Genomic DNA, 144179 nt, shown 5'->3' with positions numbered 1-144179 from the left:
CAAATATTGAAGAGAGGTTATGAAACTACATGGAAATGGAATTATTCAGTTTCCATTTACAATTCAAATCAACAAACTCCTACTGTGTGCAAAGTAGGTTGCTAGATGCTATCGATAAAAAAGAAAATGAAAAATTATAGTCTCTGGTCTTGAGGAGCAGCACTGGAGACATTCATTTCCTAGGATTGCTGCTCACGACAAAAAAGAGGCTGCTGAGGCTTTGAGGTCCAGTATGAGGTGCACGTTTTGATTGTTCTTATTTTGTTTTGGTTTTGCTTCCTTTGTATCCCCAGCAATTAGTACAATGTATGACACCTAGTAGTCTCTTAATAAATGCTTGTTAATTGATTGATTGCCATGTGTTCATAGCTGACACTGAGTAGGTGAAGGAGAGAAGAAATATTCTCTCTCTGATTCTGAGATGGAAGAGCTGGTAGGATCCTTAAAGTAACACACTCAAAAGAGGGGAAGAGAAAAGTGGGCCTTTCTCCTTTTATTCTGTAGATTACCGAGTAGGTGGTTCTTCCTGGCTCAGTCAGTAATGATCTTTCAATTCTCCCTCCTCTCCCCCGCCCCACCAGGCACAGGGACTTATAAAAGATTTCTTCCATATCCTAAAACACAAGTGCCTTATAGCACTCAGTTATCCCCAGTGAGCCAGAGAGAATGTGCTCAGCTCCATGGGAGGTGTCCCTGATCACTCCTGTTAAATTAATACAAGGGGGTACGTCATTTACCCAAGTAAACATGATACATGCTAAAATGAAGGAAGAGATCTATATAAACCACTCAGGGAAATTTTTAGGAAGGAAATAAATCACTTTCTTGGAGGAGGAGGGCCAGAAAAGGGAAGGCTTCATGGAAGAGGTCACACCCCAACTGGGCCTTGAAGGAGTATTTACACAAGCAGAGATGATGGAGTATATTTTAGGCATGTGAGATGGTCTGTAGGAATGCTCAGAGTGAGCAAGTGCAGGACAAGATCAGGAAATAGTGAGTAGTACAGCATGGAAAGAGAGTGCTATCAAATAAGCCTGGAACAGTAGACTGGATCCATACCATGGAGAGCCTTAAATAACAGGCTAAGAAACTTGTGTTTTATCTTATAGACAATAAGGAACCATCAAAGCTTTTTGCCTCCCTTGAACGATATAGTCGGGGTGCAATACGTGTGTGTGTATGTATACATTTGCGTATGTGTGTTAGATATGTATATATATGTGTATATGTATGTATGTGTGTATATATTTATATGTTTGTGTGTGTGTGTAATAGTAGTAGTAGCAGTAGTAGTAGTAGTAGTAGTAGTAGTAGTAGTAGTAGTAGTAGTAGTAGTAGTAGTAGTAGTAGTAGTAGTAGTAGTAGTAGTAGTAGTAGTAGCTATGTAAAGGCTAGGTTGGAGAAAGAGGGAATAGAGAGGAGAGGCCAATCCCTGAACAAGGGTGATGGCTGTGTGGGTGTAATCTCATATAACTTGAGTTGGAAGGGAGCTCAGTGTTCATCTACTCCAACCCTTACACAAAAGGAAGCCCCATTATAACACAGCCAATGAGTGACAGTCCTCCTCCTGCTTGGAGGAAGTGACAGGAGGAAGGCACGGCCTTGTGAGGCAGCCCATCCCATTTTTAGACATCTCTGATTGTTAGGAGCTTTTTGATAAGGTTAACCCTAAATTTGACTCTTTGCAACTTTCCACCAATTACTCCTCGTTCTGATTAGTGCCTTCTCAATACAACAGCCCTTTAAATACTTGAATATAGCTAACAAGTCCCTTGAAGTCCTTTCTTCCTCAATCTATATATGCCTGGGGCCCTAGGCCCTCTAACAGATCATCATACAACATGTATCTAAGGACCTTCACCACCCCAAGTTTCTCTTCCCCAGCCCCCTCTAATTTATCAATGTCCTCCTCAAACCATAGCACCTAAAACTAAACAAAGTACTTCAGAAAACCTCTGACAAAGGCAGAGTACAGTATGACTTGTCACCTCCTTATCCTAGAAGCTCTGGTTATCAATGCATCCCATGATCTTTTCTGGCTGCCATACCACACTGCTGACTCATATTAGAGAGGAAGAAATACATACAAGAGGTGTCATGGAGATAGACTCAACATGACTTGGAAAGTAACTGCATGTGAGGGTTGAAGAGGAGGGAAAAGTCAAAGGGATTTTGATCCTAGGTGATTGGGGTGATGGTGGTACTAGCAATAGGAATCAGGAAATCAGAAGTATAGTGAGGAAAATGGATGTATTGAGTCTGAGGTATTGACAGGATGCCCAAGTGGAGTTGTCTACTGAACAGCTGAAGATCTAGAATTGGAATTACTGGGCTGGGTCATGTGAATAACATGATGGAGGACTAGCCCTCCATGTTGTCCAAACTTTATGCCCTCTCAAACTTCTCCAAAAGAAGAATTTGGTGCAAGAGGTAAAGAAATTGAAGCTACCTCCACAGGTTAAGAATCAAGAACTCTAAGGAGGTAGCAACCTCATGAACTAACATCAGAAACAGCTAATCCCTAATTCCTAACCCACTCCCATGCTCTGTCAAAGCCACACAAAGGGACCAACAGGCTTGAATGTTCAAGAGATAAATAAGAATCATGAAAGCAGAATTTATGTCCTACACAGTAAAAATAATTAGCAGGCTAGAAAAGCTTGAATCTACAGTGGCAAGTCTCATCAAAGAAAGAAAAGAGAGAGCAACTGATTGGTAATTAAAATATACAGAAGTATGAGAACATCTGAAAGAAGACCATCAAAAAGCAATAACTTTAAGAGAAAATGTAATCTCTGTAGAAACAAAACATCTTGATGTAGAAAACATGATATATAGGGACAACTTAAGAATTATAGGTCTCCCAGAAGAACACAAATAAAAAAGTCAACGCTATAGTGCCACTAATAATAGAATGAAACTGCCCAGAACTTCTGAATACAGAAATAAAGTGTGCTAATTGAAAGAACATCTTCAGAAAAAAATATCCTATGCTGCTAACTCCAAGACACAGAGTAAAGTTTGACAATTCCAATGACAAGCAGCCAATTCTTCAAGTGACCAGAAGAAAGACCTTCAAATAAAAAGGAAAAGAAATTTGAATAGCACAAGAGGATTCTGCACCCACCAGAAATTGCAGAAGGCAATAAAATGTGTTCTGAAGAGTGAAGGAGTCAAGATGCAACCCATGATGATATATCCTGCAAACCTGAGCCTAATCATCAATTAAAAAGATAGGCATTCAATAAGAGAGGCATTTGAAGCAGTCCTATTTAAAAACAAACCCAGATATGAGCAGATAGTACACTTTGCAAATACGTCAGACAATAGAAAACAAGAAATGTGAACTAATGCAGAAACCAAGGAAGAAACAAGTAATGGTGTAAATTCTGGAGAGAAAGAGAAAAAAACTAGAATTAGAAAATATCTAGAAATGGACTGGAGGTACTGGAATAAATTAGTACTGGGAATTTAAATTTAAGAGCTATCTGCATGGAAGTGATAATTGAAGCCACCAGAGTGGATGAGATCACCAACAGAAAAACAGAAACTGGAGAGGGCAGAACTTTGGGAGACACAAACTTAGGGGGCAGAAGGATGACATACCAGAGACCAAGGAGGTCTCTGCATAAGAGACCAAGAAAGAAATTTCCAAAATGTAGGAGATCTAAATGAGAACAGAAGCCAACAGGTGCCTGGAATTCAAGAATTGAAGACTGATACATTTTCTCTGGGATAGACTACTGAATTATGTGTGAATTGTAGGGAAAGTAGTAATTATAACTTGGATTATGATTTGACAACTAATCATTTATTATTAAATACTATCAATTCTCACTTCTTTGGCAGCATTTTTGCAATATCAACAATGTACTGTAACCCTAAATAGCAAATTAGAAATAGACTAGAGGGCTTTCTTTCCATTTAAATTGGTTCCATAATATATGCAAATGGAGTAAGGAAGGAAGTGCAGTCAGGGGAAAGAAGGAAGGGCTAATGGGGTGACAAGGTCAATAACTTAGTGTGGTCAAACCTTGCAGCTGACTTCTTTTTCAAGAAATGGGACTGAGTCCAGAGATGTGGTGCCCAAAACTCTCTTTTAGGAGGAGTGGAGGGATGAGTTGAAGAGGAAAACTGAATTCTTGCTCTGCTCTGCAGCAAACCACTTATGTGACCTTGGACACATTATTTAACCTCTGTAGACTCTCCTCTATAAAACGAAAGAGTTGAACCACATTATCTCTATAGCTCTTACTAGGTTTAAGAGCTGATGGTCCTATGACCCCCTCCTTTGCGGAATTCTTAAGGAAAACAACAACTACAACAGATGAATTCTTCCCTAGCTAACATAGCTCAAAGTCCTCAGAGTACAAGTCATCTCCTTTTCTAAAGGAAGAACCAAGCCTAGGGAGGTTAACTATACCCAAGGTCACCTGGGCAGGAAGTGGTAGAATTAGGAATTGAACCAGCTGTGTGCTAGAGTCAGCTTTCTTGAGACCCACTGTTAAATTTTCAGGGAGCATTTACACCTTGGAAAAAACTTTAGCAAACGGTAAAAATTAGAGCTTGACTTATCGTTTTGTTGATTGTCTAGACTTAACAAAATGAGAGAGAAAATGCTAAGAATGTAGATTAAACTTAAAAGTGCATCCATTCTTCCCTCCCCGACCAGGCAGCCAATTGTTATACATTTATCAGCACACCCTTGAATTGAACTCAGGTCCACTGGTTCCACGTGCAACAATCTTTCCATTAGCTCTCTTTCCTCGTGAGAGCCAATTTTCTTCTCTCTTTTTCTTCTCCTTCCCTCCTCCCATCTTGGTTTCATAAGATTTAGAAAGGACTATGGTTGAAGAGGAGTGTCTTCCAGAATCTCGCTGAGGGGATATTGAGGAAATTATTTTTTTTTATCTTTCAATCCTCCTGCTGTTTGCAAGAGGGATATAGATAAATGATAGATATACATATAGATACATATTTATCCATTTACATATGTACACACATACGTAAAAGAATGAGTAGCTTTAGAGATAGACATCGTGAGCATGAGTTAAGGGAGACGGGAATAAGGGAATGGGCAATGGAGAACAAGACCAGAGTTTGAATACAAGATCAGAGTTTGAATAATAACAGCTGAGAGATCAGAATTACTGGGCTAGGTAGGGTATGATGGGATGGGAGTTTGCTTATCATTGAGAAATGAATTCAGGTTGGTTATCAAATTCAAGGAGCTACCTTCTGCTCCTGACCTCAGAAAATTTATTCTCTCCCAATGTAAGGATGCCGTAACTACAGGTTTTGCTTGAGCTTTGAATCTTCAAGGTGCAGCCTAATCCACACTTCAGGGTTTGAAGTCTGAGCAAAGCAGGTAATACCCAAGACACTGCTCCTCCCTACCACCAGCTCTCCACCACCTGGAGACCTGAAGGTCATCTGGTGTATCGGCCTCATCTCCTTGCCTCTACTCTGGCTGTTGTCCTCTATGCCTGGAATGTTCTGCCCCTTCACTGTCACCTCTTAGTTTCCTGTCTTCATGATCTAGCTTAAATCCCACCCATTGGAGGCGGTCTTTCCCACAACCCCTGGCTTCTATTGTCTCACTTTTTTACTTAACCTTTGTGTGGGACAGAGACTACCTACCCAAATTAAAAACCAGAGTCTTGACAAAAGTTTGCAAAAGGGAGGAATCTCTTTATTGACTTTCTCGAGAAAGGGTACCCCCATGCTGCCAAAGCTGGCCCACGAGTACGGGTGCTCTTTGTTTAATATAGACCCTAATGCAGCAGCCCACCCTAACCCCCTTCCCGTCGGCTCATTGGCTGAGCCTCAGGTGTGCAATCTATTCATGTAAAAACTACCCCAGTAACAGAGAGAACAAAGAGGTATAGAAATTATGTTAGCAGGTTCCCCTTTTGAGTGCCTCACAGTTTCAGCAGCCTTTTACCCTAGCTCATATAACTAGCTAGACGATGAGATAGACAGGATGCTCTTATGGCTCAGGAATTTCTGCTAACACTATCTAAGAGTAGGGGAGGGAGAAGGCTAGGGGAGGGGGTCTTGTATTCTGAGGGGTCTTCACTTAGTGTTGGTACACATGTACCACTCAAAAGCAACAATGCCAGAACCATTAACAGGAACTAATGACCCTTCGAGGAGGCTTCACTTCTGAGAGATCATCTCTCACACCTTCCATGTTTTCTGCAGTTGTCCTCTATTTACCAAGACCTTTATATATTGTCTTCTCCATTAGAATGTGTGTTTCTTAAGGACAGGGACTATTTTCCTTTCTCCAAGTCCCTAGCATTTAGAACATAGAAAGTACTTAATAAATGCTTCTTGAATGATTGACTCACCACACAAGGGAGAGGGGGCAGTGAGGCATAGACTGGGCCTGGTGTTTTTCTATAAGAATTGTTTTGTGGGACTAATGGAATAGGTGCCTTTTCCTTTGTCCTCCAACCTGAGCTGTCCTCCAAACAGAATAATAATCAACTAAGAACTTGATCCTAATTTCAAAAGAGCTTGTTGAGAATTACAGGGACGTAGCTGAGCTCAAGCAGACCTAACTGAGGTCAGCAACAGCTGGGTTCAATAGCTGTGTGACCCTGGGCAAGTCACTTAACCCCAATTGCCTAAAAAAAAAGAGCTGGGTTCAAATTCTGCCTCCAGACACAGTTGACCCTGGGTGAGTCCCTTGACCTTTCAATGCTCTCAGGTAATTCTCTTATGCTATATATTGCAGAACAGTTGCTGATTTGCATTGGAAGAGAAAGCTTCCCAATCAGACTTCTACAATGATAAAATCAGGTCTGGATCCCACCCCCAATAAATAAACAATCAACTAACCTAATTAATTAATTAATTAGCAATTGAATGAATGAGTAAATAAATAAGCAAATAGATAGACCTACACAGACAGACAGACAGATGGTTTATACAGCCTGAAGAGCTTGTTGGGAAATGCTAGTGACATGCCTGAGGAAATGTGTTTCAATACAGATGACTCTCTGAGTGGTCTGAATGAGGAACAGTCCACATCCAAGGCAGAAGAACCATTTCAGTTGAAGCTCACCATATTTTTATGCAGTGATTTACAATATGGATCTTGCTGTGATCCTTGGCAAGGAAAATAACTACTGCCCTCCCACAAAGCATCTATTTCTTTGCCTTTGCTGTCTTATTCTTTGATGATATTTTTGTTTGTGTGGAATGTATGCATTTCATACTGTGGAAAATAAAACATTTTCCAGCGTTAAGAAAAAAGCATTAGAAAAAGGAGCATCTGCTCTTTTGTCCTGGCCAAAGAGGCATTGTTCTACGTGAGAGGTCTTCATATTCTCTACACTCTTTAAATTTTTATTCCATTGTAGAAGGACTTTTTAAAGCACTCCCAAAATGACAACACCAATAATAATATCTCACACTTATTTAGAGTTATAAGATTTAGAAAGGGCTTCACTTACATGAGGAAACTACATGACATAGTAGATCGGAAGTATCTGGTCTCAAAGCTAAGAGTCATTCTTGCCTCTGGCACACAAAGACTGTGACCCTGGGAAAGTCAGAAACTTTCAATCCTTCAACTCCAAGACAATAGTTTTCTCAGTTGGTGGTTCCCTCTACCAATAAAGCCATGAGTTTAGTGCTTATTGCTTTAATTAGGTTATCTCATTTTATCCACACAAAAGCACTGCAACCAGTAAATTCTACAAGTATTCTTGTCCTCATTTTACCAATGAGGAAACTAAGGTTCAGAAAGATGAAATGACTAAGGTCACATAGGTGTTAAGTGACAGAGCTGGGGTTTGAATCTAGGGCTTCTGACTCTAAATCCATTCATTCATTCAATATACATTTATTAAGTGCCTACTATGTACCAGGCACTATGCTATGATCTAGGGATACAGAAAGACAAAAGATAGTCCTTGACCTCAAGGAGCTTACAATCTAATGGATAGATCCATCACTCTGTCTCATGGTTGAATTTATTTCCCTGTTTTTACTTTTTTTAAGTCAAATTTCAAATTATCATCATCACAATCACAGCTGATATTATATCACTTTGTAACTGTGCAGTCGTAAAATGCCTTCCCGTGCATTATCTTATTTGGTCTTTATGTAATGAGAGTGTTCTGGCCCTATACTCTCATGGCTATGGGTACATCTCCTCACAATTCTAGGGGACCCTGAAGGGTCTGTGGATTTCTTGTTTCTCCACCATCATCTTGAGCCCCTTATGACTGTGTTGCCCCCACTTTAGGCATCCAGTGACTAACACCCAAGTTCTGTATAAACCACTTAATATCAGGTAGTTTTTAGAAAAGTATATTTACTTCAAAGATATAGCCAAAAGATGTATACAACCTTTTTTTTTTAATAGCATATTGATTATGATTCCTCCATACCACCTCAGTTTGGAGTCTGAGTGTCTCTGTCTCTGTCTCTCTCTGTCTCTGTCTCTCTGTCTCTGTCTGTTTCTCTCTCTCTTCTCTCTCTCTCTCTCTCTCCCCCTCTCTTCTCCCCTCCCCTCTCCCCTCTCCCCTCTCCCTCTCCCCTCTTCCCCTCCTCCCCTCTCCCCTCTCCCCTCCCTCCCTCCCTTCCTCCTTGTGTGTGTGTGTGTGTGTGTGTGTGTGTGTGTGTGTGTGTGTGTGTGTGTGTGTAGAAAGGGAGGGTGAATTAGTCCCAAAGCTTGCCTTGGCTCCTGCATACCATTAGTCCCTCCAAGTTCTTATCCAGTTGTTGAATGACTGCTGAAGAAGACTATCTCCCGCTGGGCTGGATTCCTGAAGGTTGCTCCCAAAAATTACTCCTTGCTCCTGAGGCATCAGTGTTGTGCTGGCTGAGAAACTCAAATTCTGGAATGATGGGGTAACAAGGAGCCCTTGAGAACTTTCAAACTAGCAGGGTCACAGCGATGGGGTAATGGGACCTGGACCCCTGAAAGGAAAAGACCGTGTCTTTGAAAGCAACCCAGCCTGAATTTCACCATGCACTGCAGCAACCCAAATCACTGGAACCTCTGCCCGAGGCAACTGGTCCACCCCAATCCACCTAGATCACCTAATTAGCTTGCTCGACATTGCTTTCATTGTAGCTTTTGGCCCATCCCAGACTACTTGCAAATAAAATCACTCCTTAATCCCTTCTAGGTCACTGATTTAGCCTACTTGATAGTCCTTTCAGTATTGCACCTGGCCCACCCCAGACTATTTACCTCTCCTTAATCTGATCCAGATCTTTTCACTGTCCCTTTCTGTACATGAGCATCAGTCTCACCCCTATTAAGTTACAGGTTCCCTTGGAAGCCTGCCTGCTTCTGTTGGTGTTACAATAAACCTTGCCCCTAGACTGGCATTTGGTTTTGGGTGCATGAATTCATTCCAGGCAGGTGCCACCCTGTACCCTGACATTTTGCGGTTCCCAACAATCCTAAACCCCATCAAGGTTCCATCTCTTCATTGGTTGTTGAGCTCCCCCAAGATTGCTGAGGCAAAGAGAACCATAGCTAAAGCTAACAGGTCTTTCTGAATGCCCCTACAGGGGAAAAAACCTAGCTGATTAGAACTAATCACAGAATATATCTACTCATTTTTAATCTGTCTCTCTGAGGCATTTCCTTTACATCGCCATCATGATTCTCTGGAAAGCAATTCCCCAGCAACCTCCTGTGAAGATGTCATCTGAGGCATTCTGTCAGATGCCCAACAACATTATGAATTGAGTAGTATGAGTGTAATTATTCTGATTTTGCATTTGCAGAAACTGAGACACATGAAGATTGAATGTCTGTCCAAATTCATGCCACAAATAAGTGGCAGAGCAAGGATTTAAACACAGCCATATATAAGACAGGATAAGGAGGCAACTAGATACTCAGTGGATAGAGCACTGGGCCTGGGTCAGTAAGACCTGAGTTCAAATCCAGACTCAGACATTTCCTAGCTATGTGACCCCAGGCAAAGAAAGCCAGATCCGAATTAACACGGTGAATGAAGTAGCATAACTATCATCATTCCTATTTTGTATGTGAAGAAACTGAGGTGCATAAAGTTTGAATGATTTGTCAAAATCATACCACAAGTGAGGAAGGCAATCTGTCAAATGACTGTGACCCAGGGACCTCTCTGGTGATTGTTTATCAGACTTAAGCAGGATAAAATAAGTCTCATCCTTAGCAAGTATTTCCCTTTCCTTTCCCCAGGGCACATAGGAATAACATTCTGTCCATCAGCTGCCCTTCTCAAACTTGAGTCATCCATCTCTAGAGGCATTTTTGTTACTTTTATCTTTGACCTTAAGTTCTCTCTAGTTTGCCCTAGTGGGTCTGAGCTAAGAAGTGCCTAGGGTTCAGTAAGGTTTGAGAGACTGTGGTATAGTGCACAGATTTCTGAATTTAATGTTAGTAAGTTCCAACCTTGTCACTGATACCTGCTAGCTGGGTTAAACTTTCTGAGCCTCGGTTGTTTTTTGTTTTGTTTTTGTTTGTTTGTTTTTTTAATAAGGCAGTAGCATCTGTAATAGGGAAGCTAGGTGGCACAGTGAATAGAGCACTGGTCCTGGCCTCAGACACTTATTAGCTTTGTGACCCTGGGCAAGCCACTTAACTATTTGTCTCACTTTCCTCATCTGTAAAATGAGATGGAGAATGAAATGGCAAGCCACTCCAAGATCTTTGCCATGAAAATCCCAAATAAGGTTATGAAGAGTTGGACAAGACTGAAATGACCAAACAATTACAACAAAGCATCTGTAATACCTACTCAAAAAAAAATTTGATGCTCAAATGAGATAGTGCAGGTGAAGTCTTCTGCAAAACCTAAGCCTATGTGAATTTCAGGGGCCATTATTATGTCTTTATTAAGGGGCAAGTCATTAATTTGTTGCTTCCTTTTGTGGCAGTCATTTACCCTTGTAAATCTTTTACCCCAAATCTTTTCTCTTTCTTCCCTCTCTCCCAATTCCTCATCCCCTTCTCTCTTGCTCCAAGGTGACAACCCTCCTGAACTTTAATCAATAATCTGGAGTATGGTGTTCAGTTATGGATATCACTTTTTAGGAAGGATATTGACGAGCTGAAATTTGTCTAGACATGGTAGCCAAGGTGGTGGAGGAACTGGAGATCATGACATTCAAGGTTTGGTTAAAGGAACTTGGGGTGGCTAATAGGAAGAAAAGAAATTAAAGAGGATTTAGATAGCAGCCATCAAGTATTTAAAGGAATGTCAGATGGGAAAGGGATTGGGGACTATCTGGGAAATGACTATTTTTTGCCTCTTTTTGTGTCCCCAGCAATTAGCACAGTGCCCAGCATATAGTGCTTAATAAACGTTTGTTGATTGATGGATTGGAGTTGTCTCAGGGCAAATCCAGGAAGAACTGATAGAAATTGCATTGGAATAGATTTTAATTGGATGTTAGGAAATGCTTTCTAATACTTAGAGTTCTCTTGAAGTAAGACAAACTAACTGGGGACATTATAGTTCCCTTTTCACTAGATGTTTTCAAATGAGATTGAAAGGCCATTTCTCAGGCATATTGGGATTATTTTTTCATTTGTGTATGGGCTGGATTAGATGATTTACGAGATTCTGTGTTTGGTTTTTTTTTTGGTCTCCTCTTTCTGTACATTTATCCCTGCTTCTCTCTCTCTCTCTGTCTCTCTGTCTCTCCCTCTCTCTCTCTCTCTGCTCCCCCCATCCTCTCCCTTGCTCTCTCTCATGGAATTTTTCATACTGCCACTCTCTCAGCTTTCTCTAGAAATGCCAATTGTAGCTTTCTTTCTGATGAGTATCTGGGCTTGAGATCATTTTTCAAACATTCATTTTTCCAAGTTGACGCTGAATTTTCTCACCACATTTCCAGCCTCTTCAGCAGCCTCCTTATAACTTCTTTGTCCAGATCAGTGTTTTGAGAGATGGCTTTTATTTACAAATTGGCTGTGTTTGCTCATCTCTCCTCTGGAGAACATGTGTCCTTGCTGCAGGATCTACTTTCCAATAGCTCCTTCAGTGTTTGAAGGTTGCTGATAGAAGGAGAAACCTCCTTGGAAATTTTTGCTTTGATTCAGAATGTCAACTGACACCTCCACACTTTCTCAGTCCCCATCTCTCTTAAAATACGGGCAAGGCAAAGGAGAGCATGTTTGGCTAGAGGGAGACATGTCACAAATAAAATGTCCCTCTCCCCAAGTTTTTTATTCCGTATTTGGAAAATAGGAGATTATATTTTCATTTTCTTCACATTCTTCAAGATCATTGAGAAGAAATGGCCACAAAGGAATAACTTTGCTAGCTAAAAGACTTTGAAGTTAAACCTGGTATGGACCTTAGACACCATCTAATCTGCCCCTTCCCTTCTACAAATAAGAGATACTTCACCTCTTCCTCTTGGTTTATCTGGCTTCTGTCAAGATTCACCTCAAAGTCTACTTCCTACCGAAAGTCTTTCCTTAGGCCCCTGAACATTAATTCCATACCTCCTTCTCAAATTGTCTTCTGTCAGTTTGGTATGTTTAGTATGTGCCTACTTATTCACACAATGTCTCCCTCATTAGAATGCAATTCCATTAAGGCAGAGATAGCTTTTACCACATTTGAATCTCCAGTGCTTATTTAGTGCAGAAGGGAAGACTTAACTATCGCTTGTTGACTGAGAGATCAAGACCCATGGAATTTAATTGACTTGCCCTAACTCTATAATTCTACAATGCACGGCCATGGAACTTGGCTTATGTATATTCAGATTGGAGATGGGACTTTTATATTTAAATCTGTGGTCAAGAAATATTTCAATTTGAAAAATAATTATCTATCATTTACTATATGCCTTGTACTCTACTAGGTACTGAGAAGGATATGAAGACAAGTAGTGCCTATTTCCTGCCCATAAGGAGTTTACACATAGTAATTGAGGTGCTATGGACACAAGTATCTGGAATATGAAACATAATGAAATAGGTGTATTAAGGGGCCAAAAATTGAAGTGATTTTAGAATTCAGAAGAGGGAGAGCTCATTTGTAGCTTGAGAGGATCAAGGAAGGCTGTGTGCAGGAGCCAACTTTTGAGCTGGGAACTGAAGGATGGGTAGATGAATATGGAGAGGGAGGGAATTCTAGACACAGGGAATGATAAGGGCAAAGGCGTGGAAGGAAGAAAGCTTGGAATGTGTTTGAGAAGCAGTGCCGTGTGGTACAGTTGAGCTGGAGGAGAGGGAATACGATGCAGAAGAGTGGGATGAAAAAGCTAGAAAAGGAGGTGAGGGCTCAATTGTAATTCTTGATATTATACTAACAAAGAACAATTCTCATTCCCTTTCTTAATCCCTCTCGAGAAAAGAGAGCTCTTTCACCTAGTGCTTCATATCCTGCTCAGCCAAAAGCAATGAAGTAAAAATCTACATTCCATTAGTGTGTCACTGAACAATAACTGCTTACACATGCATAAATAGGGCAGCGGAGTGGCACAGTGGATAGAGTGCTGGGCCTGAAATGGGGAAGACTCACTCATCTTCTTGAGTTCAAACCTGGCCTCAGACACTTAGTAGCTGTGTGACCCTGGGCAAATCACTTAACCCTTTTTGCCTCTGTTTCCTCAACTGCAAAATGAGTTGGAGAAGATAATGGCAAACCACTCCAGTATTTTTGCCAAAAAAACCCCAAATGGGGTCATGAAGAGTTAGACATGACAGAAATGACTGAACAACAACAACAATAACAACAATAATGACATACGTGCATAATGCTTTACACAGGAATAGGAGTTCAACCCATAAATTCATTGATATAGAGAACTTTCAGATAAGGAAATCCCCTCTGCTAATTTATAGTCTTAAAGACTTTCTTGGAAATCTATAGCTTTAGGTGCCTAATGCAGTGGCATCAAAAAAATAGAAATAGAGCCAGTAAACTGTATATAAAATCCCTGCAGGCTGCATATTGACTTAGAAAATCACATATTAAGACCATCTATGTCTTACTGTGTTTTATTTATTGTTAAATATTTTCCAATTACATTTTAACCTAGTTTGGGCCATATTCTGGAGAGTTTTGGGCAATGTGTTTGCCACCTCTGATGTAAAGCACTGAAAAGTGAAATGACTTGCCCAGGGTCAAGCAGCCATTTTGTCTTAGTGGCAGGATTTAAGTCAATCAATCAATAAACGTTTATTAAGTACCTACTATATGCCAGGTACTGTATTGACCTCTGGGACTTGAACTTAGATCTTCCTTGCTCAGGACCACTTCTGCATCTACTATGCCAGACTACCTCTTAGTACTTTCCACCCATTATCTCATTGGAAACTCACAATGATTCTGTAAGGTACCCAGTACCTGTATGGGCATCATCTCCATTTGTTAACTGAGGAAACAGAAGCTCAGAAAAGTTAAAGGACTCACCCAAGTTACCATGCACATCAAAAGTAAGAGCCAAGACCCAAACTCTTCACCCTCTCGACACAGAACTCTTTTTACCATATTTTACACAGTTCTATCAAGCCAGATGTTCAGATTTTTTTCATAAGGCTCAACAGGAAATAAGTTTATTAAATATTTTGTCAGTGCACACAAAGTGGATGATTGGTGACCTGATTGGCTATTAGGGTTACAAGGGTCATCTAAGTAATACCACTGAATGGTTTTAAGATTTAGAAAGGGAGAGTATCAGCTCAAAATGACTAAGAATCAAGAACAGCATTAGATGGCTTTAAAAATGATGAAGAGATATCTTTATTTTAATAAGTAGAAAGGAAAACTTGAGGTTGTGCCATAGTTATTTATAGCTTTCCCTTCTATTAGATTATATTAAGCTTCTTAAGAACACAGTGTGGGACTTATAATTTGTATCCCCAGTGCCTTGCCTGTTGTAGGCACTTAAAATGTGTTTATTGAATGAATGAATGCTTATGTAATCCTGATTTAACTGGAATTGGCTTATTATGACATTAAATATATCAAGAGGCTAGCATAAAAAAAGAATTTTGCTCTACTCAAAATTGCACACTATTTCATAAACTAAAGAAAGGAAAGCACTTGGGTAACTAAAGATTCAAAGACTAAAAGAAGAAACAGAGAAATAACCAAAAATATAAGTTTGTTGTAAATTATCCAAGGACCAATGATAAAGCTATTTCCCTATATCTGGTCAGCCAGCTAAAATGTCTATACTATCCCAGTATGGTATTTGCAGGAAAAATTCATTCATTTGTTTCTTTGATGAAAACAACTGGAGGCAGGACTGTGAAAGAGGTTTTTAAAATTTTTTAAATTTGTTTTAGGAATCGGAAACTGGTCTGGGAAAGGAAGGGAACAAGCATTTATTAAGCGCCTTTTATGTCCCAGGTACTGTGCTAAGCACTTTAAAAATGTCTTATCTGATCTTCACAACAACCCTGGGAAGTGGGTGCTATTACCATCCCCATTTACAGTTGAGGAAAATAAAGCATACAGGGGTTAAGTGACTTGTCCAAGGTCACACAGTTAGTTGCTAACCGTCTGAGGTAGGATTAGAACTCAGGTCTTTTTAACTTTAGGTCTTGTACTGCCATGATGCCTATCCTTTGAAATGCATTGAGTTCTGTCTCTGCATTTATTTGTTATAATTAACTACATATGAGACCTTAGGTAAATCATTTAATTTATCTCAGTCTTGGTTTCCTTGTTTCTAAAATGAGAGTTAATCATTCTTGCATTGCCAGCCTCCCAGGGTTATTTTGAGGGGAAAAAAAGCCACAAAAAAAGCTATAGAAATGTGATCTTAGAGGCAGCTTTGGTTCAATGGATAGAACAGTGGGCCTAGAATCAGGAAGATATGAATTAAAATCCAGCCTTGGCCACATACTAGCTGCATGACCTTGGACAAGTCACTTAACTTGTTTGCCTCACTTTCATCCCCTCTAAAATGGGGATAATAAGAGAACCTATCTCCCAGGGTTGCTGTGAGGATCAAATGAGATAATAATTTTAAGGCACTTAGTATAGTACCTGGCATACAGTAGGTGCTATAGAAATGTTATTATTGTTGTTATCTTGAAATCTTCTCAGAGCATGTTAATCATTCATGTAGAGACCACGTCAGAGGAAGTGTACCATAGTGGATAGAGTTCTAGGCCAGAAAGACGCAGATGCACAAAATCTCAATGCTACTAGCCTAGAGACACTGGCAAATCCCTTAAGCCCTTTGAGCCCCTGTTTCCTCCTTTGTAAAATAAGGCTGGTAACATTTGTGGGACTTACCTCACAGCAAGGCTCAAATAAGAAAATGTTTTATTGTTCACTTTGCAAACTTTAAAGTTCTTCATATACACGCACACACACATATATCTGTACATATGCATATATGTATACAGATATATATGTGTGTGTATATATATTATATATATCTCACTTATCTATACAAAGGGAAAAACATTCTAAAATAGTTAGGTAGCTAAGCTAACAGCTTTTTGTGGTTATTATTCAGTCGTGTCCGACTCTTCATGACCTCATTTTTGGGATTTTCTTGGCAAAGATTACTGGAGTGGTTTGCCATTTTTTTTCTCCATCTCATTTTACAGATGAGGAAACTGAGGCAAACAGGGTTAAGTGACTTGCCCAGGGTCACACATCTAGTAAGTGTCTGAAGCCAATTTTGAACTCTGGTCTTTCTGACTCCAGGCCCAGTGTTCTATCCACTACACCACCTAGCTGCTCAAACTGGTTTTAGAATTTTTTGGGAAATGCAGGACAGCCTAAATGATTATGGATAGGTAGTAGTGAGATAGCATAGAGGGCATCTCAAATGCCTATCAGCTGGATAGCCATATCAACAAAGATTTTGATTGTCAGTACTCTGAGATCTAAAGACAACTGGCTTCCTTGCTATTCCTTGGACAAGATGCTCCATCTCTTGAATCTTGACATTTTCACTGACTGTCCCCAGTCCTGAAATGATCACCTTCCTCTTATCACTTTCTGACTTCCCTGACTTCCTTCACATTCCAGCTAAAATCCTGTTTTCTGCAAGAAGACTTTCTTGGGCTCCCTTACTGCTAACCTTCCCTCCGAAGCAGGATAAATGTTTGATTCATCCTGTTTATATCTTGTTTATACTACTTGTTAACATGTTGTCTATCTGCGAACTCCTTGAGAGGAAGAACTGTTTTTTTGGTTGGTTTATTTGTTTGTGTTTTTGGAGGGGAGCATTTTGTTTTGCCTTTCTTTGTATCTGTATCTGACATACAGTATGCACCTAATAAATGTGCATTGATGACTTGGCGAAAGTCCCTTCCAAACCTAGTATCTAGTATCTAGTATCGGTCTTTAATGCTTGTTGCATTAAAGGACAACATTCCACATTTTGCCTTATAACAACCCTGGGAAATAGATGTTATTATTATTCCCATTTTTGTCATTGTTGTTCAATCGTTTTTCAGTGCTGTCTGACTCTTGGTGACCCCATTTTGGATTTTCTTAACAAAGATCATGTAGTGATTTGCTATTTCCTTCTCCAGCTCATTTTACAGATAAGAAAACTGAGGTAGAAGTAAAATGACTTATCCAGAGTCACACAAATCTGGCCTGAGGCCAGATTTGAACTTTTGTCCTGTGTAAGGGATTATGACCTCCATTTTACCAGTTAAGTAACTGAGGCTCTGAAAAGTTAAGTATTGAGTATTATGATGTCCATTTTGCCAGTTAAGTAACTGAGGCTCAGTAATTTCCCCAAAGTCACAAAAATAACATATGCTAGAACTGGAACTTGAACCAGGCCTTTGGACTGCCATACACAATGCATTGTGCTATCTCTCCTACCTTTGTTGTTGCTTTTGTTGTTTGGTCCTTTCAGTTATGTCCAATTCTTCATGAGTTTCCTTGGCAAAGATACCGGAAAGGTTCACCGTTTCCTTCTCCAGCTCATTTTGCAGATGAGGAAACTGAGGCGAACAGGGTTAAATGACTTACCCAAGGTCACACAGGTAGTGTCCTGAGGCCAGATTTGAACTCATGAAGATGAGTTTTCCTGACTCCAAGTCCAGTGTTCTATCCACTGTACCACCTAGCTTCCCATCTCTCCTACCTAACAATTGCATACACAACTGAGTGCCCATAAATGAATTCTTTGTAGTAATAAAAATAGAACAGAAATTGTCACAGGATTTGTGATTACATTGGTATAGGGGACTACCAGAAGAGGAAATTCACTCTATCAGTATAGTTTGGCACCTTCTCTGCTATTATAGTCTTAGAGGTGCCTAGAACACTGAAAAGGTTAAGTGACTTGCTAGGGTCACACAGCTTATATGTGTTAAACGTGACATATATTGAACATAGTAGGTCTTCCTGGTTCTGAGACCAATCTGTATTACTATACCATGTTGTGTCTCACAGTAATAAAAATAATTTTTAAAAAGCTTAAAATTCTTAAAAATACACCAAGGAAAAATATACCTAAAACTTCAAGCTTGAATCTGTAGGTAAAATAGAAAAATGAATGAAGGTGATACTTATAAATAATTTGGTCTTCTCCAGGCAAGACATATCAAACATAAAGTTATCAAAGAGAAAGTTGTGGCTGAACTACTCCAGTATCTTTGCAAAGCAAACTTTAAGTGGGTCACAAAGAGTCCAAAAGGACTGGAAAATGACTGAACAAAACTGGGACATCAATACAAGCAAAACTATTATTCACAATTGTCCAGACATAACATTGACCTATCCAAATTTCAGAACAATGTTTCTGAAAAGATGTTGCTATACCAAGTACTTATAAACTCTGGAGTATGTGCAATGATGGGTCTGACAAATACAAAGACCTAATAGGAGAAATCAAAACCATGTGGAAATATGATGAAGTTCCTATCAACCTCATCATCTTGTCTGCTACTGCAGTGGTCCTGAGGGTCCTACAAATAAGGTTATAGAAGATGAGTTTATATCCCAATCTTTTTATTCCATTACCAAAAAGTCTTCATTTTATCCATTTGAGTAAATAATCAGCTGATCGTTAAACATAAAGTGGTAATGTTTCCTGTGGCTGTTTCTATCTAAACTCTTTCACATAGTGGGATAGGATGCTGGGCCTAGAGTTAGTTAGAGAGACATGAGCGCAAATCCTGCCTTAGGTATTTAACCTCTGTGACCCTGGGCAAGTCACAACCTTTCTGTGACTCAGTTTCTTCATCTTTAAAATGAGAGGGCTGAGGCAAAACCAAGATGGCAGATGAAGGGCAGCCATCCTGCTGAATTCTCCCAATATGCCCCTCCAAACAACTTTAAAACGATGCCTCAACTCAAATTTCAGAGTGGCAGAGACAATAAAAAGCCAGGGTGAGGCATTTTTCAGTCTAACAGAACTTAAGAAGTTGACAGGAGAAGTCCATGACACTAGAATGGGGGTCTGTCTGGAGCCCACATACTTAGTGGCAACAAGTTTATTGTAGCAGCAGCAGCAGCAGCTTTGGGAGCTCTGAGCCCAGAGATGGCAAGAGGGTCAGACAACTGGTCAGAAAGAGGTTACAGGAGACCATCAGCAGGCACTGGGTATAGCTGGCAACTCTATTGCTCATACACAAACAGGCTTACAGTTAAAGGAGCACAAGGAAGCAGGGGCTTTGGTTACAGTTCCAAGGCAAACATGAGCTCTAGCACTTGCTATTGTAGGGAACCAGGGCCCTTTCCTTGGTAAAGACTAGAGCACAGACCAGGAAAGCAGCCCCCACACCTCTCCTAGGATTACACCATCTTGGAAGCACCAAAAACTTGTAGACCCCAGAACTAGCTCTGCAAACAGCAGCAGGAAAAAGCCTGAAGCTAGGGACAGTGCCTCCCCACCCCCAAATATACAGACTCCAACTTTAACATAAGGTTCAAAGTCAAGAAATAGGCTGGAAAAATGAGCAAACAACAATATGTTTATAGTGCTTATTTCACAGAGATGTTGTGAAGCTCAAATGAAGTAATGTAGGCAAAATTTCAAAGACTATCTAAATGTCTGTTGTTTTTAATGCTACCAGAGTCACATAATCATTAAATGTCTGAGTCAGAACTTGAACTAGATCTTTAAACTCTAGAGTAATTCTCTTTCCACTAAACCATATTCCAGAACCCTAAAACTCTGTGGGTAAAGGAAGTCTATAATTCACAAAATAATCAAGGTCTAAGAACTTGACCCATAAATCACCCAGGCATGTGGCTCAGATTAATAGGTCTTCAGTGTCAGAGTCACATCTACCACTGAATTTAATATCTTACTTATAAATTTCTTTTATGAGAAGTAACAGGATGAGAAAAACTCCAATTGTATTACTGCACCTGCATACCTGGGCTCACTCTCTCTCTCTCTCTCTCTCTCTCTCTCTCTCTCTCTCTCTCTCTCTCTCTCTCTCTCTCTCTGTCTCACATACACACACACACATATATACACATACACTGTACGCAGTAACAGCAATATTGTAAAAATAGTCAGCTATAAAAACTTACCTTATCTGATGAACACAATAATCCACAACAATTCCAAAGGTCTCATGAAAAACAGTATCCATCTCTAGAGAGAAACTGATCGATTCTGAGTGCAGATTGAAGCATAATTTTTCTTTCTTTCTTTTTCTTGCTTTTTTATTCAGAACATGGCTAATGTGGAAATAATATTTTGCATGACTTCATATATATAATGAATATCATATTTCTTGCCTTTTCAATGGATAGGGGAGGGTAGAAGGAGGAAGAGAATTTGAAACTGAAAATATAATATATTTTTAAAAAAGAAAACTCTTGCATTAGAAGAAAGAGAGACTACAGACAGAGAAAGTAGCAAGAGGGGCAGTGTGGTGTAGTGGGTAGAATGCTGAGCTTGGAGTCAGAAAGACATGATTTTGAATTCTGCTTCAGATACATAAGCTATGTGATTCTAGACAAATCACTTCACCCTTCTGGCTTAAATTTCATCATCTATAAAATGAAGATATTGGATTCGGTGGTGTCTAAGGTTTCTTTTAGCTCTAATAACTATGATCCTTTTCGCAATCATTTAGACAAAAGTTAATGATAGTAGTGTAGGACCAGTGAGAATGGAAAAGAGGCACCGTGTGGAAAAGCTACAGAGTGGGCAGAATTGAGGATATGGCAATTGATAATATGTGAGTGAAAAGGAAAGGAGGGTACAGAAGATTACTCTGAGTGACTGGGAAAACGGGGGGTACCATGAGGAGAAACAGGGGAGTCAAGAGGAGAAGCTGATGTGGTTGGCAGGAGATGAAGAGTTTGACTTTGAGCACATTCAGATGGCAATGCTCATTAAGCACTTAGAAATATAAAGCTAGAACTTAAACAGAAGTTTGGAGCTAGAGACAGAGATTTGAGTCATGGAAAAATATGGTTAGCAGAGAACAGAAACCCACGATAAGTGAAGAGATTGTAAAACAACGTCTAACTGCCTTCACTAAGTTCAAGACACCAGGCCCAGATGAAATACATTCTAGGCTACAGAAATAATTTATGGATGTGGTTATTGAACACCTGTCATTGCTCTTTGAAGGATTTTCCCAAGTGTGGTGGTACATGCCTGTAATCACTGCTCCTGGCGAGGCTGAGGCTGAGGCTGATGGATTGCTTGAACTCAGGAGTTCTGAGTGGCAGTGGGGCTGAGGCTAATTGAACTTCAGCACTGAGTCTGGCACCAATATGGCGAGCCCCTGGGAGCTGGGGGGGGGGGGAATACCAGGTTGCCTAGGGAGGGGTGAGCCAGGTTAGGTTGGAGAGGGAGCAGGGCAAGACTTCTGTGCTGATCACCAGTGGGACCAGGCCTGTGAGTGGCTGCTGAATTTCCAGCCTGGGCAAGATAGTGAAGAGAGAGACAGAGAGAGACAGACACAGGGACAGAGAGACAGAGACAGACAGAGACATAGAGAGAGACAGACAGAGAGAGAGGACCAAAGGAATAAAACAAGAAATGTGCCATAGGATTGAAGAACAGCACATGTTACATGTTTCATTCCCTTTTTTCTTCCTTTTTTGACAGGATATTTGACAGAAAAATATTGTAGACAATAGTGTAATTAGACTATATAAAAGCATGTGACAAAATGTGTTATGTTATCCTTAGAAAAAAAACCACATAGACTCACTAGACCGTATTACGGTCAGGTGGGTTCGAAACAGGGTTTCTACTCGCTACAAAACATTTTTGTACTATCTTCCTCAGAAAGATGATTTTTGAAAACAAAACGGGCATAAAATTAGAGTTCAATAGCACAGCCTTCTCACCATCTTCCATTATCATCATCTTATCCCCCGCCAAGTTGTCCTATCCCTTTTCTATATTTCTTTTACCATCAACCTCTTACAAAAGTTAAAATGTTATTTAAAATAGAGATTTGCTTGTGTCATCAAAGCATGTGTATGAGAGAAACATTACATATGCTATTATCACATAGTACTTGTGAAAATCACAAGAGGGTAGAAATCACCATGGTATGGTAGAAAGAACATTGGCTCTGGAGTCTAAGGTTTAAAAGCTACTTCTGCTATATAATATTTGTGTGACCTTGGATAAAGCAATTAACTTCCCTAGGCCTCAGTTTTCTCATCTGTAAAGAGAGGCAGCTGGATGAAAATGGTTCTTTGATGCTCTAGATCTGTGGTCCTTTCAAATAAATAAAGGACAAAAATAATTTTGTGGTGAGTTCTTGTCAAGAATTTGCTTCCTAATTTGAGTTATGATTCTGTATTCTCATATGCTGGGTTTGCTAAAACAGATTATGCATTATTACAATAAAAGCTATAGAAATGGCCTTGAAAGGCCCTTCCTCTTCCAATAAGAACTGACATATAAGTGAAATTACTGCCTGAGAATATTCTAGATTTATAGATATTGTGATGCTTGGAGACACTCAAATGATATTTCTCAACAGGAATGCCTTTTGCTTCTACTTACTAAGCCATTAAGTGAAATGTACATTGGACTGCCTTCATGTTGGCTGGTCCCCCAAATAATAATAGTTTCATTCTTTGATTGCCAAGAATCTTCATCCTTGGCTAAACTTGACCATATATGGTGCTACTTCCTGAAGAAGAATCATGGTACCATCAAACAGAGGCTGCGTGTGAGTATATGAGGCCCATTCTGAAAAACAAACCCTTCCAAGAAACTTGTGAAGTTCTCTTTTGTCTTATGACTCCATGCTTCCTTTGAAAATGGACTTCCTCCAGGGAGTTTGGCTACAAGCCCATCCACAGAAAGAGTTTTCATGTTAATTTCAGTGACACCCAGCCCCATGGGCTTCCTGGGAACAGTGGTGACATCCTCTCTGTAGCTACAATGGAAGACCAGATGTGCGGTAGTGTGATGCCATGCATAGGCAAGTAAAGGACAGAGCAGGAGGGCCATCCCACTCTCAGTAGGGTTAGAATGCCTCCACAGAACAGACTCCCAGGCTGAGTAAGTATAGGGCTATTCCCACAGAAATATATATGCTAAGAAAAAGACCCACAATATCTATTTTCTAGTTAGGGGCAGGGGATGGGGGGAAGGGAGGAGAGACCTACATGCACTAGGCTTTGTCCTATATGCTCAGAACTTGTGTGTGGAAGAAACACTAACACCATCAGATTACATAGGTACCACAGTGCTTTATTTCCTCAGCAAAGCAATTAGCACACCCTAGTCAAACTGGCTAACTTGTCATTCCCTGTATGGGACTTGAACGTTTCTGCTCTTACTGTTTCTTCTCTTTTGAATACTCTCCCATTAATTTCTAGCCATTGAAACAACAGCAATAAAACTTTATTAAGGTCCTACAAGCCAGGTGTGGTGGTTCATACTCCTAATCCCAGCTACCAGAGATGCTGAGCCTGGTGGATGTCTTGAGCTTGGAATTCTCAGCTGCAGTAGGCTAGGTCAATTGAATGTTTGATCTATGTGCAGTATTAATATGCTGAACTCTTTGGGGAAGGGACCACTGTGCTGATGAGAGTGAGATCAGACCCATGAATAGCTCCTGCCTGGGTGAGATAGTGAGACCACATAGGTAAAAACAAACTCCTACTATATACAATAATGTATAGGTCCCCTTCCTATACTTTGGAGTCCATCAATTAAAGGCTGTTCCTAGTTGAACATGAGACATAGAATAAATGATACTGTGTCCCCCTGAGCATTTTAAGTTTCACTGATTTCTTTTACATTACAAAGATTTACAGATTACCTCCACTTCATGAGAAGTCTCTTTTAACAAAGAGAAACAATTAAGTCAAAATCTAATAATTCAACGACCTCTTCTGAAAGCGCATATAAAATTCTGTAACTATAGCACTTATCTTTTTAAATTAACTAAAAAACATTTTCCCCCATCTACCCTCCACCCCAATGGAAAAAAGGAAAGAAAAACAAATTCCTGTTAAAATATGCATAATTAAGCAAAACAAATTTAAATGACTGCTTACAATTTTTTGTTTCATCACATCCTAAATGCATCATCTCTACAAAAGGAGTGCGTGTTTCAATTGGTCCTCTGGAATCCTGAATAGTCATCACGTTGATCATAGTTCTTTCAGCTTTCAAAGTTGTTTGTCATTACAACGTTGTTATAACAGATTGTTCTACTGGTTCTGCTTTTTTCATTCTTAATCAGATTTTAAGCCTTCAAAATTGCTCAGTTTTATAATATTGATGTTATAGTATAAGTTGCTTTTCTGGCTCTGCTCACTTTATTCTATATCAATTCAAATAAATCTTTCCATGTCTTTTTGAAATCACATTGTCTCACTTCTTATGGCACCATAGTATGCCATCACATTCACGTACCATAACTTATTCAGTTGTCCTTATTTAAGTTGCCCTTAGCATCCAGGTTTTTGCTACTTTAAGAAGAGTTGCTATTTCTTTTGTACATTTTCTTTTTCTCTTTCTTTGATATCCTTTGGGTCTAAATTTAACAGTGTTATAATTGGGGCAAAGGTCAAATAACTTTTTTTCTCTGTATAATTCCAAATTATTGTATACATTTGCAGGTTCACTAAGAGTAGATCAATGTACCTGTTTTCCCATAGTCTCCGACATTTATTATTTTTCTGTTTTGTCATTCTGGTGGATATGTGGTGGAATTTCAGAATTGCTTTAACTTGCATGTATCTAATTACTAGTGATTTGGAGAATTTTTTTTTTCATATGGCTTCTTCCCTTAAGAACTACCTGTTCACAACCTTAGGCCATTTATCATTTGGGGAATTGCTCTTATTCTTATGAATTTGAATCAATTTCTTGTATATCTTGGAAATCAGATCTTTATCAGAGAAACTTGCTATAAAGATTTTTCCCAGTTAAATGTTTCCCTTTTAATATTAGCTTTGTTGGCTTTGTTCAAAAACTTCTAAATTTTATGTAATCAAAATTATCCATTTTATCTTTTGTGATTCTATCTCTTGTTTGGTCATGAACTTTTTCTTCATTTGATAAGATAATTTTTTCTGTTTCTCTAATTTGTTTATGATGTGACCATTTATGATATGACCAAGGCATAAATATATTTGGCACTTATCATTATATAAAGCATGAGGCAGTGGTATAAATCTAATTCCTTCCATAGTCCTGTCCAATTTTCCTGACAGTTTTCGTCAAATAGTGAGTCTTTATCCTAGCAGCTGGAGTCTTCATGTTTATCAAATATTAGAATGCTAGGCATATTTGTTTCCATATGTTATATGCCTAATCTGTTGCACTGATCTTTCTGTTTTTTTTTTAACCAATACCAAAGTGTTACACTGCAATTGTCACATACGTATACGTATAGTGTGAAGTCTGGCACTACTGGGTCCACTTCATTGTCATTTCTTTTCTGTTATTTCTCTTGAGGTTCTGACCTTTTTGTCTTTCATATGAATTTCATTTTTTTAGTTCAATAAAGTAATCCTTTGGTAGTTTGATTGGCATGACATTGAATAAATAAATTAAGTTAGATAGTATTGTTATATTTATCCTTATGTTTTCTTTTAATGGCATTTTTAAACAAGTAAAATCAGTTAAAATTGTCAACAGAGTCAAATGGGGCTTGTGGAAGGGTCTAGGAAGTGTTTGAGTTTCTTAGAAAGAGGGAATATTACTTATTCCCATAATAGGTTCATAGATTTAGAATTGAAAGAGACCTTAGAGGTCATCAAATCTAACTCCCTCATTTAATAGACAAGGAAACTGAAGCCCAGAGAGGTAAAGACACTTTCCCCTGGTCACATGGCTTTTAAGTGTCTGTGGCAGGACTTGAATTCAGGTCTACCCAACTCTAAGTACTTGGCACTTTCCCTACACTCCACTACCTCTTATTTATTTGATGAATGGGAGCCAGTGTGGTATAGTAGAAAGAACACCATATGTCAGGAGGCTTGGGCTCAAGTCTGGCCTCAACTAGCTCTGTGACTGTGGGCAATTCCAATTGCCTCTCTGAACCTCAGTCTCCTCATTTGAAAAGTTGAGTCATTAATAGTTACAGTACCTATCCTACAGAATTAGTTTAAGGAAAATGCTTTATAAACCTCAAAACACTATGTGATGTCAGTTATTATAATAAATATTTATTGATCTCTTATTATATGTAGTGCGAGGCATTTGGGGGAGATATGCAATCTGACTCTTAAAGCACTAACAATTTATTTCATGTGGGAGATTACACATGTATACAAATAGCTATAATAAAATTCCATATGAATGGCCTTAACCCTTCTCAAGGACTGGGTTTAGACCATCCGTTCCCCTCAAATATACTGCCTTTGGACTGAGAGTCAGGCACGGAGTCATACCTATTCTTCCTGCAGTCACTGAATAGTGTAAGAACTTTGTCAGTTCCCACATACTACAATGCCTCTTTTCATTTAGCCATTATGGGGCCAGATTTAACATTTTGACTGTCTAGAGACAACTATGGACATTTCTGGGTGGCTTGGAGAAGGAAGAGGTAGGCAGCTGTGCCAGATGTTGTCAGGGCTTAAAACTTCCAATACAGAGCATGGCACTTGAAATAGAGGATGCAACTAAAAAATAATAAAACTCATTTTTCCACATACATATCATGTCCCATGCCTACAAAGGAATATCATCTTTCAAAGTGGGTCCCTTGGAAAGATGTCTTTTAAGTCCAGAGATAATTCCACTGTTCAAAACATTTCTGGACTTTGTTTGGAACTATCTTCAAAAGCAGTTTATGAGCCACATAAGAACACCATTAGCTTATAATCACACCTCATTACAAAAATGTCATTACCCAGCTAGCCTGATCACTCACCTCATTCACCACACTTGGATGAATCACTTTTTGACTATTTCCAAAAGCTAAATCCAGCCTCAAAGGATGAAGACTTTCCATGGCTGAAGGTATTCAAAGAAGGGAATTCTAAAAGAGAGTCCCAGAAATGTATTGGGCAATGGAAAAAGAATTGGAATAAATGTGTAGTCTCCCGGATTGACCATTAAAAAGGGAAATGCTCATTTGGCTATACAAGGTGTTTGAAACATGCTTTCTTGGTTTATAGGCACACCTTGCTGGGAATATACTCTTCTTTTCTTCCTTCAGTGCTTCATTTGTTTATAGCTTACCCATCACTAGAGGGGACAGGCTTACCGGGAGGAGGAGGATCTAGTATTTACTCATGGAGGGCTATGTTCTTCACCTTTGAAGCATCTCTAAGGTCTCAGCATCATCTTGTTTGCAGGAGTAGGTTTTTCATAGTTCCATTACCACAGATCATTTGTAAACTGGGACTAATGCTTTTACAATTCACCATAATGCTCTCCTTTTGAAAGGTTTGATTTCCCTCCTGAGCTTGGGTCAGGGAATAGAAGCAATTAAGAGACAATGGAAAGTGTCATTTTTAATGGACTCCATTTTCATGTAAGGTGAATCCTACATTAGCATTAGAAGGGACCTTGAAGATTATCACTTTCTAATTCTTTAGATTACAGATGGGAAAAGTGAGGCCTAGAGACCTGAAGTGACTCAATGTAGTGAAACTCATCCAGTGGTGAGCCATGATTTGAACTGTCTTTGGACCCTCAGCACAGTGCTTTTTTCGCAGTCATTCTGGTGGTGTCTTTTCAATATCCTTAAAATACCTCTGAGTTTCCACAAGGTAAGAAGAACTTTTCAATGATTTTCCTAGGCTGTTATTTCTCTTAAAAGAAAATGTAATGGAACTTGAAAAACACCTGTTATCAAGGAAAATAAATTATGCTCCAGTCTTCCAATGAATCAATGGTCTCATTGTCATGCTCGTGCCAGGGATGTCTATCATGACCCAACCATATCTGCCCAACCTGTGGGACTCTTGTCCATGTTGTCTCATTAACCCACCATGGCAGATTCACCTAAAGTTCTTGGGGCCTTTGCTACATTCTCTTGACATTACAAGAGTACCGTCATAGCTCATGGATTGTCCATTGTTTCTCCTTTACTGCCACCATTTGACTGGTTATCATTTTTTTTTTCAGGCTTTGATGGTATCCTTTACATTACTTCTGCATACTTTCTCATTTGTAACGTGCTACAGCCTTGCTTATACCTACCACATGTTTCCCTATTGTTCCTTATGGGATTCTCTACTCCAATTTTTGAAAGACTGTAGTATTCCTTGACTTGCATGCATCTATGCAAATCCAATGTTGGTTTTAGAGTGATGGACTTTTGTTTTGAGTAAAAGTTTGGGGTCATTAAAAGAACTGTATTAATTCCTGAAAGTAATCTAGCCAATTCTCTCCTCTATTTTATCGTGGGCCCGTTCATTTTACATCTGCAATACTGTATTATATACATACTACATGCATATATATATGTATGTTTTATGAATGTAAATATATGTGTATTTATATTAATAGAGATCTATATTGATATCAACATAGTTATAGACTTAGACATATTGAGGGCAGGAACTGCTTTGTGTTTGTTTTATATTCCCAATGACTATGTCAGTGCAGGAACCTACTAGGCACTTAATAAATCCTTTATGAACAGAATCGAGTAAGCATATTGTTCCATAGTTACTGATATTTTCTCAGTCGCCTTTTTCAGGAATAAGGTCTGATTTTTTACCTGTGCTTTTTGATATCTTTTCTTTCAGAAAACTTAAAAACCATTTCCTCATAATATTGTCATTATTACATTCTCTTTAGGTCTCCTCTGTATGAACAATAGATTGATGGGGGTTTTTTTCCATTTTGGTTTTCTTCAGTGACATTTCTACTTCCCTATGTAATGTGTCTAGGACAATGATGTTGGAATCTAAATGAAATGACTTTGCTGTCTTCAATGGAGACAAAAAAGCTTATTCTAAAAATATTCACAGTTCTTTCCCTCTGCTTGTAGTCCATAGAGTTCTATCCTTAAACACTCTTGGGATTATTTCGTGTAGTCCCATCTCTCCCCAAGGTTTCCTGGCATCTGCTTTTCCTTCCATTGCTCCTCATTGTTTAATAAGACAATATTCAGCAGCATGGTGGATAACATGTTGGACTTGGAGGGATGTAGAGTTGAGTTTGAATCCAGTTTTGGACATTTATTAGCTACATTATCCTAAGAAGTCACAAGCTCTCTCAGCCTTGGTTTCCTCATCTGTTGTGAGGATCAAATTAGATTATACACACATGAACGCACATATACAAATACTTATATAATAAATATATGTATACATACACATATATTACTTTGCTAACCTTAAAGAGTCACTATATGCATGTTGTTATCATTATTATAATTATTGTTATTCTTTTTCCATAATATTTTACACCTGAGTTATATTCTAAACTGGTGTTGCCCTTGGCTTCCATAACTCTCCACTTGGCTAGGAGATCAGAAGTCAAGTGTATGTTGGTGAGGCAATTGCTAGGTTCCTTTGATGACCTCATTATAGCAATTAATTTATACTGTATCAACCTTAGGAAATGATTATAATCATTTGGTGGTAAAGTCACTTCTGCCAGCCATTTCCCCTTTACCAGCTTGAAAAACTTCTTTAAATAGGTTGGGATGGAATTGTGTTCATTGCATGCAATATCTCTTTCTTTGTATTTCTAGATTATTTATTCTATTTTGATCAATTTTGATTTTTACATAATAGTGGTATGACCATATTCAATTTTCTGGTCTGTCAAAAAAAATCAATTGCTTTTTTTAAAAAAGAAATCAGTTATGTGCTTACTCTCTCCCCACCCTGCCCAAGTATGTTTTGCCACATCGTGTTGATTTTCCCTCTTTAATATCTTTTGTATATGCCTCCTTCTCTCTACTACCACCCTGGTACAGGCTTTTATCACTTCATGCTCAATGTCTGCTGGTTTGTCTCCCTGCCACAAGTTTTTCCCCATAACAGTCCATTTTCCATTCAGTTGTTAAACTGATTTTCCAAAAGCACTGATCTGACCATGTCTTACTCCCCATCTCACTCAATAAATTCAAGTGACTCCCTATCACTTCCAAGATAAAATATAAAGTGTTTGTATGTGGCTTTCAGAGCCCTTCATTAACCACCACCACCACTTTTCAGTCTTTTTACACCTTACTTACTACTTGAGGATCCTCTGACCTCCTCTATTTCAACCTATCCAAGATAAGCCAGAGAAGGAGTGTCTTGTTTGTGGAATAGCCAAGAGGCCAGTTATCACTGGAACCTGGATCGAAGAGTGCATGTCAGGCAATAAGGTATAAGAAGGCTGAAAAGGTAGGAGAGGACTAGGTTATGAAGGGCTTTGAATTCCAAACAGAGTATTAATAATTAATGGTTAGATATTAATGTAGAGGGTAATTCATAGTGCTTTGCCCAAAGGATCTGTGATGTTTAACATTTTTATCAATGATGTCAATAAAATCATAGATGATAGGCTTATCAGATTTTCAGGTAATACAAAGTTGCAAGGACCAGCTAATGCACTGGATGGCAGAGTCAGAATGCAAAATGATCTCAATAGTTTTAAACACTGAGTTTCATATAAGATGAAATTTAATAGGGCTAAATGTAATGTCATATTTGGGTAAAAAATAACTTGCATTGTACAAAATGGCAGAGCCATGCTAGTTACGAAAAGATATGGGGGGGGCAGGTAATGAACTGCATGCTAAATCTGATTCAGTAGTATGATATAGAAAACAAGAAATCACTGTAATCTTAAGGTGCTTTCAGAGACTTCCTGTATTTGAAACTAGGGAAGTTATGGTCTGGCTGTACTGCATCTGCTTCAAGCCATACTTCAAGTAGTGTGTTCGGTTGTCAGAATCCATTTTTTTTGGAGAACGTTGAAAAGCTAGAGCGTGTCCATAGCAAGGCATTCAAGATGGTGAAGGACCTTACATTCCCATCATTTGAGGATTGATTGCAGACAACATAAGTGTTTAGACTAGAAAAGAAGGGACTGAAGAAGGCTGTGAGGGTGATTTTCAATAGTCTGAAGGGTCACACAGAATCACACAATTTCAGTGCTGGGAGGAACCATAGCAGCTCCATCTAGTCCAACCCACACACCCCAAAAGCATGTGTATTACAATGTGCTGACAAGGAAAGATTACACCTTTGCTTGAAGATGTCCAGGGAAGGCAAACCCAGTGTCTCCTGAAGTTGTCTTTTCCCCTTTCATGTAATTCTCATTGTTAGGAAGTTGGGGTTTTTCCACCTTCAATCAAGCCTAAATTTGTTTCTTTGCAAATTATTTTTATCGGAAAGGACAGAACAAAAATAGCTAAAAAGGAATTGAAGCCTAAGAAACTTGGAAATTTCCACCCATTGCTTCTAGTTCATCGCTCTGGGGTCAAACAGAGTAAATGTCATCCTTCTGTATGACAGACTTTCAAATACTTGGAGCCAACTATCACGTCCCCCCTGAGTGTTTTCCTCTTCAGGCTGTTGTCACATGAAAGAGGATCATACTTGTTCCATTTGGCTTCAAGGTCAGAACCAGAAGTAATACACACAATGTACAAAGTGCACAAATTGCCTAAGAATTTAACTATCTGAAAGTGCAATGCATTATCTAAGCAGGGAATAAATTTCTCTTCAGTGGAATGCTTCAAACAGGGGTTAGCAGGCCATTGACTGTAGAGGGGATTTTTAATTAGATGGCTTTGAGCTCTCTTCCACCTCTGAAATTCTGTGAATCCTTTCCCCAAGCAACTATACCATCTATGCCTTAGGACAATCTAAACAAAACAATTATTTCACATTCTTTTTTTTTTATTTAGCTTTATTTATTCTATTTTAATTTGTAGAATAAAATAAGCATTTCCATAACACAGTATAATAAAAAGAGATGATTGCACATGAAACTGCAAATTTATTATGTACAAATTGCTTTTCCTTTCAAACATATATGAAAATTATCATTTAAATTTCTTTTTTTTGTCCTTTTTCTCCCTCCCTCCTCCCTGCCCTGGAGATGGCTACCGTTGGACACAAATATGTATATATACACATATATATGTATATATGTGTATATATATGTGCATATATATATATACATGTATATATGCACATATATATATATGAAAATTCATTCTATACATCTATACATTATTTTCTGGATGCAGATAGCATCTTCCTTCATAGGTCCTTTGTAGTTAATTTGGGTATTTATAATAGTCAAAATGACTTATTTGCTCAAAGTTGTTCCTAAAACAATATTGCTCTTAGAGTATATGTTTATTTCACATTCTACAGGCAATGAGATATTCACTTAAAAATAACCCAGAATCATAAGATCTTAGAATCATAAAATGTATATGACCATAAAAGGAAGGGTGGATTGGGGAAGGCAGTGATCAGAAGGAAAACATGTGAGTAGGGCAATGTGGGGGAGAGGTAAGAGAGAGAGAGGTGGATAAACAAGTGAAAAATAGCATGGAGGGAAATACACAATTAGTTATCATGACTATAAATGTGAATGGGATGAACTTGCCCATAAAATGGAAGTGGATAGCAAAATGGATTAAAAACCAGAATCCCATAATATGTTGTTAACAAGAAACATTTGAAGAAGAGATACACACAGGGTAAAGGTAAGGGGCTGGAGCAGAATCTATTATGCTTCAACTGAAGCAAAGAAAGTAGGGATAGCAATCATGATCACAGGCAAAGCAAAAGCAAAAATAGATCTAATTAAAAGAGATAAGGAAGGAAACTATATCCTGGTGAAAGGTACCATAGATAATGAAGTTATATCAATACTAAACATATATGCACCAAATAGTATAGCATCTAAATTTTTGAAGAAGTTGAATAAGTCACAGGAGAAAATAAATAATAAAACTATACTAATGTGGGACCTCAACTTTCCCCTCTCAGAGCTAGATAAATCTAATATAAAAAAATAAGCAAGAAAGAAGTTAAGGAGGTGAATACAATTCTGTAAAAGTTAGATATGGTAGATCTCTGGAGAAAACTGAATGGGGATAGAAAGGAATAAATATACTTTTTTCTCATCAGTACATGGCATCTACACAAAAATTGACCATGTGTTAGGATACAAAAACCTCACAACCAAATGCAGAAAAGCAGAGATAGTAAATGCATCCTTTCCAGATCATAATGCAATTAAAATTACATTCAATAAAGAAAAGTGGAGAGATTAAAAATTAATTGTAAGTTAAATAATCTAATCCTAAAAAATAAATGAGTCAAAGAACAAATCATAGAAACAATTGATGATTTCATTAAAAGAAATGACAACAATAAGACAACATGCCAAAATTTATGGGATGTAGCCAAATTGTTACTTAGGGGAAAATTTATACCTCTAATTGTTTATATCAATAAAATTAAGAAAAAGCATGAATTGGGCATGCAACCACAAAAACTAGAAAAAGAACAAATTAAAAATGCCCAATTAAACACCAAATTAGAAATCCTGGAAAGCAAAGGAAAGATTAAAAAAAAATGAGAGTAAATAAAACTAGAAACTGATTTTATGAAAAAAAAACACCAATAAAATAGCTAAGTCACTAGTTAATTTGATTTAAAAAAGGAAAAAAAAGAAAACTAAATTACTAGTATCAAAAATGAAAAGGGTGAATTTACCACCAATGAAGAGGAAATTAAGACAACTGTTAGAAACTATTTTGCCCAATTATATGCCAATAAATTTGACAATCTAAATGAAATGGATAAATATCTACAAAAATAATAATTTGGGGGTTGTTAAGGAGGTTTTCAAATGATTTAATCCTTTCTTTCATTGATTTTAACTTAAACCTACACTCTCTTTTCCTTGCCTCTGAGTACCATTTATTTTGGCTGTCCCACTCAAGAGACTGAATTTCTTTATTCATCAGTTTCTGCCTTAAATACTCTAAGCTGGTGTTATCAAAGCCAGCAACCTCCAAATTGCCCAACTAACTAAAATATAACCACCTTTACCAAAAGACTCCACTAGCTCCCCAGCTTCTATGTTCCCTTTCAAAGAGCAAGCCAAAGTTCTCCTGGGAAAAATTTCCAAGGAGAATGGCTTGATTAGGACCTGTGGTTACAAGCCCTGACAGTGGGGAGAACTCTAGGCCTTTGCCAAGGAGTGTTGCAGTCCCAGGGAGGATGCTGTAGGCTTTGCCTAGCAGTTCTGACCCACCTTGTGTTGATACAGACTCAGGTATCTGGATCTGTATCACTTCATGATTATCTCAGTTGGGAAAGGGGGAGCTGGGAGTTGATGCCAGAAAGCAACCCAGAGAGCATTGAGAGATGCTTCCTGCAATCCCAGTTACTCAGCAGGACTAGGCTCTGGAGATTATATAAAATTAATAAGCTTTTGCACAAACAAAATCAATGCAGCCAAAATTATAAGGAAAGTAGAAAACTGGGGAAATTTTTTTTTTTTGCAAAAAGTATCTCTGATAAAGGCTTCATTTCTCAAACATATAGAGAACTGAGTCAAATTTATAAAAATACAAGTCATCCTTCAATTGGTGAAAGGCCAAAGGATATGAACAGGCAGTTTTCAGGTAAAAAAAATCAAAGCTATCTATAGTCATATGAAAAATGCTCTAAATCACTATTAATTAGAGAAATGTAAATTAAAACAACTCTGAGGTATCACCTCACACCTATCAGATTGGCTAATATCACAAAGAAAGAAAATGCTGGATGTTGGAGGGGATATGGAAAAACTGGGACACTAATGCACTATTGGTAGAGTTGTGAACTGATCCAACCATTCTGGAGAGCAATTTGGAATTATGCCCAAGGGGCTATAAAACTGTGCATATCCTTTGATCTAGCAATACCATTGCTAGGTCTATATCCCAAAGACATCCAAAAAATGAGAAAAGGACCTATTTGTACAAAAATATTTACAGCAGTTCTTTTTGTGGTGGCTAAGAATTGGGAATTGAAGAGATGCCCATCAATTAAGGAATGGCTAAACAAGCAGTGATATATGATTGTAATGGAACATTATTGTGCTATAAGAAATGATGAGCAGACATATTTCAGAAAAACCTGGAAAGACTTACATAAACTGATGCTGAGTGAAGTGAGCAGAACCAGGGGAACATTGTACATAGTAACAGCAATATTTCTTGGTTTTGTTTTCTCTACTTAATAATATTTTATTTTTTCCAATTACATGTAAAGATAGTTTTCAACATTCGCTTTTATAAGATTTTGACTTCCAATTTTTTTTCCTTTCCTCTCTTTTCCCCTCCCCAAAATGGCAAGCAATCTGATATAGCTTATACATGTACAATCATATTAAACATATTTCCACATTAGTCATGTTGTGAACAAAGAATCAGAACAAAAGGGGAAAAAACCATGAGAAAGGAAAAAAAGGAGAAAATAGTATTGTTTCGATCTGCATTCAGACTCTATATTTCTTTCTCTGGATGTGGATGGCATTTTCCATCATGAGTCTTTTGGAATTGTCTTAGATCATCGTATTGCTGAGAAGAGAAGAGCTAAGTCTATCAAAGTTGGTCACTGAATAATGTTGCTGTTACTATGTACAGTATTCCCCTAGTTCTGCTCACTTCACTCAGCAGCAGTTCATGTAAGTCTTAACAGCAATATTATTTAATGAAGAATTGTGAATGACTTAGCTAGTCTCAGCAATACAATGATCCAAGGCAATCCCAAAGGACTAATGATAAAGCACCTATCCACTCCCAAAGAACTGATATTGTTTAAATACAGACTGAAACATGCTTTTTTTCACTCTTTCATTTTTTCTTTTATTTGAGTCTTCTCATACAAAATGACTAATATGGAAATGTTGTACATAATTGCACATGTATAACCTATATCTGATTGCTTACTGTCTCAGGGAGGGGGAAAGGAAGGTAGGGAGGGAAAGAAAGAATTTGCAACTCAAAATTTCAAATAAAAATGTTTTCAAAAATTAAATTAAAAAGAAGTTAGCTGAGCTTGGGCAAATCTTTTTTTAAAAGACTATATTCAAGTACCACCTGTAGGGGCTGGGCAGTGATTCTGGGTGCATGACCCAAAGCAGATTGCTCAAATGCCCAGTGCTCTAGATAGTGATATCAAACTCAAATAGAAACAGGGGCCACTAAATTGTACATGAGGATCCCTGAAGGCCTCATATTGACTTAGAAAAACACATATTAACATTATCTATGTTCAATTGTTTTTGTTTAAATATTTCCCCATTACATTTTAATCTAGTTCCTGCCAATGTTAAAATTCCACGGGCTGAACTTTGACACTTCTGCTCTATGAAACTCTTTGAGACTAAACTGTTGAGGGGAAGCTAGGTGGCACAGTGGATACAGCACTGGCCCTGGAGTTGGGAGGGCCTGAGTTCAAATCCGATCACAGATCAGATACTTGACACTTACTAGCTATGTGACCCTGGGCAAGTCACTTAACCCTAATTGTCTTGAAAAAAAAAGAGGCAAAAGTGTTGACTTGACTTGGTAGAGAAGTTTCCTCACCTGGAAGTTCCTTATGTCAATGGTCTGACAGGTCCAGTACCTATTCCTGTCCATATTTCCTTCACACACTCTTTACTCCAGGCAAACGGGCCTTTTAGGGGCTTCCCTTATATGCCATTCCATCTATCATCTCTATGCCTTTTTGCTGACTGTCTCTATATTTGCCATGCTGTAACCCTACCCCTACCCCCACCTCCATGTCTTGGAACTGCTAGCCCCCTTCCAGGGTTAGCTCAAGTGCCTTTTCCTACAAAACACCTTTTCTGATTCATTCCAGTTGTTATTTGTTCCTTCTGAAATTGTGTTTACTATGTTTACATTTTGTATGTATTTATCTGGGCATATGTTGTTTCCATTCTTTTAACTCCAGGGTCCATCACCCCAACAGAATGTAAATGCCTTCAGATTTGTGACTATTTCCATTTTATCTTTGTATCTCCAGAGCCTAGTACAGTGTCTGGCATGTCGCAGACATTTAATGAATGTTCACTATATTATTGAATTTGGAAAGGCCGTGGCTTAAAACTTGTAGTCTCACTAAATTGGTTACATTAAAAAAGGCTTATCAGGACTCTTGGACCAGAAATTTCTCTTACAAAATATTGTGATGAGTTAAGTGTAAATGAATCAGAAACATAAGGATTGAATTTCCCTTAAAATACACATGGACTGATGAACCAAGGGAAAATTTTCCACCCAAGTGCCTTAAGGAAGAACTGGAATGTGATGCCAAAGGATGACGACCTATTTTTCCAGGCCTCCAACACCATCTGAGCCATCCTCCTCCCCTTCGGCCCCCTGCTTCTGATCAGGCACCTGACACCAAGGTTGTTGCCCAGACCAAAAGTCACGCTTCCTACTTCTCCCCATCCCCTGAATTAAGGCAGTCATCCTGGGTCAAATCTTTCTTCCAATTAAAGAAAGGGAGAACAAGCCAGCAGACTAACGAGAAAAGACAGCAAAACTATAGGGAGAAGGGCCAAGCGCGGTTCTTAAGCTCTGATGAGCCTTGGCTCAAAGGACTCGCTGTGTGTGGCTTTTCCTAGTCCTTAAATATGGAAATTATGCTCTCAGCTCTAAGCTGTAGAACTTCTCTTCCTTTAATAGAGTCTATTTTCCTTGCAGTAACACTCCTGCCCGTTGGTTCACTTGAATAATTCCAAAAACCGGGAGGAGCTTGAAAACTCAAGAAGAAATGAGCCTTGTTCTTCCCATGTTAAAAATGGGTGTGGAGGCTGAGGAACAAAGCTGATGGTTGGCCCCAGAATGAAATGTGGCAATCCCACCCGCATTTTGGTTACAGAGAATAGAATATGTAGATGAGGCTTGAGCAGGGAAGAATACAATGGTACTACCTACTCTTCCTATATTTTCTATCCTCCAATTGACTCTACATCTCAATGACATTGGCCTTCTTGGTGTTGCTCTCATAGGGAATTCCACTGGCTGTCCCTGTGCCTATAATGTTTTTCCCTCCTCACCTCTGCCACCTAGCCTTCCTGGTTCCTTTAAAACTTGGCTCAAATCTCATATTTTTCAGGAAGTCTTTCCTGGTCCCCACCCACCTCAACCCTAGTTCTTTCCCTCTGAGATCACCTTCTATTTGCATAATATAAATCTTGTACCTACAGTTATTTGTATGTCATCTCCCCAATTCCAATGTGAGCTCCTAGAAGGCAGGGACCATGTCTTGGCCTTTCTTTTTATCTCCAGTGCTTAGCATAATTCCTGGCTTGTAGTCAGTGCTAATTGACTGACTATTATGACCTTCATTCTAAGTACTGTGTTTGGTGTTTAACATTGCTTTGGAATTTGTGACTGCTGTGTCATATTGCTGAGTTATTCGAAGCTTGTAAGTCCAGTAAGGCCCTTTCACATGAAGTGTTGTGTAGCTAGATCTTTGACTATACATATCCATAGAAGCGTTTAGCCTATGATGGATTCTTACGTGGATTGTTTTGTAGGGAAGCTTAAACTTCTCATCTCCTGAGTAATATTCCCTTGGTTTTTTAGCCCATGTGTATGTTGAAGGAAATTTGAGCTAAGTATGCCATTGACTCTAAAATGGGTGAGTCTACGATATCAGAGCTGATGAACAGAGCCACAGGGAATACTTTCTGCTTAGGGAGTGGTAGATGGATCATGAATGAGGGTATGCTTAGTAACCACTTCTCTGGAAAAGATAAATTATGCCTAACACACTTTTAAGTTGAATCTTCATTATCAACATTTTCTTCACCATTTTCTTAAGTCTAGACCAAAAATTGACAAACTATAACCTGAGGGCCAAATCCAATGCAAAATATGAAAATCATACTTAGCTTGCAGTCCCATATAAGAAAGATGGGGCCCAGCCAGCCCACAGTTTGCTCGACCCAAGTTTAGACAATCAACAAAGCAATAAATCTAGCCCTGATTTGTAGTGTGTGCTCATTTCTGACAAATAAATACTCACACTGAAAATTTTACATTCAGCTCTAGTGAGTGGTCTGAGCCAATTCCAGTCCCCTGTTGATAGGATCTAAAAAAGGAAGCTGAGAAGTAGGGGTTATGGGTAGATCACCGACCCTGAAGTCAGGAGGACCTAAGTTCAACTCCGGCCTCAGACCAAACACTTGACACTTACTAGCGGTCACTTAACCCCAATTGCCTAAAAAAATAATAATAATAATAATAAAAAAGAAGTAGAGGTCAGAGAAGTAGAAAGAGAACCAGGAGAAGTATCTGGTCTCTTGGGAGGGATACCGTCTCTCCTCCAAGAATAGAAAAAGTATCCAAGAGATGTTTTAAAAAGTTAACAATTTCAGAAATGCCAAAGTATGTGAAGATTGAGAAAAGGCCATGAACTGTAGCAATTCTAAGATTATTGGTAATCTTAAGAACAATTTTAGTAGAATAGTGGGTTGGAAAAGAGATAAGGAGTTAAGACATGACAGTAAGAACTATGGAGTATGAGTGCAGATTGAAGCATATTATTTGCTCTCTCTCTTTTTTGTTTGTTTCTTCTTTCTAGTGATTTCTCATGGTTTCTCCCATTGGTTCTAATTCTTCTTTCTTGTGGTTTCTCCCACTAGTTCTAACCCTTTTTTACAACATGACTAATGTGAAAATAGGTTCAATATGAATGTATACGTAGAGCCTATATCAAATTACATGGTGTCTTGGGGTAGGAGGGAGGGGAGAGATGGGGAGAAAATTTGGAACTCAAAATCTTATGGAAGTGATTGTCGAAAACTAAAAATAAATAGATTTCTTTTAAAAGATACTACTTGTCTTAGGTAAGACATTGGTCTGGATGATTGTCTGCAGTTGAGATTCAAACTCTCTTCTTTTCTAATACAATAAAACAATCATGGTCTTGAGCATACCGTCAAGAGATGTCTTTAGGCAGGCAGTGGCAAAAAGATACATAATGAGTTCTGTTCCCCCACAGTCTTCCACTGTACACAAAGATACACTGAGTCCCCTAAGTAGAGGTGGCCCACACCTAGGTAGAGACTTGGTCCCTCTTGTCTGAGGAGCTTACCAGGTGCAGTTCCTATCTGTTCCTTGTAGAAGCCTCTTCTCTCCAAATCAATACCCCTCTAAGATTCTACACATCTCACACAGATCATCCACCTGGACAGGGACAACACCTTACCATCTGTTGCCAGCTGATGCTATCTTCAAATCAATTCCAGTCCTATCATAATGTCAGATGCCTTTCCCAGTTCTAGGATTTCATGATTCAATCTGACTCATTTTTTTTCTTTTCTCTCTCAAACGTTGTGTATCTGTTCATATCCTGAAATGTTCATCAATAGAATTGCTCCCTGTATCCTCAGGCATCTGATTTTCAATTCTTAGGATTCATTATCAGGCATGTGGAATATCTATAGTCTTGTTTGTGAACTATTTGGCCCCTCCCCATCTCTGAAGTCCCACATTCTTCAAGAATGCTTTCCTAGTTCTCCTTAATCTTAATGCCTTCCCTCTGAGACTACCCCTAATTATCTTGTATATAGTTTGTATTCAGTTGTTTGCATGTTGTCTCTACCACTAGGCTATAAGCTCCTTAATATTGGGGATGATTTTTGCCTTTCTTTGTATCCCCAGAGCTTACCACAGTGACTGGCAAATAGTTAAGTGCTTAACAAATGACCAATTGGCTATACCCAACTTCATTTTGAACTATGTATACTTTATATTGCACCTCTGACTTCCACATGTTTCCAGAATTAATTGAAAATATGGACCATTTGAAATGTTTTGTTCAGTAAAAATGGTGTGTTGCAAATGAAATAGCCACTTTTTCTTGGACAACTGTTCTTACGTCAATAGCTGTAAGTGGATAAATGAAAGAGAGTACATCTTCACACATCCAGTAGTAAACTTATGGAACGCTACATTAGGAGATGGCACAGATAGGAAATTTAGTAGAAAAGAAAGGTTAGCCAACTTGCAAATGTCAGATCTCATCAAGGGTCATTAAGGGAAACAAAGGTAATTTTTGGAGAGCTAGAGTGGGGGTTAGGCCAAAACTGACCTTTAAAATTAATATAGGTCAGGACACTACAACTTCTGTCTCCTATATGCATACCTAAGTGAAAGGGAAGAACTCAAAATGCAGCCATTATTGGCCTTGGGACACAGAGTCATCATAGTCAGACCTTAGGTCTTTTCTGTGCCCAAGACCTCAGGCAACTTAAAGCACAGCCTATTGTACTATTCCACCCATGACCACACAATATAAAGGAAAACCCTTACAAACTTGGACACATAGTGAAACAAACCAGGAATATAATACTCATAGGGCTCTGCTATAAAAAGTCCTTGCCCCATTTATTTTGTTTTCCTTCTTAGCAATACAGTCAGCTCCACAATTCTAGAGGTCCTGGGTCTCCTTGATTTCATCTCTTTGTGTACATGTATTCTCACAGTGAGATTTTAGTGCTGCCCTTAGAGTTATTGGCAAAAGCTGCTGTCTATCTATTCTTATAGCTTAACTGTTAACTTCTGTGAGAATGGTAATCTGCAAAGGATTTCAGAAATGTATCTACTACAACAGTCTACAGATTTTAAAAGAAGGAAGAAATCACTTGTCCAACGAGGGAAATATGTTCTTCTACAACTTGTTCCTTGGTGGATTTGTCAGAGACAGAATATTTCACTGACAAAACATGAGTCTGACCCAATACGACTGTTCTGCTCTTAATAATACAATGCTAAAAATTGTTGGTAAAATAATGTCAATGTTTTTTCTTCCTTGAATACAATTTGTAACCAATCGGTGATGTTTCAATTTTGTAGAAATTAATCTTTACTATCTTTCTTCTACTAAATTCACTCTCAGATGGCTTGGCCTTGTTTACTTTCCACCCAATGTCCCTCTATTTTTTTTTTACTTCTTTAATCACTTTGCTGTTTATTCTAACATTCCCTTTGCAACAATATTCATTGCAGAAACATTTAGTCTTGGAAAGGCTCACCTTCAGCTTAACATATTGTGACAGCAATTGAAATTCTCATACTCCATTTTCCATCTCTTAAGCATCATTTTAAAATGTAATTCAGTTGTCAACAAAGAGAAGACACATCAATTTTACGCCATCCATATTGATTCCTGTTCCTGGTTAAGTTTCTCCACCCTTGATTACAGTGAATGGGTTTTGTTTGGCATTTATATCTTCTTCCTTGATTCCTCCAAATAGATTTATGTAGCATGAATTGTGTAATGACATAATTCCTGTTACATGGTTGTGGAATCTTTCTTCCAGATGGTTACAGGACTTTTTTATGTTTCAATTTTGTTATGTTATGTAAAAGATGATGTTACTTTGTCTTGGGTCTCTTGCTTTGCTGTAATTAAGGCATGTAAAGTAGATTGGAACTTGATGATTCTGTCAGGTGATAGATAGAATGAAGGTGGTTAATAATTGGATGCGTAGAGTAAGGTCTTGCTTGTTCTTTCTCAATAATCAGAGGCAGCTAATGAATACAGCACTGGGTCTGGAGGCAGGAAGACCTGAGTTTAAATCCAGTCTCAGACGCTTAGTAACTGTGTTACCCTGGCAAGTCACTTTACCTCATTTTGCCTCAGTTTCCTCAACTGTAGAATGGGAATAATGATAACATCTACCTCGAAGGGTTTTTGTAAGGATTGAATAGGATAGTATTTGTATAAAGTGCTTAGCACAGTGCTTGACACATTATAGATGTAGGTATAGATATAGCAATATACATAGATATAGAAATGCTTGTTTCCTCCCTTCTAATTGGTAAGTCTTTCTTAATGTGATTAAGCATGATTTTGATGAAGACTTTGTGAGAACCAGACATATGGTCAGCATGTTGATGCTCTCCTGAGATGGCTTTATTCAATTAAAGCATTGTCTTTGATTTTTTTTTTTTGGCTCCAGTAGGATTTCATTTATTCTCTCCCTCCCCACCTTTTTTAAAAATGCAATGCTTCTAGTCTCACCCTTCTGTAATGCTTCTATGCTGCTGCTGAATCAATACCCCCCAAATACAGATCGGGCCATGTCACCCCTTTACTCAGAAATCTTCAGGGGCTCCATTCCTTATAAAATACAACATTTTCCACTTGGCATTTAAAGCCCTCCACAGCAAGCTTCTGTCTTCCCACTCCAAACTCATTCCATATTAGACCCTTTCACTTACTCCCTATTCTAGTCATCCTGTCCTGCTTACTTTTTTCCATAGATAATGCCCCATTTTCCATTGTCATGATTGTGCAAAGGCAGTCCCCCGTATCCATCCTCACCTCTACCTGTCAAAGGTAGTTCCCTTAAAGTCATAGTCCAGTTCAGTACCCCTCATCCTCTCTCTCCCCAATTGTTAGGTCTCTTTCCTCCCTGAAATTACTTTGTATTAATTTATATTTACTTCGTAATTCTCTCTCAAGTCCATCCTCTTCTCTCTATTCCCACTTAACATCCTAGTACAGGTTCTCATTACCATTTTCATGGACTATAGTAGCTATATAAACAGGCTACAAAGTATCCTTTCCTCTCCATTCTCTTTCCTCTCCGATTCACCCTTCAAATATTCCACTGACAGCATATTCTTTTTTTATCCAAAGATTATACCATACCACTCCTTCATTCAAGAATCTCTGGGGACTCTCTGTTGTTTCCCTAATCAAGTACACACTCATCTGCCTGGTATTTATGACGTTCTATGACCTGGTGCCACCATCTCTTTCCCATCTTATCTCATACTATTGTCCTTCAGGAACTCTACATCCTAGCCCAAGTGAGCACCTGATTCCTGAATACATTCTGCATTTTTATGCTTTCTTGTCTTTACTCACCCTCACACCTAAGATACTCTTCCTCCCATCACTATCCACCCTCTAAAGCCATCTTAAACATTAACTCCTCTAGGAAAGTCTTCCCTTATATTCCCTTATACATATATTCCCCTGGAAATGACTTTCTCCCTCTGATCTTACATAGCCCCTATGTAATATTATTTGTTTTTTGCCCCTCCCTGCCCACTAGACTATAATGATTACTTTCTCACCTAAGCTTTAAATGTCTTCCACCATCTAATGCAATTCTCTGCATTCAGTGGACACATTAAATTTTGTTTTGTTTTTGTTTGCGCCAAACAATTTATTTCTTCACTGTAGGGAGATCCCAATATGGAAACTCTCCCCACCAATCCAAATTGTTGACTTGTCAGCAACTTTAACTTCTTGCTTGTCTGGTAGCCCTTAAAGCCTATATCACCTGTCCATAGTCATACAGGCAGGATTTGAATCCAGATATTCCTTTTAATTTTTTTTCATATTCTTTTATTTTTAATTTATGGAATAAAACAAGTATTTTCATAAAAGTATAATCAGAAATGATTGCTCATGAAACTACAAATCTATTATGTACAATTTGTTATTCCCTTTAAATATATAAATCTATCATGTAAATTTCTTTTTTCACTTTTTTCTTTCTTCCTTGCCTTAGAGATGGCTCCCATTAGGCAAAAAATATGTACAAATACATACTTCTATTTATCAGTTCTTTCTCTGGATGCAGAAAGTGTCTTTCTTTATCTGTGCTTTGTAGTTAATTTGTGTATTCATAGCAGTCAAAATGACTTTTTTGCTCGGATATTCCTTAAAAGTGAACTATTAGCCTCCCTGCCTCAAGTCTCTCCCCAATCCAATATATCTTACAAACAGATGCCAAAGAAATTTTCATAAAGTTCAGGTATGGCCATGTTATTCCTCCAATCAGTCAGCACTAATGGCCCCGTAAAGTTTCTAGGATCAAATATAAACACCTTTGGCTTTACAACCTAGGCCCACATCTTTAGAATCTACACTGTTAAGGTGGCCCTTCTGCTCATCTTTGCCCAGATGTGGAGACAAAGTTAGCAATTCATGCACAAGTTTATGGCTGCTTTATTGCATGATATCAGCTTTACAGGGGTACTATGAACACATTCAGTATAATACTCATAGACTCTTAAGAGTTGCAAGGAATTTAATCTAATTCCTCTCTAATTTCTTGAATTACCTTTTCGACATCCTGATGTCAGTAGGGTGGAGAGGAAGATGGTCTTAAGGACTAGGAAGCAGGAGAGAGTATAGCAGGCATTGCACAGTGGTCTGTGATAACTCCTGTCCCACTGCTCAGTGGTGCCTGACAAAGTCTTGGGCAAGACTGGCTGGATGCATCATTGGCTCTTCCACTGCAGGCTACAATATTCAGGGTATTTAAAGGAAGCAGCTGGAATGAACCAGGTTGGGGTACATGTGGACAAGCAAAGGTGGCTGTAACAATTCTGAGATACACACAGAGGCTGTTTATGAGGCTGGAGTATAACAGGAGCCTTATGAGCATGGCAGGAAGCTGTGCTTACATCCTCTCTGGTTGTCCCTGAGGTCTCATGAATCTCTGCTTGGGTACTTAGGGGGAGAAGACAGTGAGAACCCTGTCATCCCAAGGGCATGTATATGCCTGTAGCCAAAGATCATGGGTGCCTAACACATTAATAGGGAGTCATCTTGGTTCTGCTTGGATTCTTCTAGAGATAGGGAGCCTGCTCACTCAGCAGGTTAGTCATTGTCAAACAGTTTTTATTGTCAGAAAATTCTCCTTTATATTTAGCCAAAATCTGCCACTCCCAACTAGTGGCCATCTACTTTTTCTTAGAGACTAATAGTGACAGGCAGCTCACCAGATCCTAAAGGAGTTGATTCCATTTGGGGAATAGTTTATTTGGAAATTTTGTCTTACATTGACCCTCAAAATCATCTCTTTGTAACTTCCGTATATTACTCCTAAGTTTTCCTCCTGGGGCTGAGTAGAACAAGACAAATCCCGTGATCCAGTGACATGGATCTCTGGTGTTTCTCACACAAGACACTCACCTCCCAACACTGTGCATATTCACTGGCTGTCTTACATGCTCAGAATTCTTTCCTTCCTCATCTCTACCTCCTGAATTCCCTGGCTCCCTTTATGTACCTGCTAAAATCCCACCTTCCACAAAAAAGGACTTACTTATTCTCCTTACTTTTGGTGGCTTCCGTCTGAGATTATCTGGAATTTATCGTGCGTCTAGCTTGTTTGTGCTTAGTTGATTTCACATCTCCTTCTGCATTAGACTGTGAGCTCCCTGAGGCAGGGACTCTCTTTTGCCTTTCTTTTTATCTTAATCACTTTGCACAGTGCCTAACTCATAGTGAGTACTTAATAAATATTTATGGCTAACTGACTAAATAAAATAGAGTGTTGTACCATACAAATTATCTATGGGTATGTTACTCCCTTGATCTCTTATAATAAGCAGCCTTAATATCAGTTCCATTTGCTCTGCATCGCAACCCATCTCATTCCATCCCATCCTAACCTATCCCATCCCATCCCATCCTCTTCAAAACTTTTCCTCTCTCTTTCCCTTGTACCTTGGCCACTTGGGAAGCTATGGAAGGTGCTTTCTTCTGGTGACCAAAAAAGAAGCCAGACCATGTTACATAAAGGACTATAATGAAATATTCTGCTTAGTTGCTTGGCTCCAGAAAGTAGAACTAGGAGCAATAGTTGAAAGTTGAGAGAATTAAAGTTTGGCCTAATATGAGGGGGAAAAACCTACTAGAGATGTCCCTAAGTAGAATGTGCTGCCTCTGAAGATAATGGTTTCCCCTTCACTGGAGGGATTCAGGTGGCGGTTGGATGGCAATTAGTCAGTGATGCTGTAAGTTATGCCAGCCCACATACAGATGGAATTGGTATCTTCTAATATACCTTCCACCTCTAAAATTCTATAAGTCAAAAATGGAATGAACCCTATACACACTTCATCCACAGGAAGCTGAGTCATTATACGTCAAACCAAGGCTCAAGCCCATTTGCAGAAGACCATAGGATCTCTCCTCTCCCAAGCTTTCATCAATACACCCCTCCTACAGGCACAAAGCGTTGAATAACCACTTCTCCACCAATAAGAAAAGTCTTATGCTTGAGCCCAGGTTTACATTCACCTGGCCCAGGCTCCAGAAATCTCACCATGACCTTAGGATGCAATGCCATAGATTCAGTTCCTCATTGCAATGACTACACTAGATCCTGATGTTTAAATGTTCTTTGCATATGGAAGTTCCTGTGTGTTCTCAGTACACTTCTGAAATTGGGTGTAGAATGGGGGTGGGGAGAATAGTAGGGGGAGTAAGGCTGGAAGCTTTTAGAAACAGTGACCAACAATCCTTTGGTATTCCATTTTACCATTCAAAGCCACTGAAAACTTGATGTGGGTCTTCTGGGTTGTACTACAGACTTTTCCACTAGTCAATTGTTCCATTGTCCCAAGAGGGTCTTAAGCCTTCTTAGAATACTTCCTGATATTTACTTTGACATATAATGTCATGGAATATAAGTGTATTTATGGACTGTTGGCCCCAAGAGACATCCCCAACTTCTCCTCCCACAACTCCCACCAACCCCAAGGAAGAGAACATAAAAACAAATGTCTATTGTTTTAGCAGCTTTATTTTATCAGAAATATTTACCTAACACTTGCCTTCATGCTTGGCTTTCCATGCTTGATAGGACAGGCAAAGGCTGAGTCTCTTGGTTTCGTTGATCTATCTTCTCTAGGACTTGAATGGCAAAGTTGCATAGTAGACAGTGTATTGGACTTGGAGTCAGAAAGATCTGAGTTCAAATTCTAGCTCATTCACTTACTAGAGATGTAGCTATGAGCAAGTTCTTTAATCTCTCTTTGCCTGTATTTTCTCATCAAAAAAAAAGAAGAAGAAGGAAGAGGAGGAAGAGGAGGAGGAGGACCTGGCCCTTCTGGCTTTGTTGATCCTTTCTTTCTTGAAATCTATTATTCTATGACATCAGGTAGGGGTGTAAAAACATCAGAATCACTCCACTTTAACCTATATTGTGGATATCCTTAAACTTCCTGCCTTTGAGCCTAAGAAAGGAAAGAGAACATGGAAAAAGGTCCTTTGGAAGAGTCAACATCCACTGAGAGTAACTGGGGTAAATTTAAAGTCTTCATTCTTATTTCCCTCAAATGCAACCTTGAACTCTATTCCTAGAACTCCCTGGTTCTGATAGATGAGATTTTACCTTACCTTTCTGGGAACCAGGCCTTCACAGCACTTCCCAGCCATACCCACACCATGTCCCTCTCCCTTCTATCCCCTCTTTCTAGCTCTTTTTTATGCATTGTCTTCTCCCATTAGAATGTAAGCTCCTTGAGGGTAAGGACCATCTTGCCTGCATGTATTTGAGTCCCCAGCTCTCAGCACCATTTCTGGAATGTGGTAAGTACTTAATGAATCCTTTTTTTCCCCTCTATCTATGTTCTAGATGTTCACTCTCCTCACCAATTAACAAATTACAAGTCTCCAAACAACCAGTATCCCAGACCTCAAAGTATCCTAGAGAATTCAACAAATAAGCTGTCTTGGAACTGGAGCATTATCAAAGACAATACTGTTGCCCATAATCACCCAGGTGTAACAATGACATAAAAAATTGAATTAAAAAATTCTAATGGCTGTTGTCATGCTGAATACTCCTCATCTCTAAACTATAAACTATAGAGACAATAGCAGAAGAAATCAAAACCATGTGGCAACTGGACAAAGAGTATACATTCCCAACATCCTGTCTGCTACTAGAATTGTCCCAAAGATACTTCCAATGAGCCTGACAAGTATCAAATCCTGATACTTTTATTCAATCACAAAAAAAAAAGCAATAATGTTATCTGCCTGTGCAACAGTCCAGTGAAAAAAGAATAATAACCGTAGCACATTTTAAAAGTGGAGGCCTAGGGTAGTTTTGATTTGCCCAAGGCCTCACAGGTCATCAGAATTAGAGGTAAAATTTAAATTTAGCTCCTTTGACTCCTGAGCTCTTTCCTTCTTTCCTTTCAAACTTGCTAACAATAGCAGGATAGTGACATCACAGGATTCTTTTTATCTGAACTCTATCAAATATAAGATGAGAAGAATGCGACAGTAGTCATAACTGACATTTATAATATGCTTTGTTCAAAAGAGCTACATATTTATTCTCTCATTGGGTGGGACAGGGCTGAACAAAGGTTTCTTTGAGTAGTTTTGATCCAGAGCCCACTCTTTATGTTTGAACCATAGTGGGTTTCATGCTTGAGCTTCTCTTTCAGTTTTTTAAGTATCAGTGTTGATTTTAGTAACCTATTTAGAAAGTTTATTTCTAGTGACATCTAGTGACTCTGTGTAGCAATGCAAAGAAATCTGGGGTCTGATTTAAAGTAGGCTTTCTCCAGCTCAAAATGTGTGTACCTTAACAAAAATGAGAGAATTCGGATTTTTTTTTCAAAATGAAATCAATTTAAGCAAGTGACTTCACATGTTTTGGTTTCAGGTTAGCCCTCATTTACAAAATGGGGAGAATATTTGCTCTTCTTGCTCTGCTGATGTGTTGTGGTTGTGAAGCACTTTGGGAGAGAAGTGCATCATTTCCTTTCTGTTAAGGAATGAATATTCAGATATAACTAAGTGGCTGTTGTTTGAGGGTGGAGGATGAGGGAGAGATTTGACCCCTCCTCTGAAGAAGCAGAGGGAACCAATACAATATAAGGAAGATAATGGGTCACATATAACTTCAATTTGTTGGATTTGAGGAGATGCTTTTGTTTGTTAATTTGTTTGAAAAGAAAACAAAACTAGAATCTGGGATTTTGAGTTAAAATCACCCTTTAAATACTACCTTGCTCTAACGAACCATATATATTACACAGCTATCCTTTATTTTTTTAAAACAACTCAGCAAAAAAAATTCTGGTTGTTGGACATGTTTCAGACATACATCAAACAGCCCCCCCCAATTTTTAAAAACAAAACAAAACAAAAGCAAAAGACAAACAAAAGAGCAACTTCATAGACAAAGGGAAAAAATAAATACCTCTTATCTTTGACCTTTTAACCATCTCATACAAAAAAACTATTGTACTGCTTAGAGCAGGCACACACACACACATGTTATTGGAATGCTAGAAATAAGATTTGTTGTTGTCTTTTTTTTGTCATCTATCTATCTCTTCCTCTGTCCAAAGATTACAAAGAAAGGACAAAATTTTAAAAAGTCCTCAACAACAATGATAATGATTAAACTCTGAACATAACTTCCTATGTTGAAGATTCACTGAAAGGTCTAAGAGCCAGGATCCCTGGCTGCAGGGGTCAATGACAGTTGAGCATCAGGTAGGCTACCCACGTCATCCCTGCATTGATCAGTATGATGGGAGATCAGTTATAAGCCTTTCAGAATGGAATCCTTGGGGCAGGTGGTTGCCATGACAACTGACAACAGCTTTGGGGGTGTTGTTTTGATTGATTCAAGGTTCAGAGAGGTCTGTTGCAAGGAAAAGACATTGACTTGCTCCTAACTCATCATTGCCCTAGGAATGACGGACAACAGTAAGTGACATCTTTCTCACTATGTCATACATTGCTAATCTCTTTTCCCAGATAATAATGGCCCCACTCTTCTTCAGGGACCTCACTGACTTCTTCACCCCTCAGTCTTTTGTCCTCATGAAAGGAAAGCTTTTGGGAAGGAGTCATACTGTAAGATCAAAGTTTGTAGGACTAGGAGAAATCTGTAGTTTATCTAATTGATTTAACTGAACAGTAATCTATTGAGCATTTAGTATATAAAATGCCCTGTAATAAGAGTTGTAGATATGTTGACAACAATAAGAAATAGTACCTGCCCTTAATTTATAGATGAGGAAACTGAAGTCTAAAGAAAGTGACTTCTCCAAGATTACCCAGGATGAATGGAAGGTGGAAATGAACACATTACCCTCTGATGCTATATCCATAGTACCATAGGGAATGAAAACACAGCAATCTGCCTCACAGTGGACCCAGAAAAATTGTTGGACTTAACAACCAGCAGGACCCTTGTCTAAACTGTAGAAAAGTTTAAATTGGTCTTTGGAACCCTCACGGTTTGGTTCCTGTCCACTGTTACCCTGCTTGTTCTCCTGCACCCAGTGTGTCCAGTGCCTTCACGTTAACCTTCAGCTGCCCGACATATTCCATCGTGGTAAATCACCCAAATCTGTGGTAGTAGCATCATGAGCCTTTTACGATCTATTACTCCATCCTTTTCTCCTAGCAGGTCTCAGGACTTGGCTCTTTGGTACCCCCATATCTGGCTTCTTTCTACCATCTCCTCTTACCGCTAGGCTTCCACTTCACTCTAAGCAAAGAAGGCACATCTTATTTCCTTTTCCCTAAAAATATCACAACCCTGTTTTTAGGTATCTTACTACTAACCATTAGAGAAAAAACATAAAGGTTAAAAAGGAGACAAAAAGAAAAGCTGGAGCAATATTTACGTTTTACTGTATTCCTATGTTCTTTATAGGTAGAAAACCAAGCCTTGCTTTGCTATTTACTCCTTCATCTATCTGAATCCTTTGAAGTCTTCCTTCATTCTATTCTCCCTCATTTCTCTACCCCAATTCATCAGCTGAGGTGATCTCAATCCTAAAATTTCTGTTGCATTTTTTTCTAGGTCCTCTCCTTTCTATCCATAACATTTCTCCTTTCATCACAGTTATCTATGTACGTGTTCTTCACCTGTCCTTACTTTACTTAGTAGAGTGTAAATTCCTTAAAGGCACAGATTGCATTGTATCTATATTTATATCCCTGGTGCCTAGTTCAGAGAGTTGCCCATAGTAGGCATTAAACATGCTTGCTAAATTCTCTATCTTATCCTGTCCTTTCATGCCTGGCTTAGTACTAGGTCAGACTCTTAAGTTTCTAGCTAATGTAAACTCACTTCGACAATGCTGGAGGATTATGACTCCCATGTGTTGGGAGAGGAAGTTTGTATGTTTGTGATTGTACTTTTTGAAGTAAATATTTCTATAAAATTTTTTTAAAAAGGCAGCACTCTTGGGTTTCTTAGATTCCTTCAATTCTTAGCTTTGTATATGGGGGTCCTGATCTGGTAGTAAGTACCTCTCCCTCCTTCTTTTATTCTTCCCTCCCCACCAGCTGAGTTCTTCTCTTGGGTTTTGAGTTGAAATATAGAACATTTATAGCCAGAATGATGCTAAACAAATCCAAAGTTTAAGATGAAACTTCTGGGAAGGGCTAAGAATTATAATGTAGGTATTTGTAAAGTATGTAGGTATTTATTTCTTTAAAAATAAAAATGTATACACATAGGTACAGACTTTTTTTCCTCAAAGAATTATCTGACCTGCTGTCTAAAGTTGTTATCTTAATACTTTATAGTGTCGTATATCTCAGTCATGCATGCCCCCCCCCAGCAAATGCATGGGTGTTTGATATAGGATAAAAATAACAAGCCAATGGGTCCTGAAGACAGTCACTAATTCCCATGGAAAGATGTGCAGAAAGTAGAAAAAAATACCATGCAATTGCCAAAGGCCACATTCCTTCACATAAGATTATATAGTAGAGGGGATTAAGAGACATATAGGACAAGAGAAATGTAGAAATTCAGGAGCGGGATGGGGGAAGGAAAGCACCTATAGGCACACAGCAGGAATGAGTTATCATCAGCTCCTGCTTCCACTCAAAAAGTCTACAAGAACCAAAGGCCCTTCCATTGGTAATGTGACCTAGTGGCTTGAGTTATTTTTGAGAGATGATAGTGGGAGGCACAACAAGGAATCTTGGGTGAACTAATTACATTTCTGCTCACAGTGATAGGAGTCCTTAGAGTCTACCCATTTGGGTTTGGGGTGGAATCTGAGAAGCAGCCTCTAACCTCTGTAATTCTAGAAAGACTAGGAGTTCCTGGTTGGAGATTTGCTTATTTTAATTCATTAGCAGGTATGGGAGTTGGGGCAGGGGTGAGGGGTGGGGGGAGGATCAGGGAGCCAGGCATCTGATCTCTCTCAGATTAGGAGGAGTTGCTATAATTGATGACTGATAGCTCTTGTCTGAGAGTGTAGTTCTGAATGATTCCCTATTTCCCTATTTTTAATCCACCAGGATATTTGGAGAAAAGTAAGTACCTTTGTGGAAAAAAAAAAGAAGTGGAAAAGGCATACTCATATTTCACCTTAATAAAACACAGTTAGGTTTGTAAATTTTTACATAGACCATGTGGCAATGAGAAGCTAACTAGTGTCATCTAGTTCTCATCAGTGCCACCTGGTGTCATCTTTCCCAAATGACAGATTCTTTTTCTTAATTGAATCACTACATTTTGAATAATGAACTAAAAAAGAAAATACTATTAATACCTAGCATTTATATAGCCCTTTAAGGTTTACCAAGCGTGTTGCAATAATCACATTTAATCCTCACAGCAACTCTGGGAGGCAGCTGCTATTATTATTTTACGGGTGACAAATCTGGGCCAGACAGAGGTTAAGCGATTTGCACAGGCTGGATTTGAACTCAGGTCTACCTAACTGTAGATCAAGGACGCTATCCAACCCTTAAATATCCATTGTTATGACTATAAATTTTGAGAAGCCGTGTAGCATAGTATATAAAAAATTGACCTGACTTTAATTCCTTCCTGCCTCTGACCCATGACCCATATTGGCTAGATGAATGTGAATACCTAACCTCTTGATGCTCCAGAATACTTTCTAAAGACTACAAATTAATAGAATTATGTAATGTCATCTATACTTGTAGAGGAACTTACTACTGATGAAATCGCAGGTCTAATCAAACAAGAAAAAAGACTCTTCAGTTGACAGTATAAAGGGTTGAACTCAAAACCATCCAACTTGAAATTAGAATGCAGTACCATCAAAAGGGCAGCCAGGTGGGCTCTAGTGGAAAGAGCGCTGGTCCTAGAGTCAGAAACACTCATCTTGAGTTCAGATCTGCCCTCAGATCACTTACTAGCTGCATGATCCTAAGCAACTCACTTTTAATCTTCTTTGCCTCCGTTTTCTCATTTGTAAAATGAGCTGGAGAAAGGAATGGCAAACCACTCCAGTATTTTTGTGAAGAAAACCCCAAATAGCATCACAAAGAGTTGGACATGACTGAAACAAATGAACAAAAACCACCAAGACGGAATCATCTCTCAGTTAGGATCAAAGGACTAGGTTTTTCTATAAACATGATTCACTCAAGATTAAAATATTGTCTTTTTTTCTCCCACAAAAATGGATACTTTAAACAAACAATTAATAGACAGCTTGTTATCTTAAAAATATGCCTGAACCTTATAAAACATTGCCAAACACAAAATTTTAAAATAAAATCAAACCTTTAAAAACAAAGGGTATAATTCCATACCTTTATGATAGCTACTTATCCAATTACCACATTTCAATCTAGTTGAATTCTGAGACTTTATAGAATATCCCTTTGTGTTTCACTCCATTTATCTTTTTAATGCTGGTAGGTGATAAAGATAAAGGTGGATAAAGCAATGAGCTGGGAACCAGGAAGACCTGAGCTCAAATCCAGCTTCAGACACTTACTAGCTTTGTGACCCTGGGAAAGTCACTTAACCTCTGTTTGCCTCAGTTTCCTCAAATGTAAAATGGGGGTTTTACTCTTCTCTCTCTACATTCTATATTATACCATATTATCCCCATGTAAAATGGGGATAATAACATCCCCTATTTCTCAGGGTTGTTGTAAGGATATATTTGTAAAGTGCTTAACACAGTGCCTGGCATAGTAGATACTTAATAAATGCTTATTTTTTGCCTTCTTTTTCTTAACTTTGAAAGTTCTTCCTGTGCATGAATTCATAGCTCTTGAGCTTTGAGGTTTCAAATAAGCTTATGATGAAATAATTGCCATCAAGGTGTATTTCTTCATCTGACAGCGACTTCCTTAGTTAACTAATTAGTAAGCATTTGTTAAGTATCTTCTATGGCTCAGGCACTATGCTAGATGCTAGGGACACAAAAGATAGCCATGAAACAATAGCCATCTCCAATGTATGAACATATATGCATACATACATATATGTATGTGTGTGTGTGTATGTGTATGTGTATGTTGAATCCAAGGTGATTTCAATGGGCCACTTGGAGTTAGGGGAATTAGAGAGGGCCTTTTGCAAAGGAGGCATTTCAATTGAATCTTAAATGTGGTTAGATAGTCAAGAAGTAGAGGTGATGAGAGACCTCATGCCAGACATGAGAATCAGCTAGTACAAAGTCTTGGAGATGGGAAATGAAGTGCCCTTCCTGCATGAAGAAGAGTAAGAAAGCCAGTTAGACTGATCAGTAAAGGGTGTGAGAAAAGGAATATTGCATAATAGGGCCCAAAGGGTAGGTTGGGGCCAGGTTGTGAAGGGCTTTACATGTCAAGAAGAGTTCATATTAGATTCTAGAAATAGTAGGAGGTAAACTAGAGCTTATTGAGAAGGGAAGGATAAATTGTATTTTAGGAAAATAATGTTGGCAATTTTATTTATGATGGAGTAGAGTTGGGAGAGACTTGAGGCAAGGAAAGCAACTAAAAGATGATTTCAATAGCTGAGGTGAGAAATGATAATGACCTGAACTAGGATGGTGACCATGTGAATGGAGAGAAAGGGATGGATGCAAGGGATTGTGGAGGTAGAAGTGTCAAGATCTGGCAAATATGGGGGTTGAATGAGGAGTACACTATAATAGTGTCTACCTCTGACTGCTCATAGCTAATCAAAGAAAAGTCTTTTTTACTATTCTACCTTCCCTAGTTTTCTCTTGCTTCTTTTCCAAAATTTGTCAAAAGCCGAAAGAAATTATAATCACGTTGGAGTATCTTGACAGTGCAAATAGTGCAAAAACCTAAACTGTTTCCCCCGTCCCCACCCCAGTCAAAAAGGAGGGGTTTTCTATTCTTAAAGAAGAGGAAAAACCCCCTCTCTTCCTAAAAAGCATTCTAGAGCTAACCAGATTAGATGATACTTATAATACAAACCCTTAAGATAAAAATAATTTACCCAAATCTCCCAAAAAAAGCCTCTATATTCAGAAAATTGGCTCAAATAAAAGCTACTTTCTATTAGATGGACTTTCCCTCTTTCTACCAAACATTACTTTGGGGAAAAAAAGTCATGACTAATACAGAGAACTTAACAGAACTTTCAGAATGAGATTTACTCTAACTTTGTGAAAAGCTTATATTTTTCTCAATGATCCAAAGTCTTCCCACTTTAACCAAGTTTTGTCTCTTTCTTCCTTAGATAGCGATCTCCAGTCCTTGAAGGCCAGTGTGAAATGGCGTCATGTGGTGAGTAAAATTTTGTGGAATAGTGCTTTGTCAGGAATTGTTTGGAAAATATATGGTAGAATAGAATTTGTTCTTGTCTTAGAACATGATTCCCATAATCACTGTTTAATGTCTTCTTCATGTGCATAGATAGATGGAGATGGAGATGGAGATGGAGATGGAGATGTAGACATAGACATAAACTGAGAGATAGAAACACATGAGAAAAACAAAGATCCTTTGGTTCTATATGACTTCCAAGTCTTTTCTCTCTCCAATGCAATTACTGAGCCTCCTCTTTCATCCTTGACAATGAGCTTGACCACCACTAGCCCACATTCACCCCAAAAAGTAAGAAGAATAAGGAGAACTAGAGGAAAATGTTTAGGTAAGAAATACCCAACCCAGACTTCAGTCTGCAAGTTTTGGGATGGCATTCTACCTCACCTTTTCCTGTTAGAGCCCAAGGCTCCTTGGCTAATACAGAAGACATACGAAATAATTTCTGCCAGTACATCTTTAAAGTTTCACCACATGACTTTCTGTTTGCATTGTAAGGAGTTATTAAGTGATATAAAGAATTTATATATATATATATATATATATATATATATATATACACATATATATATACACATATATATATTTTCTTCTTCCTCTGTACACCCCATAGAACATAAGTTCCTTGAGGATTGGGGGCTGTCTCATTTTTGGTTTTGTATCTCCAGATCTTTATATAGTGTCTGGCATAGTAGGTGTTTAATAAACATTTGTGAACTAATTGTATACAGTAGTTTCATAATGAATGTTTATTGTATCAGAGTGAATTGAAAGCAACAGATTTTATTGCCTAGAAAATACTGCACCCTCCCATCCCTCTTGATCCAAAAACTACACAATTTAACTCTTGATATTCGCTGAATAGTAATGTTCTCTATTTCATCTGTGCAGATCCTGCCTCCTCAACAAGATTTTAAATTCCTAGAAGGAGAGATGGCATCTCATACTTCATTTTTGGGTCCTCTGGCACCTAGGATCCCAGTGGCTTTAAAAATGCCTATTAACTATGCCACCCTATAATTTTTTAGCTGGAAAGTTTTTGTCATCCTGGCTGGAATTTTACTTTGTTTTACATTCAAGTTTCCTTTCATATTGAATAGAGTTCTTTTTCCAGGAGTCAGGAAAACCTGGGTCCAAAATCCAGCTGTAGATCATTCATTGTTATGTGATCCTGATCCTTGATTTTCTCATTTGTAAAATGGGGGGAAGGGCAGGGATTATAACTTAAAGCCACATTGTACTTTAAAGTTTGCATCTTATTTCAGCCTTCCCACAATCCTGGAATATTGGACGATATTACAATTATGATTGTACCAATTTTACTGAGACTGCCACAAGTAAAGCAATTTATCGAGCCACACAGGTATTAAGCATCATAGACAAGGCTTGAACTCAGTCCTTGATGACTCTAAGTCCAGTACTACCCAGTATGCCATACTGGACTAGCTATTCAATACCACACTACCTATCTTCTAAGGTTATTTTGAAGGAAATGTCTTGCAAACCTTAAAATGGTATATAGCATCAATTATTTTAACAACAAAAATAATAACTGAGATTTTATATAACTACAAAGTGTTTTATACCTATTAACTCATATGGGGCTTCACAATAACCCTATGACATCCATACCACAAATGTTATTATGATTCCCATTTTACAGATCAACAAACTGTCTCAGAGAGGTTAGATGACTTGTCTCTAGTCAACCTACAGTAAGGATGCTCTCTCAACAGTCTCTAAGAAAGGAAAAATAGCTGTTCTTTGTGTGATAACCAATGCAGTTAATTAATTTGATTTTTTCTGCAACTTGCAGGAAAATGTGAATAAAGACATGTGGGATACTTTCTGTAAACTGCTGGGTCATCAGACTATGATCTTAGCAATAAATTCCAGGTATGTGATGACTTTTCATTTCACACCAGACATAAAAACAACTTTTCTTTCCTGGACTCTCACACATGCTGTTGGCTCATTTGCTATGTCTAGTTCCAGTGACTGAAAGAAAGGAGAAACAGATAGAAGAAGATAGAGCAGGGGTGTGCTGACAAATCTTTAACAATCAACTCCTCAAAAAAAATGTATATACAACATACTTTTAAGTTTGAGCTGTATCTCTAACCTCTTCTCATCACTTTCTTAAGTCTAGTCAATCAGCAAAACAATAAGGCAAGCACTAATTTGTAATATGCCCATTTCCAAGGTATAAATGTCCACACTGGAAATTTAACAATTGCCTGGTTTGAGCTGGTTCCAGAATACCCTTGATACTGATCTTCAAATTTAATAGCAATGAGCATAATGTCTTACACTTGAGTTGAAGAAAAATTAATCACACATGTACAAGTGTGCATCTCTTTATGTGTGTTGGTGGTGAGGAGAGGATAATTATTGAATGTGTTAAAAAAAACTTTATGGTCTTTTGTTAGCTGAAAACCACAGTATGAGTCAAACATACGACGTGGCAACCAAAATAAATGATGTGAAATTAGTTTGCATTATTGAAAGTATAGGGATAGGACATAGCAGCACTATCTTCTTCCATGATCCTACCACATTTGGAATATTGTGTTTAGCTCTTGGCACTGCACTGAAAACAGAAAAACCAGAGCAATTTCAGAGCAGGGGAACCATCGTGGTAAGAAGATTCAGAACTATCTGGAAAAATTAATTTTTAAAAAATCATTTCCACATTATTCCAATCTGAATTCTTTGAAGTCTAGCCTAGTTTCTTCCCCCTGGGTCTCGAGCTTATGGACCCATACTGATTTGTTTGAAGCTCTTAGCGCATGAATGGCCAAACAGCAACATTAGAACCAAATGAGATTTTTCTGAGATATATGAGAACTTGAAGTAAGTACAAAGGAGGAAATACCATCACAAATTATATTAAGTTAATGAAAAATACTATTTTTTTCTCTTTTGGGGAGCAATCAGGGTTAAATTACTTACCCCAGGGTTACATAGCTAGTAAGTGTTTGATAATGGATTTGAACTCAGGTCCTCCTGACTGCAGGGCAGGTGCTCTATCTACTGCACCACCTAGCTGCACCCTCCTCCCATCCTATTTTTATAAGAAAGTAAGATTTCAAGTGCAAATGAGCAATACAAACATTGTCAGTTGTATTCAATAAAATCACTGTGTTAGGCAGACCAGTTTCAAAAACAAAACAAAAGATCATTTATCTTATTTGCTTGTTGGAGATGAATGAATTTTGTCTCCTCGGTCTGGTTGCTTCTGGTTTTATAGTATTTTGGTTAGAAAAACAATTCTATTCCGAGCTGCAAACTCTTTCCAAGTCACTGTGTGCAGATAGGCAGGTTGTCCTCACCTGAGGGACAAAGACCCTGAGCCCATCCCTGATACCAAAAGCTCTCTGATGTGACTGCAACAAATGAAAACAACTGGAAAAAAACTCAAAGTTTGCAGAGAATGTGTGGATCAAAAGCAGAAGAAGCAAAGAAACCATGCAAAACCAAAGGCGCTTAAAAGAACTGATCCAAGGGGCAGACAGCCAGGCATGAGGTGGCTTACTGGGCAAAACTCTCTTCTTCCCTGGCCAAGTTTTCCCCCTACTTCTTTCTACTATTTCTGAAAGTCTCCTATTCAGGATTAATTTTGGGGAACAAGCATTTGCTTATTATAATATTATACAATATGATATGATATGATGTAATATAACATGACATGACATACTATGATATGATATGATGTGATATAACATAATGTAATAATATAATAATAAAAACCTCTAGGAAAGTAAGGTAATCTCAATCATTCACTTATTTATGTGAAATATTTTCAACAGATTACTCTAATTCTATTACTTAACAGAGACCAGTTGCATTGCTCAACTACATTTAAAGCAACTTGATTTTGATGGTTTGTTGTAGAGATATTTTTGGTTTTGTTTTGGTTTTTTGAAACTAGGTCTTGTCCAGACTAGAGGAGAAATAATCACTCATAGGCCTGCTCAAAATTCTGGTTGGCATAAGTGCCTTAGCCTGCTCTGGACTGACCGGGCTGGTTGGCCCATTCTTAGGCAGCCTGGTGGCCCTCTGCTCCCAAGGGCTCACCATAATAGCACAAGACTTAGTGTAGACACCTGATAGGCTTTACTGTAGCTCAGAACACCTGAGTTCAAGCAATCCACCAGCTTCATCCTGTCTGGCCTCAGGAATTAGGGAGTCCAGCTTTTATGGAGTATTTCTAAGAAGTATGCCTTATATTAAATCAATCACTTTTGCATTACATATGGTAGGCTCTTAAAAAAAGTTGAGTGGCTATTGGCAAATGATTTTGTTGAACAGGAGTAGGTTACTCCTTTCTTTGTCATTCAAAGAAGGTTATACTTCAGGTCACAACCCTACCCCATAAATGAGTTTGTCCTGATCCTCAGTTGACCATACTAACAGAATAAAAGTGACCAAATGCTCTGTTTCTCCTCCTAGCTATGTGGATCCCTTAGAGCAATTTGATACCCAGTTGAAGAAAACACAGGAATGCTTTAAAAATGTGTTCTCCATGCCTGACATAGAAATACTAAAACAAAGGCAGATGAGTCGAGATGACTTAGAAGACATCGAGGTAGCGTTCTATGCTATTCATTTACTGTGGGTGGACAGAGAAATGGACGAGGGGGAAAAAGACATGCGTTCTACTACCATCTCGGCCACAAACTAAGTGACCATTGGCAAGTCATTTAGTCCTCTGGGCCTAGTCTTCCTTAATTGGGAAAGATGGGGCTTGGGAAGAGGCAGGCTGCATCCAGACGATCCCTTCTAACGCCAAAGTCCTAGAAACCACAGAGGCCCTTCATTCCTTTCACCAGATGTCGTTCTACTTCCCTTTTCCAGAATCATTCTCTTGGTGTCCACCTTTCTTCTTGGGCTGAGAGGACATCTGGCTTCTATTCTCACATGTGGCTTAGACAAGGATTGATGGTCACCAAGTACACTGCCCCAAGTTCTCCTCACTAAGAGAGGAAGATGGATCTATTAGTGAGTTCTACATGGCAAGGGCACGGGGCCAAGGGTGCTGGATTTTGAGAATGATGTGGGTTCAAATTATATTGTTGTTGAGTCATTTTTCCATCATGTCCAGCTCTTTGTGACCCCATTCAGGGTTTTCTTAGCAAAGATACTGGAATGGTTTACCATTTCCTTCTCCAGCTCATTTCAAAGATGAGGAAACTGAGGCAAACTAGGGTTAAGTGATTTGCCCAGGGCCACACAGTTAGTAAGATGAGTCTTCCTGATTCCAAGCCCAGCACTCTATCTACTGTATCATATAACTGCCCCAAATTACATATCGTTTATCAAATAATAACCATATATCAAGGGAGTGATGTAGTGCAGTAGATAGGGCACATGGTCTGGAATCAGGAAGAACTGAGTTCAAATCTGACCTTAGTCATTTACTAGCCACGTGACCCTGGATAAATCACTTATTCTCTGTCTCAGTTTTCTCATGTGTAAAATGAGGATAACATCACCTAATATGCAGCGGTATTGTGAAGATCAAACAAAATAATGTTTGCAAAAGGCATTTAGCACAGTTCCTGGCACACAGTAGGCACTATGTAAATGCTTATTTCCATTCCAAAATCCTGGCTCTTATTATCATTATCATATATCTCTGGGCCTCAGTTTCCTCACCTGTAAAATGAAAGGGTTGGACTACATGATTTCTGAAGTCCCCCCCAACTCTAAATGTATTATCCAGTGAGTTTACAATTCCCACTGAGTGATTGGAGAGGAGAGGGACGATGAAAAGGGGACTATGTGGATGGAGGAGAGTTTGGTGGTAAAGTGGATGCACAGGAACAAGCTAATTAATGAAAAATGTTTAAGATGATTGGAGTGGGAGCAGAAAGAGGTGGCCTGGGTGAGAAAAGACAGTTCTTTAGTCCTGTTTCTTCAGTATCAGTATCCAGTGTCAGGCTTATGTCTTAGGCTCACCTATTACAGGAAAGGTGATATTGGCATCAACATCTCCTCCACTTGAAGATAATGTTATCCCTGGATCCCAACTCCTGCCCAGATTGTGATGAGTACAAATTCATTGATGGTGGGATTTTGCCTAAGGCCAGCTCATAATTCTGGTTTCCTTTTCTCTCACAGCAACTCTATCAAACTATTTTAACCACCTTTGAGGACACACTTCTGATCTTGATATCAAAAGACCTCTACAAGCTACAGCTCTTAAGGGTAAAGTAGGCAACCCTAGGAAGGGTGGTTTCTATTTAGATCTTGAACTGAAATTAAAAGTTTATATTCCTGTCATGTGTCCAGGAATCTAGACATATTTCTGTTGTTATCCTCTGTCTCCCTTTCCCTTTCAATTTTCTGGTGGTGATTCTCATCATCTCTAGAATTGGGTAGCAAAAAAAAAAAGGTTTAGTCTCTTCTATGGAAATGGAAAACAAGCCCTTGTTTTATGTCCCACCTGTGACAAATCCTAGGGGATGCTAGGCTACTTACTAAGCCTCTCAGGGCTTTGTGACTAAGACTCATTTGCAGAGAAGGTGGTAACCTGCCTTGGGAGAGGTGTTTCCTTACCTGGGAATTCCCTATACAGTACCAAGAAAATCATGAATCCAATACCTATCCCTGTGGAAAGATGAATAGAAATACTAAAAAACAAAAATTAATGTCTCTGATCCTTCAAGTAGAACAATGGTCCTGTTAGTGGTTACTGATACTAGAACTAATATATACTCTTTTAATATGTGTATATAAGCTTGCTTTAAGGAGTTAGGAGTAGGGATATTCCACAATGTAATCTGCAGTATTTTCCTATAATAAAGAACCCCCCTTATAATGGCACTCCAATTATATCATCATTTAAATGTAAGTCTCTTGAGGGTGGGGACTGCTGTTTTTCATCTCTGTATATACTGTGCTTAGCACAGTGCTTTACACACAATAAGTGTTTAATAAATGTTAGTTGAATTGAATAAACTTGAATAATAACTCATTTATTATCAAACACTTTGTGTTTTACAGAGGACTTTCATCATTTTAGGACAAACCCATAAGAGAGGCAGCTAAGTATTAATAGCTCTGTTTTATCAGTGAAGAAATTGAAATTTGGAAAGAGGCTAAGGGGCTTGCTAAAAATCACACTGCTCATTAGTGTCTGAGCTAACACTCAAATCCAGGTGTTTAGATTCAAAGTGACAAGTTCTATCTATTATACTATGCTTTTTCATTCTATATGGTATTTGTGTACACATATATGTATATATACATACATACAAACATATAGTGGATAGAGTGCTAGGTCTGAAGTCAGGAAGATTCTTTTTTCAAAGTTCAAATCCAGCCTCAGACACTCACCTGCTGTGTAACACTGCTAAGTCACTTAATTCTATTTGCCTCAATTCCTTATCTGTAAAAATGAGCCAGAGGAGGAAATAGCAAGCCATTCTAGTATCTTTACCAAGAAAACCCCAAATGGGGTCACAAAGAGTTGGACATGACTGAAAAATGACTGAACCACAAAATATATTATATAGCACATAGTAGGCACTTAACTACACACACACACATTCACACAAATATATGTGTATATATGTACATATGTGTGTATATAATTATGCATATATACACATGTATAGACACATATGTGTCTATATAGTATTGCTCTCCAGCACACACAGAGCTAGTGAAGCCAAAGAGTGGCACCCTATCATGGCTAACAATACATATATCTATTTATTTTTGACAATGTCACCTTTGGTAAATACCCCAGTCTGCCCCACCCCCTTTATCCATGTCACATCCAGATGGTGGAAGACCTCTGGTTCTGATCCAGTGAGGTAATTCTAATAGTGGTGACAATTAGGGTGTCGCCTCGTGTGGTAGAGCTCATAGCAGATACCCTGATATTCACTAAGAAGATCTATGAAAATTGAAGAACTCTGGCCTTGTTGTAGGGACTAAAATCACAAATGTTTTCTAAACACACAGTCAAGGTAGAGAGACATTTCTTTGCAGACCGGAATAAAGTAAAGCATGATAGGGGATGATTTTCATGAAGACTCTTGGGACTCAGGTAGAACTGAAGCCATGGTCATGGGGAGAGGTAGCTTGGTTGTCCTGCTTATATTTTAAAAACTCACCCAAATCTATATTCCAAGAGCCTCTTATTGAACTTGTACCTTAAAGTCCGGAAGACCCAAGTTCAAATCCATCTTCAGACACTTACTAGCTGTGTGACCTTGAGCTAGTTACTTAACCTCTGTCTCAGTTTCCTCATCTGTAAAATAGGGATAATAATAGCACCTAACTCTAATTTTGCTGTAAGGATAGAATGATATATTTATAAATTGTTTCATAAATCTTAAATGCTATACACATATATAATATATATATATATATATATGCTAGCTATCATTGTTATTGAAGTGAGAAAGCTCATATGTTTAATCGTCCCTATAAATGGGATAAACTTGAATAAATCTTTGTGGGATCCTCAAGGGTACTTTCTCATTTGCTATGAAGATCATCTTTAGGAATACTGCTTAAGCTACCACAAGGAGGTAAGGAGTAGAAGTTAATATGGATTGAACTAAATGAATGGTTGGAGAAAAACTGCTTGTGAATGGTTAGAGAAAGACTGCTTATCTAGAAAAAAAAGAGGGGGTAGCTTTTAAGTAAGTACAAATAAAATCATATTTAAATAATTGGAGAAATATTAATAGTTCATGGGTAGGTAGGGCCAATATAATAAAAATGACAATTTTACCTAAACTATTTATCCAATGCCTTCCCAATTAAACTACCAAAAAATTGTTTTGCTGAGTTAGAAAAAATAGTAATTTGGAAGAACAAAATGTCAAGAATATCAAAGGAACTAATGGAAAAAAAGTGTAAAGGAAGGAGGTTTAGCAGTACCAGATTTTAAACTACATTATAAGACAGTAATTATCAAAACTATCTGGTACTGCCTAAGAAATAGAAAGGTAGATTAGTGGAACAGGGTAGACATACAATAAACAGCAGCAAATGATTATAGTAACCCTGTGTTTGGCAAGTATAAAGCCTTAAATTTTAGGGGTAAGAATGGATTGTTTGGTAAAAATTGTTGGGAAAGCTGGAAAGCAGTCTGGCAGAAATTGGGCATAGATCAATATCTTACCCCATTTACAAAGATGAGATCAAAATGGATGCATGACCTAAATATAAAGGGAAATATCACAAGAAAATGGAACATATTACCTATCAGATTTATGGATGGGCAAACAATTTATGAATAAACAAGAAATAGAGAGCATTATGAAATATAAAATGGATTATTTTGATTATATTAAATTTTTCTTGTGCAAATAAAACCAATATAGCCCAAGATCAGAAGGAAGCAAAAAAAAAGGAAATTTTTACAATTTCTCAGATAAAGATCTCGTATCTTAAACAAAATATAAATAACTTTGTCAAGTCTATGAGAATACAATTCATTTTCCAGTTGATAAATGGTCAAAGGATATGAACAGGCAGTTTTTTGATGAAGAAATCAAAACAATTCATAGTCACATGAAAAAAATACTTTAAATCAACTTTGAGATAAAATCTCACACCTATCAGATGGCTAAAATGATAAAGGTAGAAAGCAACAAATGTTGGGAGGATGTGGAAAAATTGGAACATTAATTTATTGTTGGTGAAACTGTGAACTAATTCAACCATTTTGGAGAGCACTCTGGAATTATGCCCAAAGAGTTATTTAACTGTCTTTACCCTTTGACCAGCAATACCACTATTAGGGGTCTTTCCCAAGATGATTAGGGAAAAAGGAAAAGAACTTATAAGTTCTAAAATATTTATAGCAGTTCTCTTTGTGGTGGCAAAGAACTAGAAATTGTGAGGATGCCCATCAATCAGGGAATGCCTAAACAATTTGTGGTATATGATCATGATGGAATACTACTATGCTATAAGAAATGACGAGCTCAATGAGTTTAGAAAAAAAAAAACATGGAAAGCCTTGCATGAAATAATGAAGAACAGAATGAGCAGAACCAGGAGAACAATGTACATTTTAACAACAATGTTGTTTTAAGAACAACTTTGAGTGACTAAGTCACTATGAATGGTATAAATAAATCAACTACAAAGAACTTATGAAGGAAGATGCTATCTGCCATCTGCCTCTAGAGAAAGAACTAATGAATAGAAGTACGTATAGTATGGTTTCACATGTACATATATATAATATACATATACACAAATAATATGTATGTATACATATGTATGTGTGTGTATATATATGTATGTGTGTGTGTATATATATATATACATATATGTGTGTGTGTGTGTGTGTGTGTGTATATGCACATATTCTAATGTTAGCCATCTCTAGGTCAGGTTGGAGTGGGTAGGAAGAAATTTAAAAGGTGCACAGCAGAAAATAAAAAAAAAATTAGAAGGAAGTATGGAAAGCAGGGTAGCTTTGAAAATTATGTGTAGTACTTATATAGTTTTTCAAAAAAGTAAAATATGAAATGTAAATTCATGGTTTTATAATGAATCCTCTTTGTATATCGTGCTGTGTACATGAAAATGTTTTCTTTTTTGTCTTTATGTATTTAAGTTCAAAAAGAATTGAAAAAAGTAAAACAGACTAAAAGCAATGTATTAATAATGTTAATGCTATTGGTATTATTTATTATTTGTAATGTAATATTAATATTTTATTGGTTAATAATAAATATGTAATTAATAATTAATAATCTTTTATTATTCTCACGCAATTTCCCTGGATCTTAGTTTCTTTATCTGTAAAATCATAGGGGATGAGGGTGAGGGTTTAAACTAGAAAACCTCAGAAGTCTAGAGCTGTGATCCATTCCTACAACCCTAAACTAACCTATCTCATTTTGCTGAGAACCACAGAGTCCTCAGTAGGTAAAACTGGGAGTCCATACTACATCCAGCTCTTGGTCCAGTGTTCATTCTTTTACTTCCCTTGCATTCCCAACAGGAAATGATCATGTGGATGAACAGAGAGACCTATTACTTGCAGGAACGAGTCCTGAACATCATAAGCAGAGTCTTAAAGTATTCAAAAAGAAAAGTTAAGGGATATGTAAGTCAGAAAAGATTCCTTTGCTACCTCGTTCTGCAGACTGTATTGCTGAAGTTCTCCCCCCTGTTCTACAACCCAATCCTTCTGCCTATTTTCTCAATAGACACAGGGGCATGCCCAAGAGCCTCACTGGTGGTGGCATGAATCATTAGGAAAAGAATCTTTAAGCCTCAAGTATCCCTGTATCACTTAGTGTTCCCAAAAGAATAGTCTGGACACCTCCATTAATGCATAATAAATGCCTCAGTGATGGATGTATCTTCTACAAAACTTCTTGTGGCCATGAATTCTGAGAATTCCTAGAATGGATGATGATTTGGTCCTCTTCTGTCCTAGCTCTCTGGGCCATAGCTAATGTTAAACAATCTCTTTGTAAAGAAGAATATTTGGAATTTAGAACATGTTTTTCTTTGGAAACAAAGTTATACATTAATGATGCCCATTTAGTGATTTGCAAAATTCCAAGTTGCAATCATGGTCCAAAGGGTTTGCATTGAAAATGATTCACTGGTGCCTTAAACTACTAAAACATTGCAGAATATTATGAGTAGGATATTAAATTGCCATGAGGGTTCACAACACAGTTTTGCTGTTTCGCAAAGAGGTTTGTGAAAGAAATAATGCTGGGAATCACTCTTATACATGATGGATTACAACTCGGGGTGGGGAATTTGTGGCTTCAAGGTCACATGTGGCCCTTTAGGTCTTCAAGTGAGGCCCTTTGACTGAATCCAAACTTCACAATTTTATTTTGTTTGGTTTTGTTTTGTTTTCCCCCCAGAATTTGTTCTGTGAAGTTTGGATTCAGTCAAAGGGTTGGCAATGTGTAGCTGACCATTTATATGCACAGAATCAGCATGTCAGCAGATTATAACTTGGGAAGACCTGTAAATATATATATCCTTCTCTCTATCCTTCTTAAAGAGCACCGTGTTTGGAGCATGTAATATGAGCTCCAACCACAGCTGGTCAAACCATTGGGCCCCTTCTATTTTTCACAACATTGGAAGGAAACTCAGAGGCTATTTTGAACAATCTATAACTAAAAATCTCTTCTGGAAAATTCCTGCCGTGACTCCTCTTTACTCTCTGTTCTAATCAAACTATTCTCATCTAATCTATTAGATTAGATTAGAAACTGTTTTAATGTAATCTATTCTAGAGTGGGATAGAAAGTGAGTGAAGGGGAGTAATGCCATGAATTTTCTAGTAGGGATCTCAGTCATGTACAGGAGTCAGATTATTTCAAGAGGTTATAGAGAGATTTGTCTAAGGACATCTGATGTAACCTGCATTTTGCTATACATGAAGATGAGAGCATTAAGACTACTTCTATAAACTCTGCCTAATGGTATGGAACTCAAATCTGTAACTAGTCAGGGTCACTGGGGTTTAGTGCCACGGCAGAATGTTTAGACGTCACCAACAGCGCCTTGCGGGGGGCACTTTCTAGACCCCTCCAACTCCTAATATTATCAAAAGTCTTTCCCAAGTATGCTCCCTCCTCTGCCTAGCACCAATGCTCTGGCTAAAGCAACCTCATTCTGGGGTGCCTCCTCCCCTTTCAGCAGATTTGAAAACTCATTGTGTCCCAGGGCACTTCCTGCCTCCCAGCAGCAGTAATCCAGATGAACTTTGTCTCCTGCTGCTGCTGCCATCTGCCCTGAATACGTAAATAGCTTGCCATATCTCTAATAGTATTCTAGTAATTCATTAATCATAATTAAATGAATAACTCATAATTGAATTAGTAATTCATTGGGGTCATCATCTGGCATTGGTATCTATGCCCTTTGAGATGCTCCATGTTATAGAGAGCATATTAAGATAGCTAAGTCCTCTCTCTGTCTCTGTCAGACAAGTGTCGATGCTCCATGTATGGGTCAGCTGGCAGCAGAACTGGCTATTTTATGCAATCATGAAGAGCCCTCGATTGTTGTCCAGTCTTCTTTGGCGATATATCATCTGCTCTGCATTGTAAAATGCCAGAATGGTAAGAGTGGTGTCTCGGCCACCACGGTTGTTCCAAGATGAGGCAAAGATTTCTGGTCTGGGCTGTTCTACTCACATCTGCTGGTGTAACTTCTACATCAGGGTTTCTCTGATAGCCTGTGCTGGCCTATGAGTGATACTTTTAATTTATTTTTTCCCACGTTCACAAGACCTGTACAACAGCCTTTGTTTTTCTTTTTTCCTTTTTCTTTCTAAAATCTCCCAGAAGAACCACTTATCCTTTTGGGTTTTGAAGATGGTCATGTTCCAATTTCATCTCCAGTCTATTACATCATGTACTTAGAAGAGCTTTAGAGGAGTTGTGCCACTAGACAGGGAGCACTGTTACCTTTCCTCATCCGGGTACTACTGGGCTTCTTCCAGGGCCCCAGACTTCGTATCATGTCCCTACAACAGGGCAATTGTGAATGTGTTTACTATTCCCTAGCTCCCTTCCCGCTTTCATACCCTTGTACCTAAGAAAAGCGATAAAGGAGAGAAGAGAAAGATGGGATGTATCTAGAAATGAAGGTGAGGTTTGAAGCAAAAGACTGATAGAGGGATAGAGTGCATGCACATACATACACATACACACACATATACACATACATACATGTATATGTATATATATGTGTGTGTGTGTATATATATATACACACATATATATATATATACATATGTATATGTATGTATGTATGTATTAAGGAAAAGATATAAAGAGGGAAGGCCCCTTCCTTATTGCCACTCTTTCTCTATAGTTAATGCTTGAATTCTCCACCATAGCCACTGGAATTTGCCTTTTCCTACAACATTAAAGTTTAGAAGTAGCATACTAGAAGTTAAAAGGATACAAGGCCCCACAGAGAACAACCAGATTTTCCCCACATTCTTCAGTCTGACACCAAGGAATAAGCATTCTGCTATTTCATGGAACAAGAATATTTTAACATTGGTTGTTCAGTCATGCCCAACTCTTTGTGACCCCATTTGGGACTTTCTTGGCAAAGATACTGGAGTGGTTTGCCATTTCCTTCTCTAGCTCATTTTACAGTTGAGGAAACTGAGACAAACAGGGTTAAGTGACTTGCCCAGGGTCACACAGCTAGTAAGTGCCTGAGGCCTGATTTAAATTGAGCAAGATGAGCCTTCCTGACAGCAGGCCGGGAGCTCTATGCACTATGGCGCCACTTAGCTGCCCTATTTTAACATTAGCCAATTTTATAATCTACTACTTCAATGTACAGTAGTACTGTTAGGTAGAAGGAGCACTGAAGTTAGAGTCAAAGGACATTGGTTAAAATCTCAGCTCTCTCAATACCGTGGGCAAACCTTTGAACCTCTATGGGCCTCAGTTTCCTCATTTGTAAAATCACAGAGTTAGACCGGATAACATCTCAGGTCCCCTCCGGCTCTAAATCCACGACTCTAGCAGGCTCCCACTGAATCCCATTCAATGGATCCATTCCAACTGTTATTGACTGCTGGCCTACCATTGATTCTCCCAAGTGGTGGTGTTGTTTTAAACATTCTTTCATGCTGATCAAGAGTCACATAAAGAGCACATCTGAAAGCCTTTTGGCGTATGGAATCAATCACATACCACAGCCTGACTTCTTTGAGGCCTAAGCTATTCTCTTCCAAAGTGCTGGTTCTATGAGTCTGTGCCAGTTTGCACACCCAGTCTAGCAGTGGAGTCAGCATCATTCAGAAAATCAATGCGAGTTGCTGGATCATCCAGGGAGAGAATTAAACATTACAGTTCTTCCCCCCCAGAATGCAAATGGGAACATTAATATGAGCCCTTTTTTTATACAGAGGATTTGTGTGCGTATCTAATGATGGAATCGCGAGGACCAGAAAACTGCAAGTGTATCAACCCTTTTGAAAATGACTTCACGCCTAGTACCTTTCAGAAAAACAATGCTGCTATTGCTATGGTAACTCAACCTTTGATGATTTATGTACTGTAGACTAGGCATTGAATCACGTTTAATGGCATAACACTGCTCCAATCATTCTTATTTGAATATTTCCAATACATTTCTTTGTGGAGGTATGGAGGAAGGACGTGTGATCTCATTGGTACAGGTAACTCCTTGTGTGGTAACATCCTTCACCAATGCCAGTAGGCAATTCATCTCTAAATTAGAGAATTTGCTGGAGACAAAGAGAGGTTACATGAGTTTCCCAGGGTTACATACCCAATATACTCCAGAGGCAGAATTTGAGCCCAGGTCTTCCTGACTCAAAGGACAGCCCCTCTCTAACGTGCTATATCACAGCAAAAAAAAAAAAAGTTTAGAAATTGAGTAGAACTCAAAACTTTTTAATGTTTGAGATTGTATAGTAAGGAAAGTGATATATTTGGAGTAACAAAACCTGACAGTTTCCTAGCTCCAACACTTGCTACCTTTGTGAACACTGGGAAATCAAATCATTTCTCAGAGCAGTTTCCTCAATGATAAAATCCCGAGAACCACAGGTAAGAGCTGGGTGAAAGGGACAACAAAAGTGGAATGCAGCCAGCCCTGAAAAAAGGGCTCGGTAAGCTCTCACACTAGAAGGGCTAATCCTCTCTGAATACTCCATGTTAAGACTTTCATTGGCAGAACAGGCAGATGAGGACAATTTGTTCCAAAGGCCATCGAGGCAGCTGAAGGAGGTACTTTGGAGCTCTTAGAGCTTGGGCAGATATCAAAGACACCAAGGGCATGCATGCATTCCAGGCCATCACTAGTCATCCTAATTTTTCTCCTGCTGCTGGACTCTGATGACTCTGGAAGAAGCCCCTGATTTTGTGCAACCCTGCCTCACTTAAATCAAAATCACTGGCAAGTCAAGACATCACCTCATAATACCACTGGTGTCCTAAAGGAAGGACAGACAACAACAGGCTAGAATATATCTCCTGGTTTATCATATTTGAATCAGCAACTCAATTCAAAATAAGAAACCTACATGGAGCAAGGACTATAATCAGGCTAGTATGCTAGAAATTGAGGGTATAAATGTGGTCCATAAGGTTCCTGTAGGGCCTAGCTTGCTTCCTCTTCATTCCTGAAAGGGACAAAGTCAACAGACCTCATGGATTGCTCTGTCTCCATATTCCTAGCTCTTAGGGCAGGTCTTTCTCTTCTCTCTGGTCTCCTTCCTTCACTCTCTCTCTGTCTATCATTTTGTCAGCCTTCTTTTCTCTCTAGAAAAGAAGAAATGCTTTAAGCCCCCTTCCTTCACCCCAGCCCCAGACTCTGGGTTATTTCAGCCAATGGAAATCAAGGAAAGACTCACTGTGTGAGAGATAGAAAACCCCAACAGTTTTCTTGTTTCGTTTTTTCCCCCCCAAGTTTAACTGTGAAGCATACAGAATAAATGTCTTATAAAATACTCTCCAGGGGGTGGATTCAAGATGGTATAGTAAAAGCAGTGATTTGCTTGAACTCTCCACCAAATATCTGTAAAAAATGGCTCTAAACCAATTCTAAAGCAGCAGAACCCACAAAAAGACAGAGTGAAACAAATTTACGCCCAAGACAGCCTGAATGGTTGATCATAAAGGTATATCTTGCCAGGTGGAAAGAAGAGCACAGTTTGATGTAGGCGCACAGGTAAAACAGGCCTCAGCAAACCTGGAGCAGCCCTGAGAGGACTGAACCAGGGACATCTGTGGCAGTTTCCTGACTTCTCAACCCACGATCACCAAAGACAACTTAGAAGGTCAGTAGGAAAAGTCTGTGACTGTGCTGGTGAGAAAGAAGAACGGTCCTAGCCCCAGTCCGAAAGCTTGGTCCCAGGGCTATGGCTGCCTCCTGAGCTTCTGGCCCACAGACTGAGGGGGAATTGAGTGGCTGATCAGAGGGGGATTGCAGGGATCTCTCTGCTGGTGCAGGATTCTCTTGCTTTGCCTGTGCTTGGATCTGGGTCACAGTTCTGGTGGTAGTCCTGGGGCAGGGAGGAGTGCTGGCATGGTGGAATTTGTAGTGGTAGTGAAGAGAAAATCCTCCTCACAGTTCCAAGACAGAAAAGAGTGCTTGTGGTCACTCACAGACCAGAGCACAGGCCAGGAAAGGAGTAAACACCTCGCCTCTTATCATACCACCTTGGAAGAACTGAAAATTTACAGGTCCCTAGAAGTGTCTCTGAAAACAGCTACACAAAACCCTCAAAGCTTGGGACAGTACATTCTCCACACTGGAAGCAGACTCCTACCTTAACAAAGAGTTTATAACTCAAGTAATTGGCTGGGATCAATCATGAACAAGCAGCGCAAAAAGAATCAGACCACAGAATCTTTCTTTGGTAACAAAGAAGATCAAAACACACAACCAGAAGAAGACAACAAAGTCAAAGCTCCTACATCCAAAGCCTCCAAGAAAAATATGAATTGGTCCCAGGCCAAAGGATTTTGAGAAGCAAGTAAGAAAAGTAGAGGAAAAACTGAGAGTGATGCAAGAAAATCATGAAAAACAAGTCAACAGCTTGCTAAAGGAGACCCAAAAAAATACTGAAGAAAATAACACCTTAAAAAATAGCCTAACCCAAATGGCAAAAGGCCAATGAAGAGGAAAATGCCTTAAAAAGCAAAATTGGCTAAATGGAAAAGGAAGTCCCAAAGCTTACTGAAGAAAATGCTTCCTTAAAAATTAGAATGAAACAATTGGAAGCTAGTGACTTTATGAGAAATCAAGTCACTGTAAAACAAATTCAAAAGAATGAAAAAATAGAAAACAATGTGAAATATCTCATTGGAAAAACAACTGACCTGGAAAATAGATCCAGGAGAGAGAATTTAAAAATTATTGGACTATCTGAAAGCCATGATCAAAAAAAGAGCCTAGACATCATCTTTCAAGAAATTATCAAGGAAAACTGCCCTGATATATTAGAACCAGAGGGCAAAATAGAAATAGAAAGAATCCATCGATCACCTTCTGAAAGAGATCCCCAAAGGAAAACTCCTAGGAATATTATAGCCAAATTCCAGAGTTCCCAGGTCAAGGAGAAAATATTTCAAGCACCCAGAAAGAAACAATTCAAGTGTTGTGGAAACACAATCAGGATAACACAAGATTTAGCAGCTTCTACATTAAGGGACCAGAGGGCATAGAATATAATATTCCAGAGGGCAAAGGAGATAGGATTACAACCAAGAATCACCTACCCAGAAAAACTGAGTATAATCCTTCAGAGGAAAAAATGGTCATTCAGTGAAATAAAGGACTTTCAAGCATTCTTGATGAAAAGACCAGAGCTGAATAGAAAATTTGACTTTCAAATACAAGACTCAAGTGAAACATGAAGAGGTAAATAGGAAAGAGAAATCATAAGAGACTTATTAAGGTTGAGCTGTTTATATTCCTGCATGGAAAGATGATATTTGTAACTCATGAGGCCTCTATCAGTATTGGGGTAGTTGGAGGGGAAAAAATTATATGTATGTAGATAGATAGACAGATAGATAGATACATAGATAGATAGATAGATAGATAGATAGATAGATAGATAGATAGATAGATAGATGGAGGGCACATAAGTTGAAGATGAAGGGGTGATATATGGAGAATAAAATCAAGGGGTGAGAAAGGATTATATTGGAAGAAGGAGAAAGGTAGAGGTAGAATAGGGTAAATTACCTCACATAAAACAGACAAGAAAAGGCTTTTACAGTGGAGGGGAAAGGGGGAGAAGGTGAGAGGGAATGAGTGAATCTTATTCTCATAGGATTTGGTTTAAGGAGAGAATACCATTCATACTCAATTGGGTGTGGAAATCTATCTTACCCTACAGGAAAATGGGGGGGGGGGACAAGAGAGCAGGGTAATGATAGAGGGGAGGGCAGATTGGGGGAGGGGGCAATGAGATGCAAAAACTTCTGAGGAGGGACAGGGTCAAAAGAGAGAATAGAATAAATGGGCAGCAGGATAAGATGAAAGGAAATATACTTAGTTTTTCACAACATGACTACTATGGACGTGTTTTGTATGACTACACGTGTATAACTTGTATCGAGTTGCTTGCCTTTTCAAAGAGGGTGGGTGGGGAGAAAGGAAGGGAGAAAATTTGAAACCCAAAGTTTTAAAAACACATGTTAAAAAATTGTCTTCAGGGCAGCTACGTGGCACAGTGGAGAGAGCACCGACCCTGGATTCAGGAGGACTTGAGTTCAAATCTGACCTCAGACACATAACACTTACTAGCTGTGTGACCCTGGGCAAATCACTTAACCCCATTGCCTAGCTAAAAAGTAAAAAAAAATTTTAAAAAATTTTTTTAAATTGTTTTCACATGCCACTGGGAAATAAGAAATATGGGAAATGGGATACAGAAATCTATCCTGCCCTACAGGAAAATAGAAGGGAAAAGGGATAAGAGAAAGGGGGGAGAGATAGAAAGGAGGGAAGATTAGGGGAAGAGGTATTCAGAATGCATGCCATCTTGGGGTGGGGGGAGGAATGATATGGAACATAAGGATCATATATTTAGAGTGGGAAAGGACCTTAGAAAGCATTGCATCCAACCTCCTCTTCTTAGAGATATGGAAACTGAGGCACAGAGGGTTTAAGTGATTTGCTTATGGTCAGACAACTGTTAAGTGTCTGAGGCAGGATTTGAACCCAAGTCTTTCTGATTTCAAGTTGAGTACTCTATTTACCACATACAGTACTGCCTCCGTAAAAGGGGAAATTTTGGGGCAGCTAGGTGGTACAGTGGATAGAGCACTGCCCCTGGATTCAGGAGGATCCGAGTTCAAATCCAGCCTCAGACATATAACACTTACTAGCTGTGTGACCCTGGGCAAGTCACTTAACCCCATTGCCTAGCAATAAATAAATAAATAAAAGGGGAAATTTCCTGAGGTTACAATGAGAACACGTTACTCAAATATGTAGTGGGGCATTTTTTACCCACCTTTGCTACATAGCTCAGTTCCTGTGGATTTTATCTTCCATATTTTAGACACTGACATATTTGTGTTGTATCCTTCTCTGCCTGGTGTCATTATGACAGGAAGAAGCAGAGTCCTCCCATTTCCACCAGAAGTTCCTTTCAATGCATCCCTGTTACTATTCTACCTCTTGTGTCTCCAGACTCCTGTCAGTCTTAATTTCCACCCACCAGGACCATGTCCAGTCTGGGTTCACACAACCATGGTGTAGAGAAGTAAATATAATTGTGTTCCCTCTTACCTCCATTGTATTCTGGCTGTCTTCACCCCAAGAGGATATTCTCTCTTTATTTTGCTCTAGGGAAAAAAAAATCTGCTTTATGCAAAGGAATTGATTTAGTTTGGGGTTGCTGCGATCCTGAAATATCAGGTACAGGGTGGAGTCTCCTGAAAAGAATTCATACACTCAAACCTTCTTCCAGTCAAAGTGGCAAGGTTTATTGTAATGCAATAGTGGCAAGCAGGGTTCTTAGTGAACCTGCAATTTATTGGGAGTGAGACTGACACTTATATACAAAAAGGACAGTGAAAGGATCTGGGTGGGATTAAGGAGTAATAAATAATCAGAGTGGGCCAGATGTGAAAGAACATCAAGTAGGCTAATTAGATGATCTAGTGGGATTAAGGAGTGGTAGATATATGCAAGTAGTCTGGGGTGGGCCAAGAGCTAAAGTGAAAGCACTGTCAAGTAAGCTAATTAGGTGATCTAGGTGGGCTGGGGTGGTCCAGTTGCCTTGGGCAGAGGCCAGTTATCTGGGATGCTGAAATGTATGGGAAAATTCAGGGACTGGTTTGCTTTCAAAGACATGGTCTTTTCTTTTTAGGGAGGCAGGTCCCATTACCCCATCAGAATCAAGCCTCTCTCTGGCTGATTGGCTGTTTCCTGTTTGGTTTCAGTATATAGGTGAATACTTGCCACCATACCTGCTGAATGACTTTGTCTTTGGTCTTCTGAAGAAACTTTGCAGCCCTCCATTGAAGACTGCAACAAAAGCATCAATCTTGTTGAAACTGGTCCTAATGGACTATGGCACTAAAGTAACTGGGGTAAGAGCCTTGGTTAATAATAACAAAGCATAGATTCACTTGTTTTGTTTTGTTTTTCCCCTTTGGGTGGGGTGGGGAAGAGGGAATTCTACTATAATACACATCCTCCTTTTTCTGTCCTTGCCTCTTGTTATAACTCATAGGATGATAGATTTAAAATTGGAAGGGACTCTTAAAGATCATCTACTCCAAGCCCCTCTGGGGGTGCAGTCATGCTGGTGTGATGATTAAAAAGGTTCAAGAAACAGTTTCTGAGTAATTTAATCATTTTGTTAATAACGCCAGCCCATTATTAATAAAAGGGTGGTCATTTGGCTGGCTGTCTTAAACCAAAGACAATCATGGCAGCAGGCTTACAGTTCATATACCCTTCAAAGAATACATGTTCCTAAAGGGTGGCAATCAACTCTGATTGGATGATAAAATGGAAGGTGAGCTATATTAAAATGAAGGGCTGAGAATGACATCATGTCACCCTTGGACAGAGAAACTCTCTCTGTACCCAGACTACCCACAGCCTTGAGCTATCTAGACAAAAGGATCCATCTCCACCTAAGCTAGTGTAGGACACAATGGGGTTCTGACCAAGATGGAGAAGAGTTAATTCAATTTCATTGTCAGTAATGTCCTTCAAGAGACTGAACTTTTAAAATGAGGACTTTGAAAGAAGAGAAGAGCTCTAAATCTCCCCAAATTATTGGTTATCAATTGTTTCTCTCACTGGTAACGTGCAGCTGGTATCCCAGAGAATCTCATGAGTGTGATTGTTTTCATAGACTCCATAAGAACATTAGCTGAGGCAAAGATAGTGGTTGATTTGGAGAAGAATCATTGAAAGACGCTTTCCTAGGGAGAAAGTGTAGGACCCTGAAGCAAAAACTCCATTTGCTGTGCCTTAGTTAGATTCTGTCTAGTATTATTATCTCCGTCTAATAGATGTGGAAACCAAGTCCCAGAGACATGTTAAGGGACATGCTTAAAGTCACATAACTAATGGTGAAGTTGGTTTTTGCTTCCAGGTCTTTTGTCTTTAACTCTTGAAGGAAGCCAGGAGATGAAGAGAGAGAGCTTTCCATACATGAAGGAAAGCAAGTGAAAATGTACAGTCAGGAGGAGTGTCTGGTGTAAAGAACGGCAAGAAGTCTAGTGTCACTGGATCATAGAGTGCATTGAGGGAGAGTAAGATCTAAGAAGCCTAGACAAGCAGAAAATGGTTAGAAATTTAAAAGCCAAAGAAAGGCTTTTAGCCTGGAGGTACTAGGGAGCCACTGGAGGTTCTTTGATTGGGGAGGAGAGGCGGAAGAGTGGTAATGTGGTCAGAACTCTGTTTTAGGAAGATCACTTTGATAGCTGAGTGGAGGTAGACTGGAGTGGGGAGAAACGAGTGAGGGAAAGCAACCAATAGCTTATTACAATAGCTCACACATGGGGTGTTGAAGGCTGATACCAAGGTGGTGGCAATGTCAGAAAAGAGAAAGAGGTGCGTATGAGAAATGTTACAAATCAGTAGGATTTGGGCAACCAATCGGATGGGGAGGGTGAAAGAGAATGAGGAGTCAAGGATGATACCTAGGGTGCAAACCTGGGTGCCTGGAAGGATGATGATGCCTTCAACAGAAATACGGAGTTTGAAGAAGATAGAGTCCTTTGAGAAGGATAATGAGTTAAGTTTTGGACATGTTGAGTTTCAGATGTCTATGGGACATTTAATTTGAGATGTTCATTAAGCAATTGTAGATGTGAGACTGGAGGTCAGGACAGAAGTTAGGGCTGGATAAATAGATCTGAGGAGCTATAGAGATGCCATGGGAGCTAGCAAGATAATCAGATAAATAGCATGTAAGAAGAGAAGAGAGCCCACGACAGAGTCTTGGGGGAAACACATGGTTAGTAGGTGGCTCCTCGATTAAGATCCAGCAAAGGTGACTAAGGAGCAATCATACAGGTAGGAAAACCAAGAGAGGGTATTGTCACAGAAACAAAGAGAAGAGATAATCAATGAGAAAAGGGTATTCTGTAGTGTCAAAAATACAGAGCTGTTAAGAAGGTTGAAGATTGAGAAAAAGCCATTACATGTGGCTATTAAGTGAACACTGATAATCTCAGGAAGAGTGGTTTCACTTGAATGAATAGCCAGACTGCAGATAGTTAAAGAGGAAGTGAGGAAAAGGGCAAAACTTCTTGCACTACAAATCTGATGAGGATTTTTGTGAGGATCAAATAAGACAATGTATGTTATAAATGCAAACAATATCAACATTGGTATCATCGAGATAACATACTGGATGACACATAGATGGCTTGTTCAGCAAGTTATTTTAACTGGTTTCATGAAGCTGACATATTTCATTGATCATGACAGAATTGACAATAAAAACATCAGGCATTAAGTGCTTTCTGTACGCAAGACATTGTTCTAAGTTCTATGGATAGAAAGGCAAAATGAAAGAGTTTGTTTGATTCTACTAGAGGGAAACAACATTTACATGTAATTTGAGTCCTCAAGTCAAGTCAACAAGCATTTATTAAGTGTCTACTGTGTTCCACTGGAGAAGAGCACTAAAAATCAGGTTGTCAGGAAAACTCTCCTATTCAGGTTGCACTTGAACTGACTTTCCAAGACATGTTTTCAAGGAATTTTAGAATAGATGGATCTTAGTTTGTCATTCAAGGATGTGCAGGTTTATTTCTTCCCTAAATATATATGTATTTTTTTTAGCATAAAATGCTTTGGATTACCCTTTCCCCCAGTTCATTGTTCTTTCTGTTGATGAATGATGAGGTTTACATTCTTACCTCCAGTTCTTGATTTTCTTGAATTAGAGAGGTGAATTCTGTGGAATTTTGCCATAACCTCAAGAAGCTTAGGGCCATATTATTCATATTCAAAACAGTAGGAAGAACATCAAAGAAGACAGTTTCTGATGTACTGTTTCTCTTCCAGGCAGCTAAGATTGTGGATTATATTCATAAGCAATTGAGTAGTGAGTCACCCAACATTCTAAAGCATGCATTGCTGCAGGTAGTCACCTTGTTGACTCGCTCCTGCCCCAGAAAGTTGTCTTTCAACTTTTGGACTATATGTATCCAGTAAACAGGTGAGAAAGTTTCTTTTATGAAGGGCATATTCACCCAGAGCTTATAAATGTTGCTTTCTTGATGCCTGTATTTTAGGGACTGACCATTGTCCCTTGAAACAGTAGTGGATTTTCCTGACAAATGGGTATTTTCTTATTCTCCTTGATGGAAGTCTTGGGACATCTACCGGAATGGTGTGAAGTGCTCTCTTTATTAACCAAGAGGAGGGCTCTCACTTCCACCCATTAGTAAGATGAACTGAAATCTTCAGTTCCCCAGCTACAGATGGAAGTTTCTAGTTGTCTGTGCTCTTAATTCCTAGTATGATCCAGGGCTATATGACCTGGGAATTTTGAGAATGGAAAAGGTGGGACATAAGAATGTGCAAGAGAAAATTTAGCAGGGAACCCATTAGGTGAGGAGACAAAGGATAGGAAGGTTTTTTTGTGGAAAGAATAATACTCAAGATTCCTGATCCCTCTTAAGACAAGTGTCTGCTCTCTCTTCATTACCTCTAATTTCTCCTGTATATAGCTTATCTATATATCATTGATTACATGTTGTCTCTTACATTAGTCTGACAGCAGGGACTGTCTTTTGCTTTTCATCATATCTCTGGGGCTTAGCACAGTGCCTGGCACGTAGAAGATGTTTAATAAATGCTAGATAACCCACTTAGTGGCAATAGAATACAAACCTAGCATATCAGTGTGAAAGTAATAAAAAAGGGATGGGATAATTAGAACCAGGTGAATTTAATTAGACACTGTTTCCAGGCAAAAATGAATACATCTCAACACTAAGATTTACATAAAAAAAATGAGGGTAGGACTAGGATTTTCTATTTGGGGACATCATGCGGTAGAATAGGCATCAGTATCTCTGGCTCTGCTCACATACTAGCAGTGACCTCACGGATATCACCACCCTTCTCCAGGCCTGATTATCTTTATATGAAAATAAGGGGGTTAGCCTAAATGTTGTCCAAGGTTCCTTCCAGCTCTAAGTTTCCTTAGCTTCTGATCTGAGGCCAGAGAGAGCCTGAAAATTGAGCATCTGAAGAGGACATCTAAATAGGAGATTAGGTAGTACCAGCCTATCCAGGTGGAGAAGCATAATTCAACATCATGACTATCAACCTTGATGCAAGGGAGCAGCTAGAGGAAAGTGGGATTCCATACTAGGCAATGGAGTTCCAAGTTAACAGTCTGGACCAAAGTCTATAATATAAGCAGAATGAAAGGAGACAGATCTGAGAGCAATGGCAGTCCAAGATGGCATAAGTGGTCATAATCGAGAGGATTAAACAGAAAACACTAGTCTAGGAAACATAAGGGCACAGGGAACCAAGGGATTAATAAGACATAGGAGGAGTCATGGAGGGATCGGGCATCGGGTCAAACACTGGCACAGAAAGATTAGGTAATAGGGGTTAGCACTCCAGAAAGAGAACAGTAAGAGCCAGAACCACCAGCAACAATGACCTCAATGTTGAGCCAACATCTTCTGAAGTAGAGACTCCTTCTATGTATCCTGTTTAATGCCACAGTGGTACCAAGCTACTGGATTAGAAGGGGGTGGTAGGGACAGCTAGGTGGTGCAGTGATAGAGCACCAGCCCTGAATTCAGGAGGACCTGAGTTCAAATCCATCCTCAGAGCAAACACTTGACACTTACTAGCTGTGGGACCCTGGGCAAGTCACTTAACCCCAATTGCCTTAAAAAAAAAAAAAGAAGGGGGTGGTGGTGGACCTAAATGTATAGGTGCACCTGCCTAGAGGAGCAGAATTCATGGGTGATAAATCACAAGTCCCTGACTAGGGTTAGGCAATGTTTAGAAGCAAAAGAGGAAAATGGATTTTCCAACTTCATTTTCCTTTGGAATCTTGTTACAACCCTTTCGAAGAAGTCCCAAGAAGTTGAGAAGTCACAAAACCAAATGGAAAAAGAAATTATTCTCTCTGTTTGGGGATTCCAACATGATTATTTGTGTTGTATATAAAAAAAAAAGTACAACCAAGGCTTCTGATTCCTGTCCCTCCACTTGGATGAATGAAGGAAAAAAACCTATTTTTTGCGTATTTACTATGTACCAGCTACTGTGCTAAGAGCTGAAGATTAAAAAATAAAAATGACAACCAATCCCCACCCTCAAGGAACTTACATTCTAATAGGGGGAACACAACACCTGTAGAGTAGTGGCCCAGGAAGGGAGTTTGGGTCTAGGAAGTGACAGAGATAGTGAGGCAACCAATTTATAGAACCTTTACAGAAGTAAACAGTATTTATTTGATCACTGTACCAAGAGCAAAAGGTTATGGAGATTGATATTTGCAATGGAGGGACACAAAACAAGCAGATGATGAGATGTCCTTGGAGGATGTCCTTGGTGGACCGCAAGATGGGATGTAAAGGTAAAACATAGTCTTGCTAGAGAAAGCCAGGAGCTATAGAGGGTTAATTGAGCTAGTTTGCACTCAGTCCATCTCCAATCAACTAGGTTTGGCCCTAGAATGGAAGCTCCCAAGATAAGTGTATCAACTCTTCAGGGACTTGAGAACATGGATCCTGGAGGTCCAGGATATAGAGCTTTGGTCTCGTATGAGGGCTGCAGGTTCCAAGTGGGAAGAAACAAGGCAGCTGCTACAGGCACATAGTGAGATGACCTCAGTGGGTGACCTGGGCACATTTCCATGTTGCACACCAAATGCAAGATTGCTGTACGCTTTTTAAATTTTCTTTGTGGGGAACTACCTTTCAGTTTAGTGCTGGAGATGTGGCAAGCAGTCAGTTCAGAAACAGACTCCTCACCTCTTGTGCTAAAGACAATCCTGACGGTTCTGAAGGGGAAGCCTGGAGAAGTAGAAGGAAGCAATACAACACGGAAGCGTTTTTCTCTTGATGATGCCAACATGATGCCTGTGACAGTAAGTCTCATGTCCACCATTTTTAAGGTTCTCGCTATTAGTGGCAGCAATGCTCAGCTCAGCACAGAGGCCCTTACCTACATTTAGGTCTGCCATAGGAGAGTTGTAACTAAGAATAATTTCGCCAGGGGCAAAACCACTTTGGTAAGGCATGGAATGGCAGCTGGGAATTGTAGAACAGGAGACAGTGTGTCTGACCCTCCCCACTGCAGGCACAATGAGGTCCAGCAGTTCACACCTGCTGCTCCCTGACCCCTAAAAACTGCTACTTATGCCTTTGTACACCAGTTCTTCACTCTGTCTATTCGATAAGGGATCCTGGCAAGTGACAGCCAGTGGAAGACTGAGGCTCGAAGACAACCGCTTTATAGAAGGCATCCCATTCCCCCAAAACCCAATGCCCCAAACATGACCACTACCAAGGAGTGGGACAGAGTAGTGTTTCCCTAAAGCAAATCTAGCTTTCCTTTATGCTTTTATAGAATCACAGATCTCCAAGATTATCAAGGCTACATGCTCTCTGAACTCAGATCCATAACTCCGAGAATTTGTATATAGTACAAGTACTACAGATCACACCCAGGGCCAGTGGTACCAAAAGTGCCCAGAGTTTCAAGGGAAGGGAAAAAGGGAATTTATTAAGCTGCTACTGTGTGCCAGGCACTGTTAAGCACTTTACAGATATGATGAATATGAAATATTTACAGATGAAAATGAAATATCATTTGATCCTTACCACCACCCTGTGAGCTGAGTGCCATTATTAGGAAACTGAGGCAGACTGAGTAAGTGACTTACCAAAGTTCTACAACTAGCCAATGTCTGAAGGCCAAATTTAAATTCAGACCTTCCCAACTCCAGGCCCAGGGCTCTATCTACTGGTACCTGTCTGTATACATCATCCCAAGGGTAGAGAGAGATACCCAAGGCTCACCACCCCCACCATTTGGTAACTTGTTATTTAAATGAATTATATGAATTACTCTTGACAACTAGGTGCTAAGGTCAGTTCTTCAAAGCCTGACTTCTGAAGAGGTGGAGATAGAGTAACAACCCTTACCACAAACAGATGCTTTGTGTGTGTGGGTGCTAAAAAAGGACTCCAAATTTACATATACATATGCACATATGTATGTGTATATGTATGTATATGCCCACACATACACATATAAATGGAAATATCTGCACATGCACATACATATACTCCCTAAAAGTACCTCCTTAGAACTAGAAAAACCTTAGGGATCTTCTAGTTAATTCACATTTTAAAATCACGCTTGATTTAACAAAGGAAGAAACCAAGGTCTCAAAGAAAGAATGTGGTTTACCAATGGTTGCAAAGGAAGCCTCATTCATTCAACTCTTACTGAAAATGAAATTGAGCTGAGATAGATTCAAATGAAGCCCAATGAAGCCCACATCTCACAGAATCCTTGGAGTTATACAGGTGTTGCCACCTTCCTTTTCTATCTCCAGCCCCAAGAGAATTGGCAGCCCTGGAGCAAAGCCCCTGTCCCCTGCCCCCTTCCTCCCTCCAGCTGGTTCCTCCTGGGCCAGATTATTTTCACAGATACTTTGCCTCCCAGAAGACTGCCTGTGGACAAAAGGTAGGCCAGAGAAGCAGTGGGTTGGGAGCAGGTCCTCATTCCTGCATTGTCAGCCCTTCAGGTGAAAGACAAGGTCAGGGGAAGGAGACAGCTTTTCTGGAACTCTAAGACACCTCTAGTGAAGGCTGAAAGGCCTATAATGAATCCAGAGCATCCTCAATGCTTGCTCCTGGAGATACAAAGACCAAAGTCATTCTTTGTTGTTGTTCAGTCATTTCAGTCACATCAGACTTTTTGTGACCCCATTTGGGGTTTCCTTGGCAAAGACATTGGAGTGGTTTGCCATTTCCTTCACCAGCTCATTTTACAGATGAGGAAACTGAGGCCAACAAGGTTAAGTGACTTGCCCAAGATCATACAGCTAGTAAGTATCTGAGGCTGGATTTGAATTCAGGCCTGGCACTCTATCCACTGAGACACCTAGCTTTCAGACACAGTTAGTCTATGAGTATTTATTAAGCTTTTACTGTATGTCAGGCACTGTGCTGAGTAGGAAAACAATCCCTACCCTCAAGGAGCTTATGGTCTAGTGAGGAAGACAATACATAAAAGCAAACTGAAAAGGGGAAGGAAGGAAAAAAGTATCTCAGCATGCAGCATGATGGAGCAGTCCAGAATCATGTAACCTGGTGAAAAATGAAAAGATGGCTAACCTGGGTGCTCTCCTTAAATGGAGATTCTGGGAGAAGTCCTCTAGTCTCCAGTCTGAGGAGACTTCCTACCCCCCACCCCCACCCAGGGAAAGAGGGTATTTCTAAAGTGGCAGTACAGGGCTGAAGTGATCTTCCACAATGAAGAGCTTTAGGGGTCATGATGGACCAATCCATAGAAGGACATGGTGGGAAATGAACAATGTGGCCAGCCTGGGCACCCTCCCTTGGAATCTTGTAATGAACCTTTGTGAAAAGCAAAAGCTTTTGAAGAAGTAGATGATCTCTGAAAACCGTTCAACTCTGAAATGCAGAATGGTATAGTGAATAGAGCTTGGGATGGGGAGATCTGGATTTGAATCCAGACCTTTGATCTGTGTGATCAAAGACAAGTCAACTAGCCACTCTGAAGATGAGTTCTTCGTTGGTAAAATGAGGCTAGGAATACTTGTACTCTTGACCTCAGGGCCATTTTAAGGAAAAGGCTTTGCAAAATTAAAAAAAGATGTAAATATGAGTTATTGGTATAATTCTGGAAATATTCACCACAAAGTGAATTTTCGTGGTTTGAAAATAATTAAGTTTGCTTAAAGCCCAGAGTCTGAACTTTGGAGAACAGCTAACCCTGGGTTACGTCAGTATGATTTTACTCTACAGGATTTAAGTCTGCCCAGGAAGATAGGGGTTGGGGTGGGTGATGTCCTTCCTTTTATTGACTAAGACTGGTTCGAGATCAGAGAAAGATGAAAATGGGGAAACCCAGAATCACAGTTGTGTCTCATTTTCTTTTCTTTTTTTTTTTCCCCTAGGCAGCCCAGGCTCTGTGTACCTTGCTCCCTGTCCCGGAGTACAAGAAAGCAGCAGCCCAGTTTTTCCCCGAGCTGTTAATTGCCCTAATACTACAACTCCATTATAACAGTGAAATGAACCTAAAAAAAATTACAGAACAATGGTAAGATGGCAATACTAAGAAAGAAGTTCTACAGTGTCATGTACCATCCATTGCTCCCTATTATTGCTTATGTAGGAATTCCTATCACACAGGTAATACCTTCCTTTTTTCCCTCTCCCAACAAGGAAAAGAATAACATGGACTCCTTAATGTGAGTAGGACCAAAATATTCCTCTTTGTTAAAGATTTTTAACCTGGGGTTTTTGAATTTGTTGTTGTTTTTTAAATAAAAACCCATTTTGATAACTATATTTCCAAACTTCATAGGACAAATCTAAAATATTTATAGCAACTCTCCTTGTGGTGGCAAGGAACTGGAAATTGAGAGGATACCCAGCAATTGAGTAATAGCTGAATAAGTTCTGGTATATGATTGTGATGGAGTACTACTGTGCTTTAAGAAATGATGAGCAGGTTGATTTTAGGAAAACATGGAAAGCTGTGCATGAAATATGAAGAGTGAAATGAGCAGAACCAAGAGAACATTGTATACAGTAACAACAGTATTGTTTGAAGAGTAACTGAATAACTAAGCTACTCTGAATTATCTGAATATTCAAATCAACCACAAAAGACCCATGAAGAAAGATGCTGTCCATCTCAAGTAAAAACAACAAAAAAAACCCTGATTTTTGTAACTACATATTACATAATTTCACACACACACACACACACACACACACACACACACACATATATATACACATATACATACACACATATATATATACACATATATATGTATATGTCTGTGTCAAATGTTGGCCTTCTCTAGTATGGAGTTGGGAGAAAGGGAAGGAAATAGCTTGGAACTCAAATGTGACAAAAAAAATAAAAACTTTTAAAGTAGTTATTGTTAGGACCAAATGAGATAATATTTGTGAAGTGCTTAGCACAGTACTTGGCATGTTACAGGCATTATATAAATGCTGATGTAGCAAAGTTGATGGGATCTTGCAGAATGATGAGGTTTTCCCAATAAGATTTCTTGACCCTGATGGAGAATCCCATGGTAATACAAACAGATGAGAAATTACTATTATTATTTCCTTAAAATAGCTCTGTCATGGAAGTAGACTTAGTATTATGACTCTATTTCATGGATGAAGATATCTAGGCTTAGAAAAATGAGGATCTCCATCATCATAGCGCTAGTAAGTACTGGGGTCAATACAACCATAATAACGAAATATTAGATTTGGAAATTTTTTTTACTTAAACCCAGGTCTCCTGATTCCAAGTCTAGGGCTATACTACTCTGACTTTCCTTAGGTGAAAATCCATCCTCTTTTTAAAAGAGATACAGAGAAGGGAATTTTCACAACTTGCTTCATTCTGTTTTATTATTTATCAGCTCTCTTAAAAACCCTTGCGGGACAAGAAATCTTAAATGTATTTCTTCATATTCTGCCCCCCATAAAAGCTGGAGACCACCTAATCACCCTTCTCTGAAATAGCTCTTGCATAGCAAAACCAACATCATGCATGAGATTGATCAGTAAGGTGTGTGTATTTTCTTCAAGCAATCACACTGTTCTTGTTTTGGCCATCTAGCTTTGCCCAGGAGGCTTTGAGGCTCCTACTGAGATGTTCAGGATTGCAACAGGTGGATAATGCCCTTCAGAAAAAGGATTGCTGGAACCAGTTTTCCAATGTCATATTTCATCACTATGGAGTCTACATCATTGCCAAGTAAGAGAAAACCATCAATAGTATCAATATACTAGGCCCTTTTCTACCTCCCATTTCCATTAATTCAAGAAATAAAAAGGTATTATCTGCCTCAATATTTGCAGATCTTTTAAATGAACTTTATTTTGTCTTGGTTTACAGCATCATAGGAGGCTTTCTTGGACATTATCAAGTTTAACCTCCTTTATTTTTGGTTGAGAAAGCTGAGGATGGAGGAGAGGAATGACAGTTCCTACCCCTCTGCATTGGTGATTGGAAAGGAAAGGGAATGATGAGGATGGGAATTGTATTAAGTCATTTTTATGGCTAGCTAGTTGGGACTAGTACACAGGTGTTCCCTGACTGGTGTCATGAAAAGAATACTAGAATTTGAATTAGGATGTTTGAATTCTCATCATAAAAGACATAAAAGAAGCGGTAAAAAAAAAAGGTAATCAAATAGTAGAAATATTCTCTGTCCTCATATATAAATGGATACTTTCACCTCTAATTTCTGAAGTCTAGGATAGAGAAGAAACTTCCTAAGGTGGGAGGGGGTGGAGAGAAACACAAAAACGTAGGGAAATTGCCTTTTAGCATATGGGGAGATTAATAATAATAGTAATAATAACAACTAACATATATGTAATGCTTACTATGTGCCTGAAACTGTGCTAAATGCTTTACTAGTATAATCTCATTTGATCTTTAAACAATAATCCTAGCAAGCAGGTATTATTATTATCCCCATTTTCTAGATGAGGATACTGAGGCAAACAGGGGTTAAATGACTTGCCTATGTCCACAGAGCTAATGTATCTGAGACTATATTTAAACTCAGTTCTTCCTGATGCGTTGCCTAGCACTCGACCCACTGAAAAATCCAGCTACCTCAAGATAAAACAAGATGATTATCACATTACTGTGTTCAGTATCCAGCTTATGTAATTTCAGAGAGGTTCATAACACAAAAGTGGATAGTTTTTTTGTTTTGTTATGTTTTTTTTGCCACAAGAATCCATCTCCTTAGGGGTATGGGCATTAGGATAGGTGGTAGTAATGGACACACAATGATGGCACGAGCCCTCAAAATATCAAAGAATGCTCTCTGGCAACCATTTAGAAAAAAACACAGTTCGATTTGGGATAAATAACCACTCCCTTCCTTTTATTAGCCCCACCTTACCTTCCAACTTTATTTATATTCCTCCAAGACATAAACATGCCCAGAGACCTCTGGGTATGGCAGGGGAATGTCCAGAGTGTATCTCCAGAAGCAAGTCTAGTTACTAGGTTGGGTGGTTCTTATTTCATCAATGTCTCAGGAAATGTAGTAACAACCTGAACTTAGAAATCAGATAAATTTGGTAGGGGAGAGGAGAGAGAGGTAATAAATGGGAAAGATTATTTTTACTCTTTCTTAGTTATGTCATCAGCTCCCATGGGTTTAATTATCAAATTTATGCAGATGACTCCTGCATCTATATACTCAAACTTCACTTTCCCCCTGAACTTTCCTGTCTCACCAATTTATTGCTAGACATCTCCACCTGGATATCCCATGGACATCTTAAATTCAACATGTCCAAAATGAAATGTGTTCTTTTCCCCCATAGACCAGTCTCTCTTCCAATTCATTATTTCTATCAAGGACTTCACCCTTCCACCATTCCAGGTTTGTAATCTCTTAATCATCCTTGATTATTCACACTTCACTCTCCTCCCACCCTCTATATCCAATCAGTTGCTGGCCTTCCCTACAAAATCCCATGTCTCTGTTCTCTTCTCTCCATTCACATAGCAACCACCCTAGCTCAGGGCACCACCATCTCTTACCTGGATTATTAAAATAATCTTCTGATTAGCCTCCTCAAATTCAGTCTCATTTCCACAACTTGGAATCCCAGGTTTCTTTCAAAGCTTAGTTCAGGGATCACCTCTTACAGAAGGCTTTCCCTGGTTCCCCTTAGTTATTAGTCCTCCCCTCCAAAGACTTCCAATCTCCATATACCTTTAATGTATTTATTTAAATATATGTTGTTTCTACCCAATAGAATATAAATTCTTAAGCTAAAATAGACTTAGTCAAAAGAAAAAAGGGAAACTACATTATGTGTCAGCATATTATTCAATATTGTTTTAGACCATTTAAAATGACTAGACCGTAAGAGTATACCTGCCAAAATAGAAAGACAGAAATTATGTGAACATAAACATAAAATACTTTTTGTATAAAGTCAGATCGAAATAACTGAAGTAATATTTATAGCTAATGAGTAGGTAAAGCCAATATAATTTTTAAAATGACGATTTTACCTAACTAATCTATTTATGTAATGCCATCCCAATTAAATTACCAAAAAAAAGTTATTTTACTGAGTTAGCAAAATAATAACAAAATTCATTTCAAAGAACAAAAGGTCAGTAACTTCAAAGAAACCAGGGTGGGGAAAGATGTAAAGGAAGCTGATTCAGTAGTATCAGACCTTAAATGATATAAGATGAGAGTATTGTTCAGGTATAAAATGGATAACTTTGATTATTTTAAATTAAAATTTTCTTCTGTAAATAAAACCAATGCAGCCAAGACTAGAAGGGATGCAGAAAATTGGGGAAAAACTTTGATAGACAATCTCTCAGACAGGATGTGATTGGGTTGGAATTTGCTGTAGTGTAGGAAATGATGAGCTGGTTGATTTAGAAAAATGCGGAAAGGCTTGGGCTTATCAAGGAAGATGCCATCCACCTACAGAGAAACAGATAAGTGGAAATCAGCATAATACTGTTTTAAACACATATATGTATATGAGAGTATATGTGTATCTATGTGTATGGTTATAGACATATATGTATATGTATATCTATCTATCTGTATTTATCTATCTCTATATATCTACACTTAATTGTAGCCTTCTTTGGGAGGAGGGAGAAGGAAGGGGAAAAAATAAAGTAAAAAGTGCACAGCAGAGAATAAAAGAAAACCAACGAGGAAGCAAAGAAAATCTGGGTAGCTCTGAAAACAATGTGTAACATTTATTACATAGGTTTTCTTGAAATGAAAATTTATTGTTTTATAGTGAATTCTCTCTTATGTTCTGCTGTGTGCATGGCAGTTTTTTTTTCTTATTTTATATTTAAGTTTAAAATAAACTTAAAAAATAGAAGTTCTTGAAGGCAGGAATATTTTAGATTTTTGTCATTATATCCTCAGTGCTCATCTATCACTGTACTAGGGGCTTAATGCTTATAGAGTGGAGTTAAATAACTCATTTGTGTAATTCTTTATGCTTACAAAGTGTTTTATATAAATTATTTCATTAATTTATGGAACCATGCCTTTTTCATGCAGGCATTCCAGGACAGATTGAAAGCCGTCTTCCCAGGGGAGAAGAATAAAATCAGTATGATAGGAAATGTGCTAAGAGATCCAGACTTCATATAATTCCCAGGAACCCTAGTATAGAGAACTTTTTAGGACTTAGATTGAGGCTCACAGCCTTTCTTGAATTGTTAGTGATTCCCTCTGTGTATAGGTGGGCCAGGATGGGGGAAGTTTCATTCTATTGTCCTTGGTCCTTCTGTAGAACCTATTAAATTCCCCCTTTCCTAATGGGAAATCTACATTCTCCTTTACAGAACTCTCAGTGAGTATAACTTCATACAGTTCCCTGAGACCTTACATTACCTCTACAAGCTCTCTTTGGAAGGTCCCAGGAGAACAGAGGACAGTGTCACCACAGTCATCTTCCTCATTGAGGTAAGCCTTCCTTAGGAGCTGTGGGCATCTGGGGTTTTCAGACTTCTTATCCATGTCTAAATCATGCTCTAGACCCAAAAGAGTCCTCAGAAGCATCTAGTCCAACTCCGGTCCTTTTAGAGATGAAGAAACTGAGATTCAAAGAGATTAAGCTACTTGCCCAAGGTCACCAAGCCATTTTGGCAATATCGTGTGTTAGATAGACTTCTGGACTTGGAGTTAGAATAAATCCTACTTCAGACACCTATAAGCTGTATTACTATGAACCAGTCATTTAATCTCTTTTAGCCTCAGTTTCTTTATCTGTAAAATTGTGCATCTGGTAGGTGGATGGGGTTGACCTAGATGACCATAAAGTCTCTTCTAGCTCTAAATCTGTGATCTTATGATTCTATATGAATTATTATCCAGTTAACACAAGTGGTTATTGCTGTGGAAGAGATAGTTGGCTGGTCAGTACTCAATCCTTTCTCTTCCCTCCTTTCTTCTGGCCAAGAACAATCACCACTTTCTCGGGCCTTTCCTGCTGTATGGTTTAAGGTACGATCTTTTCTCCAGTCATTACCCTTCCTTTCCAGTGAAGTTTTCAAGGTCAACAGCTACCCAATTCTTTCGTTCACATTTGACTGTCCATGGAGCCTAGGCAGACATTTACATTAGATGGAGGTAAGTAATGGCAGTGAATGACATGAGGTATTGACTGTTCACACTCAGAAGTAGATCCTGAAAATATATAGTATATATTTACATATGTCAATTACAGTGACCATAAGTCAAAAATCTTCGACAGTCTGAATTTCAACAAAAGAAAGGGCTTTCAAAAGAGATGTTCTTTGTTAGACTATGCTTCTTATTTGGGATTTGGAAAACACGGTGCCCATAATTTTAACAGCTAGGTAGTGCAGTAGAGTGCCGGGCCTGGAGTCAGGAAGATTCATCTTCCTGAATTTAAATCTGGCCTCAGATGTTCCCTAGCAGCATGATCCTAGGCAAGTCACCTAACTCTGATTGCCTTAGTTTCTCATATATAAAACGTGCTGGAGAAGGAAATGCAAACTGTTCCAGTATCTTTGCCAAGAAAATGGCGTCATCGAGCATTGGACACAACTGAACAACAACAATAGTTATAACCTTTGCTCTAGTTATAATTTTTGTCTTTTCTTTTTTCTTTCTTTTCTTTTATATTAGCTTCTGAATAACTTTTTTAAAGATCCGTTCCCCGAGGAATTTTTGGCACTTTTCAGAACCTGGGTAAATGACCCAAACCCTACAGTTTCCAAGTTAAGTCTCCAGAAGATTGCCACTATGTCATCAGTTATTAATAAGGTTGGTCTGTCTGTGTAAATGTGTGCATGTAATTATTAAATGTCAACAACAAGTCTAAATCCATTAATGCTTTCCTTAGATTTGATTGGTAGAGAAACATTTATTAAACACCTACTATGTGCTAAGCCAGAGGTTCCTAAAATTATCTGGCCTTCCTCCCCCTTTAAAAATAAATTACTCAGCACCCCCTGGAAATCTACTTTCTTTAACCCTTTAATGTTTTTATAATTTGTGTCATTTCAAAAAATATAAAATATATTTTTTTAAAATGCATCTTAAATTTAATAATTTATTATAAATTTGTTTTTTTTCCAGCATTGACATTTTAATGGCACAATATTGCATCATATAACCATTTAGTATTGTATTGCAAAAAAACATCACATGCACATATCCCTCATGATGCATGCTAGACTTCTCAACTCACCTGCCAACAATTATTTGTTAAGACCTATCAGCAGACTTGACTGCTGATTATAACTTGCATTTTGTGTATTTATTTGGAAAATTATGTAATCACTATGGCTTTAACTCTGTTACACAACAGATGAAACATGTACCAAAGGTTTTTCAAAATTCTCTCTTCTTTTCCTTATGCTTCTACTGCTCCCCAATGCCCCTCAATTGTACCCGAGGCTATGACCAAACCCGTCACACACACGTTGTTCCAGCATGCCCCAAGCAGTAGTGTCGCCCACTTTGGGAACCTATGAAGCAAAATATTATTTACTGTGCTAAGCACTGGGGACACAGAGAAAGGCAAAAAGTCAAGTCAGCAAGGATTTATTAAGGACTTCATTTTGTCAAAGTCCTTCCTAAAGTGTGGTGCCTAGAACTGAAAACAGTATTTCAGTGGTGATCTATTATTGTTCAATAATAATGCCTCATAAAAACTATCCTAGAAAAACAAAAATATTTTATTTTGGAAGCCTTGTCAAACTTTTTTTTTTCACAAAATCCAAAGCCACCTCACTCAAACTTCTTTTATCATACTCATTAACACAGCACATAATCTGTTCCATTTCTTAATACTGGGAAGGGAATCAGACTAGATTTTCTCTCTCTTTCTATCTATATACATCTATCATCTATGTACACACATCTTTCATCTATCATTTTAATATCTGTTTATACATATCTATCATCAGTCTACACACATCTGTCATCCATTTGTCTGCACGTATTTTTAATCTATCTATCATCCATCTATCCATCTACATGCATCTATCATCTATCTGCACATATCTACCTAGTTATTTATTTGAGATTGGGCCTCACTATCAAGTCCAGGCTGGAAGTGTGGGTCACCACTCTGGGCCCCATTGCTGAGGCTCAGATGCTTTGAGTAGCTCTGCTTTTGACTTGAGCTGGCTCCTCTTCCTTAGACGGTAACATAAAAAAAAGGAAAGAGAATAAACGTCCTTTTCTCTTCTTCCTTCTCTTGAGATAGGGCAGTGTGGCAGTGGAAAGACCATTGGGTTTGTAGACAGAGGATCTGGTTTGAGTCCTTGGGTAAGTCTCTTAATCTCCTTGGGTTTAGTTTCTTCACCTGAAAATGAAGAAGCTGGATCTCTAAGCTTCTTTCTCGTCACCTTCCTTTTATCCTTTCTGTCTTTTTTCTTGTATTCTCTCATTTGTTTTCTTTTGAATAACCTTTTTTCCCCTTATCTCCTTGCATATAGGCAGGTTCAGGCTCATGGGCAGGAATGCTGTGAGGGCCAAATGAGGTCACGGGTGTGTCACTTTGCAAACCTCAAAGGCCTATTTAAGTGCTCATTATTGTTATTGTTTTCAGCCTGCAATCCCCAGACCTGCACCCTGGTAATGACTTTGTCACCGGAGCCTTGTACTGTCCTTTCACTAAGCTCAAGCATTAGAGCAATAGACAGCCAGCTAGGTGACCCAATGGGTAGAGCATTAGGACTGGAACCAGGAAGATCTGAGTCCCTGTGACTGGACAAGTCACTTAAACTCCCCCTTTCTCAGTTTCCTTAACTATAAAATCAGTGTAACTAACGAGGAGGTACAGGCTCTGGAAACACCCCACCACCACCACCACCTTTGAACTCTCCTTGGATTTTCCCATGTGGTCAAGTCTCTGGCATTTGACTATCCCAGTCAACTGACCTATTGACTCTACCCAGTTAATTAACTACCCTTTCATTGTCTGCACCTGGCCCCACCCTAGACCTCCACTCCTGGATCCTATCTAGACCCCAGTCTTCTTTGGCTACTTTGTCCAGGTCCCTGGCATTCCTGGTCCTTCCCTGCTACCTCCCAGTCACCTCCGACTACTTGGCCACTCATAGATCTCTCCTACGTTCTTTCTGCACGTGAGACCCAGCTCAGCCTCCATTAAAGTGCTCAGATTCTAAACATCTGGCCAATGGCTCAGATTCAATCTAGCCCACTTGTCAATACGAGCCTCAAATGTTCAGATTCCTTAATAGTCTGACCAACGTAGCAGATCTTTAATAAGCCCTGTCTTTCGCTGAAAGAAGACATGGGTCAAATTCATTTGGTCAGGACCCGCATGTCACTATTTCGGGGTCTCAGCACCCCTAAACCTCAACACTAATAGCAACTATCTCAGAGTGTTGTTGCGAGGATCAGATGATATAGTATTTGTAAAGTGTTTAGCTTAGTCCCTGGCACATAGTGGGTGCTTAATAAATGCTTGTTCTCTTCCCAATACAGGAATAATCAGGCAAATATAAAACTACTGGCGGGGGGGGGCGGGAAGCATATATGCATACACACTTTTAAGTTTAAGCTGCACTATTAACACGTTCTTGTGGCTAAAAAACCAACAAAATAAATAAATAGATAAATAAAGAAAATCCTTGATTTAGAGAGATGGCCAATTTCTATGGTATGTGTGTATAATAAAAATTTAACGGTTACTCTAGTATATTATCCCCAGTGGCCCTGAGGAGGATCCAGCAAAGGGGATGCTCATGCCAGGTTTGAATTCTGTTTTGCTTGGAACTAGGGGAATGAATCACATACCCTCTGAAGTCCTTGCTGCCCAAAGACTGCTGGAGGAATAGTGGATAGCATGATAGACTTGGAGTTGGGAAGACCTGAGTTCATATTCTGTCTCAGACAGATACTGGTTTTGTGACCTTGGGCAGCTCACTTAGCCTCTATTTGCCTCAGTTTCTTCAGCTGTAAAATGGATATAATAATATCACCTGCCTCCCAGGATTGTTATGATCACGTGTGATAATGTTTGTAAAAAGCCCTTAACACAATGCCGGGCACACAACAGATGCTATGTGAAATAGTTACTCTCTTTATTCCCCTGTCTACTGACATGACTATCATTTCCCCCTGGTTACTAGTGCTTAGTAGTAACGAGCAATTTTCTCTCTGTCTCCCAGTGGGATAAAGCAATGTCTTATCTACTGGTTCTCTTATGCAGGTATCGAACGTCAAAGAGTTAATATTTTGTATAGTGGATTCCTTCTCCTCCAAAGACAAAACTATCATAATACAGGCCATGAATACCCTCCGAAGTCTTCTGTCTGGGATGGACAAAGTAACATACTCCTCCCTGTGTGTCCTAATTGCTTCCAGCTACTACCCCCTCATGGACCATGTGAGTGAGGCGTCTAACATGGGATGAATTAGTTGGTAGCTGAGGGAGGAGGGCTATAGCCCAGGGACTGTCCCATACAGCCTGACAGCACTGCATTCCAAAATCTTTCTAGGCAATGCTCTAGCCCAGAGACTTCAGAGCATTATTCAGTAAAATACCTATCTTTGAATGAAGCAACCCAAACATAGGAAAGGGAATTGAAGACAGTGGGAAGATAGAGAATGATGCCTTCTCTCCCTCTAAGAAATAAAATTAACAAGCTAACCATTCTACTTTTTTTTTTATTTTAGGGAAAGGGTAATGCTGACATCTAGAATTATAGAGATGGAAGAGACCTTAGGCATTATCTGGTGGTCCTTTCCACCCATTTTATAGATAGGGAAACTGGGACCTATAAGGAGTCAACCTAAAATCCTATAGCTGCCTCATGCTGGAATCCAGGTCATTTGACTCTGGACCCAGTGTTCTTTCCATTGTACAGAGCTGTCCACCACCACCACCACCACCCCCCATAGGATTTTGCATTTTGACTGATTCATTTCATGCAGTACTCTCTGATGAAAGCTTGACATGGCACAGAATTTTTAATAAATGGTATCCTCCCCTCAAAGCCCAAGAGGTCCTTGCTGCTTGAAAGAATCATCTACAGAATTCTTCAGTAAAGCAGAGAATTCTTTTCCATTAAAATGAAAAATAAATCACTTCCTAATTTAACTGTTTTGCAAGTTGAAATTTGCAAGTCATGCTTTAGGAAGATTATAATACAACCAGGGTGACAAAAACAATTTTCAGAAATGAGAGGTGTGATAAGCATTATTAAGGCATGTCTAGTTGTGTAAAATGCTAAAATGAGATCATCAACGTTTGGAAAGCCATAGTAAGTGCTCTATGAATATAGTCACTCCCCTCAGAGACATCGATACATATCTGTAGAACACTGAATAGAGCATCAGACCTGGAGTCAGAAAGAACTTAGTCCAAATCTAGCCTCATATACTTGCTGGCTATGTAACCCTAGGAAAGTCACTTAACTTTTTACTTCCTCAGTTTCCTCATTGCAAAATGGGCATAATAATAGCTTGCAGGGTTGTTGTGAAACCACTCTATCTTGATTTTTCCTCCTACCTGTCTGACCATTCTTTATCTCCTTTTTTGGATACCCCTTGGGTTCACAATCTCTAACCAGGGGTGTCCCTCAGGGGTATGTCCTGGACTTTCTTCTTTTCTCCCTTTATGCTACTTCACTTGGTGATCTCATCAGCTTCCATGGATTTAATTACCATCTCCATGCTGATGATTCTCAAATCTATCTGCCCTCCCCCAATCTCTCTTCTGACCTCTAATTGCATATCTCCACCTACCTTTCAGACATCTCAGACTGGATGTCCAGTAGACATCTTTAACTCAATATGTTCAAAACAGAGCTCATCTTTCTCTCTAAACCTTCTCTGCACTTCAACCTTCCCTATAACTGTAGAAGACAAAGCCATCCTCCCAGTCCCTGAGACTTACTATCTAGGAGTCATCCTGGACTCCTTACTATTTCCCACCCCCTGCCCCAATATCCAAGCTGTTTCCAAGACCTGTTGATTTCATTTTGGAACAACTCAACTAAATGCCACATGTAAGTGAGTCAAGCTGGGTGAAGCAGCAAGGCACCCTGAAGGACAGACAGCGGTCAGCTTGTGGTAGGGCAAGGCAAATCAATGCTGCCACTTCCTAACCCACCATCTTCCATCTGACTTTGATGGGTACAGCCCAGTGCCTTGAACCAAAGAGCTCTGGGAATAGATATTAAATAACGACAAGAAAGAAAAGTCATTAACATCTGCTTTGCCACAGCACCCTAAGTACCATGGAATTTTTCCATCTGATTTGCAGTTGAAACCTTCCACATGTATTGTCTCCCCCATTAGAATGTGAGCACCTTGAGAGGAGGGCCTGTCTTACTTTTCTACTTGTATCCCCAGTGCTTAGCACCTTGATTTATATATAGTAAGTACTTAATAAATGATTCATTCATTCATCTTATGTGATTTTCACAATTCCACTTCACTCTCACCCCAGGTAAATGTTATCCGAGTTCTGTAGATGAAAAAACAGAGACTCCAAGAGTTTAAGCAACTTGATCCAGGCCCTATAGGTAGTGTAAAAGTTAGGATTTGAACCCAGGTCTTCTGAGTCCATGTCCAGGGATCTTCAGTTATATCAGATTAATGTATGAGGTGGAAGGTAGTACTATGAAAAACTAAAATGTGTCTCGCAATTTTACTTTTACTTTTCTGGAATCCCTATTCTTCATCATTACTTTGTCAGGTACAAGTATTTCTTAGAATATTATGTCCCTTACTACAATGCACAATAACACATATTAGGACTTGTTGCCAAATGCCAAGAGGGAGTGTTCCAAAAAGGAGTGAGGAATCCTAGAATTTGGTTATAATTCCATGATTCAGACTTTCAGGACTAATACTTTTGTATAAGCGGCTTTATCTATAGAAGTCAACTTAGCCATAGTTCATCCAGGTGACATTTTCCTGGGTTTCTAGGATTTTCCAGAAATGCTGCCTACCCTTTGATTGAAAAAGTGTGCCCATATTTTATACACTTGTTATGTTGCAGGAAAAAAATGTTACATGTAGACTGAATTTTTATGAACTATAATTGCTTTTTTTTTTGTATCCACAGTGCTTAGCACAGTGCATGGCACATGGTAGGTGCTTAATAAATCTTTACTGATTGATTGATAATTTGAAAAACTAATAAAGATCCCAGGAAACAAAGAAACATAACTCCTTCCTCATGGTCAAGAAATGTGTAGGGGTAGGGGTTGGGGAGAAGAGTAGGTAGGAGCTGACCAATGCAGGATGAAGGGCAGCATGATATTGTGGGAAGATTCCTAGCTTTAGAGCAAGAGGTCCTTGACTCCAGTTCCTGGTACTGCTACCTAAAGCCTATGAGATTTGGGGCAAATCTTTAAACCTTCTTGGGCCTCAGTTTCTGCACCCATAAAATGAGGGCTTTAGGATAAGTTGAACTTCAAGGTCCCTTCTGATTGTAAATCTATGACCTTATGAATAGTGTATATATTTTTAGACAGTCTGTGCATAATTGTATTTTTTCTATCACAAGGGAAGGTTCAAATGGGAGGAAAGTGTTTCTGAAAATGAATCTTATGCAAAGACAAAAGGCATCACTAAAATTTTTTTGAAAAAAAAAGTAGGACAGTTAGGTAGTGCAGAAGATAGAGCTCTAGCCTTAAAGTCAGGAGGACTTGAGTTCAAATCCAGCCTCAGACACTTAACACTTACTAGCTATGTGACCCTGGGTAAGTCACTTAACCCTGATTGTCTCACCAAAAAAAAAAAAAGCAAAGCAAAGAAAAAAAAAGTAAATCAAATCATGTTGAGAGGCAGCACATCATAGTGAAAAGATTGCTGGTTATGGAGTCACTATACCTGGGTTCACATCCTTCTTCAGATACTTATTAACTATGTGACACTGGACAAATTACTTAACCTCTCAGAATAAATTGAAGATAATAATACTTATACTACCTATCTCACTGGATTGTTATCAGAAGGTGCTCAGCAAACCTTAAGGCATCACATAAGTGTGAATAACTGTTCTTTTAAATGCAAATTGAAAGTGCTAAATAAAAGTGTGGTTAGGGTTCTATAACTTGGGGTCCCATAAACTTTGTAAAAAATATTTTCATAACTACAATTCCACATAACTGGTTTCCTTTGCAATCCTACATATTATATGCATTTAAAAATGTTATTCTGAGTAGGAGTCTCATAGGCTTAAACTGACTTATTGCCAAATGCCAAATGGGTCCAAGTCACACTAAAAGGTGAAGAACCCTTTCTCAAGTGTTTGAATTTGTCCTAAGTTGAACTGCTGGGATGATAACATATACTCTTTGAAAAAAAGTGTAACAACTAAAAAGAACCTCAGAATTAAGGATATATAAAGAGAATCCTTTCATAAAGCAAGTAGTTGGCTCCATGATCTTCCTGCTTTGTAAATCTGGATTTTCAAGTCAGCCTAGCTTAAGGGCAAGAAGTGAAATCTTTGTACTTCACAGGACATCCCAAGCATTCGAGCAATGGCCTTTAGACATTTTGGTGAATTACTCAAGGAAATGAATCAATACTTGGATGTTACAGCCTGCTATCATCAAAGCCTTGGTGCCTTTGATCCTGTTCTTGGAAGATAAAGAGATCAAAGTAGTTAAAGTAAGTCCATCTCTCCATGATGTTTCCCTGGCACTGGAAATCTAGGGTCTTTATGGGAACCACCTTGCTTGTGAAATGTTCTCCCTAGCTCCCTCTAGCTGGAAGGACTGAAATATAGAGAAGTTTTAAAAATCTTGTCCCTGTTTCGCCAGCGAGGCTTTCATTACTAGGCAACTAACAGCTCATAAAAGCTAACACAATGATGCAGAAATGGTTACAAGAATTCTTTTATTTGTTTATTTTTTTGAGATTAGGTCTCCCAATCTCACCCAGGCTACAAGTATAGTAACCATTCACAGACTTGATCCTACTAGTAATTGACACAGGAGCTTTGACCTGCTCTGTTTTTCCCATCTGGGCAATTTAGCCCCCTCTTAGGCAAACTCGTGACCATGGTGCCTCATAATCCTCCCTGCTCCTGGGATTCACTATTTTGGTGCTGCACTTAGCTGTGGACAACCAATTGGCTTAGCACATTGTAGCTGAGCACTCCTGAGCTCAAGAGCAGGAATTACAGGTGTGTAGCACAATGCCCAGCCAGCATCAAGAATTCTCAAAAAGACTAGAGGATCCTAAAGAGCACTTTTGGTTGGTTCTTTTAGGAGAGAGAGCTCTCTCAAAAGTTTATTAAGTGAGTGGAGCAACAAGATGATGGGGATGGGAATGCAGTTATATGAAAACTGTGTGCACCAAATGGAATATCTCACTCTCTTTTCCCCCTCTGCCTCACAGGCATGTAAATATACATTAAACATCTGTGCTCCACTTTTTAAGTGGAAGTCTTTACCTTTGCTCCAAGATGAAGTTTACAATTATGAGATAGTTGTGCTCAGCATCTGCAATTGCCTCGTAAGTTACTCTTTGGGTTTTTACTGGCACAGGGGCATTAGACTAAATCTGGAGGCTTGGCTGAGAGATGGAATGTATGGAAATGGAAGGGAAGGTAGACCTTTGAGAAGGAAACTACAGGATGTTGATGGGTGACCACAGCCAAGCTTCTGAAAGGAAAATCTAGTAGATCTCTCCTTACCTTTTCTCTACTAGCATGAAATCTTTATACCCCATCTATAAGCTCCCTGTTTGGGGTTTTGGCTAGAGAATAGAAGAACAAGGCAAGATCTAATACTAGCTCTGATGTAGGGAAGCAATAAATGGAAAGACCCAAAATCCCTTGAGGGTGGAATAAGGGAAAAGGGATATTGAGGGTGCGAGGAGAAAAGGTTTTGAGGGAAGAAAGTTGAATGATGGACTTTTTTTTTTTTGGCAATTGGGGTTAAGTGACTTGCCCAGGGTCACACAGCTAGTAAATGTCAAGTGTTTGGTCTGAGGTCATATTCGAACTCAGGTCTTCCTGACTTCAGGGCCAGTGCTCTACCCACTGTGCCACCTAGCTGCCCCAATGATAAACTTTTAAAACTGCAACACAGAGGTTGACCTAGGGCATCAAGTGTGAAGGAAAGCAGAATAAAGTTCATGTCTGAAAAAAACTCTTGTTTTCAGACTGTTCCCTAGTTTCTATATTTTATGTTCAGTATAATGGATGGAATCCTGACCTCGAAAGTGAGAAATCTCAGATTCAAATCCAGTCTCAGATACTTATTAACCCTGAAATCCTGGGCAAGTCACTAAACCTCTATCAAAGAAAAATAGGGATGATAATAGTACCACCTACATTACAGGATGGTGGTAAGGATCAAAGGAGATAAACCCGAAACAGATGTTAGCTTCTATTATTACTATTAATTACTATTATTGTATAATAATAATTGTTCAAACAAAATTTTTTTGTAGTTTCAAAGTACTTTTCATGCATTATTTCATTTGCTCCTTGCAACAGTCCTTTGAATTAGGTAGAATAAATGTTATTATTCCACCTTATTTCCACTTAAGGAACAGTGGTCCAGAGAGGTTATGAATGTTAAGGATCATATAGCCATAAGTAAGAGAATGGGACTTGAACATTAATCTCAAATTAAGTATTCTTACATATGAAGATTTTATCTAAAAACTACTTGAAAAGAGAGATGGGGGAGGTTTTTTTCTCTTTGTCTGAGGTTGTTTTTTTCTCTTTTTCTTTCTAGTTCAACAATTATGGAAAATACATTTCAGAGACTATTTATACGACCTTAGAATTTTTAAAGAGCTCTAGGGCTTATCTAAGGAAAGCAGCAATCATTTTAGTAGGTAAAAAAACTGAAAACTACCCAAGGTGTCAACCTTCGTTTCCCATCATCTCTATCTCTTTAAAACTGGCCAAAAAGGTACAAAAGACTATTTGGGAGTGACATCTGTTGGGCTTTATCATGTACTATCTTTCCTATCCAGAAGCTCTTGGCTTCTGAAATGCCACAGTATCCCCGTTCTCCTACCTTTCTAATTATTCTTTCTTTTTCTCTTTGATGGTTCCTCACTCTCTTCCTTTTTTTTTTTTTTGAGTGAAGTAAAGCCTTTATTACACTTCTGGTAAGAAGCCAGCACACCACACTCTAGTAGCATGGAGAAGATGGTACAGTGGTAGAATCAACTTTTAAATGGTTAGTAAGATCCATACTCCACCTATCTGAGCACAGGATTGGATCAGTTCATCTGAGTTACACTCTTCCTGAACTGCCCATCCCTTGTTCCTCCATGTCATGTTAGTTCATGCTTATTAAGCAAGCACAGTGGAGAAAAACCTTTGCCCCATCCTTGACCCCAGTGGGTTGCAACCGGTTTAGCCTTCGGGGGCTTTTTCTTAAGGAGCTAGTTGTTTGCAGAATGTTTGGGGCACCTCACTCTTTTCCTAAAGTCCTGAGGTAAGTAATCAGCAAGCTTCTGTTTTCTATTATAGTAAGAGTATAGGATTTGGAGTGAGAGGACCTGGGTTGAAACTCTAGCTCTGCCCCTTCGAATCCTGTGTCACTTGGAAAAGTAACAACCTCTGCAGGGTTAAGTTCCTTGTCTGTAAAAATGGAGGCATTTAACAAGATTGCCTCTAAGGTATCTTCTGATTCTAAATCTACTACCATATGATCTTCTTTCTGGCCTCCTTCTTTGGATAATCTCATTTCCTCCCATGGCTTCAGTGGTTATTTCTACACAAAAGAAAGAAAGAAGCAGTTCTGAGCTCCCAAGTTTTATCTCTCATTGCCTATCAGAGGAACACTGCTGCAACATTGACACTTTGGTGTCCCATGGGCGTCCTGAACTCTATCATAGCCCAAACCAAGATGTCTCTGGGGTGCTTCTTTCTTTTCTTCCTTCCTTCCTTCCTTCCTTCCTTCCTTCCTTCCTTCCTTCCTTCCTTCCTTCCTCTCTCTTATCTTCCTAAACTCAACTTGCCTCTCATTGCTTCTAGATCCTTTTAGACTTCCCTAATTAACATACTATGCTACTTACCACAGAAGATCTTCTAGACTTCTTCATCTCTTCTCAACCTCCCATGGTTCCCTCTTCACCCACCCTCACAGCTGAGAACTGTACTTCATATTTTACTAAAAATCAAATGAGGCAATTCATTGAGGCCTCCCTCTTCCCCCCTCTTCTTTATCTCACATCACACAGATGTCTTCTGTCAATATCTCCTCCTCTATTTCTGTCTCACATGATGAGTTGGCCCTTCTCCTTACCGAGGCCAACCCCACTACATTCTTAAGTGGTCCCGTTCCATCCTATCTCTCACCTTCACTCTCCCAGTAGGTTACTTCCCGTTTGCCTTCAAACATTCCACCACCATCTACCCCATCCTGAGAAACCTTCACTTGATTCAATCATCCCTGCTAACTCTCATCTCTCCTGCCTTTTGTGGTTATAAATTCCTTTAAAAGGCTGTTTACAAGAGCTAGCTCTACTTTCTCTTCTCTCACTCTTTTCTTAACTCTGTAGTCTGGCCTCTGATCTCATCACTGTACAAAAACTGCTCTTTCAGCAGCAGGGAACATACATCAGTGGCCACAATCAGCTCTATTTCCACAGCGACACTTATTTATCACTCCATTCCCAAGAAATGGAAGTAAATAGTGAAGATGAAAAGGATCCCAAATGGCTAAGAGAAAAAACCATTATTTTCTGATGTTGATGAAAGAGAGAAAGAAGTGATGAAATTATGGAATCTACGTGTCATGAAGCATGGGTTTATTGCTGACAATCAAATGAATCATGCCTGTATGCTGTTTGTAGAGAATTATGGACAGAAAATCATTAAGAAGAATCTCTGTCAAAACTTCATGCTTCACTTGGTCAGCATGTATGACTTTAATCTCATTAGCATAATGTCAATAGACAAAGCAGTTATGAAGCTCCATGAAATGCAGCAGAAATTAGACAAAGGAGAAGCTGCTCTCCCTGCCAATGAAAAGTTGACTGAAGAGCTAAGTGGGACATCCAATGGATATAGTGACATACACCCAAAGGAGAGGATTTCAGACACCGATACAGTCTCAGGGGTTTCAAAACAGAGTAAGAAACAAAAACTCTGAAAGACAGTGCTAATCTCATGTAATGGACAAACACTGAAAAACATTCTAGGGAATACATTCTCTTGGAAGACCTTCTCTTTTATTTTGCAAATCTTAGGTTCCAACCAGGCCCTGTTAGATGAAGTAAATGATTTCAACAAAGACATTGTATCAAGGCTCACTTGGCTTCATTATGCAAGTAATACATGCAGATCAGTTGTAGTGATGTCACTGCAATATTCTTCCGTTTGAGCAGGAATAGCAATACTTCATAAAAAACTTTTTTTGTAACTTGAGCGATTAATGTCTTATGAAATCTATTGAATTGATAATATAAAAACTTATATATGTATATAAATTATAAGTTTTTGCATTTGTGACTTGTTTTCCTACTTTGTAACTGTGAGACATTGGGGTGGGAATTAGAATATAATTCACTTTTTAAGCAATTTAGACCTCCAATTAAATTTTGGCAAAATTATGCACATTACTATTTTCAGTCCGACCTTGATCCTTGCTTCTTGAAATCATTTATCAATTTTGAACGAAGAATCACAAATTTGGACATAGTTGTACATGAAACAGATTCCAAAAGATAAGCTAGCACTTCTTTGACTTGTGCCTGTTTGGGAAGATTATGGACTTTTCACCTTTGATAACACAAGCTACCAAGCAGAGTTTGGTTTTGTTTCTGGCAGTGTGTTTTTACGTGCATAATTTTGATGTGTTGCTCAGCCAGTGTAATCTTTTAAACTTGAATGTTTTGCTATTTTTCTTTTAAAATTAAGTAACTACACATTGAAAATTCTGGCATCCACATCTTTTCATTAGCTTTGTATCATACATAGCACGCTGAGTGAAGAATTTTCAGATGCTAATTTGAAAAAGGGGAGGAACTCCCTTTGAGCTTGGACAGAGAAGCTGTTCTACACGTGAGTGTGCTACCCCAGCAGGACTTTCATGCCATACAAGTTCATCTGAACAGTCCTGAGCTCTTTCACCTTTTAGTTGCACATATTTACAGTTGAATTTTCTCTAGTGGGAAGTCGTTTCACTACTGGCACAATGTCAGTACCAATGAGTTTTTATTCCAACTCCAAGCATTGTGGTGGAGAGACATCATCTCAATTTTTTATTATCCTTAAGATATTGTATTTTCATATTCTTTATAAAGAAACAATACTACTGTAAATACAAATATTTTGAAGTTTTTTATTTCATTCTTCCACCATCAGATGCAGTTCCTTATTTTGTTTAGTGAAGGGATATATAAGCTTTCTAATGGTGTCTTCAGAAATTTATAAAATGTAAATACTGATTTGATTCGTCTTTAAGATGTGTTTAACTGAGACTATTTAACTAATGGTGTGGATGTGATTTATCACCCAGCATTAAGTTCTTAGTCACTGATTTTTGTGTAAAAATAGGAAAGAGGGAAACTGCAGCTTTCATTACAGACTCCTTGAGTTGTCCGCTCTCCAGTGAGGAGTTCTCATAACTCAAATTGTGCCTCCGGGTAGTGGATCTCAAGCATTCTCTCTGGCTTTAATTTGCTACAGCTGTGCACATATGAAAAAAAGGATTATTTTAGGGGAGATGTAGGTCTAGAATTATTGCTTTATGTCATTTCTTAAGCAGCTTTGCTCTTAATGCTTAAAAGAAGGCTAGCATTGTTTGCACAAAAGTTGGTGATCCCCCCAAGAAATAGTAATGAAATTACTTCTGTTGAGTAAACTTTTTATGTCATCATATAATAAAAGCTGAAAAATCCCTTTGTTTCTATTTATAAAAATATGCCTTTTCTATATGTACCCTTGATAAGAGATTTTGAAGAAATCATGTAAGCTGGTCAAGCATTTGAATGGTACAGTAGATGTGTTTAAAAAAATGGGGAAAAAAGTTCACTTGTTGAAATGGACCTTTGTTTTTACATTAAATGTTTATCTGAAATCAAATGATTTTGTACATAAAGTTCAATAATATAAAAAAACAACTGCTGTCTCCAAAGCCATCAATGATCTCTTAATTTCCCAATGGCCTTTTCTCAATCCTCAGTCTTCTTGGACCTTTCTGCAGCCTTTCATGCTGTTGGTCACCCTCTTCTTGATAGTTTCTTCTCTCCAGGTTTTTGGGACACTACTTTTTCATGATTCTCCTTCTACCTATCTGACTGCCCTTCACTGTCTGCTTTGCTGCATCTTCATACAGATAATGTCCACTGACTATGGGTGTCCCACAAGATATCCTGGGCCCTCTCCTCTTCTCCCTTTATTTTACTTGATGATCTCATCAGCTCCCGAGTATTTAATTAACATCTCTATGCTAATGATTCTCAAATCTACTTTCCAGACTTAATCTCTCTGCTGATCTCTAGACTCAATGTGCCTATTAGATATCTAGAACTGGATGACCTAAGATATCTTAAATTCAATGTATCCAAAAGTGAACTCAGAATCTTTTGTTACAAACTCTCTCCTCTTCCAAAATTTCATATTATTGTTAAGAACGCCACCATCCTTCCAAACCCCCAAACTCACATAGTAGGTGTCATTCTCACTCTCTCTCAACCTTCACATCCAGTCTGCTGGATGTCTTAAACTCAACGTGTCCAAAAGTGAATTCATAATTCTTTCCTTACAAACTCTCTCTTCTTCTAAAATTCCATATTATTGTTAAGAACACCAGTATCATCCCAGACCTGTAAACATACTCTCCATGTCATCCTCGTTCTTTCTCACCCTTCATACATCCAAGTTGGATGACAATTTTGATTTTACCTTTGTAACATCTCCCAAATCCATCCTCTTCTCTCCTCTGATATTCCTATGACCCTGACATTGATCCTTATCTTCTCATATCTGGACTACTGCAATAACCTTTGGTTGGCCTACCTGTTCTAATTCTCTCCACGTTCTAGTTCAGCCTCCAGTCAGTCACCAAAGCGATCTTCCTAAAGCTCAGGTCTGACTATGTTAGCCTTCCCTCACTCACTAAACTCTATCTCCTCTCCCCTATCACCTCCAGGATCAATACAAAATCTTCTGTTGGGTGTTCAAAGTCAATAAATGAATCCTTCCTCTCATCTACCTTTCTAGTCTTCCTGCTCCTTGTACTCTACCTTCCCCCCACATTCCCTTTACTCCAGAGACACTGTCCTCCTTGTTTTTCCTCTAACAAGACACTGTCTCTCAAATCTTAGCATTTTCACTGGCTATCCCTTACACATGCTATACTTTTCTTCCTAATCTCTACCTCCTAACTTCCCTGACTTCCTTCATTGCCAGTTAAATTGCAACTTCTATAGGAAGTTTTCCCAATTTCCTTTTCCCAATACCACGTAATTCTAGTGCCTTCTCTCTGTCAATTATTTTCTATTTGTCATATATATACATATATGTGTGTGTATATGTATTATATATGTATATACATATGTATACATATATATATGTATATATATATGTATATATATATATATATATATATATACATAATCTTGTGTGTACATTGTTGTTTGCATATTATATCTCTTAATAGATTGTGGGCTCCTCAAGGACAGGGACTGTCTTTTGTTTTTCTTTGTATCTCTAGTGTTTAGCTTAGTGCCTAACATGTAGTTGGCTCGTAACAAATGGCTGATTAGAAGTACTTGGTCTTGCTAAAAGCTCAGCCTTAGGCAATCATATTGGAGAAACTTCTATGTTTTGAGTGATACCTTTTTATTTTGATTTTTTTTAGGATACCTGGCAAAACTAGGGAGTCATTTACTTCTCAGGGGTGAAATTGAAGTCATGATTAAGGGTAAGATATTATTTTTATACTCATTTGGTAGATTTGTATATGCATTTAAACTCAATCATTTTCTATATTTCTTTTTTTTTAATTTTTTCAATCAGAAAAAAATCTATTTTCTCTCTCTACCACTCCAACCCCCACCCCAAATTAAGAAGGAAAGAAAAATAAAAGCTATTACAAAGCCCATTAAAAACATGTATAGTCAAGCAAAACAAATGTCCACATTGGTCATTTCCAATATCTATATGTATGTATGCACATAGGTATGTATATACACATGCATTTGTGTATCTGTGTGTATGTATATATACATGTACACACACACACTTATAATTCTATACTGAATGAACACTGTCTACAGGAGGTGGATAGCATATTTCAGCATTATTCTTCTGGTATCATGATTGGTCATTTCTTCAGAATTCCTAATTCTTTCAAAGTTGTCTGTCTTTATATTTTGTTGTCATTGTATGAATTATTCTCCTGGACCTATTTATTTCATTCTGCATCAGTTCTTATAAAGTCTTCCCAGGTTTGTCTAAAATCATTCCCTCCATCATTTCTTACAGCACGATAGTATTCCATCATATTTATGTATGACATAAAGTGTACAGGCATTCCCCAACTTATGGCTCCCCCTCAGATGCACACTCTTTTCCACCTCAAAAAGATCTATAGATATCTTTTGTACATCCCTAGTTAGAGTCTGTTTTGCTTAGGACTCATCCCTCTTGATTATGTGAGGTAACTTTTCCTAAACTTCCTTTCGCCCTCCTCCTTTAGTGAATTCCTCTTTTCTTCTCTTTTCATTCTTCTCTTCAGGGGATTGTAAACCTATGTGCTTTGCCTTCCAGATCATAAATGCACACATCTCTACCATCCCACCTCCTGGTGGGGAAAGGAGCAAGTGAGTAATGTTAGTGTTCACAGACTCCAGAATTACATAGCGGTAGTAGTAGTAGTAGTAGTAGTAGTAGTAGTAGCAGTAGTAGCAGCAGTAGTAGTAGTAGTAGTAGTAGTAGTAGTAGTAGTAGTGTAGTAGTAGTAGTAGTAGTAGTAGTAGTAGTAGTAGTAGTAGTAGTAGTAGTAGTAGTAGTAGTAGTAGTAGTAGTAGTTGAAGAAGAATAAGAAAAAGAAGGAAGAAGAAGAAGAAGAATTCCTTTAAAGTAGTGGTTTTTAATCAAATGTGATCTGGACCTTGGCTCTTCTATTTTTACATTCTTTCTTTGTGGCTGTTCATAGATTTTTTCCCCCTTTAATCTGGAAGCTCTGGGTTTTAGCCATAATGTTCTTTGTTTTCATTTGAGGATTTCTTTCAAAAAACAACTTGGTGGCTTTTTTCTACTTCTACTTTTTCTCTGGTTCTGAGAAATCTGGGAAGTTTTCTTTTAAGAATCCTTGAAATATGACATCTTGACTGTTCTACTTTGAGCATTTTGTTAAGATAGTCCAATGATTCTTAATTTTTTTCCCTAAATCTATTTTCCAATGTCCTGATTTGGACCAGAGTCTTAGAATGCTGCTGCACTCAGCCCTTATGCCAGCTAAGAAGATCTGCTGGTTCATAGTGATCAAACTGCAGGGCAACGATCAGTCCTTGTCCTGGATCAGACTACTTTGGGAGAACTGAAAGGTTGCAGGTCCCCAGCTAGAGATGTCCCTGAGATCCCAGCTGCTCCATATCCCCTTTAGATTTCTATATTGTTGCCCTTTGCATCTTGTGCTGTCTCCTAAAGATTCAAGGTTTCTAAGGCAGAAATGAAGAGGCAGTGAGCACCTTGAATAAAGTGATTACAGATCTGACCATAATTGAGGGCAATAATAAATTTTGGCCATGAGATCGATTCTATTCTTAAAGCATGGAATCTAACAGAGCTAAACACCAACCAAAATCAAAATCAAGAGGATGAGTAAGTCCAATTCATTTATAGAAGCAATGCTACCAGTGGAATCTCAAACAATACAAAAGTTAGAAAAGTAATAGAAATTCGCGGCTAGAATTTGATTTGAGAGACATAATACCAATGACTCTTACTTCTCCATTCCTGCTCATCCAAATTAGGGTCAGAGTGGTAATCTACTTAACTGGGAAAAAGCAAATTCAACTTGCTGATTCATACGTTTAGCTTTACAACATTTTGGGGGCACGACTCTCTCCTGGTTTTCCTTCTACTCTTCTGACCTCTTCTCCTCTGTCTCTGTTGCCAGATGCTCTTCCAGGTCATGCCCTCTAATATTATACATCCCTCAGTTTTTCTTGGTGATCACATCAGTTCTTATGGATTTAATTATCAACTCTATGTTGATTATTCTGAAATCTATCTTTCTTACTCAAATCTCTCAGCTGACATCTTGTCTCCATGTCTGACTGCCTTCCAGTCTCAAACTGAATATTTGATAGACAATTAAACTCAATATATCCAAAACAGAAGTCATTATCTTTCTTTCTTTTTTTAAAATACTAAATATGTATTAATTTATTTTTAGTTTTCAACATTCACTTCCACAAGATTGAATTCCAGATTTTCTCCCCATCTCACCCCTCCCCCCACCCCAAGACAGCATGCATTCTGAATACCCCTTCCCCTAATCTGCCCTCCCTTCTATCACCACCCTCCCTTCTCTTATTCCCTTCCCCTTCTATTTTCCTGTAGGGCAGGATAGATTTCTATACCCCATTGCCTGTATATCTTATTTCACAGTTGCGTGTGAAAATAATTTTTAACATTTGTTTTTAAAACTTTGGGTTCCAAATTTCTCCCTTCCTCCCTCCTTATCCACCTTCATTGAAAAGGCAAGCAATGTGTAGTCAGGTTATACACATGTGGTCAGGCAAAACACTCCCATAGTAGTCATGTTGTGAAAAACTAACTATATTTCCCTTTATCCTATCCCACCCCCCACTTATTCAGAAGTTTGCTTCAGATTACCTCCTCCCCCAATATGCCCTCCCTTCTAGCATCCCCTCACTCTCTTATTCCCTTCCCCCTATTTTCCTATAGAGTGAGATAGATTTCCATACCTAATTCAGTGTGTATGTTATTCCCTCCTTAAGCCAAATCCAATGAGAATAAGAGTCACTCATTGCCTCTCACCTTCCTGTGCAATTCCCCTTCACTGTAAAAGCTTTTTCTTATCTCTTTTATGTGAGATAATTTACCCCATTCTACCTCTCCCTTTCTCCTTCTCCCAGTATAATCCTCTCTCACTCCTTAATTTTATTTTTTAAGTATCATCCCTTCATATTCAACTCACCCTATGCCCTCTATCTATCTATCTATCTATCTATCTATCTATCTATCTATCCATATAATTTTTCCCCCTCAAACTTCCTAATAGTGACAAAGATCTCATGACTTACAAATATCATCTTTCCATGTGGGAATGTAAATAGTTCTACTTTAATAAGTCCCTTATGATTTCTCTTTCTTATTTACCTTTTCATTCTTCTCTTGGGTCTTGTGTTTGAAACTGAAATTTTCTATTCCACTCCGGTCTTTTCATCAAGAATGCTTGAAAGTCCTCTGTTTAACTGGATTTCCATTTTACCCCCTGAAGGATTATACTCAGTTTTGCTGGGTAGGTGATTCTTGGTTGTAATCCTATCTCCTTTACCCTCTGTAATATTATATTCCAAGCCCTCTGGTCCCTTAATGTAGAAGCTGCTAAATCTTGTGTTATCCTGATTGTGTTTCCACAATACTTGAATTGTTTCTTTTTAGCTGCTTGCAATATTTTCTCCTTGACCTGGGAACTCTGGAATTTGGCTATATTATTCCTAGGAGTTTTCCTTTGGGGATCTCTTTCAGGAGATGATTAGTGGATTCTTTCCATTTCTATTTTACCCTCTGGTTCTAGAATATGAGGGCAGTTTTCCTTGATAATTTCTTAAAAGGTGTCATGCCTAGGCTCTTTTTTTGATCATGACTTTCAGGTAGTCCAATAATTTTTAAATTCTGTCTCCTGGATCTATTTTCCAGGTCAGTTGTTTTTCCATCGAGATATTTCACATTATCTTCTATTTTTTCATTCTTTTGGTTTTGTTTTACACTGTCTTGATTTCTCATGAAGTCATTAGTTTCCATTTGTTCCATTCTAATTTTTAAGAAAGTATTTTCTTCAGTGAGCTTTTGGACTTCTTTTTCCATTTGGCCAATTCTGCTTTTTAAGGCATTCTTCTCCTCATTGGCTTTTTGGACCTCTTTTGCCATTTGGGTTAGTCTATTTTTTAAGGTGTTATTTTCTTCAGTATTTTTTGGGTCTCCTTTAACAAGCTGTTGACTTGTTTTTCATGGTTTTCTCGTATCACTCTCATTTCTCTTCCCAGTTTTCCCTCTACTTCTCTTACTTGCTTCTCAAAATACTTTTTGAGCTCTTCCATGGCCTGGGACCAATTCACATTTTTCTTGGAGGCTTTGGATGTAGTAGCTTTGGCTTTGTTGTCTTCTTCTGGTTGTATGTTTTGATCTTCTTTGACACCGAAGTAAGATTCTATGGTCTGACTTTTTGTTAAGGTAGGGGTCTTCTTCCAGTGTGGTGAATGTAATGTCCCAAGCTTCAGGGGTTTTGTGCCACTGTTTTCAGAGATGCTTCTAGGGACCTGAAAATTTTCAGTTCTTCCAAGGTGGTATGATCAAGGGCAAGATGTTTACTCCTTTCCTGGCCTGCGCTGTGGTCTATGAGTGACCACAAGCACTCTTTTCTGCCTTGAAACTGTAAGTAGGGTTTTCTCTGCACTGCCACCACAAGCTCTACCAAGCCAGTACTCCTCCTTGCCCCAGGACCAGCACCCAAAACTGTGACCCAGATCCAAGCACAGGCAAAGCAAGAGGATCCTGCCTCAGCACCAGCAAAGAGATCCCTGCAATCCACCTCTGATCAGCCACTCTATTTCCACTCTATTTGTGGGCCAAGAACTCTGGAAGCAGCCGCCACCCTGGGGCCAAACCAAGCTCCTCTCTCAACGTGGTCAGACAGAACTTTCCTACTGACCTTCTAAGTTGTCTTTGGTGTTTGTGGGTTGAGAAGTCTGGAAACCCCCACAGCTCCCTGTGATTCAGTCCCAGAACTCATTATCTTTTCCCCTAAACCATCCCTCCCTTCTAACTTCTCTTTTACTGTAGAAGACAACACCATCTTTCTAATCCTTCAGGCTTACAACCTAGACTTCACCCTGGATCCCTCACTATCTCTCATCCCACACCTGCCATATCCATGCTGTTGCAAAGGCTTTTTGGCTTTGCCTTTGCAACATCTCTCAAATATACCCCCTTTCTCCTCTAACACTGCCACCACTCTAGTACAGGTCCTCATCACCTGGCGCTTGAACTATTTTAATACACTGCTGGTGGGTCTACCAGCCTCAAGTCTCTCTTTACTTTAATCCATTCTCCATTCAGTCACCAAAGTGATTTTCCTAAAGCCCATGTCTGGTCATTTCACCTCACTCCCACTCCCATCCTCATCCCACCCCCACTGCATAAACTTCAGTGGCTCCCTGTTGCACCCAGGAACAAATACAAAATGCTCTGTTTGGCATTCAGAGCCCTTCATAACCTAGCCCCCTCCTACCTTTCCAGTCTTCTTACACCTTACTCCCCAATTTAATGATGCTGGCCTCCTCACTGTTCCACAAGCAAGATACTCCATCTCTTGGCTCTGAGCATTATCTCTGGCTATTCCCCATGCCTGGAATGCTCTTTCTTCACCATTACAATTAAGTCTGAAGTAAAATCCTACCTTCTATAGAATGTCTTTCCTAATGCCTTTTAATTCTTGTGTTTTCCCTCTTTTAATTCCTGTTGTTAATTTTTATTAATATAGCTTGCTTTGTATTATTTGTTTGCATATTGTCTCCTCCATTAGATTATAAGTCCTTTGAGGGTAGAGACTATCTTTTACCCCTTTTTGTATTTCCAGTGCTTAGTACTGTTTCTGTCACATAGGAGGCACTTAATAAGTGTTTATTGATTGATTTCTAAAAGCAACTAATTTGCAATGTCCTCCTTTTGCTGAAATGATTTGTTTTACACAATTTGGAATTAAGTTCACAAAATTTTGACATCTATTTTAAAATTCTTCATCATTAAGGCAAACTTTTATCATATTGAATATTAAATATGCCTTAACAAATATTGTCCTTTGCCGAATCTTGTCTTGATTATTGCCCTTAGATTTTCAAGTGGATTTACATTAGGGTATTTTCCAGGCCGTTGCAGCATGTTTATCTACATATCTTGAATAGATTTCCTCATCTTTTATGAGAATATTGCAGCATTCCACCTAGTTTCTGTTGCTCTGTAATTTCTGCTTCTCTGTATATCATTATATCAGAGTTCATCAATGAATGATGAGTGAATAAATGAATGAATATGAGAATAAGACTTCCAGACTCAGTGGAAGTTAAAAATCCTAAAACATTTTTGGTGAATATTTTATAGTCTGGTGAAAATGCCTAGATCTTACAGTTTTATCTAGAATTATTGACTTTTTTAGTAGCATTGAATGAAATCAGTGAATTTCCTCATTAAAAATTTTCTTTTTGCTAATTTCCAGTACTCTAGTCTTGCTCATAGTGAGCATTTTTTTATAGCAATAACCTTGCAACACTATTTTTCCAACTTCAAGAAACCTGTGCCCCACTGTAGAGGAATCACCAGTCACCTTTCTAGCTTCCCTTTGAAGCTAGGTTCCTTTGAAGGTTTTTGCTTGTTTTGTGATGATTCATTAGGCTATTTAGCAACAATGTTTTATTTTTTTTAATTTCTCAGCATTGGGGTTTTTTTTTTCTAATTTTTTGTTTTTGACCATGCTTTCCTCTGTACTTTAAGGCAACTGATCCAGTTTCATTGTGAGCTTGAATGATCCTTGAAATGCTTTACTGGCCTCATCCTAACATGGCTATATTCTGTCTAATAGTCATCGAAGCTTAATAAGAACTACACCCTTTGCTTTGGCTTCACAATAATATCCGTTCTTAAATATATATATCTACCTTAAAGTATTACTGTGACTATCAAGTGGGATAATATATGTAAAGCATTTTACAGAACTTAAAAGTGTTATGTTAATTGCTGTTATTATTAATATCAAAAATGACATTAAAAACAACAAAAAAGGACAATGAAACACATGTGTATGGCATGAAATCTAACACTCGCCTGAAAAAGAACTGCCTGATCAATCAGACTTTTTCTGGTCAAGTTCAGACTTCTGAGTCAACCTAGTATCAATTGCAGCACACACCATATGACTATTGCTATCATAAAATAAAACAATTTTTTTTTAAAAAAGCCTTATTGCCTGTCCAAAGTAACTTGCATAACACTATAGGTTCCTTCTAATGGGATAAGGGAGATAGAAAGAAGGAATAACTCAATGTACTGAAGTCTGTTTATGTTTTTAACAAGGGGAGGATAGAAGGATGAGAAAAGGCAGAGATAATGAGAAGGAATACCAGCTCTCTTCCTAGACCATCAATCCCTGTTTCTGATTAAAAAAAACTCTTTCTGAAGGATTGTGGGGTAGGATCCTAACTTTATTTGGCTTCTGAGTAACACTTTGATTAATTAGAACCTTTTTAAATTGGCTTTCCTTCCAAATTTTAAAAGCTCACAATTCATTAACACATATTTATTTAAATGCTGCCTGAGTAGCCAGCTTAGTACCAGGTGCTGTAGGGCAAACAGAGAAGTGTAAATCAGAGCCCCTACCTGCTACCAGTATTTCAGTGTCAGTATTCTGAAGGTATTGTTAATATTCCTGGGAACAGTGAAGGACTACTAGAAACTAGCCTATGATTTCAATTATAGAAAAAACTCCAACGGAGGCAGAGGAGCCCCTACTTTGTAACTTATAGTCTTTCAAAGTTGCTTAAAGCAGCAGTGTCAAACACTAATAGAAAAGTGGGAGATCCACCATAAAGATTCCTGCAGGCCACTTATTGGCTAAGTCTTAAAATATAACATTATTTATATATTCTTAAAATTTTATTAAATATCTCCCAATTACATTTTAACCTGGTTCTGTCCTCACTCTGAAGTATTACAGGCCACTTATACCTGGTTTTGGACAACTCTGACCTAGAATATTAAGAAGTTGAATTTTCAGCCCTGGGTCACATAGCCAGTATATATCAGAGGTGGAACATAGACACATCGGTCTGGCTTTGAAGGCCAGCTCTCTACATACTTTATCAAGGTGCCTCTGAATCAATATGCTATCAGAGCTAAATGGTATGGGGCTGAATGGTGTGATGATGATGGTGATATGTCTTTACATGGTGCTTTAATGTTTACAGAGCTCATCACATATTATCCCATGTGATCCTCACAAAAAAAGAAATACAATTATTATCTCCATTTTACTGAAGAGGAAACTGAGAAAGAAAAGGTTAAGTGAATTGTCCAAGGTCACCAGTTTATGTCAGTCAATGCCAGGTATTGTGCTAGGTACTACCTGAGGAAAGATTCAAAACTCAGTTTTTCCTGATACAGAGTCAAGCCCTCTATCTATTGAACCATTTTGCTGCCTATAAGTCCTATTTCTTTCCCCAGTAAAGGCAGACTCTTTTGTTTAAAATATGGAACAGAGCTTTGTTGTTAAAATTCCAGCTCCTAGACTTTCTTGAAGAGTTAAATTATATACCACAATCACAACTTTTACCAATGCAGAAATTGAGCTTTTAAGAATAAAATTCAACTCTCTGCTACCCCATCTTACTCCCTCCCTTTCTCTTTCTTCATTTAGAAATGGTGGAGGAGTAGAGGCAATTACTCTTACCTGTATGATGTAACTTGGTATGACACTCACAGAGAGTCTGGGGGGTCAAATCACGTCAACCAGCATTTATTAAGTGATTACAATATACCAAGCACTGTGCTAAGAACTGAGGATACAAAGAAAGGCCAAAACAGCCCCTGTTCTTAAGGAGCTCACATTCTAATGGGGGAGGCAATGTGAAAAGACTATGTACATAGAGGATAAATTGGAGAGACTTTCCAAGGAAAGACACAAGGAGTGGAGCAAACAGGAAAGGCCTTTTGCAAAAGGTAGGGATTGAAGTAAACAAAGGAGAGGGTTGCATTCAGGGCGGACAGCCAGTAAAAAGTCATGACGTTGAGAGATGTAGTGTCATGGGGGAAGAACACGAAAAAGTCCAGTATGTCTGGATCATAGAGTAAGTAGCAGGAGGGAAGTGCAAAAAAAAAAAAGTGGACGAGTAAGAATGCATCAGGATGTGGAGATCTTTAAAAGCCGAAAGGGATTTATTGGCTCTTAGAGCAAACATTATAGGTAGAGCAAACACTAGAGGTAAAAGGGGGAACCATCGTTTATTGAGTAGAGTGGTATGGTCAGACTGGTACTTTAAGAAGATCACTTTAGTAGCTCAGGAAAGCATGGATTGCATGGTGGAGATACTTGAGGCAGGGAAACTAACCAAAAAGCTATTGCAATAATCTAGGTGTTAAGTGATGAGGGCTTTCAGAGTGGTGCCTACGTCAGAGAGAAGGAGGCATATTCAAGAGATGTTAACTTTGAAACAGATTGAGCGTAGAGTAGAAGAGAATTAGGAGTCAAGGATGATACCTAGGTTGCAAGCCTGATAGCCTGGAAAATGGTAGTTCTGCCATAGTATCAGGGAGGCTGAGAAGAAAAGATTTAGGAGGAAAGATGATAAGTTCAGTCTTAATATAAGATCTAAAGGATATCCAGTTCAAGATGTCCGATAGGCACTTAGAGATGTTTATCTGAAGGTCAGGAGAGAAGTCAGTCTAGGTAAATAACTTCTAGAGGCAGCTAGATAATACAGTAGATAGAGCACTGGGCCTGGCGTCAGGAATATCTGAGTTCAAATCCAGCCTCAGGCACTTAACTATCTATGTGATCCTTGGCACGCCATTTAATCTCTGTTTGCCTCAGTTTCGTCATCTATAAAATGGAGATCATAACATCACCTACCTCCCAAGGTTGTTCTGAGAATCAAACGAGATAATATTTGTAAAGTGCTTACCATAATGCCTAGCACAGAGTAGGCACCATATAAATTAATCAATAATAATAAATACGAGAATTATATGCAGAGATGATAATTGAATCCAAGGAGAAGAGAAGAAGGTCCAGGATGGATCCTGGGGGATACTCATGGTTGGTACAAGCTAGATCCACAGCCAACCAAGACCAATAAGGAGTAGCCAGAGAAGTAGGAACAGAACCAAGGGAGAGCGGGATTATGAAAACCTTGAGAGAAAAAAATATCAAGGAGTAAAGGGTGATCAACAATGTGAAAGGTTGTAAAAAAGTCGATAAGAATGAGGAGTAAAAAAGAACCATCAGATTTGACAATTAGATTAATGGAATGTAGAAGAAAGATGGAGAAGCTATATCAATCAAACTACCAAATGATTACTTCATAAAACCAAGAAAAAATTATTCCAAATTTCATCTGGAGGAAGAAAACATTAAGAATATCAAGGAAATTAATGAAAAGTTTTGAGGGAAGGGAGCATAATAGTACTAGATCTCAAACTTGTCTACAGAGCCATAATCATCAAAACCAAATTGGCACTGAGTAAGAAATAGAGGGATTGATCAGTGGAACAGATTAGATTCAAGGTATGCAAAAGTAAATGTGTATAGCAGCCTAGTATTTAATAAACCCAAAGATCCCAACTATGGGGGCAAAAACTCATTAGTTGACAAAAACTGTTGGGAAAATTGGAAAATATCTTGTGCTTTTAACCAAGATAAGTTCCAAATGGGTACATGATTGAAACATAAAGAATGACATAACATATTACAGGAACATCAGAAGTATCAGCTCTATGGATAGGGGAGGCATTTATTGCCAAATAAGATACAGAGAGGCTCACAAGAAGTAAAATGGACAGTTTTGATTACATACATTTAAAAAGTTTGTATACAAGCAAAACCAACTCAGTGAAAATTATAAGAGAAATAAGAAAATGGGAAAAATCTTCACAGCAAGTTTCTCTGATAAAGGTCTCATTTCTCATATATATTATATATGTGTGTGTGTATGTGCATGTGTGTATACATATAAGTGTGTATACATGTATGTGTATGTGCATATGTGAAATATATATATATGAAATTGATTCAAATTTTTAAGAATAAGAGCCATGCTCCAATTATGGTCATGAAAAAATGTTCTAAGTCACTAAGAGAAAATTTAAATTAAAACAACTGTTAAGTTGCCACCTTATTCTCATCAGATTGGCATAGTAGCAAAGTGAACAATAAAAAAAGAAGGAAATGACATTGTAGAGGGACTGTGGGGGAGCAAAAAGGCAAATTAATGCACTGTTGATAGAACTGTGAACTGGTCCAGCCATTCTGGAAAGCATACGGAACTATGCCCAAAAAGCTTTTAAACTGTGTGTGTCATTTGACCTAGGAATACTGCTACTAGGTCTGTATTCCAAAGAGATCAAAGGAAGAAGAAAATAACCCACATGCGCAAAAATATTTATGGCATCTCTTGGTAGATAAGAATTAGAAACTGAAGAATAGCTGAACATGCTATGGCATATGAATGTCACAGAATGTTATATGCTGTTTCAAAAAAGTGATGAAAGGCACAGTTTCAGAGAAACCTGGGAAGACTTGCATGAACTGATGTGAATCTAAGTGAGCAGAACCAGGAGAAAAATATGTATGCAATAACAACAATACTGTAAAGACTTAGGCACTCTGATCAACACAATGATCAATCACAATTCCAGGTGACTTATGATGAAGCATGTCACCCTCCTGTAGATAGAGAGGTGATAGACTCAGAGTGAAGAATGAGATATATGTATGTGTTTATATTTATATTTATATACACACACAGCCAGTTCAATAATTTGTTTTGCTTGATTATACATATTTGGTTTTTTTTTCTTGCTTTCTTTATGTGGGGGTAGGGGAAGTGAGGAGAGAGAGAACATGTACTAAGGTAAAATAAAATTGACATTTAAAAAAAACTTTTAAATAAGTTTTAAAATGAGATCATTGGTACCTTTGGAAAGAGTAATTTCAGTTGAATGATGAAACTGGAAGCCAGAATGTAGAGAATCAAGATAGTGAAAGGAAAATACATTGAAGCTCTTGTAAATGGCTTTCTCAAGAAGATTAACTACAAAAGGGAGATGAGATATAGGATAATAGCTAGCAGCTGCTCAGATCAAATGAGAGGTGGTGTTGTTATTTGGATGATGGAGACATAAGCGTGTTTGTAGGCAGTAGCAAGCATCCTGTAGACAGAAAGAAATTGGGGATAAGTAAGAAAATGGAAGAGAATGCTAGAGAAACAGTATAGAATAAGATCAAGGGTATATGCTGCCTTTATATGGAGAAAGACTTCTTCATGTGAGACAGGTGAAGGAAGAGATACAGGAAACAGGCAACTATGAAATGAGAAGAGGGGAAAGAAGAGGAAGCTTCCTACAAACAGCCTCATTTTTTTCAATGCTGTAAGAGGCAAGGTTCTTATCTAAGCAGATTGAAGGAGGGCAACTATGAGAGGCCTAAGGAGGAATAAAAAGAAAAGTTTAGAAAAGCCACTGAGGTAAGTGAAATAGTTAATTGATTAAGGAGGTTAAGTGGGTTGCTTTGCTGCAATGAGAGCCCAGTTGAGACTATGTACCAAATCTGCAGTAGACCCCGGTCAGCACTATTTCACAATTCTCTCCAGCTCTATTTAGCAATGAGTGAATATATGTGAGGGTAGCAGATGGTGGGAGCAGTCCAAAGTTGGGATTTGGCAAGGCATAATCAGTGATAGATAAGATGGGAAAGAGATTTGAGTGTTGAGGAAAGAGTAAAGTTAAATTGGTTCACCAAGAGGTGAAGATGAGGAAGGAAGAGAATGTAGCCAGTGGAGGGAAAAGAACTGAATGGCTGAGGAAGTATAGGTCACAATGAGGATAAAAATCGGAGTTTGGGATTATAAAGCAGAGGGAAAGATAATGATAAAATATTATGATCAGATGAAGGCATTTTGAAGTGTATGTGCATGAGAGGAATACATGTGGTTGATGGCAAAAATCAATGGTATGATCATCTCTGTATTTAGCTGAGGTGGATTGGAGGGGTAAGTCATAGAAAATGAGGAAATTAAAGAACTGGGGCATTTGAGAAAGGTTGAGAGAGTGTGTCTATGTACATTGAAGTACCCTAGTATGAGGACAGGAGTTGGGATGGAGAAAAAGTGCTTGAGTCAAGCACTGAGGTCATTGAGGAAGGAAGAAGAATGTCCTTAGGTCAGTAGATGACAGTTGCCAGAATCTTGACTGGGTATAAATGTAAATCGAATGATTCTCAGTAGAGGACAGCTTCCTAAGTGGTAAAGGGAGAATCTGGAAGTGACAACAGCGATTGAGGTATATTCAACCCCACTACTGGGATCAATGAATATAAATGAAAGTGTAAGCTGTATTAGAAATAGCAGCCAGGGATTCCTTGTCATTAGGAGACAGGCAGGTTTCAGTGACTGCCAAAATTACAGCCTTGCAAAATCAAGACAAGGAAGCAGAACTCAGCAATTCAAAATGGATATAATTCAAGAACCACTTCTGAAGCACTGGAGAAGGTCCTAGGTTCAAAGACAGTGAGCAGAGCTTGAAGAGTAGCTTGGATTGGGACCAACATAGGGGTTCCATGGGAAAGCTCAGGAGCGAGGAAGCCTCAGGAAACAGTGGCTGGAATCAGTCAGCATAACATAAGGGTCTATTATGGGAGGAGTCCAGCTTGATCATAAGAAGATGAATTAATTTTCTTGTTTCAGATATGGAAAAAGTGCTCCATGACGAAGATCATTCCATCAAGCAGATGGCTAATTTTACCTACGTATTATTTAGGAAAATAGCCAAAGAAATTCAAGACCCTAACCTTAAACAACATTTCCGAAGATTATGCAGTTTCTTCCAGTTCAAAGACATATCACTTCTTTATGGTTATAGAGGTAGAGAAGCTATTAACTCTTTTCATGAGCCTGATGAATATGCAATAATACATAGGGGAAGAGCGTATATAGAAAGTGGCGAGAACATATCAGAACATTCCAGTGCCAAAACTTGATAAGGACTTCCTGTCCACAAGACAAAGTCTGGTTGAGGGCCTATTTGTTTAAATTGATGTTGGAAGGCTTTGCCACGCTTCATTTGTCTGTATCCAAGTATACAATTTAGGGAAAATCCATTGTGCATCAGTGTTTAATGCAATGGCTAGAAGCTCTATTTTTACCAGATGTACCAATAAAAAGAAAACAGATGATGGTCATAACTATTTTGGATGAGGCCCTAACTCTAACTTTCATAAATGACACAGGTTTCATCCCTGTAGTATGAATGCCTACCATTTGAAATCCCAGATGCATAAAATAAGAGATGTATTAAAATGTCCAATGTATTTACTATTGTTTCCATGATGCATAAATGCATTATTTTCATTCCCACCTCAACTGCTGCCTTGTCTCCTATCCAAAGCCTACGTAGTTTATAAGACCCTAACTCAGGTCTCCACGTACTTCAGCTCACACTGATACTTCTGATCTCTGAGCTTCTACTGCTTTATAGCTAATACCACACACACGGTTAGCATTTCATCCTCCAACAGTAGTTTCAAGTCTTTCCTTTCCTCAAGTTTATAAACTTTCTGAGAGCAGGTTCCATTCCTTAAGTGTCTTCTATATAAGGCTTCCCAAAAGTCTTAATGTGATTTTAAGCTTCAAACCTAAAGTTTGTTGGTCAACCTCTTTTTGATGAGCTTTTCTAGAGTGAAGGCAACTGATCCTCAGATCAAAAATGATATACCAAAAAGTGATGCACCCAGCCTATAACCAGATCTTTACATCAAACATTTCCTGTATCGCATTCACTCTAGAGCAGATCTTCTAACACCCACTGGAACAAGCCGGTGGCAGGGGCAGGGGCGGGAGCTCCAGAGTTCAGGTGGCTAATTGTCATTTTAGAGTTCTTTGAGTAGCCCTGAGGGTTAGGGTTTTTTTTTGTTTTGTTTTGTTTTTCCCCTAATGCTATAGCTCAAAAGTCCCTAAAAGTATATTTCCCTCCATGATTATCAGTTGATGTCAGTCAGGTAATTCACTTTTTAAAAACAGGCATTTACTATGGTGTATAATTGGCACAAAATACTCTCTACCCAATCTCTGCACCACCACGCCCCAAAAAAAGTCTGTGACACTTTTCCACAAATACATACAGAGTCCAGGGGAAAGTGAGCTGAAGCTTAGAGCAGATGTGGCCATCACAGACTCTAATTACTGGAAGTCCTTTTCTTCTCTTGGGGGTGGGTACTTATGAAGTTCATTGTATGGTTAGCATTTCTATTGGATTCCTTGAAGAACTTTTAATCTATCTTGACTCATTGCATCCAGTCTGCCCTGAGCTCCCAATGCAGACATTGCCATCATGGTAATGCTGCAAGGATACAGATTTTTAAAAATTTAAATCATATGGTGATACAAGATTCACAAGTCTTTGTCTGGTCAAGGAAAGAGGAATGGGGGAGTTGGTGAAAGAAACCAAGGCCAAGGCCAAGGACTTTCTCCTGTGACCCAAGAAATTCCTTCTCAGGAGCTTGGCTAGAGGCTTCCATCACTACTCTAATTGGCTCTCAGTTTTGTTTTGTTTTTGTTTTTGTTTTTTCATTCTAAACCAGTTTCCTTGATTTATATGTGTCCCACAGAATGTGACCAAGTCTTTCAACCAATGAAGAGAAATGGGTCTTCAAACCTAGTTGAAATGACTAGCTTGTGTTGTTCAGGCCTTTTTCATACTTAGATCACTCCTCTAATTGATTGAATCCATTGAGATCTGTTCTGACCTCTGAGGCAGCTAGGTGGCTCAGTGGATTGAATGCTGGGCCTGGAATTAGGATGACCTTAGTTCAGTCTTAGACAGTTTCGTGACCCTGGGCAAGTCTCTTAACCTGTTTGCTTCAGTTTCTTCAACTATAAAATGAAGATGTTAATAGCACCTACCTCCTAGTGTTATTATAAGGATCAAATGAGATAATATTTGTAAAAAAAAAAAAAAGAAAGAAAAGAAAAAAGCACTTAACGTAGTTGCTGGCACATAGCAGGTATTATATAAATACTTATTTCCTTCTCTTCCCCCTTCTGATCTGACAGAGGCATCAAGGCTAGAGTGTTTTGTCAGTTACTATACATGGGGTTGGGTGACCTTACTGATCAACTCAATTAGCCCCAACAATTACACCCACTTGGGAAAATCTGCCATAACTTGCATTCTTCTGAAGTCCATTGAGGGCTCACCTCCACACCACAGTGAAGCAGGGAAGGAGGATTTTAGAGAAGGAAAGGGCTAGAATATGAAAGGTTTTGCAAGTCAAATAGAGGAGCATGAACTTGATGCAGCAGGGAAAAGTAAACTAAGTCATAGGGAATTCCTTCTACCTCCTCCCTCAAGAGGAGAGGGGAAAGGAATAAGGAATAGTCATGGTCTCCAGTTCCCCCACACCCCCTTGACACAGAGTAGAAGAAATGAGTAATGTGATTTAAAAGAAATTCCCACTCATCTTACCCTACCCAAAATATCATCATTAAACTGCCTGAAAATCTACCAATTAAACAATTCATTGGGGTCAATAAACAACCACCTCAAAGAAGGTTAGTAAGAGGGGGTAGAACAGCTTGCATTTTAAAATGGATTAATTTAATCTGATTGTTTCCCTCTTTACATCTTACTGAAATCTTGAACACTAAGGCAATGGGAATTTTGATGGAGGTGGGGAGTACAAGAAGTAACTTTGGGCCAGGAGAACTTGTAGGAAAGCAGATCTGGGTCTGTATTATAAATGAAAACTTGGGGACCCAGAAGACAGCCTAGAAGGTATTGGTCTCCTAGAGAACAGGAGCTATGATTATTATTACTCAGCTGCCAAAATGATTTCCCTAAAGTGCGTATTTAACCATCTTGCCTCCCCTACTCAATAAACTCCAGTGGTTCCCTATTGTGTCCAGGATCAAAAATAAAATCCTGTTTGACTTTTAAAGCCCTTCACAACCTGGTGCCTTCCTACATATCCAGATCAAATGACATAACATGCCTCATGCTTTGAAAAATTAAAGTACTATACAAATTCTAGCTGCTAGTGTTCATAATTATTACCATCATTATTATCTTGTCACACTTTACTCCCTTCCTTATATGTTCTCTACAGTTCAGCAACTTTTGCCTTCTGGATGTTCCTCACACAGCACATTCCATCTCCGGACTCCCACACATGGAATGCTATTTCTCTTCACTTATGGTTCCTGGCTACCTTGACTTTTTTTGAGACTGATCAGATCCCACATTCTGCAAGAAGTCTTTCCTGGCCTACTCTCCACTCACCTCCTCCACTGCTAGTATTTTCCATCTGTAATTACCTTCCATTTGCCCTCTGTATAGCTTGTTAGGTACAACTTTTTGCATGCTGTCCATCCAATTATAATATAACTTCCTTGAGGGGAGGGAATATGGGACCTCATTTCTGCCTTTCTCTGTAACTCCAGTGCTGAGTCCAAGGCGTGACACGTAGTAGGTACTTAATTTTTAAAAAATACTCTTTGAATGATAGAAAAGAGATTGCTGGCTTGGGAGTCAGAAAGCGTCAGCTCATATCCCAGCTCTGAGGCTTCCTACAAGTGTGCGTATTGCAAATAGGCAAGTCACTCAACCTTTCTAGCCTCAGTTCCTTATCGGTAATTCTAAAGATAGAATGTAATGTGAAATTTCATTTTATGTAGTGAGAGAAGTTTTAAGGAAATCCATTTGAAGGACTAAAAGGTGACTCTCTACATCTTGCTGGATGTTTCCCTTTTGGGTGATTTGTGGTTGGCCCAATCCAGAGGGATGGAGAAGAGGAAGAGCGATACAGAACTTCAGCAACAGCCCCACAAACTTCTGTCCATTCTGGGACTGCAATAAGTGAATATTTAAGCAGAGCAAATGTTAATATCGTCTGTAAGGGGCTGGTGCACGGTGCCTTGCAGACAGAGCTGTGTGAGAAGAGACCAGGTAAAATGAGAATGGTGTAAGAATGTGGTCAGTCTTCTGGGTCTCCTGAGTATTTTCCCCTTTTGGATTTGCATCTGTATGCGTGGCCATACACTAGTCACCTGGGAGACCACAGGAACATCAGCAGTCTGCATCCCTTGAGCTATCTACTTGGTTAGGTTTGGGGATGTTGGATTGTTCCAGATTGCAGACATTGATCAGACCACTGGGGAACAGAGAAATGATGGACTGTGGGTTAGCCTATGGCTGAGTTATCTAACCACAGACTAAGCTTATCTACTAATCCCTGGGTACCACAGTTTATACTATATGAGCAAAGGTCTGGTGTGTCCTCTGGGGAGCTAGGTGGTGCTTTGTAGGGTGCTGGGTCTGGCATCAGAAAGGCTCATCTTTATGAATTCAAGTCCAGACTCCAACACTGTGTGCTCCTGGGCAAGTCACTTAATCCTGTTTTCCTCAGTTTCCTCATCTATAAAATTAGCTAGAAAAGGAAATGGAAAACCACTCCAATGTCTTTGCCAAGAAAACCCCAAATCTTTGATTCTACCCAGAACTGTACAAAAAGCAAGGAGAACATTCCTGAGAATTCTAAGTCAACTCTTTCAATTAGTATGAGCTCTCTGCATACCTAATACAGTTCAATTCAACAAGTATGTATCAAGATCAAGGAAAAACCAGTTGGAGTATTATTAGCTGGAGCAAGATACCACTGAAATATAGAGGGCATTGGCAGCACTTGTATTCCACAGGTAGAAATCATTGTGCTTAGTATCTATTCATTGAAAATGATTCATTAAAATAACAGGACATTATATTTCCTCCTTCAAGCAACCATACCCTATGTGACCCCTTCCCCAGCATGATTTCACCATGTTCTCTCCTAACCTCTCCCTGACACCATCCCAACACACTCCCTCAATGAATTTCTTTTTTGAAGATTTTATCTGCTATGAGTGCTCTTTTCCTGAGGCTTTCCCTGGGGTTCATTATGTGCTTCTTGCCCTGGGGGCCAGATTCCCTAGTTCAAGCTCTGAAAGAAGGCTGGACACATCAGAACTCTGGAAAAAACTTTTAGCATTAAATCATTTTTCAATTCAACAAACATTTACTTCTTAAGTAAATTTCCTCTTTATTATGAATATAAATATCAATAAGCACAAACATGTTAACATGCAAAGAATAATTTTTTAAAGGTCACTGCATATGAAACCAATTTCTGTTATATTTTCCCACTAAGTACATCTTAAAAAAAATATTTTTGGTAGAATTGAAATTGAACATGCTAGTTCCAACGCAGCCCTGCTTGTCTGTGTCTCCTGCTCTCTGTTTCTTTTAAAAATAATTCACAGAATTCACTGATATTCTTTTCTTTCATTTCATAGTACCATTTTCATTATACTTCCCCTTTGTATCCCCCCCAAAAAGCTGCAACAAGTATAGTCCCATAAAACGCATCTATACCTTGGCCTCATATGAAAATTTATGTTTCATTTTTTCACCTTGAATTTATCTTTTTTTTTTTTCCTTAAGGAGGTAGGAAGCATGTTTCAGCATCAGTCTTCCCAAAGGTCCTTGGTCATTACATTTATCAGAGTTCTTAACTAAGACTTTAAGAACTCCCTATATATATATACACACACACATACAAACTGTGCAAGGTATAAACTTGCATTATGTGTCACTATTAAGACAAAAGGTTTTAAGCAGGTGTATAAAATTGAGATGTCATGAAATCGTACTGGAGCCTGGTCATGGAAGACTGAATTATGTGGTATGGGCACCCACCCCAAAATGGAAATGAGCACCCGGTACCAAAAGGTCAAGCAGACAAAGCAAAGGCAAATTTTGTTCACTTCCAGATTTTTCCCAGGACTGGCATGGCTGTTACTGAATAGGCATCATGCAAAGTCTGACACAAGACTGAAAAGGAGTTCAGAGATTGTACCAAACCCTCTGCCCTCCTTATTCCTTAATTCAAGTAACATTATTTAAAAATCAAGGAGGAGATTGAGTAAAGCATTGAAAAAAAAAATCTAAGGAGGCAAATAAGTAAATCAGTTGAAAATTTTATGTTAAAAATGCATCTCAAGTAATTTCAGGCTGATCATTTTTCATTTTTCCCATAAAAAGGGAGAGATTGCCTTTTGGGATCTGAAAACATGTTTTGCATCGTCTATGAAGCTTTTATTAGAAGCATCTACAATGAGAAGTTATGACTTTAGATACCAGAGCCAGACCTCCACAGCTGGAATTCTTTAGATGATTAGAAGAGGGAGGAGAATTTATTTGATTTGAATTACTCTAATACATAACTCTGATAAATCTAGGTACATAATAAATGTTATTAAGTGTCTTGCTGACAACCTCAAATAAATAAGAGCAAGGTGGTAAGGAGCTTGGATAAACCATTCAGACGTTGTCTATGCAGTCTAAATGCATCAGATAATTGCTCATCTCTGAATATACCATAATTTTAAAATCTCCTAAATTTAGTATTAGGGGGTTTTTTAGAGACTCAAATATTTGGAGAAAAAACTTCAGTTTTTTCTTGAATGATAAAATGTTGCTGACAATGATTTTATTTTAGTGTCATTGGTATTCTGTCTCTGTACTTCAATGCTGGCAACCTTGTGGGAGATGATGCGGTATCATATAAAGAACACTGAATTTTATGAAAGAAGGCATGGATTTGAATCCTGTTTTTGCTACTGATTCTTCTGTGCAACCTTGGATAAATCAGTTATTCTAGATCCACAATCTTATGAATTGCTGGATGTTCTCAAGTCCACTTTAGTATAAAAACTGTCTCCTTGAACGTTCATCATGTGCAAATCATTGTACTCGACTCTGGTGATATAAAAATGAGTCATGGGAGACAACATGGTACAATAGAGGAAGTACTGAACTTGGAGTCATGGGACCAGAGTTGAGATCCTGACTCTGTTACTTGCCTGTGTGACCTTGTGCAAACTGCTTAGCTGCTCTGGGCCTCAGTTTCCACATCTGTAAAATAAAATATCAGCTTACTTCAAATGTTCTATCTAGATCTAGAAATCTACGATCTTATGCCTTTTCAGGGTGGTTTATGAGAAGGGCTGAGCTACGTGACAAGAGATTTCTAGTTCTACCAAGGTACCTGTCAGGTCTAAATAATTGATCCCTAATTCTCCTCTGTAACTAGTCAGGCAAATTTGAGAACCTGACAATAGCACATCTGATAACTCACAACTATCTTCTTCCCACATAGGTCACTCTCACTTACCTTACCTAACTTTAGCCAGAGGGGGAAAAAATGAGAGTATGAGAAAGACACAGAGACAGATACAGACACACAGAGGAGAAAGAAAGAAAGAAAGAAAGAAAGAAAGAAAGAAAGAAAGAAAGAAAGAAAGAAAGAAAGAAAGAAAGAAAGAAAGAAAGAAAGAAAGAAAGAAGAAGAAGAAGGAAGGAAAGAAAGAGAAAGAAAGAAAGAAAGAAAGAAAGAAAGAAAGAAAGAAAGAAAGAAAGAAAGAAAGAAAGAAAGAAAGAAAGAAAGAAAGAAAGAAAGAAGGAAGGAAAGAAATAGAAAAAGGAAGGAAAGAAAGAAAGGAAGAGAAAAAGAAGGGAAGGAAGGAAGGAAAGAAAGTGGTTAGTTCCAAGTATACAAAAAATGTGAGACAGTCCCTGCCCTTATTTAGATTCAAATATAGGGAGACAATGCATAAAGGGAAATGAGAAGGGGAAAGAGGATACTGCAGCAGCATGGTGTAGAGATGCCAGGAAATAGCTTGGAGGTAAGATAAGGTGACAGCTCACCTATCAGAGCCCATCACACCAGGGGGTAGAATCCAAATTGCTGATGGGAAGGAAATGAAAATGAAGGGGCAGTGCAGAAGCCAAGACAGACATCCACCTGCCCTGTCGCTGTGATTCTTTTCTGTGAATCAAAAGTTCCCTTTGTTCACCAAAAAGTCTTTCTTTTCTATGATAGTGGCTGTTATGTATGTATTTGTTTGAAGTGGTGGGGACTGTGGTGGGGACAACAGATATCAAAGGACCTATCAGAGCACATCATACCAGGGGCAGATGAGTCCAGGGCTCTGGAGGGAGTGAAATGAAGATGAAGGTGAAACATAGACATCCACCTGTTAAGCTTTGACTGTTTGCTGTGAATCAAAAGTTCCCTTTCTTCATCAAAGACTCTCTTTTTCTATGACTAGTGCTGTCATATTGTCCTTGCTTGAGATGGGATAGAAAAGGGGGGAAAAGGAATAAGCATTTATTTATCAAGCATCTACCATATACCAGCATTGTGCTAAGTACTTTTCATTTGATCTTCACAGCAACATTGTGAGGTAAGTACTGTTATCCCATATCACAGTTAAGGAAACTGAGGCAGTCAGAGGTTAAGTGACTTCCCCAGAGTGACATCAGTGGTAAATGTCTGAGGCCAATTTTGAACTCACTGATTACAGGCCTAATACTCTAACCATTGGGGCAATGGTAGGACCTTGTCTGGGGGATGAGGGAATGGGGGAGGAGAGATATCAAGACAGAGATTGTTTTCTCCCTACATTTCATGCTCAATATGTTTGAATGTGGACTGCATAAGGCCAGTAAAGATCACATTTCCTATTGAATGCTATTTTGCCAGTCTCATCTCACTGCCTGGAGTACTTGCTCATCTTAGACTTATATTCTGGCAAGTTCAACCATGATGACATGGCCCTTCTCTCACACCTTTATAACAACAGGCTTGCTTCTCTACCAGAGAGCACATTCTAGATATGAGAGCCTCCTAAGATTATTCAAACCCACTAAAGATGGCAGATTTTATCAAATGAAAATTACACACACCTGGGAGGGAGTTAGCACATGAATGACAGAAGAGGGATCCATGAAGTGCCCAGTCAGCATAAATAATGATGGCTCACATCTCGTAAAGAGAGATTTAATAGAGGCAACATAAAGTCCAATATGGGTTCAAAGAATCAATCGCACAAGTTATGGTTGTGGCAGAGGCATAGCAGGATAAGAATTCATGAGGAAAAGAGTGGAGCTAGCAGGGTTTAGTGGAGGGCAAGTTCCCTATAAGTCCATAGCAATGATGATGATGATGATGATGATGGCATTTATGTAGCACCTACTATGTGTCAGGCACTGTGCTAAATGCTTTACAAATATTATCTTGCTTGTTCCTTACAACGGCCCTGGAAGGTAAATTCTATCATCTCCATTTTACAGTTGAGGAAACTGAGGCAAACAGAGGTTAAGTGATTTGCCTAGAAATGCACAGTTAATAAGTGTCCAAGGTGAACTCAGGTCTTCCTGACTGCAGATCCAGTACTATATTGCATCACCTACCTGACAGCATGGTCAAAAAAGATAATGTGATCTTTGGTCACAGAGAAAGGATCACAATGTTCAGAACAAAAGACTTTATCTGCCAACTGTATTTTGCCCTGATCCAACCTTGCTGTTGCTGTTCATTCACTTCAGTTGTGTCTGACTTTTCACGACCCCATTTGGGGTTTTCTTAGCAAAGATTCTGGAGTTTTTTGCCATTTCCTTCTCCAGCTCATTTTACATATGAGGAAACTAAGGCAAAATACGGTGAAGTGACTTGCCCAAGGTCATACAGCCAGTAAGTATCTGAGACTGGATTTGAACTCAGGTCAGCCTGACTCCAAGCTGGGTGATCTATCCATTGCACCACCCAGCTGCTCTCTGATCTGATTACATTGAGGTTTTGTCTTCAGTTCCAAATATCACATTTTAGGTAAATTGCCTAAAATGGAGCAAATACAAAAGAGGGTAACCAGGATGATGAGGGAAGACTTGAAACAAGGTAATAGACTAGTGTTTGGTGGTGGTCTTGTCATAGTCATTGCCATGGTCATCATTGTTGCTAATACTGTTGACCCAGACTAGGAGTGAAGCCACCACTCACAGGCCCCATTTCACTACAAATCAACTTGGGACCTCATTCTGCCTTGTGCAGACTGGTGGCCCCCCATTCCCAGGGCTTACCCTATAGGAGCTGGACTTCATGTGGAAACCTGATCAGCTTTAGCCCTCTGAAGCTTAAAAATCCCACCAGCCTCAGTTTCTCCAGTAGCAGGAGTTAAAGGCATGCACCTAAGCTCATCCTGTGCCAGAGACCAGCTGAGGACTTCACAATGTTTAGCCTAGGGAAGAGAAAACTTAAGAGATCTTCAAACACTTTATGGACTCTTCTTAGAGGATTAAATTTATTTTCCTCAACCTTAGAAGTCATGGTTGCAAGTTGCAGAGACAGATTTTCAATCATTATCAATTAATCCTCATTTATTAAGTGCCTGCCACTGTGCTAAGAGCTAAGGAAACAAAATATCCCTATATCTAATACTCAGTATTTAAAAAATAAAACAAACCAGTCAGATCCTGCATTTAGGTAGTGCCTCAGAGTTAGTTAGGTTCCCTAAAAATGGACACACTCAAGTAGAAGCTATGTGGATATTTGTCAGGACTCTGTGGAGAGGATTCCTCTTGTGATATGAGTTGACATGCCCTGCCATTCTGCCATTCTGTGATTGCATGAGTCAATGCTTCTATGATGAGGTGATATCTAAGCTTCCTTCCTTTTAGCTTTACCATTGGCTGTGATTCTGGCTCTGTTTGTGGGAAGCTGAGAAAGACATCTTGACTAGATAGTGTTTTATACGGTAGAAAGAACACAGGTTTTGGCATCAGAAAACCTGGCTTCCAATCTCACTGCCAATACTTACTGCCTGAGGGGCTTTGGGCAAGTCATCTCACCTCCACATGTTTCAGTTTCCTCAACTGTAAAATGGAGGGTGAAGGGGGAGACTCAATGGCTTCTTCTAAGATTTCTTTAAGCTTTGAACCTGTGAGCCCATAAGTAGTGAGGGTGGGGGAAGCTAGGTGGTAGAGTGGACAGAGCTCCAAGCTTGGAATCAGGAAAGCCTGAGTTCAAATCTAGTCTTAGACACTTACTAGCTGTGTTACCCTGGGCAAGCCACTTAACCTCTGTCTTTTTTACTTTTACTGATCAGTAAAATGGGTTTAATAACAGCACCCATCTCCCAAGGTCATTGGGAGGATCAAATGAGATATTTGCAAAGTGTTTTAAAAATCTTAAAGCAAGGGGAAGCTAGGTAGCACAGTGGATAGAGCACTGTCCCTGGATTCAGGAGGACCTGAGTTCAAATCTGGCCCCAGACACATAACACTCACTAGCTATGTGACTCTGGGCAAGTCACTTAACCCCAATTGCCTCACCAAAGAAAAAAAAAAGTCTTAAAGCACTGTAAAGCCCTAGCTATCATCATTATTCTTATTGTTGTTGTTTTACATGATAAGGCCATTTTAGAACAAGACTTCCTATTTAACCAGAAGCCACATTTTACCTCCCTTTATCCCGTTTCTTGGGCAAGGCCAACCAGAAGACATTTTGCACTGTCTTAGATACCAAAGATCAATGACAGATGATGATATTAAAAAGTCATTTTCTCACCTTCCTTTGAAACACAACACACTGTCCCTTAAGGCCAACAGCTAACTGACTATGAACCAGTATGAATGTGTTTCCTGAATACTATAAATACTGGTAGCTCATATTTAGGAGTCTATTATGGAAGGTCTTAAAGGCCAAGGGAGGAATTGAAGTATTAAGAAGTATTTTCCTTACTGTACTGATTTGTATTGAGAAATAGTGAGCTATGGAAGTTTATTTAAGCAGAAAATAACACAATGACAGTGTTGTTTAAGGAAGATTAGTTTGAAAGTGGCCTGCAAGATCGTTAGAAATAGAGAGAGAACAAAATGGGCTAAGAAACAATTGCAATAATCCAGAAGTGAGGTGGGACCAATATTTCAACTAAGAAGATGATAGTGAGAATACAGGGTGTGACCTTACACTTGTCTAGAGCTTTTAACTTTTCAAACCCAAGGTTTTTCTTTTCACTTTTTGTAACATCCATCTCCCCATTTTTATCCTTCTAATAACCCCCGTGAGATAGGCAGAATGAGCATTATGCAGATTAAAAAACTGATGGCCAAGGAGATTATGTGATTTTCCTAAACTAAGGTTATACATTAAAACCCATATCTGACTTCTAGTCCTACATTCTATCTAGCTCATTCAGCTGCTTTCAAAAATTGTTTCTTTTTTTGAAGAATTAAAACAGTCAAAAGGTGTTTGTGTCCAGAGGGAGTCTCAGGATGTCATAGTGGGGGGAAAATAGTGCATGCAATAAAGCTATCCATTTATATTATTAAGAGAAAGTTGATAGGAAGAAATAATTATTGAATTCAGTCAAAGAATCTGAAAACTTTAACTTGAGGATATGTTTTGGTTTGGCTTTTTTTTTAAATCTAGACTTATGATTTCAGCAGTGTGGCAAGCTCCACCATTGTAGATGAGTCACTCATTTGTAAGGTATAGTCTTGTAGAGTTGCCTGGGGCATGAGAGGCTTAAGGGATATCCCCCATGTTCACTCCCTGGCAGATTTCAAAGACAGAACTTGAAACCCAGGTCCTTCTGAGCCCAAGGCTGGTCTTCATACAACCTCATTGTTAAAATATAGACTAGAAATCTATTTCCATGTACATTTGTTTTAGTGAGGCCAGAAGTGATAAATGGTCACAAATAATAATGTCACTGTTTAGTAGTTAATATTTTAAGAGGGGGTTGGAAGAGGCAAGGGCATAGGAGGAAAGGAGGAAATGTGGCTTCATATCTCTATCTATGGTATGAGGAAAACAGCAGCTGTGATGTGGAGCATTGGAGCTAATAACAGAACAGCTAGTAAGTTATATAATGCTTTAAGGTTTGCAAAGTGCTTTGCAAATATTATCTCATTTTATCCTAACAATCTCATGAGTTATGTTCTTCATTTTACAGATGAGAAAACTAAGGCAGACAGAGGTTAAGTGTCATGCCCAGGTTCACATAGCTAGAAGGTATCTGAGGTCAGATTTAAACTCAGGTCTTTCTGATTCTACATCTAAGACTCTAACCTCTGTGTCACCAGCTGCCTAAGCTTGAATCCTGGCTCTGCTACTTATATCCTATGTGATCTTAACAAGACTCACCTTTCTAATCCTCAGTTTCCTCAGCTGTAAAATGGGGGCAACAATATATAGTAGCTAGCTCAGAGATTTGTAAGGATCAAATGAGATCCTTTTAAAAGTGTATGGCACTTTCCAACCCTAAAATATAGTAGGTATGCACCATGATTATCATTTAGGGGTAAGGAAGAGCCCCTCAACTGTCACAAAACTTAGTGCCATTAAGAAAATTTGAATTTTCCATCAAAGAGGTTGAGCCAATGGAGCAAAGCATTTAGCAGCAGGAGGCAAACCATTTCTGCCAATATTTGTTGAACTGAGCAAATATTTAATTGCAATAAAATAAAAAACAGCAAGTGCTTGAAGCGGAATTTGGGAGTCACGGAGCAACTTTCCAGGAGAGCCAGAGCAAGTAAATCAGTAGGGTAGTTTGATTTATCCTGAGTGTTGCTTTCCTTCCAGAATGTGAGATATTTCAGTTACTCCTTGATTATAAGTAAATCAATAAAATCCATCATGTAATACTAGTGTTTATTAGAAACTCATGAAATGATCCCCTCCATTATATCTTGTCTAATCTAAGCAATTTGTTATAAACAGTGAGTTTATATAACCAGAAGAAAATGATTAGGGTGTTCCAAATGTCTACTCTCTCTAAATTCTTTTTACAAAAAGTATAAACGTTCTTTCAAAGCAACTGTAATATTACTCATATCATTTTCTTCAAGTTCAGCAATTAATTCTTAGCTGCCTACTGCGTGTAAAACACTGTGCCAGGCATTGGGAGAAGTGCAGAATTTAGTGGTCCCTGCTTTCTGTCCACTCTATAATCTAATGAGGGATGAGATGGGTAGAAATAAGACATACTTTCAGTCAAATACAAGATGTAATATTGTATGACAAATGTATTGGAGAAGTACAAAAAAGAGTCTTGTGGGGCCCCAGGGGAAAAGATTACTGCTGTAGGCGAGGGTTTGGGAAGGTTTCGTAGCAGAAGTGACATTTGAGCTGAATGTTAGGAAACGGTAGGAATTGAATGGGCACAGAAGGAGAGAGAGATTGTTCCAGGCATAGAGAATAAAATCCCAGAAGCAAGAAAGTGTAATGCCTGCTTAGGGATAGAATGGTCCAATGTGGCTGTAGCATGGATTGGAATTAATTTGAGAAAAGGAATTAATACAGGGGCTCTTGGCCTTTCTTGTGCCATGAACCTCTCTAAATAAAACCCCTTTTGAAAATGTTTTTAAATGAATAAGAAAAAATTGCTAGAATGACAAAGGAAATCAATCATGTTGTAATACAATTACCAAAATTAAGTAGATTTACATGAGACAAAGCTGGAACAGGAGGATGATACCAGATTGTCGAGAGCCTTGAATACTAGGCAAAGGAATTTGAATTTAATTCCATAAGCAACAGGAAACTTTACTTCAATACGCTGGTGAATCCAGGATCTCCTCATTGTATGTATCCTATTTATTGGCATACACCTGCTCATCAGGGTGATGTTTGCCTGAATCTTTCCATAAATTATAGCATCATAGATTTAGAGCTACAACGGTGCTTAGAAGTGATTGAATCCAATTCCCTTATTTTACAAATGAGGAAAGTGAGTCCCAGAGAGGCCCAACGTCATATAAATATTAAGTGGCAGAAGCAAGTTTTCAAGCCAGGTCCTCTAACTACAAATCCAGGGCTCTTTACACTGTTCCACATTACTCAAATGTTTCACAGAGCATCTCCCCAGTGTGCTAGAAATCTCTTTGTTTTTTGTCTTTAACATTTCATATCCTTCATATATGTTTAACTCTTCATGAGCATAGCACTTGGAATTTCCCTCACTCTCACTCCATGAAGCTAGTCAAGTTCTGTTTTTGTTTTTAGTGAGAGGAGGGATATAATCAGATAAACAACAAAGGTTAGTCTACCAGCTTTGTGAACAAAGGGAGAGAATAGAGGGGAAATGACCTGTTAGGAGGTGACACATGAGTTCAGTCTAAATAGAAACCAGGGATTTAAGAAAAGGAGGTGACAAGGGCATGCATTCCAGGAATTGGGAGTGTCCTATAGAAAGGCACCGAGATGGGAGACAAGAGGTCAGCTTCAGGAAACAGTATGTTAGTTTGTCTAGAAATGTAGAATAAGCCAAGCAGGGGTAATGTGAGATAAGACTGGGAAGTTAAAACGGGGTCAGATTGTCAAGGGCTTTCAATGGCAGGCTGATCACATGTAATTCATATTTAGGACTAAATCTGTAGCTTCCCAAACAGGGGAGTGATATGCTAAGACCTGTGGTTTAGAAATATCCGTTTGGCAAATGTGGAGAAGGCACAATTTGGAGGAGAGACCAGTTGGAAAACTGATGCTTTTGATACCATTTTCCATGCAAGTCACCACTAATAATTCACTCTAGCCTGCTTAGAGTCTATGCCCCTTTCCATTGCCTTTTGAGTAATCGTTAGTTTCAATTCTTTTAATATCACATTGTTTCATGTTTTATTTTGTTGCTGCTATTGTGTTCTTACTGTTTTGTTTTGTTATTCTAAGGGATGGAACCATGGAGGATTGTTGGGGGGTTGGAAGCAATTGGTGTTTAACTGGGCAGTAACTAAGGTACATAAAGCAAAATGTGTTAATGGATTTTTTAAAAAGCATTCATTTAATAAAAAGAGAAAAATTTATCTCAGCTGTACATGGCATTTTAACAAAAATTGGTCATGCATTAGGGCATGAAAACCTCACAGCCAAATGCAGAAAAGCAGAAATATTAAATGCACCCTTTTCAGATAACAATGCATGAAAATTACATGTAATAAAGGGCTATGGAAGCATAGATTAAAAGCTAATTGGAAATTAAATAATCTAATCCTAAAGAATGTGTAGGTTGAAGAACAAATCATAGAAACAATAAATAATTTCATTAAAGAGCATGACAACAACGAGACAACATTCCAAAATTTGTGGGATGCAATTGATGCAGCACTTAGGGGAAATTTTATATCTTTAAATACACACATCAATTAAACAGAAAAAAAGCAGATCGTTGAATTGGGCATACAACTAAAAAAAAACTAGAAGAAGAACAATTAAAAACCCCCAATTAAACACCAAAATGGAAATCTTGAAAAGTCAAATAAAGATTAATAAAATTGAAACTGAACTAATTGAACTAATAAATAAAACCAGGAGCTGCTTTTATGAAAAAATAAAATAGATAAATTATTGGTCAATTTGATTTTTAAAAAGAAAGAAGAAAACCAAATTATTAGCATCAAAAATGAAAATGGTGAATTTACCACCAATGGAGATGAAATTAAAGCAATTATTAAGAATTATTTTGCCCACTTACATGCCAGTACAACTGATAATCTAAGTGAAATGAATTAATATTTACAAAAATATAAACATCTCAGATTAACAGAAGAGGAAATAGAATGCTAAAGCCTATTTTTTTTTTGCAGGTATAATTGACTTCTAAAATAAATAAATTTATTTATTTTTAGTTTTCAACATTCACATCCACAAGATTTTGAGTTCCAATTTTTCTCCCCATCTCTCCCCTCCCTCACCCCAAAATGGCATGCATTTTTCATACCCTTCACTCTAGCCTACTTAGATTCTATGCCCCCTTCCACAGCCTTTTAAGTAATCTGTAGTTTCAATTCTTTTAAGATCGCATTGTTTTGTGTTTCATTTTGTTGCTGCTATTCTGTTGTGTGTTTGTGTGTGTATATATAGGTATATATGTATATTCCCTCCAACTACCCTAATCCTGATAAAGGTCTCATGAGTTACAAATATCATCTTTCCATGTAGGAAAGTAAACAGTTCAACTTTAATAGGTCCCTTAAGCTTTCTTTTTCCTGGGGCAGCTAGGTGGTGCAATGGATAGAGTACTGGCCCTGGAGTCAGGAGGACCTGAGTTCAAATCTGGCCTCAGACACATGATACTTACTAGCTGTGTGACCCTGGGCAAGTCACTTAACCCTGATTGCTTCACTAAAAAGAAAAAAAAAAGATTTTTCCTTCCTGTTTACCTTTTCATGCTTCTCTTGAGTCTTGTATTTGAAAGTCAAATTTTCTATTCAACTCTGGTCTTTTCATCAAGAATGCTTGAGAGTCCTCTATTTACTGAATGTCCATTTTCCCCCTGCAGGATTACACTCAATTTTGCTGGGCAAGTGATTCTTGACTGTAATCCTGGCTCCTTTGCCCCAGGAATACATATTCTAAGCCATCTGATCCTTTACGTAGAAGCTGCTAAATCTTGTGTTACACTGATTGTGTTTCTATAATACTTGAATTGTTTCTTTCTGGCTGCTTGCAATATTTTCTCCTTGACCTGAGAACTCTGGAATTTGGCTATAATATTCCTAGGAGTTTTCCTTTTGGGATCTCTTTCAGGAGGTGATCAATGGATTCTTTCAATTTCTATTTTACTCTCTGGTTCTAGAATATCAGCACAGTTTTCCTTGATAATTTCTTGAAAGATGATGACTAGGCTCTTTTTTTTTTTAAATCATGACTTTCAGGTAGTCCAATAATTTTTAAATTATCTCTTCTGGATCTATTTTCCAGATCAGTTGTCTTTCCAATGAGATATTTCACATTGTCTTCTATTTTTTCATTCTTTTGGTTTTGTTTTAAAATTTTTTGATTTCTCATAGAGCTATTAGCTTCCATTTGCTACATTCTAATTTTTAAGAAAGTGTTTTCTTCAGTGAGCTTTTGGACCTCCTCCATTTGGTCAATTCTGCTTTTGAAGGCATTCTTCTCCTCATTGGCTTTTTGGACCTCTTTTGCCATTTGGGTTAGTCTATTTTTTTAAGTATTACTTTCTTCAGTATTTTTTGGGGTCTCCTTTAGCAAGCTGTTGACTTGTTTTTCATGATTTTCCTGCATCACTCTCATTTTTCTTCCTGATTTTTCCTCTGCTTCTCTCACTTGCTTTTCAAAATCCTTTTTGAGCTCTTCCATGGCCTGAGACTAATTTGCATTTTTCTTGGAGGTTTTGGATATAAGAGCTTTGACTTTGTTGTCTTTTTCTGGTTGTATGTTTTGATCTTCTTTGTCACCAAAGTAAGATTCTATAGTCTAAGGGTTTTTTTTTCTTCTGCTGTTTGCTCATGTTCCCAGCCAATTATTTGACTTTTTCACTTTGTCAAGGCAGGGCTATACTTCCAGTGTGGAGGGTGTAACGTCCCAAGCTTTGGGAGTTTTGTGCAGCTGTGTTCAGAGGTACTTCTAGGGACCTGTAAATGTTCAGTTCTTTTATGGTGGTATGATCAAGGGTGAGGTTTTTACTCCTTTCCTGGACTTTCTGCCTTGGAACTATGAGGAGGATTTCCTCAACTCCTGCCACAAGTTCCACCAAGCCAGTGCTCCTCCTCACCCCAAGACTGCTACCCAGATCGAATCACAGGCAAAGCACCAGCAAAGAGATCTCTGCAGTCCCTCTCTGCTCAGCCACTTGATCCCCCCACTGTCGGTGGGGCCAGAGCTCTGGAAGCAATTGCCACCACTGCGGCTGCTGACCCAGGGCTGTGCTAGGGTTGGGGTTGGACCACGCTTCTCTCTCACCCAAGTCTGATAGACTTTTCCCGCTGACCTTCTAAGTTGTCTTTGGTGTTTGTGGGTTGAGAAGTCTGGAAATCATCACAGCTGCCTGTGATTTAGTCTCCTGAGGCCTGCTCCAGGTTTGTTAGGGCCTCATATTTGCAGGTGTGGCACATGTTGAACTGTGCTCCTCTCCCAGCCTGGCACAACAGACCTTTCCCATCAACCATCCAAGTTGTCTTGGGCTGGAAATTTGTTTCACACTGTCTTTTTGTGGGTTCTGCTGCTCTAGAAGTTGTTTAGAGTCATTTTTTACAGGTATTTGGAGGGTTTTGGGGAGAGCTCAAGTAAGTCACTGCTTCTACTCCATCATCTTGGCTCTGCCCTCTCTTCTCTCTATTTTTTTAAAAGAAATTAAACAAGCTATCGATGAGCTTCCTAACAAAAAATCTAATGGATGGATACACAAGTAAATTCTACCAAGCATTTAAGGAGCAATTAATCCCAATGCTATACAAACTATTTGGAAAGATAGGTGAAGAAGGAGTCCTATCAAATTCCTTTTATGACACAAATACAGTTTTGATACTAAACCAGGGAGAGCATAAGCTGAGAAAGAAAACTATAAACCAATTTCCTTAATGAGTATCATTGAAAAAATGTTAAATAAAATACTAGCAAGGAGGTTACAGCAATATGTCATAAAGATCATACAATATGACCAGGTGAGATTTATACCAGCAATTCAGGACTAGTTCAATTTTAGGAAAACTATTAGCATATTTGACCATATCAATAACAAAAACAACAAAAATCATGATTATCTCAATAGATGTAGGAAAAAACTTTGACAAAATACAAGACTCATTCCTATTAAAAAAGCTAGAATAGAAGGGAATAAATGCAACTTTGGGGAGGGGTAGGCAATGGGGTTAAGAGACTTGCCAAGGGTTACATAGTTAAGTTCCAAGTGTGTGAAGCTAGATTTGAACTTAGGTCTTCCTGACTTCAAGGCTAATGCTCTATCCACTGTGCTACCTAGCTACTCCTAACTGGAGCCTTTTAAAGATGGCAAGCAGTATCCATCTAAAACCAGAAGCACACACTATCTGTAATGGGGATAAACCTGATGCCTTCCCAATAAGATCAGGAATGAAGCAAGAATGTCCATTATCACCACCATTATTCAGTATCACACTAGAAATGCTAACTATAGCAATGATAAGAAAAAGAAATTGAAGGTATAAATACAGGTAATGAGGAAACAAAACTATCACTCTTTGCAGATGATATAATGGTATACTTAGATAACCAATCAACTAAAAAACTAGTTGAAACAATAACTTCAGCAAAGTTGTAAGATATATAACAAAATCATACAAATCATCGCCATTTCTTTATATTACCAACAAAACCCAGCAGCAAAAAACAGAAAGAGAAATTCCATTTTTTTGGTTCTCTAATGATTTTTTATTGATATCTTTTATTAACATAGCCAAAATTTTCTGCAGTATTCTTCCCCTTGCCCCTCCACAGAACCATCCCACAAAAAAGTTAATGTTTTAGTGACCAAAAAAAACCAAAAAAATGGATTTGTGTACACATAATATGTATTATGTGTGTATGTATGTATGTATTTAAAAATCTAAGAATATGTGCAAAGGGGTGGGCATATTCTTGCCTATCACTTCTTTAGAATCACACTTCTTCTTAATAATTTTACAACATTCTCCTCCTCCCTCCTCTTTTTTTAACTTCTTTAAAAGATTTTATATCAATTTTTTTCTTATTTTAATA

General features: G+C 38.6%; 1 protein-coding gene across 1 annotated transcript; it reads left to right on the top strand.

Annotated features, from left to right (window-relative positions):
• The first annotated feature begins 50698 nt into the window (after window positions 1-50698).
• On the top strand, window positions 50699-124208 carry MROH9 (maestro heat like repeat family member 9). Its single transcript, XM_078154551.1, is given in 23 exon segments — window positions 50699-50804; window positions 56536-56582; window positions 58438-58517; window positions 61074-61209; window positions 62745-62831; window positions 67606-67710; window positions 69568-69703; window positions 71518-71639; window positions 77543-77692; window positions 80637-80736; window positions 80739-80790; window positions 83532-83697; window positions 86764-86906; window positions 88461-88598; window positions 92214-92334; window positions 93523-93660; window positions 97085-97272; window positions 101363-101419; window positions 101421-101502; window positions 102235-102351; window positions 103584-103686; window positions 109674-109736; window positions 123520-124208. Coding segments are annotated over 23 exon segments (2637 nt in total). The 5' UTR covers window positions 50699-50791; the 3' UTR covers window positions 123813-124208.
• Window positions 124209-144179: the final 19971 nt, after the last annotated feature.

Source organism: Phascolarctos cinereus, unplaced genomic scaffold (assembly GCF_003287225.1).
Source record: "Phascolarctos cinereus isolate Bilbo 61053 unplaced genomic scaffold, phaCin_HiC Scaffold_5;HRSCAF=322, whole genome shotgun sequence".
Classification (NCBI taxonomy): Eukaryota; Metazoa; Chordata; class Mammalia; order Diprotodontia; family Phascolarctidae; genus Phascolarctos; species Phascolarctos cinereus.
This window is presented reverse-complemented; position numbering and strand designations above follow the sequence as displayed.